The 142,993-nt window shown below is 44.3% G+C and overlaps 5 protein-coding genes across 11 annotated transcripts in view; 3 read left to right on the top strand and 2 right to left on the bottom strand.

Moving 5' to 3' along the window:
• The window catches only part of HNRNPR (heterogeneous nuclear ribonucleoprotein R), a 23,880-nt gene extending 16,477 nt beyond the window's left edge, over nt 1-7,403 (bottom strand). Inside the window, exons 1-2 of one of the 3 annotated variants that reach the window (XM_048499827.1) lie at nt 7,267-7,403; nt 1-38 (exon numbers count right to left, since the gene is read on the bottom strand). The exon at nt 1-38 is cut by the window's left edge and continues 128 nt beyond it. In XM_048499827.1, coding sequence (XP_048355784.1) covers nt 1-38; nt 7,267-7,341 — 113 coding nt within the window. In that variant the 5' untranslated portion in view covers nt 7,342-7,403. Of the gene's footprint in view, nt 42-7,266 lie in introns of all 3 variants that reach the window. The other 2 variants (XM_048499826.1, XM_048499828.1) reach the window with 2 other exon arrangements.
• A 5,824-nt stretch (nt 7,404-13,227) lies between these two features.
• Nucleotides 13,228-17,506, bottom strand: ATP5IF1 (ATP synthase inhibitory factor subunit 1). Its single transcript, XM_048502347.1, has 3 exons — nt 17,348-17,506; nt 17,072-17,184; nt 13,228-13,495 (listed from the first exon to the last, which is right to left on the bottom strand). Exons 1-3 carry the CDS (start codon nt 17,444-17,446, stop codon nt 13,354-13,356), a joined length of 354 nt encoding a protein of 117 aa, XP_048358304.1. The 5' UTR covers nt 17,447-17,506; the 3' UTR covers nt 13,228-13,353.
• Nucleotides 17,507-23,836: 6,330 nt separating this feature from the next.
• On the top strand, nt 23,837-44,435 carry DNAJC8 (DnaJ heat shock protein family (Hsp40) member C8). Its single transcript, XM_048501936.1, has 9 exons — nt 23,837-23,971; nt 25,444-25,545; nt 26,589-26,645; nt 28,813-28,879; nt 29,118-29,212; nt 31,455-31,526; nt 32,544-32,635; nt 40,135-40,210; nt 43,623-44,435. Exons 1-9 carry the CDS (start codon nt 23,903-23,905, stop codon nt 43,743-43,745), a joined length of 753 nt encoding a protein of 250 aa, XP_048357893.1. The 5' UTR covers nt 23,837-23,902; the 3' UTR covers nt 43,746-44,435.
• A 1,481-nt stretch (nt 44,436-45,916) lies between these two features.
• On the top strand, nt 45,917-73,604 carry PTAFR (platelet activating factor receptor). Of its 3 annotated transcripts, none has more exons than XM_048501797.1 (3): nt 45,917-46,524; nt 62,870-63,043; nt 69,227-73,604. In XM_048501797.1, exon 3 carries the CDS (start codon nt 69,246-69,248, stop codon nt 70,332-70,334), a length of 1,089 nt encoding a protein of 362 aa, XP_048357754.1. In that variant the 5' UTR covers nt 45,917-46,524; nt 62,870-63,043; nt 69,227-69,245; the 3' UTR covers nt 70,335-73,604. The 3 variants fall into 3 exon arrangements, with proteins under 3 accessions (XP_048357754.1, XP_048357753.1, XP_048357755.1); XM_048501796.1 differs by having other exon boundaries at nt 45,917-50,120; XM_048501798.1 differs by lacking the exon at nt 45,917-46,524 and adding an exon at nt 62,134-62,256.
• Nucleotides 73,605-74,967: 1,363 nt separating this feature from the next.
• EYA3 (EYA transcriptional coactivator and phosphatase 3) lies at nt 74,968-141,872 on the top strand. Of its 3 annotated transcripts, XM_048500275.1 has the most exons (18): nt 74,968-75,100; nt 99,585-99,684; nt 112,198-112,241; nt 113,030-113,109; nt 117,770-117,836; nt 118,561-118,706; nt 121,003-121,140; nt 127,988-128,073; nt 129,332-129,515; nt 129,802-129,941; nt 130,697-130,780; nt 131,290-131,379; nt 131,619-131,677; nt 133,047-133,204; nt 134,683-134,797; nt 136,987-137,108; nt 137,449-137,549; nt 139,339-141,872. In XM_048500275.1, the coding sequence occupies exons 2-18, from the start codon at nt 99,652-99,654 to the stop codon at nt 139,417-139,419; spliced, it is 1,728 nt and encodes a 575-aa protein (XP_048356232.1). In that variant the 5' UTR covers nt 74,968-75,100; nt 99,585-99,651; the 3' UTR covers nt 139,420-141,872. The 3 variants fall into 3 exon arrangements, with proteins under 3 accessions (XP_048356232.1, XP_048356235.1, XP_048356233.1); XM_048500278.1 differs by lacking the exon at nt 121,003-121,140; XM_048500276.1 differs by lacking the exons at nt 74,968-75,100; nt 99,585-99,684 and adding an exon at nt 110,945-110,970.
• Nucleotides 141,873-142,993: the final 1,121 nt, after the last annotated feature.

The raw sequence follows: 142,993 nt of genomic DNA, 5'->3' as shown, positions 1-142,993 counted from the left end.
ACCGCATTACCATTCACCTGATTAGCCATTTTATTATGCTGCTGGAAAAAATTCAGGAGCTATATTACATAAAGCCAGAAAGAACTAGTTTGTAGGACAATGCATTTATCTAAACTAATTTTGTAAACATGCTGCAAGGGACTTGCATTCAACCTATATTGGAGAAAGCCTTTACAATGCAGCTCTCACCTAAGTCAGGGAGGGAACAAAAAGAAGCGGAGATCCTTGGAAATACTGTAAAATCCGTGTACACGAACGATGCACACCTTTAAGCCACCTCCAGCATATCTTTCGCTTTTGAATAGTAAGTTTCTGTCGTGGACATAGTGGCTGGGCGTTAAGCTGGAATGGACAAACGTCCCTGGTCTCAAAGAGGTTTTAAGTTTATTCAACACAGAGGCCTGCAAGGCAGCTAAATATATAAACATCAGAACTTGCTTGCCATCCTTCCCATATTTTGTCTGGCAGACTTCCATGTCTTCCTTCAAACCCAACATTATGTTACACAAGAGAAGCCATGCTGCTTTAAAAAATACACTGGTTGCCAGAGCCATTATAAAGGAACACTCTACATTAGGTTTTTGCACAAGGGGAACGGTCGATAAACGAATGGGAGTTCACATCAGCAAGATGAACTGGTATTAAACTCTGCACAGCATATTATTCCAGACAAGGTGATTTAAACAAAAAGCGGCATTCTCAGTTTTCCACACCAATGAGAAAGACTTGATGCAAAAGTAAATGAAGAGACCGCAAAAGATACGCACCAAAAATGCACCACTATCTTTTCAATCAATTCCTCGGGTTTTTCTAATGTACCATACAAAAATTAGTCTATTTTGTCAGAAAAATCAACAGTCGTTTAGTAGTCAGTCAGGGAGCACAGGTAATATAAACCACTAGATAAGGGAAAGAAATAATCAACAGTTTCACGTTAGAAAAAAAGGAGCTGACACTAAAAACTATCCTTCAGATACTGCAGGAGCATTTGGCATAATTAATGCAACAGCAGCCCAAAAAGCATTGGCAAATGGTCCAATTTTGGAAAAAGTTGTTTTGTGTCATAAATCTGATTCCAGCATCAAGGAATTACTCGAAGGGCTATATAGGCTAAGAGATGAAGCACCACCTATTTCTGTAACGGATGCTTCCCCACTCCTTGTCTCAGACAGTGTTTAAAAACACAAACAATTCTGTTGAGTGGTTTTGCAAAAAAATCATGTTAGTTTCTAGATCCGTGGTGACGAACCTTTGGCACTCAGTTGTTATGGACTACAATTCCCATCAGCCCCTGCCAGTATGGCCAATTGGCCATGCTGGCAGGGGCTGATGGGAATTGTAGTCCATAACATCTGGAGTGCCAAAGGTTTGCCACCACTGTCCTAGATCATGCCTCAAATTCCTTTCAAGCTGAAGCCATTTAATCCACATCAGTGACACCATGTCTGTAAACTAGCTGCTTTATTGAACCAACTCAAAAACATTTTACTTACATGCAAAAAAATTGATGTTCACACAATAAAATATGCAAGTGTCAAGACCACCACAGAATTTAGACAGGCTGCTAGTTTTACTCTTCAGTGGCACAACATGGACCCTTACCTCAGTACCAAATTTATAGCAACAAAATGTTTATAGCACCAAAGAAACAGCTACACATGATATTAGCCAAAAGGCCGAGAAGCTATTACAATCAACACAACTCCCATGCTTTAATTAGAGCAGGGGGGTCCAACTCCGGGGCTGATGGGAATCATAGTCCATGAATATCTGGAGGGCCGGAGTTGGACATCCCTGCTCTAAAGTTTGTCACACATAGCTCTCACCTCCACAGAGAACTATGGAGCCACCTGAAACGAGGTTGGTACAAATCTAATCTTATTTAAAACATACTCCTTTCTTCCATACACTTTTTATCTTGTACCGTGACTGGAATAAGGATCTTGGTGATCACTAACATTGCTGAATCAAAGGAGTAAACAGGTGCTCGGGAGCAACAGCCGCAGAAGGCCATTGCTTTCACATCCTACATGTGAACTCCCAAAGGCACCTGGTGGGCCACTGCGAGTAGCAGAGAGCTGGACTAGATGGACTCTGGTCTGATCCAGCTGGCTTGTTCTTATGTTCTTATGTTCTTATGAGTATCCAGGGAGGGAAACCGTGGTGTACTGCTAACAGAAATAAAACATCTAAGTCCTTATTCCAGACCTTGCATTTTCAATCTGTCTCTTTCCCCAAGGGGATTTCAAAACATGCACGTTTATAAAGATTCTCAGGGCACTGCAACCAACTTCAATGGGAAATAAAAATTTAGACTCTTCACTTAAAGCATGTCTATCAGCATTCTAGTGAGAGAGAATATGAGCGATTAGCCAGCCTATTAACACAGAAATCATAACATACAAATACAAATAATTCAAGAAATTTCCTGTTCATTTCTCTTGCTGGCAGGGCTTGGCTTTTCTACAGGCAGATTTGGATAATGTAGCAGTATTTCCAAAAGGCAACCCTAGATTATAATGTTCCATAGATGGTTCCCAGAAAAACAATGTACCCAGCTACTAACATTGGAAAGATACTAACACAACTACATTTCTTTGCCCAATAAGAATTTCTCAAAACTTTTATCCCACTAACTAGTCTGAGGGGTTCTTGTATAACTAAACGACACATTAGTAATTGGATACTTTTGGAAGATTTAGGAGCTCTGCAATCCCAACCTTTCACAGTACTCAATGCGACATATGTACAAACTACATAGTGTGATTCTCAGTGTTTTCTCCCTGTCTGTTTAAAAGGTAAAGCCAAGATTAACTTTCTTTGCAAAGGCAGTGCCTCTTTGAGAACTGCAGCTCCAAATTTTCCTTCTGTTACTATTTTTGTTGGGAATGCTGAATATATATTTCCTTGCATCTTGGGCTTTTGGAAGGAGTTCAAGGTTTAGGAAAATTATCCAACAGAAACCAACGTTCTCATCCTGTAGAACCATACTCAGGTAGAAACTCGTCATGTTGAATGGTTTACTCCCCAAACACTTTCAGAACTAAGTATGTGTGCAATATCACACAACTCTTGATTTTGGGGGAAATAAATATCCATAATATTAATTTCTATAGAACTAAGAATTATACATCCATGTGTGAACACATGTACCATTTCAAAATAAGCAAGACTTGAGAACTACCTCCATAAGCTGTTCCTAAAAACTGTACTAATTGTACTTCAGTGATGAATGAACAAGCTCTGTGATAAATCAAGGTCTGAAGTCAGGATTCTAACTATGCCAAATGTATATACTATCACTCTTGACCATGTAACTGGAAACAGGAAAATATATTGCCGAAGGCTTTCACGGCCGGATTCAACTGGCTGTGTGGGTTTTCCGGGCTGTGTGGCCGTGGTCTGGTGGATCTGGACACAGTGTGTAACAGACTTCCCTCTGTGATACACCTCTGAACATGCCAGTCACAGATGCAGGCGAAACGTTAGGAACAAGATCCACCAGACTTCGGACACAGCCTGGAAAATCCACCACAATCAGGAAACAGGAAAATTCACAGGCTGCAAAGTTTGTTGTGGCTTCAGTTCACACCACTAAAGAGAGGAGGGACTCATCCCACACTAAAGTTTACAAACATTTAGAACCACCCGCTCAGTCAAAAGTAAGGTTTACATTCAAATACAATGTCCTAACCAAACTATTCTTGCATTTATTCAATTTCTACTCTGCCTTTCTGTGAAAATGCTCATTGGGTGTCTTCTTTTCAAAGTATGATAAACAGCACACTTCAAAACAAAGCCCACTCTAGGAAATGTATCAGAGAGATGTTAATATATCAGGATCTTCTTCTCAGCCTTCTGTTTTGGTATTACTACCATAAGACAAGGCCAGCTTCAAACAGATTACTGCATGTTACCAATAGTTGCATCCCACACGCAACAGTCCACAAGTTCCTGCATCATGGTCACCACACAAACAGACCTTCTCCCCACCCTTAGTAGCTACCTCATCCTTCACCTCATTTCCAAGGTACTAGAAACTTTCAAAGGGGCAGCACAAAACCATAGATAGATACCACTTATTCCCAAAATATGAACTCAGGAAAAAGGGATGCTCTTCATTTGATTTCAAAGTACTCAAGAACATACTGTGGAATCTGCAGTGCAGATTCAAGCAAATTCCAGACAATGTCCATCTCTCTGTCCTTGTCTCAAATGTCAGAGGTTCCGCATGCCTCCAAAACACAACACTCTAGCTCATTCTGCACATGCAGAATAATGCACTTTCAAACTGCTTTCAGTGCTCTTTGAAGCTGTGCGGAATAGCAAAATCCACTTGCAAACAGTTGTGAAAGTGGTTTGAAAACGCATTATTTTGCGTGTGCAGAAGGGGCCTTAGTTACCAAGGAGAACCTCTAATATAGCACCCCACTGTTCTGATCATGTCAGAGAAAATTAGAGAGGGACAGGTTGGTGGCAAACAATAATTAGCTACAATATTCAAAATGCCCATTTCCCAAATAAGATGGACAACACTTTATCTTTGCTTTTGCCATGGGCAAACTAGTCAATTGCCTACTTTCTAACCTGTCATCATAGTATCACTTACTTCATGGTCTCTTTATACTGGTGCTGCGCAAATGTTCTATTTCATCACAAGTACTTAGATGTTTTTCTCAGAGATCTACTGACCCTAACTCACGTTTGGGCAATCAAAGTCTGTAGTCTGCAAACCTGAGAAGGTCGTTGTAAACTAGAGAGCTCAATTTAGAGAGATTATCTTCAGGAAGGGACTTGTGTTAAGATGTTTCTTCTGCAGATATATCTTGTCCATCTTGGTATATGTCCTGGTTATCCCATGGAACCCCATACAATAATACAGTGAGTTATTGCTCTCAAATCTAAGACATTGTTTCACACTGGATAGGACGCCAGCTAACATATCCCTTCTATGACAGTCAGCACAGTACAGTATTTGGAGGTAAACAACCTGACAGCATAGCAAGGCCCCCTTCAGCATGACCCTAAGCAGATCTACAGAAAACTCCCAGTATTCACTGAGGTTTACAACCGAGTATGAATATACTTGAATATAACCATAATTGAATATAACCATCCAGTTCTGTCACTTCTTAAGCAAGATAAGACAGTAAATGTGCTTCTACCCCAAAATGCAAAGTAACATGAAATTGATCTGTTGTTTAAATGTTTTTTTTCCATTTTCCCTGTACTGACAGAACTTAGCAAAATAGACATTACATTAAATTACTCTAATGTTCAATCAATAAAGTCCAATCAATAAAGATGAAAGCATACTTGTTTCTTAAGATGGTATTTTACTTTTACAGTAGAAAAACCAGCAAGACAGATTTGTCGTTTCCAAATTAACCTGCATACACTTTCAAGCTAATCACCTTGAAGAGAGACACAAATAATAATTTATATAGCAGTTGTAACAGTGCAGCTCTGCTGTGACATAGCCAAATCACTACCAAAAGAAGGGTATGCATATAATACAATACTACTGATCTCCATTTTAGCAGATAAATCTGTAAATGCACTTTCAGAACCATAACCAAGAATTATTTTGTCAAGGAACTTTTCCTGGAAACAGCAAACGATACAGCTTCATTATTTGTATACAAATATACACATTTAACTCTGCTTTATTTTAGACTGCATTCGGATCTTTTGATGCCCACATCAAGAGTCACAAGGAGCTTCGGCTCCAACCCTTCAGATCTAAATAGAGAGATCATCGTGCATTAGTACAGAAAATATGTTGGCAAACTGTGCAGGCACTAAAATGACAATACAGCATGAGCTTCCCTTATACCCATTTGGAATCATCCACTCTGACTATCAGTGACCCTTCAGGGTCACAAGCAGATGTTGCTCATCACATGCTGCCCAGCCGTTTTAGCTGCAGATGCTGAAGACTGAAACGGGGGCTCTCAGCCTGCAAAGCAATGCTCTACCACTGAACCTGCAGACCCTCTCCCACCCTCCCCAAAACAAAAGTCAGCAAGCCACTTAGTGCAAAGCAACCTCCTCTCCCTACAATCAACACATGTGTCAAATGATCAGATGCAACCTAGCACTACTGCCGTGAACACGAGTAAAACTGAGGCATTTCAAGGATCACATCGAGAATGCGACATATGACATGGGACTTTGCAAAGCCTTCTCAAAAGCAGCACATGTTACAGGAAGCTGGCTGACAGGCTTCACAAACGGTTAAGGCTATTCTAGTGAACCGCCAATACTTTCGTTAAAGACAAGCATGACTGTTCCCAATCTCCAAAGCATCCCCTGCCTCTTACCCCCACAGTACAAAACCATAACTAAGAGTATACAATCCGACTGGCTCTCTCTTACAGCCCTTAACTAGAGATCCACAAAGAATCAATCAAAAGTATACAATCCGATTTGCTATTTCTTACACCCCTAAACTAGAGAACCACAAAGAATCAATCAAATAGCTTCGAACTTGCTGATTTCGGGGGGGGGGGGGGGGAGATAGGGCTAAAACAACAAATTAACTGCAGCTGCTCAGGAAAGGCATGCAAACTATTTTAAAAAAACCCAACACACAAAGGCAGAAATGTAAATCAATGTTTTCCCTTCTCTTTCCTGGGACAAAAGTCGCGTTTGGCAGCGTGCAAACCTTTTTAAAAAAAAACCTAGGGAGTTAAACCCCTATTATGTGTTTATTTCTTTTTTTACTCCTAAGTAAAAGCGTGCAACAGGATTGTATCCCAAAGACCTCGCATGGGAGCTGCCGAGTGGGCGTGCGCGCGGGAAGGAGCGAACCCACTTTTCCCCAACGGCCCCCAATAATGGTGAGCTTGGAAAAAGAAGGCGGGCCCGCCAAAACGATGCAGAAGCCGTTCACACGGGGTTTGTTTATACTCCGGATCCAATCCAGATGGGGGGGGGGGGACAAACCACGCACAGCAACAGCCGCCTCGGAATCGATCCGGAGCGCTGCTGGTCCCGGTTGCGCTGCTGATCCCGGTTGCGGAGGCCTCCCCCAATCCGGGAGGTCCGGCGAAGGGCACCCACCTGGGCCACCTCCGTAGCCGTGAAGCGCGGCCTGCACCGCCCAGGCGCGACGCGGCAACAAAAGGCGGCCTCCGCGCCGGGGCCTGTGACTGGCGGTCAGCCTTCCCGCCCCTTCCCTCGCCCGCCCCCGCCGGCGGCCGGCCTTCCCCCTCTCCTTTCCCGCCTTCGCGGCCCGGGCCGAGCGGCCCCAACGGGACTCACCGGAGCGGGCCCTGCGCGGCACGGCGGGAGCGGCGGCTGCAAATGGCGCGCGCTCCTCCTCTTCCCTTCCCTCATGGGCGAGCAAGAGCGACCCCGGCGACGCGAGGGGTTTCCCGGAACTGTTTCCAGGGACTGGCGGCCGGCAGCCAACCCCAGGGCGGCGTGGCGGAAAGGCAGCGAGCGGGGCCTATCGGGAGGCGCAGGCGGGACGAGACGGGGGATGCCGCGTCCAATCCAAAGCGGGAAGGCTTCTCGCCAATCGGGTTGAAGGATTAAAAAAAAGTCGTGGCGCGCCGGTGTGGGAAGGGAGTGAATGAAGATCCGGGTATTTAAAGAAGCGGCTCCTTCCCGCTTTTCCCATTCAAGGGAAGGAGACAAAGAACGGGCGGGAAGGGCAACTGAAGCCCTGTTTTTGAGGTTGGAGGGAGATGAAATCTGCGTCCCCTGAATGGGTTGGAATAGGAGAAATCAAATGAAAATATTCAGGAATGATAGATAATAAATGGATGCGCTTTTCACTGTTGGAATTAACCGTCAACTAGAAGAAGAGTTTGGATTTGTACCCCGCTTTTCTCAAACCTAAGGAGATTCAAGGCGGCTTACAAACTCTTCCCCCCAACAGACACCTTGTGAGGTGGGCGGGCTGATGCTTCTGAACTACTGCAGCAGGCTTCATGTGTAGGAGTGGGCAAACCAATCCACTTCACCAGATAAGAGTCCCTGTGCCTCATGTAGAGGAGTGGGGAATCAAACCCAGCTCTGCAGATTAGACTGGAGCTCCAGTGCAGTTTCTGCAATCTGGCACCACGCAGCAGCATAGCACCCAGTCCCCAGTGTACTTTCCCTTTGCGCCAGCATATGTGGCACTTGTGCGGGTGCACCCTTAGGACACTTCTACAACTCTTTCAGCCCTCACCTCCACCCCCTGTGGACCGCACTGTAAAAAAGGTTCATGAGTCACAGGAATGAAAACCAGTTACTGGTTTTAACAATAAACAAACACATGTTTACAGTCAGATTCTCTGATTATTGTCTGTAGCACCATTGTTGCTTCTTTTTCTTGAGGCCTCAGGCCAACAATCTCAGTCACAGACAATCATTTTATTATGCATGGCATACACCACCCTTGCTAATGACAAGGGAGCCAAATGTGTTTTTCCCCACTAGCACATCTGGTTTGACAGGAATTCAACACTGCACTGACTCCAACCTGCTTAGCTTGTTGTGCTGTAAATCATTTTTCTTTCTACCAACATATCTGCTGCAAGGAAATCAGATATTTTGCAGGCAACAAACCAATACATGCACATAAACATGCTTGGAAAAACATTGTTCTTTCCTTGTAATTTGGAGGGCAGCTCCGCTGTTAGTTTACCCAGTGCTGGCTACAAAATGGAAAGGCTCGGTGGTCTACAAAATCTTTTTTGTTTGTTTTTTTGTAAAGGCATGGTTGTTCAGAAAGCGAGTGGGGTGTAGTGGTTGGAATGTCATGCTAGGACCTGGAAAACCCAGGTTCAAATCCCCTCTCTGCTGTAGCACACTGGATGATCTTAGGCCAGTCATATACTCTCTGCTGAACCTACCTCACAAGGTTGTAGTGGGGAGAAAAGCAGAGTACTAATGAAGTAAATAAATAATACATCTAAACTATTTTCAACCCTCTCAATTTTCCTTACCTTGTAAAATGGTCCATACTTTTAGACTGATGGAACACTGTTTTTGTTGTTGTTGTTGCAGTGCTCTCTAGAAATAGTATATCATTGTGGGGAGGATGCTAGCCAGCATGTCTTGTGTCCTGCTGGGATACCTTTTGACTTGCAAAATTTTGATCTTCTCTTTGATTAAAAAAAAAGACTCCCCTACACTTGTACTGTGAAGTAGTAATCTGCCGCCGCATTTTGCTGCCTGTATAAGATCAAATCATTCACAGGAAAACCACAGTAGCCATTGATTTGCATTTTCTGCAGTGATGTTCATTTGAAAAAGGGCAAAAATTTGCAAAGAGTGGACAGACCCACACATGTGCTCAAACACGATTACAGTTAAATCAACATGTTAATGAAAGCTGTCCACAGTATCCATTAGAACCCTTTTGTTAACCTAATTAATGCAGGATTCTATCCCCGCATGCTACATTCCCGAACAGCTCCATGGCAGGTATTCAAAAAACATGCTTCCAGTAGAGAACTTTTAGTTCTGATAATACAAAAGGGCGTAAGGATCCAGTTTACCCCTTTCATTGTTCCCCTATGCCTATTCACCTTTTTATAATTCTTTTAGAGCAGGGGTAGGGAACCTTTAACACTCAAAGAGCCGCAAATAATTTTTGACATTTTAAATAAAGATAGCACTATATATATAGGGGGTTTTTTTACCTTTTACTCGGCTCATTCTGAGAAGCGCATGGATGCACCCGCCCTGCTGCCTGCAGGGCGGGCAAGGATGAAGCCGGCAGCTTGGCCTCACCGGCCGCTGGGAAAGCGCCCGCCCCGCTCCAACGGGGCGGGCGAGAGGGGAAGCCCGCGGCGCGGCCCAGCTGACCGTGGGCAGTTGGTGCGCCCGCCCTGCTGCCTGCAGGGCGGGCAAGGATGGGGCCGGCGGCTCGGGGAGCCACAGTGCGAGGGCAGAAGAGCCGCATGCGGCTCTCGAGCCGCAGGTTCCCTACCCCTGTTTTAGAGTTTGTATTCCCTTTACTTTTAGTATTTATGCTTTTATCCTATCTCCTTTATGTTCACATACTTTTTTGTGTTCCCAATTTCTTTTTACCAGTAGGTTTTGTTTCTTCTTGTTAGATATATATTTACTGTTTTAATATACCTGATCCTTTTAGTTTTATTTTATTAACCTTATTCTAGTCTTATGACTGTAATAAAGATTAATGATGAAGAGTAAGGGAAGTGAGCTTGGTTCTTGGAACTATTAACCCACAAACCAGACAGAAAACTAGTAGAAACTTCTGTCTTTTATTGAGATAAGAAAATAGTCTTGTTACTGAAGACAGAAAAAATAAACCCTACAATTACTGTGAAGATAAAGGCAAGAATTAGCAAAGTTCCTAGCATTGCTCAATCATATTAAAGCAAGTAATAGTTTTAAAAGCAATTCAGGTTTCAGGCTGTCTCATTGCTTTTTAGGGATTATTGAACAAAACCCCAGTTATCTCACCTAGTCATTTTCAGAGAATTCCATCAATTTGCTAGGAGTGCACATTTATAGAGAAATATCAAATAACTGGTTACCTCATACAAGTAGCAAATATCACAACCAGATAGAGGGCTTTCCTGGCAGTGCAGAGAGGTGGCAAAAGCCAAAGAAGACACCCGCTGCTAGAAAGTTCTCCACAGGGCTCAGTGGACTTAAGCCACCCAAAAGGGTGGTGTCTAGGACCTGGGCAGTGGCTCAATCAGCCACAAACCTGGGGTGGAATGCCCAAGCCCACCACACCCAAGAACACCCTGGGAGCCCCTTCCTCTATGCCCGAACTTCCAGCTTTTGCCACTGTGGAGCTGAGGGGCAGCTGACTGCAAGCACGTCAGCCTTCTCTGCTGACGCTGGTGGTGCCCCTTTTGCCACTCCCTGAGGACATTCATCCCCACATCTGGATTGGGCTATTAGTTATGAACCAATCAACATAAATGCAAATAAGCCAATTGACATTTGCACACGATGTTACATCTGATGTAGCAAGACAAGGCCAGTCTCAACTATTAACAGCTATTAAAAAACAATCTAACTTTCCTGCAAGGTTCATTGATAATTCAAGAGTGCTTGAACTCTGTTTACTTGCAACTCAGCAAGAACATATTGATATCATAGCTATGCCACTATCACATTAGATGGCATCAGTGGTCCTTTCCAACTCTGAGATTAGCAAGTAATAGTTTCACTGGTTCACAATAGTAATTGGTTCACAATAGTTATTGTGAACCAAGTCTTTCTTACATTATTCTCATGCCACTTTAAAAACTAATTTTGGCACACTTTGTTGGGATAGCACCTGTATGCAGGGTATTAATTAGGAGGTAAGCATACATACCCCAAAAACACAGGGGGGGGGGTGGGATTTCTTTTTTTCAAACACACTCTAAGTGTCAAGCAATGCAAGAGACAGCATTCTACATATCGCAATCCACAATTATGCCAAGCACCTTTGAAGAAGTTCCAGGCAATATATTAATCCCACAGATTATGAAAACTTTGAATTTTGTAAAAACTCACACAGGTTTTGAAATTGAAATTACAGCTACATAAGATGCAAAAAGTAACGCATTATGCACAGAAAACTGCAGCCCTCATTTTAACTACAGAGCCTATGTTAAAGTTTGAATATAAAAATCCCAGAAATAGCATTTGAGCAATAAGCCAGCATCTGCAACAAAGTTCTTTTGAAATCATACCTGGTTTTGCATTAGAGATCTGACAGACTGACATGCTTGCAGAGTTGCAGCCATAGCATCTTTGAAGGCAACTGAGTGGGTACACAGATGCTTATGAGACAGCTGATGTTGTATAGTGGTTAGAATGTCAGACTAGTATCTGAGATCCAGGCTCGAATCCCCACTCAGCCATGGTAGCTTGCTGGGAACTTTGGGCCAGTCACATACTCTTCCCGCTAATATACCTCATAGAGTTTTTGTGAGAATAAAGTGGAGGATGATGTAAGCGACTTTGAATGGTCATTAGGGATAAAAAAGGAACATAAATGAAGCATAATTTTTTTCATCATCTGTCCTAGATGCTATCCCCCCCTACACACGCCAATAGTCTGCTTTTATTCTGCACATACCTTTTAAAATAACAGAAATACTAGTTTACAGTGATTCGTGTCCTGAGCACATTTATGTTAGATTACTGTGATGTGCATTACATTGGGCTGCTAATGAAAACAGTTTGCAAAATGAGGCAGTCAGGCTATTTTTGCAAGCTGGATACAGAGGATAACATCTTTTAGATGGCACATCTACACAGATTATCTTGTTCCAGTCACTATTTGAAGTCCTGTTTTTCACCTTTAAGATGCTAAGGACCATTCTCTCTCATACTGTCCAGCTTCCCAGTTATGAGATTCCTTAAGCACTGCTCTGTGTCCTTGGCCTCCAAGTGAAGCAGATGGCTACCAATGCAGAATTTTTAATTATGACATCTCACCTTCAGAATATGCTCCCCCTCAAGATTTTCCTGGGGGCTACCTTATATTATTGAGTAGTCACACCAAAACCTTCTTTTTGATCTAGATTTTTAAATCAAGGGTTTGAGCAATTTTTAAGGTTTGCTTCTAGGCTGACAACTGCTTGAGGTCTTGTTTCATAAGTGATAATTGTTATGTTCATTTTTTCTCCACCTTGGTAAGTTGTTTCAAGCAGCATATACATATTTATCCATAATTTAGAACTCAGTTAATGCCTAATCCATTATTTAAAAATGCAGCACGGGAGACATTCTCCTGACTTAAAAGTTGCTCTCTGAATACTGTAAGTCATCAATACAATTTGTCCTCCCTGTAGCTTTTATATTCTTGCATTCACATGTCTCCAGTATGTGCCTATACTGCACTGGTACAGAAACAAATGACTTAACACCCCACCAATAGCTAAGAGGTAAAGAGGCACAAAGGAGGAAAGTTTTGGCTACACAGGTGCCTTAACTGCAGCCTATATGTAGCACTATAAACTAAGGGTTGACCAGCATTCAGTGTAATTAACTATGCAGGGTTTTCAAGGCAAGAGACAGAGGTGATTTGTCATTGCTGTCCTCTGCATAGTGACACTGACCCTGGATTTTCTCGGTGGTCCCCCATCCAAGTGCTAACCAATTCTGATTCTGCTTACTAGCCAAGATCTGATGAGATGAGGCTAGCCTTGGTCATCCAGATCAAGACAATTAACTATATTGCAAACCGCTAAATGTGATTCAGAATAGTCACGCAACGAGCAATTCACAGCAAAGACACTGACCAGTAAAGAGAGTGAATTCTTTTATTTCACAAATTTTCACACTGATAACAGCAAATGCTTGAATGTCGGCTGGCATCACCATTTTCAAAGGGATGCCATATATGCAACACATCAACCGCGATTCCCCAGCCACTTAATCATCATCCTTCAGCTTCTTGATCTTGTACTTGTGACGTTCAATTTCCTTCTGCAGACGCTCTATTTCGTCCTTATGGTGACTGATTTCCTCTTCATGATGTTTTTTCAGACTAGCTAGCTGTTCTCTTTCTTTCTCCCTGTAATGGTATGATATTAATTAATTGCAATGGAACATCCTTTTTTAAAAAAAGCTCAGTAAAGACCACCTGCAGAAAGCAGAGAAGTGTACAAAGGTACTGATCCATCCCTCATGTAGATCTGCAGCCCTTAGTGCTACTATTCAAGATCTGTGTTGTGAGAGTTGCAGTTTTCACATCCATGCATACTGTCTATCAGGGGCTGAACTCAGCCATCAATTCTGTAAAAGTAATACACATGACCTCCACGCCAAGGCATAAGAGGGCTGGCAAAAAGCTAAAATTATTTTGCAAACTGAACACAGAATTCAATCCCTGCATTTTTTTTCTTCGCAAAGCATATCTTGAGACAATGATCCACCAGGCTGAATGTAAAATGCTGGCCGTGTATAGCAGATTATTTTTGCTGCCTTAAAAAAGGGCACTTGTCAAATACCTAGCAGGCTACAACATGCTTGAGGGGGACTTGACATCTAACTGGGGGGGGGGGGGGGGGGGGGAGTTGTGCAGATCTGTTCTGAAGTTACACTTCCTAATTCCTTGTTATAAGACATGGTATTATTTAAAGTAATATATTGTTCCTGCAAAACACATGAGAATGGTAAGGAAAAATTGTGAATAAATACTTTCAGTGGATGTAGGACATGCTTACTGAGTTTGCGACTAAATTCAATGGCACATTCAAATAATAATAATAATAATATCTAGAACTGTAGCCTCAGGTCAGACTATTATTACAAGTGTGAATGACAATGTCCTAAGTAACTTTTTGTGAAGAAACAGTTTTCTGATGAAGGATTAAGGCAAATTAATATAGAAGTAATGTTTCTCTTGGGCAAATAATGCTGCCTTTTGGCCCTACGAACTCTAGATTCCTTAGCCCCATGCTCTGCCACAAGTACTGAAATTCTTCAAAACCAATGGTGCGGCCTCATCACCCAGAAGGAAAACACCAGATACTGACATGTTTGTGAATAACTGGGCACTTCCTGTTCTGAGATTTTAATACCTACCGGTAATTATTAATTGAAATATCAAGGCTCAGATAACCTTATCCATCTAGCAAGTATGTTTTTAATGGGGAGAAGGTATTGCATGGAAAGTTAAAATGCTCTGTCTTTGCTCATTTAAAATATCCCAAGGAATAAGTGATGGAAGAGACTTTTCTCTAAGACTGGCGAATCAATGCTAAGAGTGGCCAACACTGACCTACACAAACCAATGAACTGAGCTAGTATAAAGGAACTGCATGTTCTAATTGACATCAATGGTGTAATACACACCAAATTAAGTGAGTGCTCCAAAAGGAGAAAAAATAGTTATTTAGATCAATATAAATTCCCACATGGTAGCTATGCTAGCTCACTACAGCCAAAACAAATGGAGTCTTCACAATACTGCAAAGACTAACTAATTAAGACAGTAAAGAAAGCATTGAAGAGAACCAGCATGGTGTATTGGTTAAGAGTAGACTCTAATATTAATACCTGGGTTCAATTCCCCATTTCTCCACATGAAATCTGCTGGGTGAACTTTAGCCCAGTCACTGGCAAACTACTTCTGAATGTCTTTTGACTTGAACATCCTACAGGGTTCCCATAAACCAGCTGAAACTTAACAGCATTTTCCACCACCAATTAAGGCATAACAAAGGAAAAGCACAACAAAAACAATAATATAAAGAATTTTCCAGAGTTTTAATGCTTAACTGTTTACTGATGAAAAAAGACTCACAGATTCTTAAAGATTTAGGGGTGCGGTGGGGTGGGGGGAAGCAACTCCTGGAGGCAGCGCAGGCCTACACCAGCAGATTCGCCCTTCCTTGGTTTATGGTACCCAGCGGAGGGGCAAATATGTTTGCAGGCAGAGGCCGTGGCCTCATGAGATGCCCAGATGTAGCATTCAGTGCACCATCAAAACTCCTGCCAGCCTTGTGGGGTGTTGACTAACTGATTGACTCCTGCCAGCCTTGCATGAGGGTTGACTACCTGATGAACTGTCTCCTGCAATCTTGTTCTTTGCCTAATGACACCTGAAAATGGTTATTACTGGCTTTAGTGATAGAAGGGGCAGTCCATCCTCATGCGAGTAACTGATTGTTAAAAACAGGTGGGAAGTAAGAGACAGAGGAGGCTGTGTTTAACTGAGGGTCGATTTTTTTCCCTTCCTCCATTAACCTCTGTGGTTTGGAGTATTAATTTTGGTATTCACGATCTATTTTAAGGTTTGATATATTATATGGGAAGCTGATGATTTAACCTCGGGAATTTTTGCCAATAAAACTTCAGCAGTGGCATAGGAGGTTAAGAGCTTGTGTATCTAATCTGGAGGAACCGGGTTTGATTCCCAGCTCTGCCGCCTGAGCTGTGGAGGCTTATCTGGGGAATTCAGATTAGCCTGTACACTCCCACACAAATCAGCTAGGTGACCTTGGGCTAGTCACAGCTTCTCAGAGCTTTCTCAGCCCCACCTACCTCACAGGATGTTTGTTGTGAGGGGGGAAGGGCAAGGATATTGTAAGCCCCTTTGAGTCTCCTGCAGGAGAGAAAGGGGGATATAAATCCAAACTCTTTCTTTCTTTCTTTCTTTCTCTCTTTCTTTCTTTCTTTCGGACAACAATGTTTGGAGCTATGATTGAGTTTGCAAAAGTCCCTGTTTATGAACCCCCTTGATGAAGAGGATTAAATGACCAAGGGGTGGAGCAGATATTAGTTGGCTTCCACCCTGGATTTGCGGCCATTTACACCACAGCCATGGACTTATACCACTTTTCAGGTGGTTTAACTCCATTAAGCCCACTGGAGGGCTTTCTGGCAGCGCAGTTTTCAGGAGGTTTCACCCTCCCCACGCCACCAGAAAGCCCTCTGGAGTGTAATATTATTCATTCATTTAAATATTATTTATTCAATCATTCAGGACTATTATTATTATCATTCATAGGCATAGATTGGGCTACCCTGGCCTTAAAGTACACAAAAATGGAATCTGGGTGCCAGAAAAAGCCTTTTTTGAAGGTTACCACTCACCAGACCAAAATACCATAAACCAATGTATTGGAGAACATGCAGTTTTGCAACATATTCAAGACTAATAGCCATAAGCCCCCATATAGAGAGAACTGGCTACTAGTGCTGAAAGGCTGCAGCAGCAGGGGTGATCCTCATTCTCTCTGCCTTACTTCGTCGTCCCTCCAGATGTTCATGAACTACAATTCCCATCAGTCCCTTCCAACATGAGCATTGGTTATACTGGCAAGGGCTGATGGGAATTGTAGTTCATGAACATCTGGAGGGCCACGAGTTTGACACCTGTGCTCCAGGGCAATCGCATGAACTAAACAGCAAGCCAGCCTAGATGGGCCCCTGGCCTGATCCAAACGCGCTCTTCCTGTGCCCTTACAACCAATTTACTTAAAGCAAAGGAGGAAATACAGACACTTTGATGCATGGGGAAGACGAAGCAATTTAGCGCAGCGAAAGCCCCAGAAGGCTGACAGTCCCACCGCCTTTCCAGTGAGACAAGCCTGCCCAGTTCACAAGCCCAAGCCTTTCCTGAACCACAGCCAGAGGCGCCTACTTGAAATAACGCTCTTCCAGGGCCGCCTCCCGTTTCCCGAAGGAGCCGCCAGCTTCACGGATCGTCCCGCCGCCTCCGCCGCCTTTGCCCGCACCTTTGCCCAGCTCGCCTAACTGAGGAGAAAGAGAAAAGGACGGGAAGGAGGAGGAGGAACCGCACCGGCCGCCGCGGCCCCCTCCTCGCACCCCGCAGGGCTCGCCTCTTCCTCCTTACCCGGGGGTCAGGCAAATCCTCCCGGCCCGAACCTCAGGGAAAGGGGAGCGGGCCTCGCCGTACCTGGTCGGCGCCGGAACCCGAGTTCCACGCCCGCTGTTGGCCCGGCAATGCCAGCGCGCCCCGCAAGCAGCTCCTCAGAGACAGCCCCACCGCAGCCATCTCAGGTCTGCCCTTGGCGGAGATGGGAAGCCACGCCTCCCAGCGCAGGAGACTCCTTCCGGAGTGACAGCGGACGAGGAGGGGCATTAGGGGAGAGAGGGTAAGGGCCAATCAGGGCACGGGAAGAAGAGGAGGCGGGGCAATGGACGACCGTCTGGAGAAGGTCGTGAGGCAGACAGAGCATAGAGAGGCAGCGGAGAGAAGGTCGTGAGGCAGACAGAGCATAGAGAGGCAGTGGAGGGTGGGGCTAGAGCGACTTACAAACCATCAACCAGTGATGGTGAACCTATGACAAATCTGTCAAAGGTGACGCTTTGGGTGACACGGACACCTGGATTCACCAACACTATTCTTCCTGTTTGAGTCGGAGTCATTTTTGCAACTGTTTGGCATTTCTTTATATAATGCATAGCACCACTCATGATTGGACTGTATTTTTTATTTGCTGAATAAATGAATGTGCAAATAATTGCTTCTCTTTTGTTGGGGAGTGGGGAGTGGAGAATCACCAAAGGAGTCAAGTTGGGCATTTTCCACATTTTTAACAAGCTGAACCCAAACGGTTCGCCATCACTGCCTTAAATGAAGGTGTAGAATCGAAAGCAGGTCGTGGTGTTGGAGGTAAAACAATCCCTGGGCAGAGGACGTTCAAACGTGTTCGCAGCATGTTTTTGAGTCCAGTAGGACCTAGAGGCTAACAAGATTTTGGGAGTATACATTTATTTGTCTAACTCTCAAAAGCTTATACCCCCAAAATCTTCTCGGTCTCTAAGTGCTACTGGACTTGAATCTAGCTGTTCTGGAGAGGCAGAGTTGCCTAGTGGTTAAGAGCAGTGGATTCTAATCTGGAGAACCAGGTTTGATTCCCCATGCCTTTACATGAGTGGTGGACTCTTATCTGATGAACTGAATTTGTTTCCCCACTCCTACACATGAAGCCTGCTGGGTGACCTTGCGCTTGTCTCAGTTCTCTCTCAGCCCCACCTCCCTCACAAGGTGTACATTGTGGGAGAAGAGGGGAAAGGAATTAGCAAGCCATCTTGAGTTTCCTTATAGGAAAGAAAGGCAAGGTATAAATCCAAAATCATCTTCTTCTACTACTGCAGACCATCATGGACTCTTTCTGAAACTTTTTTACTCATGTATGCTTGAGCTCAACGGGGTTTATGTTCAAGTAAATGTTTATAAGATTGGAAGCTTTGTTTCACTTAGTCGAAACCAGCATTCAACTACAATGTCCCAAACCGTTTGCGACACAATAAAAAGCCAGCAAAATGCATTAAATACACAGCATTATTTTTATACACGAAGGTGGATTCTGCAAAGGGCAAATGTACAACACGGAGGGGAAGACTTTGCACAGGTTCCGTCCCCAAAAAGAGTCTGCCCCATTTTATCTCCCTTAACCTGGGATTTTCAAAAATCACTAAGCCAGCAATTCTTTTGCAAAATCCAGGGTTGCAGCTGCTCCTGCGCAAATGGCCAGGCAGGAGGCGCTTTATTTCCCGCCCTTCCACTGCACCGTTCACAGTCAGGGAGAATCCGTTTGCCTCAGCAATATGTGCATTATTGCCCTGCCATTGCAGGGAGGTTCCTTTCTCTTTTAAAACTATTTTGTGTGTGTTGCACATGCGCAGTTACGCAGGTGCAGCCAATCGTATTCTGGATCAATCGGCATGGCTGTGGGGGTTCATTTCTGTATGCCTGTACAGGTATGCAAGCATTTCAGGAAATTAAAAGAGAGAGAAGAGTGTACATGCACAGGTGTGAAAGCAATCTGGATTGTTTCCATGGGCTCCAATTGCTGCCTGCACAGCACACATGTGAACAGGAAAAAGGAAAATGTGTTCCTTTATGACTGCAACCCATTATACATTTGCTGTGTGGAATTGACCATGTTAAAAACTCAGTAAGCATCAGCTTCACTATAGAGCTGCTGCTCCCTCCACACCATTTCTTATTAATATAATTCAAAGTCACTTGCCATCTCTACCCCAAAAAGGACAGAGATTGGGAAAAGACAGAGACATGAAAAGGGAATATCATTTCAGGGTGTGACATGTAGAAACTCCCCACAATTGGAAAGTTAAAGTAGGGATGAAATTCTCAATATCCTTCCTATCCCATTTCATTTACTTTTTTCAGGAAATGTTTTTGTGCAAGGGAGAATTAAACAACGTGACACACATATATTCTTATGATTATACTTTAAAATCACTAATATTACAATAGACAGGCATATATTACGCTCCACTGAATCAGGGGAACATTTCTGACCGCATGCTTTGCATTGTTAATGCAATAAGCCGTTGGAAGACAGAGCAGTCCATGTGTATTCTGCCTTGACATGGATAGCCCTCAGATTTCAGGAGTTAAGCAGGGTCAGCTCTGGTTGGTACTGGAGCAGGAGACCACCCAAGAAGTCCAGGGTCGCTACACAGAGGCAGGCAATAGCAAACAGTCCCTGTTCAGAGTAAGGGAGGCTATCAGGCAAAGGGGTGTTAGAAATGTGGGTCTAAGAATCCCAAAAACACTGGGCCAATTTGGTGAAGCAGGCAACAAAGCTTTTATTGGTTTACAAACTTGCAAGCCCGGGTGTCCACCCAGTGGTGGGCAGACCCTTCCTTTGTTTTACAACAGTTTATATTTCTTTTTCAGGACCACCCAACCCCTCCCTCACTTCTCCATTGGCTAGGAGATGAGAGGGCCACAGCCTATTACAATTCATCTAGGGCCTAGATTCTAGGCATATTCTAGATTCTAGAATAGATTCTAGGCATATGTCATATACAGTGGTGGGATCCAAAAAAGTTAATAACAGGTTCTGATGGTGGTGGGATTCAAACAGTGGCGCCGCCGCACACACGCCCCTCCAGTCCCTATTGGGCAGGGAGGTTGCTTTAGTAACCCCTTCTCGGCACTCAGAAAAAATTAGTAACCACTTCTAGAGAAGTGGTAAGAACTGGTTGGATCCCACCTCTGGTCATATACCATGTGGTATCTCCTTCAATTACATACATCTCTATACGGTCATTTCCTGTAATTAGTACCTGCTTCTCTTCAGTTGTCAACCTTTCATTAGTGTCTTCTTGATATATATCGCACCTGCCACGTCTTATCTTACTGTGAAGATGCCATCATATTTCAAACACCCCTTAACAAGCTCATTAGGCTAATCTAAGGGCCTTCTAAAAGCAGGTGACTCTTGACACAGGAACTTAGACCTTCTTGGTCTGAGGCCCCCACATTCCTTTACTGTAGATAACTATTGAATCCAGGCTTCAGGAGCATCTTAGAAAAAGACTTTAAAATGTTTCTTTATATTTGGGTTAACATATAAGATATAAGTCAATAAAAATATATTCAGGACAAACAGTTATTTCTGCTCCTTTGGTTATACATTAGCTAGAGGCCTAGGAAGTACAGGGGTCAGTGCTATCAGTCACAGACCAGGAAAGGGATTTGGGCGTCTTAGTTGATAGTTCCATGGGAATGTCAACTCAATGCATGGCAGCTGTGAAAAAGGCAAACTCTATGCTGGGGATCATTAGGAAAGGAGTTGATAATAAAACTGCAAGGATTGTCATGCCCTTATATAAAGCAGTGGTGCGACCGCACTTGGACTACTGTGTTCAGTTCTGGTCACCACATCTCAAAAAGGATATCGAAGAGATAGAAAAAGTGCAGATTAAGAGGCAACCTTGAGGGATGATGATTGAAGGATTGGAGCACCTTCCTTATGAGGAGAGGCTGCAGCGTTTGGGACTCTTTAGTTTGGAGAGGAGACGTCTGAGGGGGGATATGATTGGAAAGTCTATAAAAAAAATTATGCATGGGGTAGAAAATGTTGTTGACAGAGAGAAATTTTTTCTCTCTTTCTCACAATACTAGAACCAAGGGGGGCATTCATGGGAAAATGCTGGGGAAGGAGTGCAGGACTAATAGAGAAAGGAAACACTTCTTCACTTTCAATGTCAATGATTGGTGTTTAGGAATATGCTGCCACAGGAGGGTGAGGTGATATTACTAACCTGGATAGCTTTAAAAAGGGCTTGGACAGATTTATGGAGGAGAAGTCAATCTATGGCTACCAATCTTGATCCTCCTTGATCTCAGATTGCAAATGCCTTAGCAGACCAGGTGCTCAGGAGCAGCAGCAGCAGCAGAAGGCCATTGCTTTCACATCCTGCATGTGAGCTCCCAAAGGCACCTGGTGGGCCACTGCGAGTAGCAGAATGCTGGACTAGATGGACTCTGGTCTGATCCAGCAGGCTAGTTCTTATGTTCTTATGAAGCCCAATCAGATTTTCTAAATGGAGTTTCTGCTGGACAGCTCCTACTAGCACCATCTTACTGATTAGGGTCTTCTGCAGAGAGGCAAAATGTTTTACACTTCAAACTGAAAGACATTTTCTTTTGACCATATTAAAGGATTATACAAAGATTCATTACACATGAAACATTCAATGCCTATATAACATACTTAGGATACATACATTGAACGTGAGTGATTAACATATTCTTTACGTTTCATTATTAGCTAAAATATAAAAGCATTCAAATATAAAAACAAGATTATAAACGACTACATTACCTATTATTCCCTTCTAACCCTTGACCTTTTCTTCTGCTAGCTCATTATCTTAGAGCAGGTGTGCTTTTACCGACAAACATAAGAAATACACAAATCAAATGCGATATGATAAGCATCATACTCCCATCTCTCCTGCATTCCATCCAATAGCAGGCTTTTAACTTTTCTTACCCTGGAGCCAGGCCGTTCCACATACTTTCTTTTAACATTTTATAAAAGTATATTAGGAATATAAAAGTGTATTTTAAAATCATCTAATATTCAAGTGTGGAGACTATATATTAACTTTATAAAACTAGATTATATTCAGTGTTCAACAACTAAATCTTGTGATTCAGGTGGATGTGATGGGGTGATTCCGCTAACTTCCCAAGCCTCGTTGAGCTGGCAGCCCGTTTGGACGATAGAGCCGAGAACCCAGGGCGGCCTTTCCCAGGCGCCGCCTTCACACGAAGCCGCACGTCCAGGTTGTGGCGTGTCGTCGGAGTCTCTTTGGGCAGGGGGGCCGCTGCTGCCCTCCGGTGGCCAAAGTCATGAATTACAAGCGCCGACCTCCCCCCCCCCATTTCTCAGGTTCTAATTCTCATGGTTCTAAGCATTGTTATAACGTTCTCAGACAGCTGATACTGTGCTGACACTGGCAGCAGCCCCTTTTCCGCTCCCCCACCACGGCCCCCTGAGCCTGCGGTGGTTAGAAGGGCCGTTGCCACCATTATAACGATCGTTATAGCGATCGTTATAGCAATCGATACAACGATCGGTTATCTGATCATGTATCGATATGTAATAATACCGATCGAGAGGCATAACCGATCCACGGTATAAGCGATCGAGTACATGGCTCATCCGATACCAACGATCGCTTCCAATGAACGATCGATCCCCTCAAGGAATCAAATCCGATCGCTATACCGATCGCTATACCGATCTGTATATCGATCGATACAATGATCGCTATAACGGTGGCAACGCCCTTCTAACCACGGCAGGCTCAGGGGGCCGTGGTCCGGGGGAGGGGCGCCGGGAAAGGGGTCGGCTCTCCCGAGCACCGTGGGTTGGGTGCTGGGCGCCGATTGGCCGACGCGCGGGGCGTGGCGCAGGAAGCCGCCCGGTGGTTGCCTGAGGCGCGCGGCGCCCTGCTCGGGCCAGGGAGCTCAGAAGAGCGCGAGGGGAGCGGGGCGCCGGGCGCGCCTGCAGCGGGGCCTAGACAGCACACGCATCATTAATGCCTGGTGTTCCTGAAGCCTTTCAAATTTAAATTGCCACTCAGTTCAATATTTATTGCCATACAAGATCAGAGAACCAACACAGCAAAGATAGGTAGTCTACAACAATCGTTTTAAGCAATACGCAATGTAGGTAATAATATGCAATGTTTAATACAAAATAAAATAGCGCCACTCGACTTCTGCTTTGTTTTGAAAAACCTGGAGCCGCCCATTGAGTTAGAAACATATGAAGACTGCATGTTTCATACAAACTAAGTTTAAATTTCCGGTTAAAAACCGACGCTCCGGCTTCCTTGGTTTACGAGCCATCAAAACTGCATCAAACAGGGGTTTTTGGGGCGGGAGGGCGGCTTTTGATTTGGGCCAAGGACAAGGAGGCCATCCTCCGCCTCTCTTAGCAAACCCTATTTCTAGGTGCTACTTTAGGCCTCGCATTACGAAAGCCAACCGACAGGTCTAATGTAAATCCGCGTCGATAGGGGATCGGAAGTGTTTTGTGAACATAGGCGTCGTCAAAGAGGAAGACAGGAAAGGGGGGGAAGAGCGAGAGAGGTGGAGGGAGAACGTTATCCCGATGACGCCTTCGGAACCGCGTCACGTGGCGGGAGGGGCAAAGGTCACGTGGCGCAAAAGATGGCGGCTCCGGGCGAGCGAGAAGCTGGAGGCGGCGCCGAAGAGGCGTTTCTCACCTTCTACTCCGAGGTATCAAGTGGGATCCGAGCCCCGCCCCCGCGGCCGGTTCGCCGTCGCTCTTTGCCCCCCCGTCTCCCATTTCTGCCTTTCTTGGATGAGCTGCGGGCCCGACTCTGAGCGAGGAGGCCTGCCTGGAAGCCCTGGTCTCTCTCCCTGGGGCAGGGAAGGGTCTAGTCCCCCTGTTTCGGTCGTTGCCATGGCAGAAATTGGCTTCTGAAATTGGTGGATTTTGGTTTTGGGAGCGGGCCAGGCTCGCGTCTGAGTGTGGCCGGTACTGAAAGCTTTTCAGTCCAAGGCACTTCTACATTTAGCTCTCCACCATGCTCTTTCATCCTATGAGAGCCAGCGCGGTGTAGTGGTTAAGAGCAGGTGCACTCTAATCTGGGGAACCGGGTTTGATTCCCCGCTCTGACACTTGATCTGTGCTGGCTTATCTGGGGAACTAGATTAGTTGGTGCACTCCAGCACATGCCAGCTGGGTGACCCTGGGCTAGTCACAGCTCTTCAGAGATCTCTCAGCCCCCACTGCCTCACAGGGTGTTTGTTGTGAGGGGGGAAGGGCAAGGAGATTGTAAGCCCCTTGAGAAAGGGGGGGATATAAATCTAAACTCTTCTTCTTGTTGTTAAACGTAGGGAGTATTCAGAGAGATTCTGTTCCTGGGTGTAGGATCATGGCCACTCACCATTAATAAATCTTTCTTTTAGGGAGCCAGTGTGGTATTGTGTTCTTTTAGGCAGCCAGTGTGGTGTTGTAGAGCACTGGACTCTAATCTGGAGAATCGGGTTTGATTCCCCACTCTTCCACATGAGCAGTGGACTCTTATATGGTTAACCAGATTTGTTTCCCTGCTCCTACATATAAAGCCTGCTAGGTGACCTTGGGCTAGTCACAGTTCTTTCAGAACTCTCTCAGCCCCACCTACCTCACAAGGTGTCTGTTGTGGGGAGAGGAAGGGAAGGAGTTGTAAGTTCCTTTGAGTTTGTAAGCTGCCTTGAAATTCCTTATTGGAGAGAAAGGTGAGGTATACATCCAAACTCTTTTCTTCTACTTCTATAAACTTGCCCAATCACTTCTTTAAAGCTTAATTGACTGTTTATTCGGCGTGTGGCGCTGAGCTCCACAAGTTCCTTAATCCTGTTTGGCAGAGATCCAGGGGCACCTTATTCTGTCTTGAGCTTTTGTGAGTAAAAGTACACTGCATCAGATGCACAGAGTGGATAAATGTAAAATAAATTTCCATGGATGTCCACTACACACATTTGATGCAGCAAGTTCAGACTAACAAAAACACATGTTGGAATAAGTGTTGTTAGCCTTTAAAGTTCCATCTTGACTTGAGTAAAATTAACCCACAGAACTATTTGTAAAATTCATTGTTCAATATGTAAAGTAGTATCTTTTTCCCTTTCCTGAATCTACTGTCCATTAATGTCATCAGCTAGCTTTGTAGGTGTTATTAACAGAGGATCTGACGTTGCAGGTGAAACAAATAGAAAAACGAGACTCTGTCTTAACATCAAAAAATCAGATCGAGAGGCTTACTAGGCCTGGAGCATCCTATTTCAACCTGAATCCATTTGAGGTAGGAATTGTCTTCATACTACAATTCTGCTAGGCCTTCTGGCTGTTTGCTTGTTTGATTTAAAATGCATTTGGGACAGACACTGGATTTTTTATTTGTACAATGCTGGTCCTACTAGTGGCAGCATGAATAGTACTGGCTAGCCTGAGCTTATCAGAGCTTGGAAGTTAAGCAAGATCAGCCACAGTAGTACTTGGGTGGGAGACCACCATGAAAGACTGGAGTTGCTATGCAGAGGAAGGCAGTAGCGAAACACCCCTCCTCTTTTCCTGCCTTGAAAACACTGTAGTCCTGCAGTTGCCATAAGTCAGTTGTTACTTGATGGCACATAACTGTTGTTATTATTACCATGCTGCTATATAATGTATGATGCCCACTACTGACAGGCTATTTGAGAACTGTTCATTTGACAGGCCAGGTCCAGTTCATAGCAGATGCTTTCTTCCATGCCAATAGGAACTACCTCTTTGATTTCTAGTTCCAGCATTCACTTTGTGTACCTTTTTTACGTGGATAAGGGAAAACATCTTCATCACTCCTTCTGCCTGAGTTGCTGAATGTGCAGAAACCCTTGCAAAACCCTTGTAAACAGCTATTTATTACAGGCATTCTATTGAGTGCAGCAGAAAAAGAGGACCCACCCGTTTCTTATGGTGTTTTTTCACTTATTGGGGAGGGTGTTATGTTTGGTGGAGCTCTTATATGTATATAAACTGTTATCCCTGTAGCCCACGTGTAGAGCAGTACAACTTCCTTTCTTGGAATGGGAATGGTTTTCTAAGGCATTTCATTTGTCAAGACCCCTGTTGATTTCTCAGCCTCACCCATAAGAGAAAGAGAGAAGAATATCTGTTTAATGACCTTACATGTAATTCTAGGAAGACGAACATAGGTGTCGTGCTAGTAATTTCTTGCCACAATAATATCTGTTACGATGCTCCCTCCCCCCTTTTTTTTTGCCAGAGAAAATCGTGGGAAGTTATGGAGATGTAGAACCACTTGGAAATGCAGCTGCTTATCATTTCACTGCTGATCTCTTTTAGGTATTGCAGCTTGATCCTGAAGTGACAGATGAAGAAATAAAAAAGAGATTCCGTCAGGTGTGTGGCCCTAGGGCAAAATGAATAGTATAAAGAGCCTTGGAAGACACCCTAATTACCCAACTACGGGCAGAGGGGAAAGTACTTTTTGCTCAGTGAGAAACCAGAATTGGGGCCTGTGGAGGGAAACGACTGTGGCTGTGAAGTTGAGTGTGGCTTGCTGCTAAAAGAAGGTGTTTGTTTTGTGTCTCCAGAACATGTGACCAACGGCACCCTGCACTCCTTAAACATTACAAGGCCACATTTTAGCCAAGGGGTTTATTTGCTCTACTAATAGGTAGAATGTGTATGAATAGCAACTTGCCTCATTCCATATTGTCTCTCGGGTTGAGCTATAGAGAGAGTAAGCATGAAAAAAATGAGACAAGAATTGCATAGTTGAAATTTTACCACATTGGTAAGTCGACCAAAGACTTAGCCAGTCTCAGCTGGGTCTCCATTCGCCATACGTTGGAAGTTAACAGGGTAACTATTCCTTGCAACAGTAATCCACCAGGTTGGGCTTGGAGGGGCACTGCAGCACCCGCCAGCTTGTTTTGCAGCATCTACTGCTTAAGCCATAGCAATGAAATCCAAGGGGTCTTCAATGGAAGAGAAAGAGAGAGCTTTTTTTCTGCTCCCCACCAGCTAATTATCTAGCAAAGCGTGCCAAGCTCCTCCTGGGCAAGCACACCGCAGCCATGCATCCTCAACGTAACCATAAACATAGAAACATAGAACTGGAAGGTACTTCAAGGGTCATCTAGTCCATCCCCCTGCACTGCCCAAGACGTTCACAACTACCTTCTCTACTCCGCAAGTGACCCCAGCACAGAGGAAGGCAAAAAACCCACCAACAAACTCTGTAGGACCCCTGACCAATCTGGCCTTGAGCACTGACCACTGGCTTATCCCTTCCTGTCATGATCTGGCTAAGTTCACAGAAAAATGTAGACTTTCTTGTGTCTCTGGATCTTGGCAACCTCTCCTTGTCTCTTCGGTTTGACTGAGAAATGATGACTGCCCCCTGGTCACCTATACTCTTTCTCAGGAAAAGGTGACAGCGTGGTCATGCGGGCTGGATCAGAAGTTGCAGCAGCGCATGACCACACTATGAAGTAGTGCAAATTCTCTTAAAGAATCTTACTGACGCGCCGGCTTCGTCAAAACCATTGTTGTCTGAGCTGTTAAACAGCACTTTGATAAAAGAACATTTATAGCCTTCCTGATGGCTTTTAGTCGTTTTTAAACTGTTGTTTTTGTTCCTGGTCTCAATAAATCTGTCAAAGTAGAAAAGTTGAGCCTTCCTTCAAGGAAATTTGTTTGATAACACAGACTCTAGAAGAATACACCACACTACAACAACAAGCCTTTATTGGCATACAAAACAGGACAAAAGTAAAACAAGATTAAAAAACACAGGTAAAATTACTAATTTCCAGTATAAAATTTGCAACAGTCTCGCAAAAGAGCACATCAGAGCTGTTCAGGAGGTTGGGTATCTTGTAACACTCTTGCCTCTGAGAACATTGCAAGAAAATAGAATTCATATATTTCATGCGTATCTTATCATATTTAGGGCATACCAGAGCAGAGAACTGGTCCAATTGTGTTTCCAACTGTAACCAGATCACAAGAACAAACCCTTTTAGAACGTTCTATATTCTTAAATCTTCCCTCCAGGAGAGCTGATGGCAGCACATTACATCTTGCGGTAGCCAAAGCTCTCCTCTGGGTGGGATTAATCAGCAGACAAAGATATGTTGCCATGATTCCACGCTGGCATGGGATTAATAATGTAGTCGGGGAGCAGGTTGTCTTGGCTGCAAGAGTCAAACAATGAAAATCAAGATCCAAGAGCCTATTCTTAACTAGTCTGAAGGCTTCCACCTTTGAATACACCACACTAGTGAATACTGCTGTTGGAAGTGACTTCCTTGAATTATTGCACAGAGTGGAGGAAGCTGGTTGACTAACAAGCTGAATTTGTGGGGGGGTGGGCGGGGGGAGGGGACTGGTCTAGGAAAGTGTTTTCCTCGAAGAACGAAAAGTTACCTTCAAATGCCTGAGTGTCATTTTATTGACAAACTATGCAGGGTAAGAAGGTGGGTGTCCTGTTTCCATGAAAGTCATATACTGCACTTTTTAATTTTTTTAGTGATAGGAATCCTTTGATTTTCTTTTGCAGTTGTCCATATTGGTGCATCCTGACAAAAACCAGGATGATCCCGACAGAGCCCAGAAAGCATTTGAAGGTACTTCCACGTCTTTTGTGTGCATTGTGCAAACAGGTCTGGGTGACTACACTGTAGGGAGCTAGGGAGAAAGAAACTGATGGTGTCTCTCAGTTGCATTTATGAAAGTGAATGTGGTTTTGGGTGGTTGTTGCTTTGTTATCCTATTTATTTTAATTTGCCTTGAGCTCTAGTCGCTTAAGCAATGTAGATTCGTTAGTTTATGTGGATGTGCTGATGGAAATGTCTGGTTTGCCAGCTGTTGACAAAGCGTACAAGCTGTTGCTAGAGCAGGAGCAGAAGAAGAGAGCCTTGGACGTGATTGAAGCAGGGAAGGAATACGTGGAGCACATTGTAAGTAGAACGTGCGCGAGTGATTCCCAGTTGGGGATGTGAGGGTCTGTTGCCATACTGCATGCTATGTGCCACAGAGGTGGGATCCAGCAGGTTCTCCCCAGTTCCCGAGAGTGGGTTACTAATTATTTGTGTGTGCCGAGAGGGGGTTACTAATTGGGTCCGCTTTTCCATCTCCACGCCCTCGCCTCCCCGAGAGGCATACTGCCTTTGAATGTGAAGGTTCCATATATCAATTGCGACTAATAACGTAACTCCCTGAACTGGGCTAATCCCTTTCAGGTACTGCAATTCATTGATTCTCAGCCTTTCAGTACCTTTTATCTCACCAGTGTCTATCAAATAACCTGTGTGTTTTACCATTGCTGTGTTCAGATTTGTGAGTTGGGGTATTTTCTATAATGTGATGATGATTTAGAAATGACCTGGTGCAAAAAAAAATTTGGGATCGTGGTGGGGTGACTGCCCATGGGGGGGCATCCAACTCAGGTTTTGCCCAGGGCTCAGGTTTGCCTAGGTACGCCTCTGCCCCCTTTGCTGAGAGGGGGCTGGCAAGGGAACCTGTTACTAAAATTTTTGGATCCCACCACTGATGTGCCACTCAATATTGTGTTGAGATGGTACAACATCCTATCTGGAAAACTGCTGGTGCATCTGATCAACATCTAGGAGGGGAATTAAGAACAAGCTCTCAGAATTGGGGTCTCGGTAAAAAAAAAACAGGACAAAAAACTCCCGTTTCACAAAGTCTTTGTACATGGCACAAAGAACACAGTTGCCCTCAGAAATAACAAAAAAAGAATATAGGAACCAGATATTTATGTAGTAAATGAAGAAGAAGAATAGTTCGGATTTATATCCCGCCTTTCTCTCCTGTAGGAGACTCAAAGGGGCTTACAATCTCCTTGCCCTTCCCCCCTCACAACAAACATTTTGTGAGGTAGGTGGGGCTGAGAGAGCTCCGTAGAGCTGTGACTAGCCCAAGGTCACCCAGCTGGCGTGTGTGGGAGTGCACAGGCTAATCTGAATTCCCCAGATAAGCCTCCACAGCTCAAGCAGCAGACCAGGGAATCAAACCCAGTTCCTCCAGATTAGAATGCACCTGCTCTTAACCACTTTGCCACTGCTGCTCCTTGATTGGAAGTCTATCATTTTGACTTCATACCAGTTACAGTACTAAGGGCTATCAGAGGATGTGAATAGACGGCTATACTTTGACCTCTTCAGCTTTCAGTGTGTTGTCTAAAATTACCTTGGGAATATTCTGGAAATAAGATATACACAGGAATTCTACTTCCTGGGGTTTCTCTTACCTTGATTTCCAAAAACTGTGGGGGGTTTTGTCACCTGCAGCTCTGGGTTGATAAGAAGAAACCTTCCCAGGATGTTGCAGAGCTGAGGAGACAGCTTTGTGAAAACGAGCGTGTATGGAAATTAATTTGTTTCCTTTGAATGCTGGGTTCCTAGCTGCACAGGCTCAACGGAATAGCATTATACAATAGAGAGAGGAGAAGTTGCAAGGCATTTTATTTCTTTCTGTTCTGTTTCCCATTGCATAGAATGGTGAGTTCCAGAAGGTTAGTCGTGTTAGCTTCCTGCGGCATGAACCACCATCCAAGGGGGTATAGTGGTCCACTGTAGGCTGACCTATGGCAGCATAAGCCTTAATAGATTAGAGCCCACTTTGTCAACAGGTAAAGTGATGTACTCATGGGGGTGTTTCAAATATGCACATACAAGGTGATCATAGAATCATAGAGTTGGAAGAGACTCCAAGGGCCATTAAGTCCAACCCCATGCAATGCAGGAACACATAATCAAAACACGCCTGACAGATGGCCGTCCAGCCTCTGTTTAAAAACTTCCAAAGAAGGAGACTGCACCACACTCCGAGGTAATGCATTCCACTGTCGAACAGCCCTTACTATCAGGAAGCTTTTCCTGATGTTTAGGTGGAATCTCTTCTCCTTCACCTTGAACCCATGACTTCTGGTCCTAGTCTCTGGAGCAGCAGAAAACAGCTTGCTCCCTCCCCAACATGACATCCCTTCATCTTTTCATTCAGAGCATCAGAGTATTTTCTTTGCCTTGATTGTTTTAAACCATTCTCGATTCTGTAAGTAAATACATGACGACAGGGCTTTATTCAGCCCTTTATGTGCAGAAAGTGGCATGAGTCTTGAGCATGAGCCTTGAGGAGAAATTGGTGAGGATTCAGTGCATCTGTTTGGGGTTTTTTTAGGTGAAAGAGAAAAAGAAGCAGTTAAAGAAAGAAGGCAAGCCACCCAGTGTCGAAGAGGATGATCCAGAAATAGTAAGTTGGGTTGCAGGGTTCACACACAAGTTCTGGAACATACCCTGTTCTTTTTTTCAACACAACCTCCTTGTCATCTTTCAACGAGAAATGAGAGCTACTCCTAGAAAAGCTTGTGCTCCATCACTATCCCACCGCTAGTCACATTTAGATGAGAAGAAGAATTTGGATTTATATCCCCCCCTTGCTCTCCTGTAAGGAAACTCAAAGGGCCTTACAAACTCCTTCCCCCCCCCAACAAACACCCTGTGAGGTAGGGGGGCTGAGAGAGCTTCAAAGAACTTTGACTAGCCCAAGGTCACCCAGCTGGCATGTGTTGGAGTGCATAAGCTAATCTGGTTCACTAGATAAGCCTCCACAGCTCAAGTGGCAGAGCGGGGAATCAAACCCAGTTCTCCAGATTAGAGTGCACCTGCTCTTAACCGCTACACCATGTTGGTTCTCTTTACAGAGGGAGAAAGCTTGCATCTTTCTCTTTCGAATGCTCTGGGGCTAATTTTGCCACTGTCCGGTGAGATCTATTGTGTTTGACTTTTTGGATTAGTAATCTTTTAAGAAAGGAAAACTAAATTTTATGTCTAGTGGATTGCTGATCAAATCCTCCCAATCCAGGGGTGGAAAGTGTTGTCAAGCTGATTTATGGTGATCTTGAAGGGTTTTCAAAGCCAGAGATGAGCAGAGATGGTTTCCCATTGCTTGCCTCTGCGTAGCAGCCCTGGACTTCTTTGCTGGTCTTCCATCCAAATACTAACTAGGACCATTCCTCCCTAGCGTCCAAGATCTGATGAGATTGGGCTAATCTGAGCTGTTGACTTAGCTAAAATGTCAGGAATTGCCTGTTCATCAGTTTTTTATCGGCCTTGGTGCCTGTCCTGGTATCTGGAAGCTCAACCAGCAATGTATCTGCCCACTTCTACTTCACTGTGGAAGAGAAGTAGAAGTCTTGGGAATTTGCCAGTGGCCCCCAAGTTTTAAGGGAGGCCCTCATCACCTATAATAAACCTGTGTTCCTTGCAGTTCAAGCAAGCTGTCTACAAGCAGACAATGAAGCTCTTTGCTGAACTGGAAATCAAAAGGAAGGAAAGAGAAGCAAAGGAAATGCATGAAAGGTAGAGTTTGTTTGTTTGCTTGCTTGTGCACTTATAAGTTTTGGAGGTTGGGTTAAGGATGCTTTGTCCTGTGAGGGAGTGTTCGAATAAAAGAGCTGTCGTGTAGCTTAGTGCGATGTATGTAAGTTCAATATAAATGACTAGTAAGTCAAGGGCAGGGAAGGCAGACTCTGGGTAGAGCATGTTCTCACCCTCACTTCCCATCAGATGCAGGGGAATGAATGGAGTCCATATTGTGGGATCTGGATAAGCAATAAATTGGGTGATAGATGTCTTTCCATTGCAACATTTAGGACTTGACTCTAGACGGCAGTGTGTGCCTTACCTCGTAGGCTGAGAAATCCAGATGGCGACGGCAACCGAGATGCTGTAATTTGTGAGCTCTTCTTTTTAAATGTCGTTTTAATTAGTTTTTTTAACAGGACTCTAGCAGGTTTTAACTCCTCTAGACTTCTATTAATCTTTCTTTGCCTTGGAAGAGGCATCTTAATCATCTAGTCAGCCTTGAAGAGTTAGTTTTAATAGCCTTTGTTTTAATCTCTGCTTCGGCGTTCGTGCAGTGAAAGCAAGGAAACGCTGCCACTCTAATTCAAATCCAGCTTCAAGTCAAAAATCTTGTAAACAAACCAGAATTTACTACTTTCAGTCAACATTCCGTTCCCCCACCGGATGGGCTTAAACTTACCAACAGATTTTCTGTTTTGGATTGTTCTTCAGTTCTCCCTTCTGAGAATGGAAATGAGCCTGTCTTCCCCTCTCAGCTTAATGAAGGCGTATCCTCAATTGTGGAAGGGGTTACAGAGACTAGTGACGCTGCTGCTCACGGTGGAAATGATTCTGTCTTTCCCAGTAGGTGTATCTTAACGGAACTTTTAGCAAAGCAGGATTTTCTAATTTCCAAAACCTCTGAGTTATTTTATTGTTGAAGGCTTTCACGGCTGGAATCATTGGGATGGTATGTGGTTTCCGGGCTGTATGGCCATGTTCTAGTAGCATGTTCTCCTGACGTTTCGCCTGCATCTGTGGCTGGCATCTTGCTTTACTACCATCAGATCCTCTGAAGATGGCAGCCACAGATACAGGCAAAACGCCAGGAGAAAATGCTACTAGAACACTGCCATACAGCCTGGAAACCACACAACATCCTTTGAGTTATTGTTGATTAACTGCCTCCTTAAACACCAAAAGTTGAGGCTCTCCTATGCTCCCAAATTATGGAGAAAACCTAATACCTCCTGCAGACTCTATCTTATCAAGCTCCTACATATCTGTTTTCAGATTGTATGAACTCTCTTATGTCTCTGGTTCTCTAGAAACACCAGGTGGCAGTAGCAATAAGGGACACTAAGTTTAACCTTGGCAAATGGTCTAATTTTCACAGAATTCGGATTTCATTGTGTCAACCACTGAACTGTGACCTGAGGAAGGTCTGAATCAGGTCTTTTGAACGTTTACCTTATTATAACAATCACCCTAGGACGATCTTAAATTTTGTAACTTCATGCTGTCCTAACAAGCTGCTCAGACGGAAAGAGTACTTCGCCAATCATTGTGACATCATATTTACATGAGTTTTTTAAGAACATCAAGTCCCCCAAACTTGTGATTCCTGCCTGCAAGAACGAGAGGGTCAGGGAGCCAGATCTCACAATGCAGGCTTCTTCTACGGGACCTTTAGCTTCATCTAATTCCCATGCCCGTGAGAATCAAGAACTTTACTGACGAGTGGAAGAACTTAGAACTTTGAATTAAAAAGACTGTTAGATCCCAACATTTGACAAAGATTCCCTTGAATGTTGCCTCTGCTAATTTGCAGATGACTGCTGACTTGGAAACTGTTCTGCCATCTCGAACTAATCTACCCTTGAACCTGAAAGGCCCAAGGAACTTGTCCCAGCCCAACCCTGGATCCCCTGCACAGTGCAGTCTGGACACTAGTTCTCCTAGATCTACTAGCCCTGCCGTCCTTTAACTACATTCATTCATTCATTCATTCATTCATTCATTCATTCATTCATTCATCCAGTGCTACTAATTCCACAAATATTTCTCATTTTGTGAGTGCACTCTCCATGAGATGTTAATACTATTGGACACGGACGTTGACTTTCGTTCAACAAAGGTGCTAAGCAGGAAGAATTCCCTCCAACACCCCCCCCCCCCCGATAAATCCTGGGCCAAGGAGCTTGAAAAATTAGAAACTACCCAATCTTTACTTATAGCTCCTGGCTGGCATACAGTCTCCTCTACGCCCCATGGGGATCCTTTGTCTTGAGAGGAGAACCATGATGTTACTCTCCAACTCACCTCCAAATCCCTGGAAGAGGCGGTCCTTGCGGGGCTTCAGGATCTCCCAAGTGCCGAACAAAAAGCCATCATTGTTAAATTAGAAACTACTACTTCTAAGCTTATTCAGCCTATGCAGTCTTTGTCCCTGGCAATAGGGGATCAGGCTTTGGCATTTTGTTCTGAGCCTGAGCGTTCTGTTGCGTCGATAAGCTCCTCTCAGGTGGCCCTGGTTGTCCTAACCAACTCACAGTAGAAATCCACCATCACTGCAATCTCCAAGTTAACTCATGTACTCCAGAGATCACTTTGGCTGAGAACTCTGCTTTGGAATTGGGACCCTCAACCATGCCCCCTACTATCTTTTAGTAACAACTGCATCCTCCCTGACATTCCTGGAATTGTGGACTTAGATCCTATTGAATGATGCCCATATCCAGCTGGCCTTTCTGTTTTATCATGGAATATTTCAGGATGGGGGAATAAGTCTAGGAACCCTCACTTTTGTAAATACCTTAGAGAGGCTGATGTGATTCTTCTTCAGGAAACGTGGGTTAATTACCATATTGGTTTTAAGAGCTATAAGTCCTTCTGCCTTCCAGCAACCAAACTGTCCAGGTTTGGCCACTTTTCTGGTGGCCTTTGTTTTCTAGTTTCCCAGACAATCCACACACAGGCCCTTCCCTCCTTCTCTCAGTCAGCCCAGGCTGTGCTAATTTGTTGGGGGAATTTTTCATTGATCCTCGTTAATGTTTATGTTCCTGCAGACCTTCAGGAAGAAACCTTGAGCGAAACATGGGACAATCTATCCACTTATATTGAGGAGCTTGAACGCTGTCATCCCTCCTCTGAAATTGTTTTAATGGGGGATTTTAATGCAAGAGTAGGTGCTAATTTAGCTTCCCTCCTTGAGCAGGAAGGTTTTGATGATGAATCTCACCATTCACTTTTACTCCCTGCCTTTTGTGACTCAAAGGATTCTCAGTCCAATGCTGCTGGTAGGAAATTAATTCATTTGGCCATCAAGCATAACAAACTCTGGTTTAACGACTTTGGCCATACCAGCAGGGGCTGATGGGAATTGTACTCCACGAACGTCTGAAGCGCCAGAGTTGGACACCTCTGGCTTAAAGTGTTATGTCCATGCTCAAGATTTCACTTTTGTTTCTCCTCATGGCTGTAGTGTTGTCAATTATCTCCTAATCTCTCAAAATTTAAGATCATCTGTTTTATCTTTTCAAATTGGAGACCTTTTGCTGGGTGATCGTCTTCCCCTTAGACGTGTTTTGCCTTACGTGGAGGGTGATAATGTGGTTCTATCACCACCCAGCGAACCACTACCTAGACTAGTTTGGTCACTTAAGTTGGCCTCAGCCGCTGAAAACTTACTTTGTTCCCCCAGTCTAGCCAGTCTCAAACTTTCGGTTCTTGCTGCAGAATCGAAGGTTAAGGGGGGAATTGATATTTAAATATTTGAAGGGATGTCATGTGGAAGAGGGAGCAAGCTTGTTTTCTGCTGCCTCAGAGACTGGGACACACAGTAATGGATTCAAGGTGCAAAAAAAGAGATTCCACCTAAACATTAGGAAGAACTTTCTGACCGTCACTGCCTCAGAGAGTTGTGGAGTCTCCTCCTTTGGAGGTTTTTAAACAGGCTGGATGAACATGTATCGGGAATGCTTTGATTGTGTGTTCCTGCATTGCAGGGGGTTGGACTTGATGGCTTTTGTGGTCTCCTCCAACTCTATGATTCCCCCCAGGAGACAATCATTAGGTTTAAAGCCCTACTTAAACAAATTGTGGATGGTCTTTCAACGTCCACCATGGGGGAACCAAGCAAAAACAGAAAGGGAACATCCTGGTTTGACAGAGAGTGCTTGGAGCATAACAGTCAAATTCACTCCTTATATCGGAGCTTTAGGGATTCTGGAGTCCTGGATCTCCTCGATCAATTAATACAATGTAGGAACAACCTTCGTCTGTTAATTAGAGAGAAACAAATGAAATATGTCAACGCTCAATGGGAACACTTTCATTTAGCAGTAACTACCAATAACTCCAAGCTACTCTGGGATGTGTTGAACAACTTTAATTGAAGAAAGCCACCCACCCCTACTTGTATTACCCCTGATATTTGGCACGATTATTTTTGCAAACTTTTAAAAGATTACATTTTAAGTAACGGACTTCCTCCGTCTACCCACTCAGGTTTCCCTAGTTGGCCCCCTGTCTCAACACAAGAAGTATTTGAGCTGCTAGAGGAAGGAAAGCCCCTGGTCCTGATATTATAATTCCAGAGATTCTGAAATTCCATATTGACTGTGGGCCCCTATCCTGGCTACTCTTTTTACCCAAGCAAATAACTCAGGTATGTTTTCCAAGAGTTGGCTGTCTGTGGCCGTGATTCCCGTCTCTAAATAAGGGAATCGCTCAGGGCATGCCAATTTCCACCCTATCAGTCCACTTTCGGTGATAGGAAAGATCTATTCTATGCCAAATTACTACTGAAGAAACTCCAGTCGTGGCTCCTCCACTCTTGTGCAGAGGCTGAACAAATAGGCTTTTGTAAAGGGAAATCGCCCTTGGACAATGCCTTAGTGCTATCACACTTAGCCAGTAAATATACCCTTAATGCAAACAATTAACTTTATGATGCCTTTATTGATTTAAAGGCTGCCCTTGACATTGATGCCAGACATCTCTTCTTAATAAGGCAACTGCACACTAATACCAGTTGCTGGATTAAGTGTTCCCAAGAAGGCCTTTTGTCAGACAAAAGTTCCATTCCCAAAGGGGTCAACAGGGCTTTGTCCTGGCCCCTACTCTTTTCAGTCTCTTTTTGAGCGATCTCCCCTCTACTCTTTCAGTAGTGAATAGTCATTCCCCAAAATTGAGTAGATCCCATGTATCAATTCTGCTCTACGCAGATGATGCTGTTTTACTCTCCCGTTCCAGAGTTGGCCTTAGATGTTTAATGAAGTGCTCCGTGGACTATTGTGAATCCAATTGACTGGTAATTAATTATGAAAAAAACCAAGGCACTGGTCTTCTCTAGGTGCTTAAAGAAGTTCAATTGGGCAATGAACAGCACCCGAATTGAACAGGTTAAGTGCTATAAGTATCTTGGCCTCTTGTTTTCTTATAACCTCTCATGGATCGCCCATCGGAAGGCTGCACTCCTAGCCACATCTAATAATATTTATGCGCTAATACGTTCCTTCTACAGCTGCAGCCATTCTTTTATACCCCCAGCCCTTCAGTTTTTTAATGCTAAAGTCGCCTCGAAATTGCTCTATGGAGTCCCAATTTGAATTAAAGCTGCTAATCACTCCTTGAACTCTCTTCAATCCAATTTTTTTCCCCATAAGATAACAGAACTTCCAATTTGTGTGCCTTCTGCAGCCCTTTGCCTAAACTCGAGCTAGGTCAAAGCTCTTTGGAATCAGTCGCTTAGCTAAGGGCCTTTGGATTCTGGCTGCAGATGCACTACCTCTCGGATTGCAATTCCCTGGTCCATCGCTTGCTCTCGGATACTCAAGCCAACCCCCGGTTTTCCATAATCGAAAAGAAAATGGTTTCTATAGGACTGTCAGTGGATTCACTCAGTTCCTTGTCCGACTGAAAAGCTTATAAAAAAATTAAAAGGCTGATTATTGGATAGAGTTTTCCACTGTAGTCACAGCAGCCAAGAGAACTCCCCTGTATTTTTCAGTCCCATTTGAACAGGGCCACATGGCTCATTACTTGTATTGCTTAATAAACCCTGCTCAAAGGAGAGCTGTAATGCTCACCAGGTTTAATGTTATGTCCTCTGCCTTGATACATGGTAGAATTAACAATCAAGAAAAGTCAAATAGATTGTGCTCGTGTAATGCTGGCTTAGTCAAATCTTTGGCCCACCAGTTATTGTATTGTTCTAGATCAGGGGTCCCCAAACTTTTTAAACAGGGGGCCAGTTCACGCATGGCCAGAGCCCAGCCGGGGGCCGGACCAAGTGCCACCCGCGGGGGGGCGGGCGCCATCCATCCGCCCTCGACCCGCCCCTGGCCAAGCCCCCCACCCCCGCGGTCCCCTTCCAATTCGGCCCTGAAGCTCCGCTGCCTTTCTCTCTCCCCCCTTTGCCGCATTGGTACGGTCCCCTCCGGCCGCTTGGAATGAGCAGCGAGTTGCCCGCGCTTGAGGCTGTTTGTAAACCTGGGGAAAAGGAAATAGAGAAGGGAGAGATCCGCTTCTGCCCAGCGGGCCGGATAAATGTCTTCCGGGGGCCTGATTTGGCCCCCGGGCCGTAGTTTGGGGACCCCTGTTCTAGATTCTAGGAAATCAGACCCAAGTATGTGAGTCTTACTCCTTTATTTTTAACTGATCTCCCTGACTTATTTAGATGTGTGATGGTGGCAGATTTCCTTTTGGAAATTATCGAAAGCCAGCAGCAACTTTTTACTTAACATTTTATTCTCTGCTTTGTTTATCTGTGGTTTTATCAGTCTTTCTCTTGCTATATTTCTTTTCCTATTATGCCAACGAAGGCACGAATGATTGAATTTACTCTTGTTCTTTGCTTTGAAGCCAGGCCTGTTGCTTTATCAAGAGCCCCCTCCTGTGGGTTTGTCTGTGTACTGAGTTTTGCCCTGAGACCCACCAAACTCTGCAGAGCAACCCAACGACTGGTGCATGTCTCCCATAGGCTAAGTTTCAGCTCTTGTGTCCAAACTGTTATTTTACAGTGGTTGTTTTGGTTAGAAAGGAGGAGGCATCTTGTTGACAATCATACAATGACAGTATTTTGTTAGAAAACAGTGGGCAATGAGTGCCGTTCATCCAGGCTTCTACCTAGGAATCATTTACGGCCCTACAGCAGCGTCTGCATTGAATGGGCATTTTGTCCTTAAACACTGAGAAGCCTTATATGGCAGTAGAGAAGATGTTATTTTTGTATCTAAAGGGACACAATGAAAATTGGAAGGTGGGAGGAAGTTCGGATATAGCCAGGAAGTATCAAAATATGTGAAAATCTGTCCCCCAAATTCTTCTGCATCTTTCTATTAAGCAGAACGTTTAATCCACTGAATTCCATCCATCTCTCTTGCAGGGTCCCAGCTGATTCTTAAACCAGCTCTTGGCTAAGCTTAGGTGTCCAACATTCTGCATTCCTCAGTCCCGTTTTGTTCTCGAGGACGGTAATGTTAATGTTTCTTCTTTGGCTTCTATTCCAGGAAGCGGCAGAGAGAAGAAGAGATTGAGGCACAAGAGAAAGCCAAGCGTGAGCGAGAGTGGCAGAAGAACTTTGAGGTAATTGTTCCTGTGCAGCTCTTGCTGCTCTGTCTAAGCCAAGGGTGTCCAACTCTGGGGCTTCAGATGTTCATGGACTACAATTCCCATGAGGCCCTGCTGGCATGGCTGATTGGCCATGCCAGCAGGGGCTGATGGGAATTGTAGTCCATAAACATCTGAAGTGCCAGAGTTGGACACCTCTGGTCTAAGCGGCCTTTGCAGCTTCAGATGTTTAGTTAGAGAGCAAGTCCCATCAAAGTTAGCGAGGTTACTTCTGATTAAACAAGTTTGGGATGGTGCTGCCAAGCATTCCCCAGCAAGTTTGATTAAGTCCTTTCTTCAGATAGGTCTCCCAGAGGTCTAGGGAGATCTTTCTGTGGCTTGTTTTATTTGTGGTCCCTGCAAGTAGGTCCCTTCCATCGGGGAATGTGAAGCAGCCTAAATTATCCTGTGGCTTCTCTGCCACAGTATCATGGTATTTTCCAACCTTTCAGCCTGAGATGTCAGGGAGTGAACCTGCAACATTTTGCATGCAAAGTATGTGTTCTATTGCTGGCCCTTGGCTCTACCCAAGAACGTTTTTGGAGCATCATGGAGTGAACTAAATTTAGACAATACATTCATTCATTCATTATTTATTATTTAGACTTTTATACCGCCCCATCCCCAAGGGGCTCCGGGCGGTGTACAGCATAAAATCTCAATACAAGTATAAATATAATTAAAACCTTCAGCGGCTGGTCCCTCCAAAGGCCCGGCAGAACAACTCCGTCTTACAGGCCCTGTGGAACTCGCCAAGGTCCCGCAGGGCCCGGACAGCTGGAGAAAGAGCGTTCCACCAGGCCGGGGCCAGAGCCGTAAAGGCCCTGGTCCGCGTGGAGGCCAGCCGCATCATTGAGGGGCCAGGGGCCACCAATAGATTGGCCTCAACCAAACGGAGAGGCCGTGTAGGGACATATGGGGTGATGCGGTCTCGAAGATACGAGGGTCTGAACTGAATTTCTTCTGGCCAGTAGAAGCTAAGAACATTGAACTGAATTTCTTCTGGCCAGTAGAAGCTAAGAACATTAGAAAGTGCCTTACACCAAGACAGACTATTTGTTTGTCTTGATATTGTCTTCTCTGACTGGCAGTCTCTCACTGGGGTCCTGATGAAAATCTTTCCTAAGATTTGATGCCCTTTGACCACGTAAATCTGAGTTGTAACAAGATCAGTATTGTTTGTTCAGTCTCAAGAGTCTCAGGTTGTGGTCTTTCTCATCACCTGCTACCTGATTTTGGTTTAAACGGGAGATGCTAGAGGATGGACCTGGGACCTTCTGCGTGCCACTTTCCACTTTCTTACATACTGGCAGGATATTGGGCAGACCTGTGGTGTTGAGCTTGAGGCCAGAGCGAAATGCCTTATGTGTATGAGCTGGAATTGTATTGGGCTAACAAACTGTGCCCAGAGTGATTTGAGCGGCTGAAGAAGATTATCAAGTCGAAAGTATTGGATTAATCCCGGGTCAATATTTCCACCTCCATCTCAGCTTGACCATCAGCCAATGATTTCATCTCAGAACTGTGCACTGTGTTACAGAGACTTCAGTTTCAATTTTAAAAACCTTTAATGGCATGAATTGCAATAATCTATAAAATGATATAAAATAAGATAACATTTGTATTTAAAACAATATTACCGTATATACTCGTGTATAAGTCAAGTTTTTCAGCACATTTTTGTGCTGAAAAAGCCCCCCTCAACTTATACACGAGTCAGCTGTATTTTAAAAAATATTTTAAGGTTTTTACTTTGTCGGCCTCCAGGGGTTGCAGTTTTTAGGCTAGTGGCACCAAGATTTCAGGGTAACATCAGGTGATACTCCTGATGGTACCTACCAAGTTTGGTAAAGTTTGTTTCAGGGGGTCCAAAGTTATGGATCCCCAAAGTGGGTGCTCCCATCCCCCATTGTTTCCAATGGGAGCTAATAGTAGATGGGGCTACCCTTTTGGGGGTCCATAACTTTGGACCCCCTGAACCAAACTTCACCAAACCTGGGTGGTATCATCAGGAGGGTCTCCTAAAGATACTTTGAAATGTTGGTACTGCTAACATAAACATTCCTCCCCTGACAGGTTGTGTGAATGTCCCTTCTGAAATGACACCTGCCATGTCCAATGTTAAAAATATGTACACTAAAAATAATGAACTTTCTTTTAAAAAGCAGGGTAGTTTTGAGTCACAGTGAACAGGCATGTTCATTCCAGTTTTTATTGTAAGATCCATTGTTTAAAACCCTTCCTTACAAAAAAGCTAAGGTTTTTGTACTTTTAAAGTTATTGTTGAGACCATATTGTTTTTGTTGATCCTCTTTTCCACTTACAGAGCTAGTTTACTGTTTTTCTTTGAAATAAATATTCAAAAACATTTAACCAACTGATGCCTCAATTAATGTAATTTTATTGGTATCTATTTTTATTTTTGAAATTTACCAGTAGCTGCTTCATTTCCCACCCTCGACTTATACGCGAGTCAATAAGTTTTCCCAATTTTTTGTGGTAAAATTAGGTGCCTTGACTTATATGCGGGTCGACTTATACAAGAATATATACGGTAATTAATTCGATCTCTCATTAAAATATAATTTTTTTCTACTATGTTGAAATTAAGGGTCTAATCACTGGCTCTGGACTGTTTTTTGGCTCTATCCTGGAGATTTTCAAAGCTTCCGTGAAGAACTTGGCCACATTCCAAACTTTTTTTTGGCTGGTTATCTGGCAAGAGGTGGCAAATAGTTTGTGACGGAGACTTACCACTCTCTTATCCCTAAGCAGAAGAGCCCAGAGAACTGCTGCTTTCCATATAAATGGCAGGGAATCCTTGAGATCAGTGCCTAGGAAACTTTCCTATGCAGCAAGCTGGCTTGCGGAAATATGCAGAGGCACCTTTGAAGAAAGGAAGCGGTGGGGTGGGGTGGGTGGGTTGAAATGAAAAGGTTTGGATGAAGTAGGGTCAGCCTGCAAAAGGCATAAGATTGTAGCAGGAACCCAAATGCCAATTCGGAACGGGAGGCATAGACGTTTATAGGTGGTTTATAGATGGGTGTTTTTGTTTGGTTGCAGCCAATCTGCCAGTTGTTACTGTAAAACACACTGTGAAAGTGTGTGACCTGCTCGCCCTTGCTGTGACCCCCAAAGCACTTCTCTGAGCTGTATCGTATATCGCAGTGGTGGCGAACCTTTGGCACTCCAGATTGGCCATGTTGGAAGGGGCTGATGGGAATTGCAGTTCGTAACATCTGGAGTGCCAAAGGTTTGCCACCACAGGTATATCCTCAGAAAGGCTTCGTGGAGCAAATTTCCTGTTGGATGACTGCAGGCAATGGAAGCTGCAGTCTCCTAACTCATGTCCATTATTATTCCCTCTCTCATCTGCTCCCTTATGTAGGAGAGTCGGGATGGCCGTGTCGACAGCTGGAGGAACTTCCAAGCAAATACGAAAGGGAAGAAAGAGAAGAAAAACAGGACCTTTTTGAGGCCCCCGAAAGTGAAGATGGAGCAGCGCGAATGAGCCGGTTTTCTCCCAGGCTTTGAAAGGACTATCCTGTACCATCGCATTTAAACCTTTCTTGCTTTTCCAGTAGGATCTTTTTGTTTTCCAGTATGATTGAATTCTTGGTCAAAGTATTCCCCACGCCCCACACCCCGTACTCTGCTCATTTGCCTGAGGTTCATGGTGTGACGTGCAGGGCCCCACTGATCTTAGAACACTTGGCTTACATAGGAAGACTCTGCCAGAAGCTGCCCGCCATGTCTCCCTTTTAGTCCCATAATTCCATGTTCTGTACTCCCAAGGATATTTGCTGTTCAGAGTGGTCATCTGCCTTGATTTGTAGACGTGTCGCGCTGAGGCAGATGCTCAAAGGTGTTGTCTTGGTGATCCCTTTGCTCACTTTAAAGTCGGTCATTTGTTCCTCCTCTGCATTGGTCTCCACTCGTCGTTGGCGAGGGTTCGAGCTGGGAAGCAGAGACGTACGGCTTGGCTTGCAACTCGGCCGCATGGAGCTGAAATTCTCCCCTGCCTGATTTCCCGGCTGGCAGCTCCTGGTTTCCAGGATCACAGATTTGGGGGAGAGGGTGGGGGGGCAATCTGCTTAGCTTGATGGGCCAGTCAACCTCTGTAAATAAATAAAAGAAATATCTCGTTGAATATTCAGTTAGTGGCCATGTTCTGTATTCAAAATACATTTTGCTCCCGGAACGTTTTGATCTTGCTTTTTAGCCTCTCTGAAGAAAGGCCTTTGCAACTATTTGAATTGTTTACGAACTGAGTTAGAGCCGGATAGCCAGCTTTTTGGACGTTGTGGAGCCAGCTGCAACTACCCAGCGTGGTATAGTGGTTAAGAGCAGGTGGATTCTAATCTGGAGAACCGGGTTTGATTCCCCACTCCTTCACCTGAGTGGCAGAGGCTTATCTAGTGAGCCAGATGTGTTTCCGCACTTCTACATTTCTGCTGGGTGACCTTGCGCTAGTCACAGTTCTTCGGAAGTCTCTCAGCCACACCTACCTCACAAGGTGTCTGTTGTTTGTAAGCCACCTTGAGTCTCCTTACAGGAGAGAAAGGTGGGGTATAGATCCAAACTCTTCTTCTTCTACGTGATTTTCAGCAGATGCTGGGCAGTCATTAGAGATTGCTGCCCCATCAAGGAATGTACGGTGTTACGTGAAGGAAATGTCCGGCAGTAGAGCTTTTACGGCATCTGCCCATTTCTGGATGTTGTGCAAAGTGTGGGGCTATGATAGCTGCACCACGGAGTCCTTTTTCTGCACCAGACCCACAATGGAAATGCAGTCTGCCAAAGAGGGCAAATCTGAAATAGCTGCAGTAGAGAGGCATTGGTGCATTTGTTCTAAATTCCACAGGTAGCCCTCTTCAATTGCTGCAGTGCAGATGCCTTTTATTAATGACACTGGCACGTCTGGTGAGACCTTAAAGCAGGCTGAGCAGAGGTTCAGGGCATGAACCATTTCTTGCCTTAGTCTGTCGGGGTGGATTTTTCATTTTCCCTTTATGAGCTGCTTCCATGCCATTGCCTACATGTTGCTAAGCAACGGTTGTTCCTGTAAGTCCCATTCGGAAACCTTTTGCCAATCTCTAAAAATGCCAGCTTGACTTTATCAAAAAGGATATCGAAGAGATAGAAAAAGTGCAGAGAAGGGCAACGAGGATGATTGAAGGATTGGAGCACCTTCCTTATGAGGAGAGGCTGCAGCGTTTGGGACTCTTTAGTTTGGAGAGGAGACGTCTGAGGGGGGATATGATTGAAGTCTATAAAATTATGCATGGGGTAGAAAATGTTGACAGAGAAATTTTTCTCTCTTTCTCACAATACTAGAACCAGGGGGCATTCATTGAAAATGCTGGGGGGAAGAATTAGGACTAATAAAAGGAAACACTTCTTCACGCAACGTGTGATTGGTGTTTGGAATATGCTGCCGCAGGAGGTGGTGATGGCCACTAACCTGGATAGCTTTAAAAAGGGCTTGGACAGATTTATGGAGAAGTCAATCTATGGCTACCAATCTTGATCCTCCTTGATCTCAGATTGCAAATGCCTTTGCAGACCAGGTGCTCAGGAGCAGCAGCAGCAGCAGAAGGCCATTGCTTTCACATCCTGCATGTGAGCTCCCAAAGGCACCTGGTGGGCCACTGCGAGTAGCAGAATGCTGGACTAGATGGACTCTGGTCTGATCCAGCAGGCTAGTTCTTATGTTCTTATGTTCTTAAGTACATCCCAACCACAAGTGAACTGTCAATCATCCATTTTAAGGCAATAGAGCTCTTCCAGTTGCTGGGAGAAAGAGGCAGCCAGCTGCAGGGAGAAAGAAGCTTTGGCCTGCTGGGAGCTTTCCAGCCAGCGTGGTGTAGCAGTTAAAGTCTCAGACTAGGATCTGGGAAACCCAGGTTTGAATCCCTGTTCATGGAAGCTTGCTGGGTGACCTTGGGCCAGTCACACACAGTCAGCCTAGCCCACCTCGCAGGAGTTTTGTTAGGAGAAAACGGGAGAGGAGAATGATACGAGTTGCTTTGAGTCTCCAAGTAAATACATTTGGTTGGCCTCTGTATGAAACGAGATGCTGGACTAGGTGGATCATTAGTCTGATCCAGAAAGGCTCCTCTTGTGTTTGTGCAGCTCCAAATTGTGGGGTAGCAGAACTAATAATATTTAGGACCCGTGTTATCAGATTCCTTGCGTTTTTCCCCAGTCAGCTGTGAGAATCTGTACGGCAATGAGGAGTGAAAAGAATCTCCATCCATTCTAATGTGGGTAGAGACGGCTGCTCTCAGGTACGAGCTCTCCTCTGGCGTACGGCTCGACTCTCTGGCTCCTATCTGCAAAGCTATAACAGCTGCCAGAGCTCTTCCTCCTCTGGTTTTTTGCCAAAACTGTTCAGTTGTGCAATCACATAAAGCTGTCTTTGGAAATCCCATCCCGACCGAGCGAATGAAATGACTCACCGTGCGTGGAGCGTGGTTACAACACTGCAGATTTGTACCAAGGCAAACCCACTCTCATCTGCCCAGCTTCCACAATCCGTATATAGCATGTGCTTGGAGAAGCGTCCGAGGAAACTAAACATCGTTAAGTGCAAATGGTCTTGAATGGCCCACCCATTAGGAGGCCCAAATATGGGCTGGAAGTAAACTGCTACGATCTTGGGGCCTTAGAAGGGCTTGCTGCTATGCAGCGTTGGTGGCCACCTCTTGCACCCTCTCTCTCTCTGAAGGTGGCTGTTGCCTCCTTCCTTCCCCTACTGAATAGACAATCGGAGGTGCACCAAGCTGCTGAGCCCTATTCAGTCCTAGAACCAACAGCTGCCACCCAGAGGAGAAGGCAGATGAGCAAAGAGAGGTGGGTTCTGCTCGTAACTGTTGACATTCACTTGTTTTCCTGCGTGGATGAGCAACCAGCAATGGTTGACTTAAGGCAGAGGTCCCCAACATGGTGCCAGTGGGTGCCATTGTGCCCATCAAGTGTTTTTAGGAAGTGGGAGGTGCCAGGCAGGCTTTTTCCCAGCAAGGCCTCTGATTGAAATTTGAATGGCTGCGCAGAGTTTTTAAAATGTTTTACAGCAGCTGCAACCACAGCACACTGAAGTTAAGTGTGGTCACCATTTTGTGGCTGGCCCAGCCTGCTGAGGCAGCCATTTTGTAGCAGCCATTTTGTTGGTGTGCCCATCGTGCTGTGTCAGGATTCCAAACGTGCCTGTGGGCTCCTCTGATTTGGGGACCTCTGATTTAAGGGAATACGGGAAGCTGCCTGAGATCATCTGGTGCGTGACTGCTGCTTGGTCTACAACAGGAAGTGGAAGGGCTGCTAGGTGATGTTGGACCTCAGCATGCTGGCCAAGTGGATTCAGGCTGCCACCTCTTCTTCTGGTTTGTGATGGCAGCTAGGAACAAGGAGGACTGTTGGCCAGTGTTGGATCCAGGTACACTGGAAGACTACCTGGTTGCATCTATAGCTCGGGCCATGATAGCAGTAGGTGAGAGGTGGTTGCTTGACAACAAACACATTTTATTTTTATTTACAGCAAATACTGTACATTTACAGGACCTATTTTGTCTAGATCAAAAGTGAAGCTCGGAAAGATAAAGGATCCTTCCTATGTGTCCCTTTTTTAAATGAAGTTAGTCTCTTTGAAATAGATGTACCTCTTTCTAAAATACTCAGAAACTAGACCGTAGCAATTTGGAAAATCAACGTAATTTTACTGGGTTCCATGCAAAATGAGATGTTTTCCTCTAAGTTCTTGGATCAGTTTGGTAGCGAAAGATGTGTCTTGCATAGGCATTGGTGGCTAGAAATAGGTACAAAGCAATAGATGGATGCGGGTTATTGGCTACTGAATGCATCTCACCACCTCAGGAGGTGAATTATAGGATCTAGGGCTGACAGATCCAGGTTGCAAAACTCCTGGAGATTTGGAGGTAGAGCTTGGGGAAGATGGGGAACATTGCGGAGTACAGTGCCATAGAGGCAGACCACCAAAGCACCCATTTTCTCCCGAGGAACTGATTTCTGTGGTCTGGAGGCAAGCTGTAATTCCAGGGGATCCCCTGGTCCCACCTGGGGGCTGTAATTCTTATTAGACTGGCAGCTGGCCAGCCACCAATATGAGCAAGAGTCTACTGAACTTTGCAACCGGTCGACAAGCTAGAGCTTTGGGATGGGGCTTGTTAACAGTTTGCTTTTGGGGAACTGATACTGCTTGACAGGCAAGTGGTGTCCTCTGTTTTCCTACAGGGTTCTAGTATAGCTGAACAGCTACCCCTCAAAACCGCAGTTCTCAAGGATACTTTGTAAACAGCTCTAGAGGGAGAATGACTAGCACAAAACATACCACACTTTCCCAGTTCTACATCCTCTGTTTCAAATGCCTTGATATGGCAGTAAGAGCCAGATAGAAGTTTTAAACCAGGTCTGAAAAAATGGAGAGGCCATTCACTAGTTGTGCTAAAGTAATTAACGCTTACATTAAGTGGTGGTATCCAAAAGGGCTAATGAAAATGTTCAGCTCAGCACTAGCTTTTGTATCTCAGAGCTCACTGCTTCTGAAGTATCGGAAGACGTTGGCTCTAGTCCACAGAGGGTAATCTGGGATTTTAAAAATGAGGATGGATTTATATCCTACTATTCACGCCTGAAAGGAGTCTCCAAGCAGCATACAAACTCCTTCTCTTCCTCTCTTCCCACAACAGACACCTTGTGAGGTAGGTATGACTGAGAGAACTCTGACTAACCCAAGGTCACTCAGAAGACTTAATGTGGAAGGCTGGGGAATCAAACCCAGAACTCCAGATTACAGTTTTCTTGTTTGAAACCACTACACCATGCTGACTCTCAAGAACCAAATCTTGAAGATGCATAAGACTCATTTGTGTTTTGCTGCAACAGACCAAGCAATCCTAAGCAAATCTATGCACAGTCCTACTCCAGTCTATTTAGTTACGTGCAAGACAGTGTTCTCAGGTTGTACTGTAACACAACTTCACCTCTTATGAGGGAGATTAGGGAGACTGACTGGCCCCAAATTCCTCAGGGAGCTCTGTGAATGAGTGGGAATTTGAACCCAGAAAGCTGACAGGAAGAGAGTAGGTTCCTTTGAAATGTGATGCTGGAGAAGATCATTATGGATGCTGTGGACTGCCAAAAAACCGAATAACTGGGTACTAGATCAAATCAAGCCTGAATTGACCCTTGAAGCTACAATGACTGAAGCTATTGTTCATTGGACAAGACAATAATGCCAGGCAAGGTTGAAGGCAGCAGGAGAAGAGGAGGACCCAGCATGAGATGGACTGACTCCATCAAGGAAAGCTTGGCCCTCAGTTTGCAAGACCTGTGCAAGGCTGATAACGATAGGACATCCTGGACGACTTTGATTCATAGAGTTACCATGAGCCTGAAGCAACTTTATGGCAATTAGCGCACGCACACACACACCCTAGTTGTAATCCAACACTCTGAACCGCAATTGGCAAGCCTTGCAGTACAGAGTCTCTCTCGACAGATATGACGTGTGTGGGGATATTTTTAAGTAAAGAAAACGGGGTTCTCTCATCCAAAGGAAACACCCAGAAGCGCCGCCCCTGGAACTTCTCGCTGTGTGAGGAAGCGAGGAGCGCGGAATATTTTTGGCCTCTTGCCCAGAATGTGAAGCATCTGCCACAAAAGGCACAGAAGTTTCAGATGGCTGAGGAGCCTTCAAGGCAGTGAGTCACTTACCTGAGAATCTCACTCCCTCTTTCTCCACAGCTACTTCCTGTTCTTGCTCTTGGGAAATGAATGCCACATTTCCCAGAAAGATGCCTGGGGTTTCCCAGTGCTTATTTTGTAGCCGGTTCTGTGGTGCTTCCAGAGTCTTCATCTCTCTACGAAGGTAAGGGAGCTCCTCCATCTTGTGCTCTCTCTCTCCCTGAGGATCCTTTCTTTGTGATACTGGCATACAGAGACCCTCTGGGGAAAATTTTTTTCTCTTTAAATTGTATGTGAGGCAGGTAGGGGGGTGATGTCTCCTCAGCAGATGGATCCTGTGGAACAGACAACCAGTGGGCCAAGTTACTCTCTTGTCTCTTTTCTCCACTTCACCTGTGGAATGGGGAAAGGGATGAGACCTTTTGCTCAGTTTGGTGCAGCAATGTTTCGCTTTCAATGAGTGCTGGGAATTTGTGGTATGTCCTTTTGTGCTTGTGGGAGAGCCAGCGTGGTGCAGTGGTTAAGAGCAGGTGCACTCTAATCTGGAGAACTGGGTTTGATTCCCCGCTCTGCCACTTGAGCTGTGGAGGCTTGTCTGGTGAACGAGATTAGTTGGTGCACTCCAACACGTGCCAGCTGGGTGACCTTGGGCTAGTCACAGTTCTTTGGAGCTCTCTCAGCCCCCACCACCTCACAGGGTGTTTGTTGTGAGGGGGGAAAGGAAAGGAATTTGTAAGCTCCTTTGAGTCTCTTTACAGGAGAGAAAGGGGGATATAAATCCAACTCTTCTTGTTGTTGTTGTTAAGCCTTTGGGATGTCAGCTACCAGGTGAGATCTGGAGACCCCCCAGAATTACAGCTGATCATTAGATTAAAGAGATCCATTCTGCGGGGGAAATAGATGCTTTGGAGGGTGGACTCTGAGGTCCCTGACCTCCCCAGACTCCTTCCCCAAATCTCCAGGAGTTTCTCAGCTTTGGTCTGGCAACCCTACACCCCCATTCCCTGCCGATCGCCAGGGGGGACCTGGCAACCCTATTAAGACCACATACTTTTTTCAAGCTCTATGCCAGTTGCTGGTATGACTTGTAAAACAATGAATGGCGTGGAGAGAATTAATGGATGGGTAACTCTTTCTCTTCCTCCTCGTTACAAAAGTGAGGTTTACTCTCTCATTATAGGATTACTATAATCTTAAAGTAATCTATAATCCTGGCTATGGGTAGCTGCTAATCTTGGTTTAATGCAGTCAAAATCTTGCACTTCATCATAACTATGCAGGCAGAGGAGCAGGCAAGGGGAGAGCTGTTGGCTCTCTATCGTACTGAAGATGGTATAGTAGTTAAAAGATTGTCAGATTAGGAGCGGGGAGACTTGTGTTCAAATATCCACTCAGCCCTGAAGCTTGCTGAGTTAGCAATAATCAGTGGTTCTCCTCCAGAGCCTAATTATATGTTACCAAGTCCTTGGTCCACCCTATGTTTACTCCAGTCTGTGCGTGGCCAGGTATGAAGTTCAGAGCCCCCAGTACATATTGTCACACCCAAAACCTGCCACTGAGCACCTCTCTTCCTCCCATGCTGCCTGAGCAGGCGTGACAGCTACATGGTGGTTTCCCCAAATAGCAACTCCTTGCGGCAATTTCAGGTTGGGAAGTCAGCATGGGGAGGAGGGCGGGCTTCAGCCCCCTCTTCCTAAACATCCCAGTCCCAGTGTTGACTGGGTATCTGGGAACTGAGTGCAAAACTTGCAGCTCCTGTCTGATTTGAAAGTCACATGAGGGACTCGTTTGTCCTCACAGTGAGGTAAGTTTAGGGTTGGCAGTTTCTGACCAGCATGGCCAGTCCACCCCCCTCCCCTGTCTGGTTGATAGATAAGGGCTTTTAAAAAATGTAGTGGTGGGAACAGGAGAAAGGCTGGTTTTTAACTTTGTAGCACTTTTTAAGGTAAAGGAATTTGCTGTACTGCATCTTTAAGACATTCACAGCATGGGGCTTGCAACCAATTTTCATCCCAGGCTTTTACGTAGCACAGAAGTGTCTTCTCTAAACACTGCAGCTGTCTTTGGCCATCTTCTCCGTCTTCCTTTCTCTTCTGTTAATCCCCTTAGCCAGAAAGTCACTATGCAGGTCACCTTGGATGAATTAATGTTTTGTGTTGACTGTGACCTCTCTTTGCCCTGCCCTCTGACCTCTCACCTCTGGACTGGGCATAGCGCATTGGCCCCACTGACCTCCATCTCTTACCCCACTGGCACTGCTCCAAATAGGTGGTCTCGAGCCTGGGCTTCACCCCCTTGCCAAATGTGTTGGTACCCCTAACTAGGTTAGGACGATTGACCAACCCAAGGTTACCCAGGGAGTTTCTTGGCAGAGTGTGGATGTGAACACAGGTTTCCCATGTCCTAGACTGACACTTTAACTGCTGTACCGTACTCAGCACCAAAGCCAGAAATGTGGCAAGCCTAATTAAGATTATTGTACAGTGCAATCCCAAACATATTCATTCAGGTGACTGAGCACCGTGGGAACAGCAGTTTTCAGAATCCAGGCTTTCTCACTGCCCACAACCTCTCACTGTTTTTTTTTAAATAAAGTTTTTTAAGAACATAAGAAAGAGCCTGCTGGATCAGACCAGAGTCCATCTAGTCCAGCACTCTGCTACTCGCAGTGGCCCACCAGGTGCCTTTGGGAGCTCACATGCAGGATGTGAAAGCAATGGCCTGCTGCTGCTGCTGCTGCTCCTGAGCACCTGGTCTGCTAAGGCATTTGCAATCTCAGATCAAGGAGATTTTATTTGATTTTCCAAAATATGTTGAACAGAACAGAAACGACTAGAAACAAGGAAACCGAATCAAGAAAATAGCTAAGAATAAAGCATGGAGATATCTATCCACAATTATACTAAATGCACATTACAGAGTGGATCCCAATATGACATTTTCAAGTTACTAGAGAGACCGTTATAAAATCTTGGAATCTTTGTCATTTATCCATCAATTCCAAATCATTTTTACTAGTCCGGTTATTATATTTTAGTCATATTCAGTTTTCGATCCTCGAGTTATTTTGTTTTCACATGGTCAAATCAGATTCATATGGAAAGTAAGATTTAGCTCATTTGTGTTTTGAACATAGATTTACAAAGTTGGTTAATTTAGCCATAACAGCGTATTCTCTGATTTTATCTTCCCTACATTCTGCTGTAAGACCTTTATCAGATTTCCAACTAGTTGCAATTGTTACTCTTGTTGCAGTTGGTAAATGCCAGCATAGTTCATTCAGTTTCTTAAGAAGCTTTTCCGGTAATATGCGCAACAACATTGTTTTTGCTGTTAAGAGGAAATCTAAATTTAATTATCTGTTGCATTGTCATGTGTATTTTTATCCAAAATGTCTTGATTTTTTTACAAGTCTACCACATGTGAAAAAAAGTTCCATCCTCTATAACATCTCCAGCAGAGACCATAATTTTGTTGTCGTCGTCTTAATTACTTTGATCTCTCACTGTAAAAACTGCACAATCTTCCTGCCAGCACAAATAGAACCTGGGTTTGCAATGCAAATGGCAGCAGGACCATGGAAGGTTGTCTCTGGGCACATACCACAGGGAAGTTGTCCCAGACATCAGGAGGCCCTTCACAGCTGTGGGCTTCCTGCCCTACCTCATAAGCCAGTCTTTCCCAATGTGCAAGCTGGGACCCAAAAGTGGATTGTGAAGCCTCTGAAAGTGAGTCACAGGGCTACTCACTGTAATAGCCACCCTTACCCTTTCTTTTGCTCTTTTGTACAGTTTGGAAACCAAGATCTGACTTGGACAATCGCAATCACAATCACCTTTATTTGCATAAAGTGTAAGAACTGTGTTAAGTTTAAAAGAGATCATATATGCCATCTATGGGTTCTACATTCCATCGTGTTAGTTCATTTATAAAAGATATAAAATGGATTAATAAGCTTTAACCGTTCAGCTATAAAATATATTTATAAAACAACTACAATACAACTATGTTTAAAATCCGAAATCAGCTTGTATCTGACTCTTCCCTATTCGCTGCTGTTTAGCAAAAGCTATAACCATTCCCCATGGTCTATAGATGGTATTTACTAATAAGCTACAGGATAATTGAATTTCTATCATATTAGAATAGATAACCATAAGCATCTTACATACACATTTTATAATAAACACAATTCATAATAAACCAGGAGTGCCAATGATGAAAAATCTAACACCTTTGAATATAGGTCATATTAGCATAATAACTGGTTTCATTCAAATTTGCATTCAGTATCTTTTGGCAGAAATAGATTATATCGTCATTGAATTTCGGTACAAAAAGTTTCATCAATAATGTTACATCTCTGTTAGAGACATAACCTTCAACAAATAGTTGGCTATTCTCCCAAGAATTTCAGGATCGTTCCTATTTAGTGATTTTACCAATGATATTTTGAACGGTATTTTAACCATTGTCGAGGGTAGTAGGGCTTCCATTTGTAAATCGTATTTTGGGCAATAATATAAAATGTGCTCCAATGATTCCACAATGGTGGGACAGAATGGACATACTCTTTGTAATAGGGGCCGCTTCTCAATCCGGCCTTGCAAGAGAGCAGGTGAAAAAACGTTACATCTGGCTCGGGTCAATATCCGTCATTGTTTGGAATTTGTAATAAATAGCTGGCCATCTTACCGGCTTCAGGCTTTATACCAAAATATAGTGGGGAGCATGTAGTAGTTGCATGATTAATTAGGTGTTGACACCCCTGATCACATAATCTAAGTTTGATTAGGCTATATATTTGGTGAGGGTCCTTCATTGCCAGCTCCTCTAAAGAAGAACAGGATAAGTTCACCATTGATTATATTCCACCATTCAAAGCTTTGGACTTCAGTTAAAGCCTTATGCAGTAAACTGGATCTGACTTGGAACCAGTATCTTTTAGGTCATACATTAGTTAGTATTTTTTCTTCACCACACGTTGATCAAGTAATGAATATTTTTTCTTCACTGCATGTTGTTCAAGTAATGTTTTTGTACCAAATATTGATCAAGTAATGGTATTTGTTCACATATTGATCAAATAATATTTTTGTTCACCACATGTTGATCAAATATGGTATTTGTGTTCACCACATGTTGATCAAATAATGGCATTTTTCTTCACATGTGGATCAAATAATGGTATTTTTTCTTCACTATATGTTGGACAAGTAATAGTAACCTGATGGTTACTAGAGTGAGTGTCTTAGCATTTGAGAAGAGGATTAAGAGGGAGCAATGGAGAAGGCAAAGATGATGAAAGGCTGAAATATTCAAATGCTGCAAATGTCAGAATGTCACTTGCTGGGGGTTCATAGTGGGGGAAGCAGCGCTTAGTGTGCGATGTTTGGTTCCTCAAAAACATCTGGTTGGCCACTGTTGAAAATGGAACGGTGAACTAGACAGGTGCCAAGGTGATAGTTTGCCTAGAGTGCCCAAAATCCCTGGACCAGCCTTGGATGGATCACCATACCAAGTAAATGGGAACTTGTGCATCATCATATCAAAAAAGTTGGGAACTGTTGTGCATAAGCCACCCAAGAAGTGCAGGTCAATCTGTTTGCTGGGTTACCACATCCTGGATTTATGGTGAACCTATTCACCCCAAACAACCTACTGGGCTCCTCTGATGTGGTAAACCTACAAAGGCTTTCAAATTAGGCTTGCCTGCGCCTTATGTCTACTAGATTCAGCTGTGTTGTGTCCTTGTTCAACAACCTGATCATCTCCTTGATAGATTTTTCCTCGCTTCCATGCCCTCTTCAAGGCCACTTAGACATGACCTCACCTTAGACATGATGACTCAATTGAAATTAAGGGGAGCAATGTCACATTCAGTTCTTGAACCACCTACACTAATGTAAACAGGAGGCGTTCCTGATGAATGACTAATCTTTTTATTCTTGGAACAAGTGAAAAGGTTATCAGCTAGCTCCAGTGTGGCATAAGATTCACATTATTTCCTTGACACTAGATCTGGCAAAATGGTTTTGTCTCCAGAAAACTTACCTCCCTTGAATTTCCTTGCCAAAATGGGTGGCAAGATATTATCAAGAAAAATTAATGCTCAGGATGTGCACTTTGACATTTGTGGGGAGGGTCTGAATTAAGCTGTCGGATGCTGGAGATATGGAGGTAACCAAGGTACATTGCTATGTGTGACATGGAATTGACCACTTATTGGTGGGTTTTGGAGAGAGATTTCTGCATGCATGAACTTACTTCTGGACACAACTACAATTCTCAATGGCACAAAGATACATTCCAAAGTATATGTACCCTCAAACTTGACTGCTAAAAGCTGAGCTTGTGAGCTCTCTTGTCTGCAAAAAGACTAATGGAAGAGTGATAACCCACCACCAATACCTCGACGATCAGATGATTCAGTAGTTTTAGTGAACTATGAAATGATTTTTCATCAAAGACTCCTAGGAAGAGATTTATACCAGCATATCCTGTCATCATACTCAGAAACATTTATTTAACCATTCAAATACACCAACAAGAAAAAATGACAAATATCATTTAGGAAGAGAGAGGAGATTCTGTTTCCATACAATCTCTCATATCTTCACACAGCCTCTCTCACAACCCTTGTAGATTGTCTTCCTTTGGACCGGTTTTATTCTTTTTCGATAATCAGGCCACTTTATTTACATTTTGTTACAAATCATGTGCTTTAAGCATTTTAAGTGTGATAGAGCAAAATAAAAAACAAACTGAGGATCCTTAACAGGAACACATGTGTCCAGCATGTACCATTTTTATTCCAATCTTCTTCCAAGAAGCTCTGACACTACCCATTGTTTTCCATTTCATGTTTTATCCTCATAATAGCACTGTGAGAAGGAAGGTCAGGTTGAGATGTATGATGGGCCCCAGGTTATCTGCAACCTTCATAGGAGAGCAGGGATGGAATCTGGCTCTCCCAGACCCTCCAGGGGTGGCCAACCTATGGCACTCCAGATGTTCATGGACCACAAATCCCATCAGCCCCTACCAGCATTGGCCATGCTGGCAGGGGGCTGATGGGAATTGTAGTCCATGAACATCTGGAGTGCCATAGGTTGGCCACGCCTGCACCTAGTCTGATTTTCTAACCACTAGACAACCCTGGCTGTGAACACAGCCTCAACCATGATAAGATCTGAAGGCATATTGTTTTTAAAGGGTTGCAAACAGTAAAGGAGGCTGGAGCTGTGCAGAGATGAAAGTATGATAGGAAAGTGAGAGACATGTAACAGCAATGCCACATCATACCAGACACAAGGTCTGTGGGATCCTGATTTGAATTCCTATTTTGCCACAGAGGCAGGCTGGCTGGCTGACCTGGGGCATTGGGCCAGACTCTCTCTCTCAGCTAACCTACCTCACAGGGATGTTGCTGTGAGGACAAAATGGAGGAAGAGAGAACAATGTGATATAGTAATTTGGACCCTTGCTGGGAAAGAAAGCAGGGTATAAAGACATCCATACAAAACGAGAAAACAGGCTTTGGGACCAGAGAGGAATGCAGTGTATTCCAGCCCCATTCTCTGGTCTTTGGGAGCCAACCCCAAAGCTCTGATGCAAAGGCACAGACCACACCCAACACATTCTTTCACACCCCCCCAATGATGACTAACCCCATCCCCCCTTTTTTAAAAGCACTATTTCCTTCCTGCCATCTCCATACAGCTTGCAAGACACCCCCCTTAGTACTGGTTCAAACTTTCTGTCCACCTGCTTATGCCCTCCTGTTCCATTAACTTCTCAGCTGAACATAACATTGTACGACTCTTTCACACACTTAACCAGCAGCATGATGCAATGAAAGGTACTAAGCTGTCAGGGTGAGCCGGGTGACCCAGATCAGACAGACATTGCTGTAACAGCATCTCCCAATGACTCAGGATCAGATTTGGCATACGTGTGTGTGTGTCACAGACCTCACGAATGTGTATTATGATGGACTGAGATAAGCTGAGAACTATTTAGTAACACTTAGCCATCTTCCATAAGTCATGACAGCAGTGTGAAGACCAGGATTTATAATTTCACCACACCCAAATAATGGAAAAGGACAGCAAAAGTGAAATAGCATTGTGTAAACTTGGGCAATTACACTATTGTATGTGTGCCATCAAGTCACAGTTGACTTATGGTCACCCCAGTAGAGTTTTCAAGGCAAGAGAGATTCAGATGTGGTTTGCCATTGTCCCCACATCATGACCCTGGTGTTCCTTGGGGGTCTCCCATCCAAGTTCTAACCAGAGCCAACACTGCTTAGCTTCTGGAATCTGATGATGATTCAGCAAATGTTGCTGTCAACCAGGGTCTATATTTAGAGGTTTTTAAATAAACTAATCCTTGGGAGATGAGAAACTTCAGTTGTTCCTGCCACATACATAGGATTCTATGCAGGTTTATGTATTCATTGCATTTTATTACCGTGACCTTGAAGGAAATCACGATAGGCTACCAGGTTCATTTCAACCTTACAACATTCCCGTGAGGAAGGTTATGTTAACTGACCTCAGGTCATCCAGGTCACAGCTGTTTTGAGTCCAGTGCACTAACTCAAGAATGTCAAACATGCAGAACCAGCCCCTTAAGAGGGCTTATCAGGCCCATAAGCCAGCTGAGGCAATCTCCTGCCCTCTGCTGCCAATCTGGCCTGGCAAAGCCCACTGTGGGCTCTCCAGTCCAGGAACTCATGCCACCCTGCTCTCAATCTGGCCTCGTGAGCCCACTGTGGGCACCCTTCCCGACTCCCAATCTGGTCTGGTGAGTCCAAGCACTGAACCCCCCCCCCCCACCTGTTCTGGCAAGCCACCCCTGTGACAATCTGGGCGGGTGAGCCCACAGTGCATCCATCCCCTAGTGCTGATCTGGGCTGGTGAGGCTGCTGTGGGCTCACCAGCTGAGATAGCCCCCCACCAATGCTGACCACCTCCCCTAGTGCCATCAACATCAACAGCTGAGGCAGTCACACACACACACACCCTCTGAGCTTGGCCTGACCAAGTCAAATTTATATCATCTCCGGCTCCACAACAAATTAGTTCAACACCTCGGCTCTAACCACTATGCTATGCTGACTGTCATAGCTAACGGGTTCCCTTTAAGAAACACATGCTGCTCCTAAGAGTCTGGTCTTTTTCAGCAGAGAAAAAAGATGCCTCTGAAATTGCTTCCAAAAAAGGCATGTTTTGACATGTGCGGTACAGACCACTGGCTCTCTATCTGACTAGAAATATGGATATCCTCACATCCCAATTTGCTAAGAAGATTGTTTCAGTTATTCATTCTGAAACTCTCTGGCTTTTATGGACTACACGGCTACACTTGCAGCAGGTCTCCTTGCCTCAGCCCTAGGCCCATTAAGCTTGGGCTGCGAGTGATTGGTCTCATGAAGCTGCATCATGCTGAATCAGACCCTTGGTTGTTGGTTGTCTTCTCAGACTGGCAGTGGCCCTCCAGCATCTCAGGCAGAGGTCTTTCACATCACTGACTGCCAGATTCTTTAACGGGAGAGATCAGGGATTGAACCCAATACCTTATGCATGCCAAGAAGATGATGCTCTGCCATGGAGACACAGCAGGCTTCTATACCTATACATCCCCACCATCTACAATTCTGACAATGTTCTCTGGCAATACAGGATCCAGCCCAGCTGATTCCCTTCTGGCTCCCATCCCTCTCTGATATCTTCACAGGAATCCTCAAGAATGTCACAATTATCACATATGATAAAAAATAATTTGGCATTTGTATGGGGCTTTAAAGTGTTCGCACCTCAGGATCCCGACAAAATCTCTGTGTGGAGAAGAGATGCCCTCTACCCTAAATTATCATATTAACATCCCCCAAAGTGGGAACGCGCTCTGTCTATGAACTGAAACACATCTGTAAGTTCCCAGCTGGCAAAAAGGAGAGATGCGAAGGAGGGGATGAGTAACACAGAACATAGTAACACAGAACATAGTTTTCACGGCCAGAATCGCTGGGGTATTGTGGGATTTCCGGGCTGTATGGCCATGTTCCAGTAGCATTTTCTCCTGACATTTCGCCTGCATCTGTGGCTGGCATCTTCAGAGAATCTTCAGAAGATTCCAGCCACAGATGCAGTGAAACATCAGAGGAAAATGCTACTGGAACATGGCCATACAGCCCGGAAAACCCACAGCACCACAGAACATAGTTTTTGCCAACTCTAGGGTGGGGAATACCTAGAGACTTTGAGTGTGGAGCCTTGAGGAATGTGGGTTTTGTGGAGGTACTTCAGTGGGGTATAATGCAATAGGTCCACCATCCAAAGTGGCCATTTCCAATCTAGGTGAACTGAACTCTGTTGCCTGGAGATCAGTTACAATAGGGGAGATCTTCAGCCACCAACTGGAGGTTGGCAACATGCATACAGATGCAAATGGCGCTGGCCAGAGTGAGACAAAACATTTGCCATCTAATACCTTGCTAGATTGCCACACCTAGAGAAGAACCAAGAGGAAAGAGTGCATTTTCTCCCTTTAGAGGCCAAAAGATCAGAAGTGACCCCAGAGGAGTATGGATTCTCCTCAAAAGGGTATACTTTCTTAGAATGCGACAAGGACTTCCTTGTGTTCATATTTTTTGAATGGGCACAAACCATGAAGGACTAAACCATTACTGAGGGACTCCATCTTGACCAGGGACAATAGGGAACAGTCCCAAACTCTGTAAACCAAGGTAATAAAGGGATTTTAAATTCTCCAGCTTCAAGGGATCTATTTATTTATTAGTCTTATAGACCGCCAGAAGCATACCGGGGGAAATGGTGCCCGGGGCAACATCTGTGCCAGGTACCCCCCTCCCCCACACGTGATTAAATGGTGTGCGCCCAGGGGCATGGGGTATCCCATGTCCCCATTAGCGGTATGCCACTGCTTGAAGCCTATCCCAATTCAGCACAGTTTAGTTAGAGAACAGAGTCATATTTTAGAGAACTGTGTTTTCACTGTTTCTTTTTATCCTTTCTTGGACTAATAGTTTTGCAGACCACATATATACTCTTTTTATTTGTTTCTTAAACTTCCTTATATTTGGAATGCTTAAGTTCTGATCTCTGTCGACACACCATGCCTATTTGATCCCACTTTCTAAACAGCAGTAAAAGGGAGGGGCAGCGATTGAGCTTGCCTCCCCTAAAGTACTCACATATGATAGACTGTCCCTGTGCTAGAAAGCGTGGCGATTAGGCAGAGCTCTTAAACTCTTAATCACAAAGATACAGAATGCTAAGATGTACCCATCTGTCTAGCAGGGGAGATACACTTTCAGATTCATTGGTGGCAGTACCGTAACTACTACTCAGAGAGTAGCTGGTAAACCCATGAGTGAGGGAAAGGGCTGTGGGGCTGGTCAGAGATCTGGATGGGTATAAGGCTTTTCCAAGGTCCTAGGACCCAAGGGAATGGGATTTGTGAGACTTTGTGAGAGTCCGCCATCCTGTACAGATCATCAGAGAAAATTATTTCTTTACTAGATCAGACTAAAGTGCTACATCTCATCCAACTGCAACAGTCGGTACCCAGATACTCTAGAAAGCTCACAAAAGAGATATACTTGCATTATTAGTTATGAAAATATTTCTATTCAGCCCTTCCAAATTAGTTTAGTGTCCAAAAGAATAATAGGATGACAGTTAAACAATCACCTTTCCACAAAACAGGGTAGTACCCCACAGTGCCTCAAAGCAGAAATCATATATTTAATCCCAAAGTTGGTTGTACCATACAGTTCAAAGAATCCACTGAAATAGACCAACCTTGGATAGTGAAGAGGTTTCTTTGCAGGAAACCCCATTTGGTATCAACTTATCTAACATGCAGTTGGAAGTGGAGGAAAATGAGAAGAAAAGCTGGCCATTTAAACACGTGGTCTTCTTTGCTTTGAACATACATTCCTTTCAGGTTTAAATTCTTGCTCATGCTCACATTTTCCCCCTTTGACACTTGCCCCGGCTGTCAGATCAGAGAATTCCCACAGGCTCTGAAATCCTTTCAGTGCAACTTTTTATCTCCCTTTGCAAGGAAAGAGAAGATTACCATGTCTTTAGCTTTCCTTGGGAGTTTTTCGTTCCTCCCCACCTTTCCTGTCCACACCACAGTAGTTCCTTCCACTCTTTGGGCCACCATTTCAGGATGATCAGAAGAAATTTTCTTTTTATTATTTTTACAGCCAAGGTCTATTGCTGGAGTGAAGTGACACTAGATCAAAGACAGGATGTTGCATGGGATACAACAAGGAGTCCTGTGTATGTTTGGGGCGGGGGTGTTAAATGGCAGATTGGCCTGGATAGAAATACTTCAGGAAGTCTTTAAAAGATTTGGGAAAGCCCCACTTTGAAGCAAAGGTTGCTTCTCAGCCATGCAGTAAGTGGTGCCTTGTGCCTAAATTGCTAGGAGCAAATCAGGAAGATGTCCATTCCCAGTTTTTGCCCTGCATCTGGCATCTTCCTGTTTCTGTTCCAGCTGCTGAGATTTCTGCAACAAAAGCACAATGCAGATTGACCTTTCCGCAGTACCATTTCAAGGGGTTAGGTGGGTGGAGAAACTGGTGGAGTCAGTGAAAGGCTCTGGGTGCTCTCTAACTGACCTTCCTGTGTCAGACAGCTGACTGGGACTGAGGTAGCGCCAGAGCTCAGATGGCTTTTTGTGGTTTGTAATCTGTTTACTGGATGTCACTAAGTGTTCATTAGGTTAATGAAAAAAATGAGCTCTGCTTTAATGGCAGGCTGAATGTCTGTAGGGCATTTTAGGAATAAGTGCACCAATGAGTATCTCATAGCTTACTAGTGGGTTCTCCCTCCCTTTGTGGTAAATTTGCCATTCTCACTTCCTCATGACATCACTGCTTCCTCATTTCAGGTACATCTTGCTGCATCCTTCTCACTTCTGGTTCCCTGGTCAAAGAGATTGCTGCCAGAGACTCGCAGAGATATTATCCACAACCTAAACTGCAACTTGTTTTTGATGTCCTTCTTCCACTGTGGTTTGGCCAAAGTTTGGACTCAACGGAGAACTTCCAGCCTCTGGAGTCTGGTAAGTGGATGTTTTCTTATGGATGCAATTTGCAGAGTGTTTGCTCTGGACATCCAGACGGTTAAGGCTTTGCTGCTGTACTGGTGTTCAATGCTCTATTCTGCAGAAACTTCCTAATATTCTTGGTCTACATGTACATCTGAAGCTGAAGTTAGATCATTGGTCCATCTGGCGTAGAAATGTCTCCTCTGACTGATGGTATCTTTCCAGGATCTTGGGAGGTGAAAGATCTTTCCCAACACTTGATATTGGAGATCCTTAAACTGGAAATGCCAGAGTGGGAACCTGGGACTTTCTGTATGCAAAATGCATGGTCTATCACTGATTCTCCTCAGCCCTGTCTATAGACTTAATGTAGCCTTGCTGGGTCCTCTGTTTCCTTCTCAATGCATATCATGAAACCGATGCCACCTATTGTCTCTTCCAACTAGATACATGAAAAGGGGGATCCTTTGTTGAGGAGTGACCATCTCATCTTACCAAGACTCCAAGATAGCTGATTGCCAATAACTAGCCATAACAGAACTAGCACATAATGTGTCATTGAGTTGCAACAGACTCATGACAACTCCAACCTTCGATTGTGCAAGGCAAGAGATGAGCAGAGGTTATTTGCTTCCTTGCTGATCACCCATTCCAGTACTAACATGGCTGATTCTGCTTAGCTCTCAAACCCTGACAACCTCAAGCCAAACAGGGCTATTTGGGTTGCTATCACAGGACCAAAGGGTGACACGTATCCAGGAATGGGTATTAACAGGCTCTTTGCAATTGTAGATTTGACCTCTGATATTAAAAATATGTCCAACCAGGTATTTTAATTTGGTCATTTAGACACTCTGATCCCATGGGTAGGATCCTATGAATCTGTTCCACTACAAAAGTGTCTTCCTCTGGCTCAGGAAATCCCTCTGCAAGTGACAAAAGAGCCAGAGCAAAACTCCTCGTGCTAGAAGGCTCTGCTAGAAGAGATCTCATTCTATAAGCCTACATTTTAAAACCTGATGGCTCTGGTGGGAATAGATGGTGAGCTAAATAGAGAAAGAAGAGGAAGGCAGTAAATGGGATTTTGTGGGAAATGGGTTTGTGACCTGCCTCTGGATCTGCCACAGGAGGTAAGGCGTGTCCTTAATCCACCCCCACTGTCCACCCCATCCCCCCCTCTTGTGGTGAAACGGAGGGAGCACTTCCACATACCCTCCAAGAGCAAACCAAGCGCTCTCGCAATATCCTTCTGTGCTTCTTGCAACATTCTTGTTCTCAGTTCAAAGACAACTGTGGGAGCTCGCCTCCACACTACATGCATTTCTCCTCTGCTATAACTTTCCCTACCCTGTCTTCTGAAGCAAGGATGTTAGCAAACAGACCATAAGTTTACTCTCCTTAATGAAAGGAATTTTTGGAACTGAAAACTGACATGAGGGAAAAGAGTCAAGCAGATAGTTGCACAAATTGCTAGAAAGAAAGAAAGAAAGAAAGAAAGAAAGAAAGAAAGAAAGAAAGAAAGAAAGAAAGAAAGAAAGAAAGAAAGAAAGAAAGAAAGAAAGAAAGAAAGAAAGAAAGAAAGAAAGAAAAATTTGGAGTAATTAAAAAGTTGAGGTTTCTGTACAACAGGACAATCAATTGGTCCCCAGTCTGGGAACAAATGTATGTCCTCCAGAGGACAAAAGTCGCCAAAGTCAAAATGAATTCACTGAAAAGAATACATAAACGGTCCCACCCTAATAAATGGACCAAGCTGAAAATAGCTGATAAAGCTGGAAAAAACAAAGCACCTAGTCATTTTAAAGAGAAATTCTCATGGTTTTGTGTTACCGATTTCCTTCTTTCACACAAGAAATATACAAGGCTGCCAACAGACTCCGTCATGCCTTTGTTCTCCGTAGCACGTCAGATAAATGCATGAGCTTGCCTGTATTCTATATTCTAGTCAAAAAAAGAAACAAACAAAGAAAAAGAAAAAAACTGCTTCCAGAATGTAATTTGGGATCAGGGACAGAAACTTCTACAAATGTAAATTCTTAGAAGCTAGAGGCAAAGAAAAACTTATCAGAGAATTGAAGCAACTCAGAAGAGGAACAGATGATCATAAGATCCTCTCACAACTTGGATAGATTTTGGTGCTGTTTCGAAAACTTATTTACTTATTTGTTGCCCACCTTTCTTGTTGGGATTCAAAGGCAATGTTATTTGACCAACAGTTGGACATGGGGAATATGTGTGTACAGCATTTGGGCAGGTTACTAGTGGTGGTCCATACTTATCAGACTTTAATCTGGGAAGAGCTTCTGTGCTTCTCAAGTGTCTGGAGAGAAAATAGTGTTTTCTTTGACTTTGCAGACATCCAAAAGGAGTTAGTGTGATGCTTTCTAAAAGTCTCCACAGCTACCACGACAGGGTCAAGATCCTCTCCCCAGCTCCGAATTTAGGAGACGGGGTGAGGGCTCATCTCCACAACTGTATCAGATCTGAAAGGTATGCAACATCCAAAGCTCAACATGATGTAAGACAAGACTTTGCCTTTCTGGGAGGCAAGCACAAATTTCAGATTGATGGAATCCCTGATCATTGCTTTTTGCAAGTCTCTGTCAGCTTTCTTAAACGTACTGTCCCTTTCCAGACAGAGATGCAATTTGGCAAAGCCAATCTAAGGTGTTAACACAATTCCAAATCCCAAAGCTTTTTATGCCCCCTCAGAGGTAATCACAGTACAATTGGAGGGCTTACTATATAGCAGCCTTGCTGAATCTGAGCAAACATGTCTGCTTTGAGCCAGCATGATGCAGTGGTTAAGAGTGGTTGACTCTAGAGACCAGGGTTTCATTCCTCACTGCTCCACATGAGTGGTAGACTCTAATCTGGTGAACTGGATTTGGTTCCCTGCTCCCATACATGACACCTGCAGGATGACCTTGAGTCAATCACAGTTCTCTCTGAGCTCTTTCAGCCCCTCCTACCTTACAAGGTCTCTGTTGTGGGGAGAGGAAGAGAAGGAGTTTGCAAGCAGCTTTTAGACTCCTCACAGTTGAGAAAAGTGGGGTATAAATCCAAACTCTTCTTTTTCTTCTACCTCGGTGGAAGACATTCTAGAAACCCTGTGAAAACCACCTGAAGCTCTGCAATGGAAAAAGATAGAATATGAATGCAATATATTATATAACTGCTGAGCCAGGTATATCTGATCTCAGATCAGCGGTCCTTGAACAATGAAGAACTGCAGGCAAAGGCTGAATATCAAACCCAAGTTCAAATGTTATTATATGGAGTCAAAGGTTATTACAAAAATTAATAATAGAAATACTATAAAACGGGATTTCAGTCAAACATTGTTCAAAGTTATTTTTCAGTAAGAATTTAAATTTCAAGGGGTGTGTTTCTCTAACCCATAGAATCTTGTCAGAATAAAGAATATTACATTTTTTAAAATTTAATGAGCTGAATATCAAATTAGCATTGCATTCCTAAGAGTTACACCCTTCAACAGACTTGTGTATAAATCTGTTTAGAATTGCTCCATGAAAGATCTTCAAAAAAAATTTCCTCTCCCTCATGTGTTCACTTGCGTAATATTGGAAAGCCACTGGACTCTCAACCTTAGTTCCTCATCTGCAAAACTGGAATAATAGTGTTTGTTTTTCAACAACTGAGAAAATAAAACACTGTTGATTATTGGCTAATGTGAGCTTTCTGGGTTGTGTAGGCGCAGTCTGGTCGTTTTTGCTCCTAACGTTTCACCAGCCATAGAGGCAGGCAAAATGTTAGGAGCAAAAACTACCAAACCACGGCCACACAACCCAGAAAACCCACAATGGCAGTAGATTCTGGTTGTGAAAGCCTTCGATATGACACTGTTGATTTTTCTAGGCAGTCTCCTCTAACCTACCTCTCTAGCAGCACCTCGACTCCACACATCTGGACCTCTCTAGAAGAGATAATAAAGTTGGAGTGACTTTGGGGACTCAGACTGTGGTGAACAGAGCCTAGCACTATGGCAATCAAGGCTTCATTTCCCAGATTTCCACTGCAAAGCTCTGAAGGATGGAGAGTTAAGGATTAACAAGGTTATCACAGATTTGAGTCCAACACAACTTAGAGACCACAAGATTTCGGGGGGCATAAGCTCCCTTCACAGGTCAGAATTTAGAAGTGAGATCTCTGAGATTTTATATCCCAGTATCATCATAAGAACCTTTTCCTGAGAGTAAGGGGCATTGAACAGACTTGAGTGGGATCCTGCAGAGACCTGTTTCAGATTGCACTACAAGTATTGTAGCCTCTTCCAGTCAAAACAAATGAGTGTATTTAATAAACTAATAGAATGTGTGTGGGATGTGTATGTGTGTGTATGGGTTAACTGGAGCCAAGTGGGAGTGGGAAGAGGGGGGGTTTAACACTTTTTTCTCTCCATCACAAGTTCTCTGACCAAAACCAGCCCTCCTACATTAGCCCTCAAAATTAAAAAGACAGACAAATCTATTTTTCCCCCTTTGGGGGCTAACAGTGTGGGAGGGGAAGCAGTCACTTGGTGAATCTGTACTTGGAAGAGAAACTTAAATCCCTTTTTCTCACCTCCCTCCTTCTGCTTCCGATCTTCATTTGGCCCTGACAGGTTTCTGTTAGCATATTTAAGAATGCTGAGGATCAGTCACAGATTTCCCAGCCTCTTGTCTACTTTGCCTTATGGTATGGTGTAGCAGCTGTTTCGGAACATGGTGACTTTACAAAAATGTAGGACACAGCCAGCTCCATGGTGAGGTGACGTGATGGCCTCAGATGATGGGTTTTGGAGATGGCAGCATCTGTCTCTACCTCTGCCTTAACCCCCCTCCACTATTTCCAGTCCAGGATGAACTAATACTGTTTCCTTCTTCTTCCAGGGATGTAGGTAAGGGGTGGGGGGTTCACGGGTTCAAACTCCTCCCATTACATGCCCGGCTTGCTTGAAACTATGCATGGAATGGAATAGCAGGAAAGTCAGCTCAGTCACTGAACCCACCCCATTAAAAATCTATACCTACGTCACTGCTCCTTTCCCCTGGTGTTTTTAAGCAAGAGTTTGGGAAGCTTGCATCACTTGACGTACTCTGAAGATGCCCGGGGAATGAGGAAGGGGAGCCTTAGCCACTCCAGGGAGAGGCAGTGGGAATCTTAGGCGGGAGGTGGGGTGGAGGCAGGAGGCTCACAGCTTCTGAAGGGGGATCTCAACTGGTAGCTCTTATTGAGCCACTGCTGATGCTCCTTTTGGATCACTTTTCACTGAAGGACCCCTCCCCATAAGATCACATTTGATAGTTATGCTACCACACCCTTGATGGATTACCCAATGAATGGTGCAGCTTATGTGAACCAAACCCTCTTCTGTGCTAGAGACTGACATTTTCAACAGAACTTTCACTTCCCCCCGAGGAGGCACTTGATGCAAATGCGCCAATAAAACTAAAACGGTCAAGACCCTTCCATCCCATTTCAGAAAAAAAGTGTATTTATTTATTTCATTTGATTTAAAGGCTCAGGGCATCGTACAACATTAATATAAAATACCGGAAATCCAATAAAATCTGTACATTCTCAGCAGTACAGGTGTCATAAAATTCAATTAAGGGGAGGGTAAATAAATAAACTGTCCCAACCTCACTCATTCACAGTTTGAAGGGGTGGGGAAGAGACAGTGGAAGGAAAGGGAAAAGGAGAACAAGGAGGGGTGGGAGGGAGGCCAAACAGGTGAAATACTATTGCTGACTTCAGCCATAAGCCTCTTGCAGGCTCTGCAGAACTGTACTAAATCCCCCACGGCCCTGGTCTCATTTGACAAAGAATTCCACGAAGGTGGTACCAGGTCCAAAAAAGCCGCTGTCCTGGTCAAGGACAGCCAAACATCTTTCGAGCCAGGGATCACCAGCAAAAGGGGAAAAAACATCTCTTCACTGTCTTCCTCCCTTTTGGAAGCCTGCCAAAACTCATCTCCAGCTGTTTGCTGGGTTTCTTTATTTCAGCAAGGCCTTTCATAAACGTATCAAGTGATTTTTACAGTGATCCATGTTGGTTGCTTTTAAATTTTTTTTAGACAAAGTGTGTTTATATTCAAGGCCATTTGTCATTGTAAGGAGATAAGAGTTTTTTATGGTGAAAGACTACCTGTGCTTGGTGATTCATTCTGTACGACTTATTTCATTCTTATTTCAGGATACATTAAAAGAACACCATGACTACAGTTGTGATGTCCAACGATAGTGAAGAAAAAAACACTTCAGTCCTTAGCGTCCATAATCAAGAATGCCATGTGGACTCTGAGTTCAGATATACATTGTTTACAGCCTACTACAGTATCATCTTCATTCTGGGCTTTGTTTCAAACACCTATGTCTTGTGGATTTTCAGTCGAGTCTACGCTACCAAGAAATTAAACGAAATTAAAATATTCATGATCAACTTGACTACAGCCGATCTGCTCTTCCTGGTCACGTTGCCAATGTGGATTGTATACTACCATCACAAGGGGGACTGGATCATGCCCAACTTTTTGTGTAACGTGGGTGGCTACTTGTTTTTTGTCAACACTTATTGCTCGGTTGCCTTCTTGGGGGTCATAACGTACAATCGGTTCCAAGCAGTAACGAAGCCCATCACGGCTGCTCAATCCACCACACGAAGACGGGGCATCTATGTGACTCTAGCCATCTGGGTCCTGATAGCTGTCCCGGCCATTTACTTCCTTGTGGACGACGGGACTACTGATGAGGTGGTGAAGGGACGTTCCTTCAGACGGTGTTTTGAACGCTACGACACTACCGGTGACATAAGTCCTGTCCTTGGCTTCCATGTGGTCATCTGTGTTTGCTTTTTCATCACCTTCCTGGTGGTCTTGGTGTGCAATGCATTCATTATTCGGACGCTGTTGTCCCAACCAGTGCAGGCCCGGAAGAGCGCTCGCGTCAGGCAAAGGGCACTGTGGATGGTGTGTACTGTTTTGGCTGTGTTCATCATTTGCTTTGTGCCCCACCATGTCCTGGACCTGCCTTGGACCCTTATGGTTCTTAAGGCATGGAAGATCAGCTGCCGAACGCAACAGATGGTGAATGACCTTCACCAGGTGACCTTGCTCCTCCTGGGTGCAAACTGTGTTCTGGATCCAGTAATCTACTGTTTCCTCACCAAGAAGTTTAGGAAGCACCTTTCTGAGAATTTGAAAAACATCAAAGACAGTCGCAAATGTTCCAGGCAAACAACAGAGACAGGAGTGGATGGCATGGTCCCTCTGGAAAGCTGCAAACAGAACTCCATTAAGCCATAAATATCACTGCTACCCGCAGAGCAGCAGGTCTTCTGGTATGCTTATTCAGTCCCAAGCATTAGGCTGGTAGGCAGTTACTCCTACGAGATATATTCAAGTTATTAGCTCTTCCCTAGAAGTAGCTACAAGAACTGTGGTACATTTAGAACCATTTATGAGATGTGCAGTGTCTCAAGATCAATGCAGGATCCATAGAGAACCTCCACCAAGTTGTCTATTGCTGTTGTGAAAGGAAAATGAGGAACAAGTCTGGCATTTTTAAAAGATGAGCATTACGTTTGTGCTTTGGATCAGTATGCAGTGATGGTACATGATTGATAGTTAATTACCCCATTACATCTGGAAGATATTGAATTAATATCACTTTGGCCATGAGGTTTAAGTTTTCATCACCCACTCAGGAATCTAAGAGCAGGGGACACTGTGGCAAAAAGGAAGCACTGCATTCCTCACTGGCCACAGACTCCTGTTTTTTGAGAATGCATCATTTGCAGAGGGCTTACTTGTAAGGTCCATAAGAATCTTCCTGGCCCAAAGTCATCCAGTGAGATTTGAAGCCTCATCTCTCAGATCCTACTTAAAGACTCACCACTTGCTGTATACTGTGTAGAGAGGTGACTACCACTGCCAGCCCGGACTCAGTGCCCAACCTGCACTTGCCACACCACCATGAACCTGCTACTCAGGAGAGGCTCCAGATGCTGCCACTCCAATGCCAATGCAGGAAATGGCAGTGGGAGATCCCATTGCCTGGGCCACAGCAGATGACACCAGCCAACCCACTTGCAGCGGGGGTGGGGGTGCCAAGGAGCATCCAAGGGGACAGGCAGGCCTCCCAGCTGAGGTGCAGCCCAACGCTGCGGCCTGCCAGCCACCGCCCCAATTACTTACTCTTAAGGGGGCAGGCAGTACTCTTAAGGGGGCAGGCCAGTGGACCAACCTGCAGGGTGGCAGTGCTTGATGGACAACCTGAGGACCAATAGGGGCTTTGGCAACTGGCCCTACCCAGGAGTGAGAAGACAAGCGCAGGGGATAAAAGGGCAGGAGGTGGAGGAGCTGGGGGAGAGAGAGAGAACAGAGGAAAAGAAGGAGAGGAGGGAGAAAAAGCTTTAGGGAGCAAGTAGGACAGTTTAGGCTGAGTAGAGAAGGAAAGGGGAGACCAGGGACTGGAGGCTCCAGACCCAACCCCATCTCGTCACTGGCCTGCAGGTGTAGCCTTGGGCCTACCAGGCATGAGCCTAGGATCTGAAAGTACGGCCAAAAGACAACCACAGCCACAGTACGGGCACAAGACCACCCATGAAGGGAAGGAGGGATGGTTGGGCAGGGGGCACTCCACATATTGGTTGGCCAATGAGAAGGGCATGGGGTTCACCAATGCAGGAGAACAGACTTAGTTAATCAGCCAGACCTGGGTTCAGCAGTCCTACCAATAGGGGCTTTCCCATCTACATTGTTATTCTCATATATGTTATGTGTGCTTAAGACCACTTTTATCTAATTGTTATGTACATAGACTGCTTTGACAAGAAATGTTGCTGCTAGGAAACACAGGCTCTCAGGAACTGGAGGGCAAAGTGGGGAGGGGGCCTTCAGTAAGAGGTGTCAGAATAAGTAATGCTTCCCGATACTGGTGAAATACAATCACCATCGCTCAATTCTAATAAAAAAATGCAGCTCTTCCAGATGTTTTCACATCATTTTCTGGATACCCAGCTCTATCACTGTCTTGAACCAGGGCTGCAGTTAATTGCCCGTCACCGCTGGGAGTTTTGGAGGCCATGCAAGGGACAGGAATGACATTGACACATCACATATTGTAATTTCTGTGCCAAACATTTCTCCTACTGGCCTGGGTGCAAAGGAAGGTGGAAGACCTAAACTTATAGGAGATTGCTTGGCTGAACTGGGCAAGTGGTAAGTCTCGCCCTAGCTGCATCCACGAGTATGTGTACTTCAAAGTAACTCCTATCGTGGAAAAATTATACTGAACTGAGTAGCACTTACCTCTGAAGGTATGCACTTTGTATTGGGTTGCAAGGGAAGCACAGATATTGTTTTAATTTCTGCTGGAAATGTTAGAAAACCTCTCCAATAACTAGCTATCCATGCTTTGCTTTTTTATATCCTAAGCTTAGAATATGTATTTAAGGTGAAGATTGCAGACCCCCATAGTTCTGTAATACAAAAAGAAAAAAAACACATCACATGTTGTTGTTTTTTAAGGACCAAACAGTTATAAAGTAGTGAGCAAGCTTACAAGATCTTCAGAACTCTTCATTGATGTTCTAAGCACCACCCACGGGGGAGAAAGATGTCTTGGTTCATGATAGAAAAGGCTCAATGCTTTGGGCCTGCAAACTTAAAATGAAGTTATAGACTCTGATTAAAACAGATTTCATGAGCTACAATATGCACCTGGGATACAGAAGCCAAAAAGGCTGAAATGTTGGGAAATGTCCCATTAAAAACAACACTTCTTTTCAAGAAAAAATATGGTGAAGACCTGGCTGCAAGGCTGATCTAAGCTACTGGCCAGGGTGGGGAATGCATTAAGATAGAACTGCTTGCGCTGTCTGAAAACTGCTTGCGTTGTCTAGAACTGCTTGCCTCCTGTTACAATATTTATAAAGTACTAACAGTCTGCAGAGCAAAACTCAGCCTTGATTTCCAGTTTGACAGGCACCATTAGAGTTGGGACTCACCTCTGCACTGAGAATTACTTGTATTAGGGCACCTCTAAGTGTTCTAGGGCAAACATGATCTCTATGGTTTCAACAGCACGCAGTAAAAGGATGGATGACACGCAGTGGTGGGATTCAAATAATTTAACAACAGGTTGTTTAAAAGCACCATTTTCACAACCGGTTCTGCCAAAGTGGTGCGAACCTGCTGAATCCCACCACTGATTACATGCATGTCTCCATACAATTGTGTAGCCACAGCTCCCAGTCACATATACAGAACGATGCTCTGCCATGGCGCATCTTATTTGACAGAAAAAAAATTAGCCCTGTGAAGAACAGCTTTTAAGGTGGATTTTGTTCTTGTTTCCAGCCAGTGTGGATTCAATTTAAATCAAATCAATTTAAAATCACTATTTAAATCATTATTCCGTCGGACTTGATTTAAATCATGGTTTACTACACTCTTAACGGCTTGTTGCACAAAGATTCTCAGAATTGTGGAGTATGCTGCTCAAAAGGTTTCACTTTCATTTTTACTGCTTGCTCCCCTCTCCTCCCACTTAGCTCCTTGTATAGTTCTATTCCACTGCAAACAATCTTCTCTATTCAATAAACTTCTTGAATCTTAGCACAAGAGGTAAAGGATTGATTCTGTGTACATAGAATTGCAAAGGAACAAATGGATTAAGGTCTTTTCCCCAACTCTGTACGTCTTGAGTTTTTATGCTTTTGGGGAGGATCCTGCCAATTCTAGAAGAACAATTGAGCGAGCCACTGTCATACAATATCTTTAATTGAAGGAACAACTAAAGCACCACAAAGGGGCAGGCAAGCATTGGAGTTATTCATAATTTTTCTTTGGTGATAAAAGGAATTTTTAAAAGGAAGGAAAAATGGATGGCACAAGTGAAAAATTCTAAGAGAGTGCAGGTCCTAGTTCAGGAGGGGTTATGTAAACTTAATCAGACTTTACAACTACATATGTTAAAGTTTATAGTAGTAAAAAGAAAGCATGTGGGGGGTGGGAGTGGCGACAGCAGGGAATCTAACAACATTCTGTCGTAGCTGCTTTCAGTTTTTGGCTATGGTTTAGCGCTGTAAGATTCCGAGAATAGCCTGACAGACGGTACCTGACATTAATTCCAACCACCTCAGTAAGTGATTACTCTTTGAGAGTCAACTAGGAATCCTGCATATTATAAGATCCTTGGGGGGGGGGGGGGAAGGAGCGTGGGACACTCCACTTTGCCTGCTACAAGTATTTGGTTCAGGCATTCCTTCAAGTAGTGTGACTCTCACCATCCAGAGTTCAATGGGACATATACTTCCACTTAAACATGTTTAGAAATGGAGACCCATTCGATCTGATCGGATTTATTCGACTGCTTTTTAAACAAATTCAGAACCGGAGCTGCGTGGTATGAACTCAGGCAAGCCTGCTAAACGTGGTTTGCTCTTGAATAATATCGTTGGGCTTAATAAAATAACTTGTTTAATATGATTATTAATAAATCCCTTATATTAAATGTATACGATATCCTGCAGCTTGAGCGTCCAGCAGTCTCATTCAGTTACACATCACAGGCCAACTTGGCAGAGCGCGCATGCGCCTTAAATCCCTACCAGCGTCTTCATGCTGCCCCCTTTCGGACGCTGCGGCAACAACTCCCGGAGCAGGGGCCGGGTGCCCCCTAGCGACCAAGGCCTGCAGTGCAACCCTTCGGAACAAACGTAAGGCAGTTGTTCCCTCACAAAGCGTCAAAGGGGGAGGGGAAGGGCGGTGAGCGAAAACCCGGCAACTTCAAAAACAAAGCCTGTCTTTTATGAACAGCAGCGATTTCGAGACAGGCAAGCGCAGAACGGGGATGCCGATAAACAGAAGCAGCCAGCATTCAAGCTTCGGCCAACCGGCTCGCCCTCGAAACGTCACATCCGCCGGCGGCACTTCCGCTTCCGGGTGTGAGGGGGCAGCGAGGGGGGGTTGGGTTGCCTTCTTTTCTTTCTGGACAGCCGGCCCGTCGCCGTTGCAGCTGCTGCTTCCGCCATGTCGTGTATCGGCTCCACAGACGCTTCGTCACGGTGAGGGGAATTTGAAAAAAAGAAAGCGCCCCTCCCTCCGTTTCCCCTCGCGCGCGGTCAGTGGGCGTGGCCTAGGCTGCCGTTGCCGCCGTGGCCCCTCCCCTTCGCGGCTCGCGCCTCACCCTCTCCCCCGCCGGTTACCCGGACAATGGAGGGCGCGGGAGGAGGGGGAGGAGGTGGGGTCTCTGTCACGTATTCCTCATGGAGTCTCGAAACTTCTGCGTCCCCTCAGTACGGTCTGGCCCAAGCATGAGGGGTCCCTTAAACGGGACAGGCCAAGGTTGAACGATGACCCGTACTCTGCCCCCGCTACTCCCCTATAAGGCTGCCTAATGGAGCCGGCGTGGCATAGTGGTTAGAGTGCCAGACGATTATCTGGGAGACGCAGGTTCAAATCCTAGTTGGAGAACTGCGTTTGTTTGATTTCCCACTCTTCCACACGAATGGCTGACTCTTATCTGGGGAACTGGATTTTGTTTCCCCTCTCCTGCCAGCAGGCTTCATGTTTAAAACTGGGGAAACAAATCCAATTCCCCAGATAAGAGTCTGCTGCTCATGTGGACCAGTCACGGGTCTCTTAAGAACTCTCTCAGCCCCACCTGCCTCACAAGGTGTGGGGACAGGGAGGTCTGTAAGCTGCTTAGAGACTCCTTATGGTTGAGGAAAGTGGGGTATAAATCGAGACTCTTTTTCTGTGCTAAAGAAGCTTAACTGGGTGACCTTGGATCAGTCACACACTCATACCTCACATAGTTGGTATGAGGGTAATGGAGGGGAGGACAATGGTGTAGGCCAGTGATGGCGAACCTATGGCACGGGTGCCAGAGGTGGCACTCAAGAGACCTCTCTGTGGGCACACGCAAACAGAGTTCGTCATGTGGGAGGGGGGGATCGCCTCCCCCACACACATCTAGGCTTGCCTGGGCTGCTGGGCTCAATTATTAGCATTAAACCTAAGGCCTACTTTTGGGGAAGCAGTATAGGTAATCGTGTTAAGCGCTGTTAAACCCCACTGATTTTCATTCAAAAAACTAAAGCGCGATCCTTTACCTGGGAGAATGTAAAACTTCGGTTGCTGTGGCAATGAGGGTTTTGCTTCTAGGAAGTAAACCCTTCTAGGGTCGTGATTCACCCGTTCGAAGAGTTGCACGGTTGCTTCAAAGCAAAGCCAACAACTACCACCAAGCTTATTCCCGAGTAACGCATTACCTTGGATCCAACCATTTTTTCTAAACTGAATTGCCGTGTTCTAAACTGAATTGCCGTGTTGGCACTTTGCAATAAATAAGTGGGTTTTGGGTTGCAATTTGGGCATTCGGTCTCAAAAAGGTTCGCCATCACTGGTGTAGGCTTTTTTGGGCATCTTTTAGGGAAGAAGGTGGGATATGAGCAAAGTAAATAGCAAAGAGCCAGGACAGAATGTGTTTTTTTAGGTGCCACCAAATGATTTAATTCCAAGCCAGAAACGTGTCTGTTTTCTTCAGTACTGTCTACTTTGCCCAGCAGTGACCTTTCAAGTTCTCTTGTAACAAAAAGGTTTTGTGGGATGTACCAAAACGAATGACAGGAATGCCCACTGGAAACAATGGGAGAAGCCCATGGAATATAATGGGAGCTAAGACTTGCACAGGCTCCCTTGAAATAGAGCATGCAAAAGTCTCAATTATGGAAAAAAAATTAGAAATATGCCCTAGGCCTGGAACAACAGCCCCCATAATGGAATTAGAGTCCCTGGGCCCAGATAGACTGCTTTGGGCCTAAAATGAAAGTCCCCAACTTGGAATGATGGTCCCTGACAGTAGCAGGAGTATTACCAAAGGCTTTCAGGGCTGGAATTACAGGTGTTGTGTGGTTTCCAGGCTGTATGGGCATGTTTTAGTAGCATTCTGTCCTGATGTTTCGCCTGCATCTGTGGCTGGCATCTTCAGAGGATCCGAGGGTAGTAAAGCAAGTGGAGTATGTGTACCTGTGGAATGTCCAGGATGGAAGAAAGAACCATTTGCCTTTACAACAAGTGTAAAGGGTGCAATTAGCAAGCTTGATTTGCATGTGTTGGGTGAATCCACCAATTTAGCATGTGAGTAACCATGAAGATAGCATAATCAATTAGTGAGGGCATCTGCATTGTAGTAGCCTGGCCTTTTGATCTTATTGATTTCTTACTGCCTAGAGAGGTGGGTGGTGTTCACTAGCCCTTTGACTGCTTACTGCCTGGAGACATCCTTTGTCTGGGTGGTGTTCATTAGTCATGTCTTGATTCTAGTGTTTTTCAGTACTGGTAGCCTAATTTTGTTCATGTGCTTGTGGGGTTCAATGGCTTCTCTGTGTAGTCTGACATAGTGGTTGTCCAGAATTTCTGTGTTTTCAAATAATATTCTGTGCCCAGTTTGATTTACCAGGTGTTCTGCTATTGCTGGTTTTTCCGGCTGAATTAGCCTGCAGCGCCTTTCATGTTATTTGATTCATGTCTGGGCGCTGCGTTTGGTGGACCCTACGTAGGCTTGTCCACAGCTGCATGGTACGCGGTGGACTCCTGCAGAAGTTAGAGGATTCCTCTTATCCTTTGCTGAACGTAGCATTTGTTGAATTTTCTTAATGGCAGAAGTGATTGGCAACTGTAATGGCAGTCCTTGGGACTTGAATCAGTGATCTGGGACCAGAAGGACATTCCCCCAGAGTGGTGTGATGAACCCAGGGAGCGACAGAGATACTCTGGGACTGGAGTGATAATACTACTTCTATGCCTAGGGGCCATCAGTCTTTCCTGGGGGCTGCTGTTTCAGTCCCAGAACACTGATTTTATCCCCAGTGACTATCATTTTACTTTAAGGGCTGTCACTGCAGGCCCAGACTACTGATTCCAGTCCATAATTCTACTTGGTGGGCTGTCATTCCAGTTCCAGAACATTTTCTAGGGGCTGTTGTTCCAGTCTCAGGAGCTGTTATTCCACTATGAACTGTTATTCTCATCCAAGGCCCATGATTTCTCTCTGGGGGCTGTCATTCCAGCCCAGAGCAGTCCCTCTTGGCCTGGGGCTATCATTCCACTCTGGGGGCTGTCGGTACAGTCCCGAAGCAGTTCATCTGTTTTAAGGACCATCATTCCACTCTAGGGACTGTAATTCCAGGGCCACTTTCTGGAAAACCAGTCTGCCTTTTTGTTATAAGTTTTATGTGTTTTAATGTTTTTCAACAGAACCCATACAAGTCAGTTGGCATTCCTCGCTCCCATTATGTCCTTCATGCCTTCAGGCATCTCCCATTACAGCCAGTGGCATTCTTGCCATTTGGTTTAGTACATCTCTGCTTTTGCAACCTCAGACTGTATGGTGTAGCCTGTGGCGATTAGAGCCTCAAACAGGATCTGGGTAAGACCTGAGTTCAACTGCCTACGCACTCTGTCATGGAAGCTATCTGGATGATGTTGGGCCTGGCTTACGTCGCAGGTGTGCTGTGATGGGAAAGCAGAGGAGAGGAGAACAATGTTAGCTGCTTTGGGTCTCCATTGGGAAGAAAAGGGGGGAATACAGGAAGTACATAAACAAGATCTTCTAACAGGAGATGCTGCAGTTGAAAATCTGAGATGCAAATCATGGTCCTTTTCTTTTATGGATGTTTCGATTTCACTCTGTACTGAATGGAGCCATTGGTTCATGTAGCTTATTACTGTCTGTTGTGCTTGGCAATGCTTGCAAGTTCTCACAAAGAGAAGGGTTTTGCTGAATACTTGCCATTAGGGGTCTTCCACAGCATCTGCTTCCTGAGATCCTTTTAATGAGAGGTGCTGTGGAATGAGCCTGAAACTGTTCACATGCAGATTATTCGGTCTGCTGCCCAGTCACATGCAACCCTTCTCCCAACTTTAGGGAGTTTTATGAACATGGTTTATACAGAGTCAGATGATAGATCTGGCTCCCTGAGTATTGTGCACTTTATCTGGGGTAATTCTCCAGTGCCTAAAGCAGGGATATTTCTTTCCCTATCCCTACCACTTTTGGTCTTTGGCTGGAGATTTAGGGTGGAACCTGGAGCCCTATGTGTCCCAGCATGTGTTTTGAATCTAAACTATTGGGCCAGGCGGGTAGGATTTGAATGGGACAGATCAGCCTGAGTAAACAACCAGCCTCCAGCTTTTGTTGGCTTGTAAAGCACTCCCACAATTGCCTATGGTAGGTTTCCTATAGATTTTTAATATTTAAATTGTTACTACGTGTGCTCACACAACACTTTGCGGTTCAGGTTGTTAGGAATCTCCTTGGTATACTTATCTGTGGGCAAGTCAGTGTCTGACACTTTCCAAAAGAATGTTTCATAAGCCCAGCAGTTCCAGAAGCTGCATTGTGAACTTCAGAGGTGATTCATGCTTGACTTTCACATTTGGGTACAAAAAGTATCTGAGTTCACATTGGCAAATTACCATTGATTGATGTCATATGTTTGAATGGTTGGATTTCCCTGTAGTAAATGCAGATGCAGGACTGGGAAAGGAATGATCTTGTGCAACAGTTCTCAAGAAGGGGAACCTACTAACATAAAAAATGTGTTATTTTCTGCATGTATCTTATGCCTCTAAAATGAATGGTATACAAAGTTTTAAAAAGTTAAATATGGTTTTGCAAGATTGTATATAGATGAAGGTGATCCCCTTTTGTTCATGTGATACCTGTACGAGTGCCAGCTCCACATAAGTGATGCCACAAGATGGTAGGACAAGATGATTTAAATGTGTTTCACCATGTGATGTATGGAATTTATCTTTTTAATGTTCTTCTGTTGTACCCCGCCTTTCTGTCCAGTGGGGACCCAAAGCAGCTGAAAACATTATCCTGTTCTCCATATTACCCTCATAATCATCCTATGATGTAGGTTAGGCTGAGAGTCACCCGCCAAGCTTCCATGGCATAGTGGGAACTTGAACCTGGGTCTCCGAGTTCCTAGTCCAGCACTGTAACCATGATGCTTGTTGATGGATTATAGCAGTTTGGAGTAACTGTGAAAAATCTACTATCTGAAAATATAACTAAACCTTTGAGTAACTGCAGGGACAATTTCCATTTTCCTTATTTCTTTATTTACTGGTATTTGGTTTAGTTCCTTATTTATTTATTTAATTGGTTTATTTAGTTGTGTTTTTTCCTGGGGGGACCCATAGCAAGTTTCAGCAATCCTCTACAGGTCAGTTTGGGCCTCTTCGGCTACATACCTCCCCTCCCATCTTGCTAATTCCTGTGCAGTTAAATCTGACAACTGGCTTATACCAACACACCCAGCAGGACACAGAAAGAATGCATGCTGTGAGTCAGCTACCACAAAGATGTCCTTGGAACATCATATGTTGCATGCTTGAACTGCTGCTTTGAATTCTGATCTCTTGTGAGTCTTCTCTAGAGAAAAGGTGGAGTACAATGCCAATGCCCAGGAGAATATGAGGCAGAAGTCTGGAAAAGGAAGCCAGGATTTGAATTGTGAAGATTGGAAGCTTATAAGAAATGGAATTGCCTGAATTACCCTTTGCTGTTTGTCCCTATTATCACTTTGAGCATGTTGAAGTGACTGTTATATTGTTTAAACTTTTCTGTGCTTCAGGAAGACACATGTTCTAAAAACATTTGGTTCGGTAGCCATCTATAGGTTTCGTTTTTTACGAACATTTCTAATTTTTTTGCATATGAATGTTTGATGGGGCCACTTTATTTATATGTGTGTGTCTGTGTTATTTTTATTTTTTTGCAGCACAGGAGCTAGGACTGAAAATGAATCCCACAGTAGCTTAGCTGCTGATTCAGCCATGATACATATCACAATACTGGTGATGGGGTATTTCTGGGGACCATTCGCTCCTATGTGAAATTGCCCATTGGTTCTGATCTTCCTCCGAAGCCCTGTTGGAAATCTACCAGGGCCTTCTGCATCATGGCACCCTGTGTGTAGAATTTCTTTGAACCTCTCTCTTAGCTTGGTGCCTATTTTCAGCACCACGGAGCCTGGAGAGCTAAATAGTTTCGGGTATATTTTGAGTTGTGTTTGGAGTGGTTCTTTTTATTGTTACTATTGTTATGACTGGCATTTGACTTTGGATTTAATGTTTAGGATGAGGCTTGTTATCTTTAGATTTTTTTTCTGTAGACTGTTGCTTTTATTTTGTATGTTTTCATTTGTGAAGCTGGATGGCTCTTTGAATTTGTCATTTTAATTTAGTAACTGATCTCTATGGAATGGTATTTTAATTATTGTTGTTTTTCACTATTAACTCATATTGTTAGATTTTTAAAATATGCACACTGCTTTGGATAATATTATTTTGGAGCAGCAATATGGATCTCTTAAATAGAGGGCTATTATTGAGGTACTCTGAGAATTGAGAGAGCCCATTGCCCCTGTGCTTATGTGTTTTTAAAGGCACTTGAATTTATTGGAGCATAAACTATTGCCTTTGCTGTTTTGGATGCAGCAGATTAACAAGGCTACCCCTGTGGAATTTATCACAAAAGTGTGCGTGCCTATGTGGGCAGCATGTTTTCAGCCAAATACCTAACTATCTGAATGTATGGGATACTTTCCTCTTACCATAGAAATCATTGGCAAGATGCCAGTGCCATTTTGTTTTGCTTTTTGGTGATTTAATCCTGGTTTATAGACTAGAGAAAAAACTACTGTTTGTTATTTTACTCAGTTCAGGCTTCACAACAAACTGTGGTCTGTTTTCAGACCTGGAAATCTTCTATTCTCCAGTCCTTTGTGAGGAGTTGGAGGCTCACAATTCAATTCAAAGCAGAATGACAGACTCGCTAAGTCTATTGACTTCTATGGGTTTGACTCCTTTTGGGTTTATACTGTCTTTCTCAAAAGCACAGGTGTCAAACTCGCGGCCCTCCAGATGTTATAGACTACAGTTCCCATCATTAGCAGGGGATGATGGGAACTGTAGTCCATAGCATCTGGAGGGGCATGAGTTTGACTCCTATGCTCACTGGTTTTTTCATGGTGTCTGAAAGCAGTTTATAAGCATACATTTTAAGCATATTCGTTTGTACTACATTCAGATCAGTTGATGCCAGAGACACTTAATATAAGCGACTGTAAAAAAATCTCATGTAAATACAAACCTAATTTAAATTTCTTTAAAATCCAGGTTTTCCTGATTTAAAAATAAATCATTGATTTTTATCTGCCTTGTTTTGAGACCATTGCTATGGTAACTTGCCTGTTGCTAAAACAAAACTTTTCCAAGCTGATAGCTCAGTGCTAAATAACATCGTTGCTTTTGCCTTTGCTTGCCCTTTTAGACAGAACAGTAGGCCATTGCAGAGCAGTAAATGTATTGTGGGGAAAAAAGATCTTGCTAGAGATATACGTAGAAATGCATTAAAGCTTGGTAGTTGTCCATCGTCAACATGTTATTTTGCTTTTGCTGAAAATTGAGGGCAGCATTAACTAACTGACCACTGAAGGCAGCATTAAATACACAAATACAATTCTTCTTTAGTGCTTTGGCTGTGTCAGCCCACTGCCGGTGCACAGAAAGGTTAAATCCCAGCATAGCAGAATGTTTTGATTTGCATCAATTGAATCACAGAATCACAAAAGAGTGAGAAAGGGTTCACATCCCCCAAAAGTCTTTTCCAGGCCGGTACTGAAAAAGGAATTGGGAGGAGAGAAAGAGAAGTTTCAGGTCATAGTGGAAAAGCATTAGAACCTGTGGTTTGTAATAGCCTTAAACTGGAGCACAGCAGGTGTACATGTTTACTTGAAAATGTCACTTTGGGACCTGTGGTTAAAAACCTTAATTAGACTAGATAATGTTCTTATATGTTTAGCGTATCCTCAAGCAGTCTCTGTTTGCCAGAGACTGTTTCTGTTTCCCACTACCTATCGGTTTTTCTTTATTTAAATATTTATATGCCACCTTTTCTTGACAACAGACCCAGAAATCAAACACAGAATTAAACTAGAGGCGTAGGAGGAGGGGGGAAAATGGCACGCAGGGCAACACCTGCTCCGGGTGCCACCCCTGCACCCCTCCCCGTCACCCCTGTGCCCCACTTACCTTAGCCAGTGGGAGCCTGCTTCAGACCGCCCCTCAGCCCTGCCCTGCCTTTGGAAGGAGCAGCCTGGCAGGGTTGGGCTGAGAGGTGTGGTGGCTGATTCTCCGCCCCGCCCCCCCATGTGACCAGCTGCCATATGCCCAGGGACATGTGACCCCACATGTCCCTGTGAGCGCCTCTGAATTAAACACACCATCAGCAAGAGAAAAAGAATGTGCTACAGTGCTCATCCAGGGTAGATTAGACTGGCCCCCTCAAAGTCAAGAGCCCTTTGACTCCTGCCATTGTTCACACCCAAGCTTTTAAACACCAGGTCACTATGTATTGTTTGCCTCTAGATTTGTTTTATTGGGAAGCGTGTTACCATGTGTGGTAGAAACACGTTTATTTGCACTTGTGCCAGTATAGAGGAGACCTGCTTTCTAATCTGGTCAGCCAGTTGGGCTTAAGTACCAGTGTGGGTGGTTGACAGCAAGAATCTCTCTTGTTTGCACAGGTTACTCATATAGTCAATCTTCAAGTTTCAGTGGCATCCGTATCATCTCTGGAAATTAAGTCTCTGAGGATGGGTGGAATGGTTGCAGTTTTTTTCTGTACTCTACATCTGTGTACATGTGTGCGCATTAAGGCTAGTAGCTAAGGTTGCCAATCTCCAGGTGGTGAATGAAGATGTCCTGCAATTACAACTGATTTCCATGTGACAGAGATCAATTCACCTGGGGGAAACAGCCACTTTGAAGGGTGGGCTGTATGGCATTATACCCTGCTGAGGTCCCTCCCCTCTCCAAACCCCACCCTCCTTAGGCTCCACCCCTGAAATCTCCTGAGTATTTCCCAACCCAGAGCTGGCAATGCCTCTTGTAGTTCATCCTGCTGTTTCCTATACTGTAGTCACTGAGTCGTATTTTGAACTGTTTGGGGGCAATGATGTTTTTCTAGTATGTCATGTCATCAACATCAAGAATGCAACTTGCTTTCAAAACCGTACAAGACAGGCAGAATAACTGAATGCGAAATATGAAGTGCAGTCTTCAGTGATAAGTAATGCTGGGGGAAAAATTATGCATGCCCCTCTGTGGCGTGTAGGAGTGTATGGTTCTAATACCAAGGGGGATGACAAACCCTTTTGAATAGTTGTTGTGGGTTTTCCGGGCTGTGTGGCCATGGTCTAGTAGATCTTGTTCCTAATGCAGGCGAAATGTTAGGAACGAGATCTACCAGATCACGGCTACACAGCCCGGAAAATCCACAACAACCAGTTGAATCCGGCCGTGAAAGCCTTCAACAATACCTTTTGAATAGGTTTGTGTTTCAACAGGACTGAGTCTTCTAGACGTCTGTTTAGAGTAAATTTAAATAGCAATTTGGCAGCTTTGAATGTTACAACAGGCGCCTGTAGGTATGTGTCATTTGAGGCTTTTATAATTGTAAATGATATTTAGGATAGTCTATTTTTCTGACAGAGTACAATCATATGCGTTTTGCCTTTGCTATAAACGCAGCATTGCTTTGTATTAGTTATACACAAAGGGGACATGCAAGGACCCAAGGGAGAGAAGAAATCCCCTTTCCCCCACCAGCCCTCACTTTCCCTTCTGCTGGCTTCACTAATCCCCACCCCTTTTCTGCTTCCCCCTAACTTTATTTATTTATTTATTGTTTAGATTTGTAGACTGCCCCATCCCCAAGGGATTCTGGGCTTGGTCTTTTCTTCCCTGCTGGCCTTCTGTCTTGGTTAGTCTTCTCTCCCCCTTCCTGCCAGCCCACTCCCCCTTCCATGCCTGCTAATGTGGTGGGGGGCAAGAGAAGTAGACAGGGGACACAAGCTGGGGCTAGCCCCAGGTTTCTCTCCTAGCTTCCTGTTGGTGACTGTCATCACTTTTTCCTGTGGCGGGTTGCTATGGCAACTCCAAATGCTGCCCAAATTCTGTGCGGGTTTTTTGAGCAGAGAATTGGTCTCTGAGCATGACTAGACATTTCTCTTACTTTGTTGTTGGGTTTTTTCTTTTTGCCCCAAATTCATTTTTAACAAATGTTGCTTTTAGGCAAAACTGAGGATCTACCCAGGTTTGCAGAATGCTAAATTGTAGCCATAGCTGGCTCTTTTGTGTAGTTTTTTTGATCCATAAGGGGACCAACCCTTGACTCTAGGATATAATTATATATCTTAATTAGATTATATAGTATACATCAAGCTAGTCTGGCTCTCCAGGTCAGGGCCATTGTGTTTATAATATTTTATATAAATAAACCAGCAAGTAAAAATGTTATACCTATCTCACATATTTGGCTTTCTGAGCGCTTCTAAGATATTTTCATAATTTGGATTTCTGGTTGATTAGCCCCTTTTGCTACTCGATCATGAATTTAAAATAATCCATGGAACTTCAAAGCATGAATTTCTGATTCTGAATTTCTGGACTTTGAACATGAATATCTCTGATGCGCATCTTATGCAACACATTGGTAGAAGAGGGAATGCAAAACCTTGCCTGTTTCTAGCAAACTGACAGCATAGCACCATTTTTTAAAGTGGATGTTTGTTACTTGAAATATTAATATTGTCCCCTAGCATTAGAAATGATGTGGACAACTACCAGAACAGTGCTTTTTCTGTGGTGGCTCCTTGACACTGGAACACCCTTTCACTGGCTGCCCATCCATTTTCTTAATTCCATCAATCAATCAAATTATTTTTGTTTACCCAGGCATTTGATTGATATACTATCTTAATACATTTTATTAGTTCCTTCCCCGTCTTATTTCTCTTTAGGTAATAAAGGGTTTTAATCCCTTTCTGGTTCTACGGCTGTTTTTTTTTCCCCCATTACTGGGCTTTTTTTCTGAAATGTTTTGGGAAATTGATTGTATTTTGTTCCTGGATTTTACGTTGGTTGTTCACTGCTCCAGGAGCCTAATTGTTGAAAGGTCAGCAGGTGTATATCTAAACGGAATAAAAATAAAATGTAGACCATTATGAATTAAAACAGGATGATGATAGCCATTTAATGGTGTGGAATATTTTAATTCCACCTTATTACTGAATTCAAGACATGATACCTTTCAGAATAATACATATCTGTAGTCAGATCCTTCATCCTTGTACGTTTTAGGATTAATAATCTAACATTCTAATGCTCTTTATTTGTGGATTGCTGCCAGAGTGTCAAAACAATGTAAAGACAAAAGGAAAAAAAAGGGGGGTTGCGTTTTCTGCTGCGCTTTTTTCCTTTCCTGATTGCAGCCTCTAGTGGTTGCTTTTCATTAAAACACACACACACACACACACCTGCTGGGGAAAATTTCAGGCAACTCTAGTTTAGCCTTCTGTTCTTTGAATGTACTTCATTTGCAGTACTGTTGCATATCTTTGGAGCTAATCTATTGGAGTGTTTTTTAATAAGTTGCATCGAACATTTGAAATTTGAGAGATGCATCATGTAGTCTGCCTGTAATGCTTGTAAAAGTGTCACTCTGTTATTAAGAGATTCTCTATTATTGTTTTCTTTGGGGAGTGTTTTAAATTTGTTTTTGTATCGTATTTGTATCATCCTATATGCCAATAAAGGCATATAGTTGTTAGTTAGTAAAAGTGAAACAGTGCAAGCTAGAAACTGCCAACTCTATGGATTTCTGTCCTTGCTTAGTTCTGGCATTTTATATCGATTATCTTCAGGACTCAGGATTCAGTCAGTTCAAAAGTAGTGCTGCAAGAATTATATTTCAGGAACAGAAAGATGCTAGAAAAAAACATTATCTGTAGTTGTGCTTTAAATCTTGTATTCCATTCTAAAGAAAACAATCTTTGAACGTTTTACAAATGTGAGAAATAAATGTTTCATTGTCTTGTTGCTAACTAGATGTGCATAGTATTTGTGGCAGCAAAATTTGGCAAGTTGTCCAAAATATTAGCAGGAAAAGGTTTAGGTAAAGTATATTCAATATGTTTCAAATATAAACATTACAAATTTGCTTTTCAATCAGAATTATGCGTGGGGAGGGGGGATTTCTCATATTAGAATTCATTTTTTGCTCTTGAAAATCTGAACGTGAGAGTATTAAACTTTACAAGTTACTTCACAGAATTATTAGAATCCTATTTAATACCTGAAACTCATGTCTGATTTGTTCCATTATCGATTGGTGGGTCAGTAGGATTTATGGATTTTAGCCAGATATTATAAATAGATTTGAATTCACAGCACTCTTGACAAAAGTATTGGGCTTTTGTGTGACACTGGCAATATTTCTTAAATTACCAAATTAAATATATTGCACTCTGAAATAAAGGATCTTGTTGGTTATTCTGCTTATCTTTCAATTGTACTGTTTGCAGGCTTTTGAAGCCTGGGTTTTCTTACTGATTAGCCAAAATATTAAAAAGTAGCACCTGCATTCGAGTTCTCCCAAACTGGTACTAAGACAGGATAGTAATGACAAAAATTGGTGCAGGGAGAGAGAAAAGATTGTTCAGCAAATGATGGGAAAGCCTCAAATTTGTTTGCCACTGAAACTTCTCATAAGATCAAGACCAAGAGATATTGCGGATTTAATTGGATTACTGGAAAGGATTACATTGCTAAAAAAAGGATTTATTATTGTATTTGAATTTTTTTCCACCGTGGACCAACATGACCAATTACAATTTTGCCTGATATTGCTCAGGGGTCTCTCTGATCTTTTAAGCAAGCCCTGTATATACATTAGTCTCAAAGCATAAATGTTTACTTTTAAGTTGATATGAAATGATTCACATTTAAGGGTGGGATCTCTGGAGCGGTGAAGTCAAAAGCTGTGAAACCACTTCACTAATTGTTAGTTTTCCAAGATCAAGATTTGCTTTGAGTGCCGTTTATTCTCAGAGCGCCGACCCAATTGTGCCCTTGTTTTAGCAAAGGGTAAAGGGGATATTTAACTAAGATCTAAATCAGGTACAGAAAAATAACGTTAGCTAGCTCTGCTACAGTCACGCTGCTTTCCTCAGAATATATGCTGTTTTACAGTCATTTTCAGCACGGATTCTCTCTTGTTGTGAGAATTTGCAAGCAGAGAAAGTGATATCTTCTGCTTACAAATCCAGTCTTTGCAGCCAAGTGACATGTTTCATATTGCAAAACAAGTCATAAAAAATCACCGTGCTCCGGATTTCAGGGTTAGCGGTTGAATTAGATGGCACCTTATTTTGATGCGGTACGCCAAATGGAAAGGATGTCATCCGTAATGTTGATGGTCCGTTGTGATTTTATGACATTGTGAACTAGGTGACCATTTGTATATCCACCTTGCTCATGTTTCTAGGCTAACTTTTGAAGTGAGGATTCTGAGACTTCCCCCACCCACGGTGTTCCGGCCTTTTGCTCTTTTATGTTTCAAAAAAGTGAATTCTAAGCATATACTTACTGGGGAATGAGTCTGCCTGAATTCAATGGGATTTTTACTTCCAGCTGAATATGTTTGCCACCTGCCCCCACTCCCACAGATTATTGCTTTTGTTGTAACAGATGTTCCATATACACAAATCAACAGGTGAAGCTTTCACCAAATATTTAAAAAGAGGGCAGTTGCATATTACTGCTTTGTCGACAATTTTGCTTTAGTTTTCTGCATTTTATACTCATGTTTAATTTGTGCCATTGACTGTTGGTTATTTATATTTATGGAATTTCTTTGAAAACACCTGTGCAGAATGTATCGACATCGTAAATAAATGAAATTATCACTTTCTAATTGGTGCAACAAATAGCTATTGAAGGCTGTAATTATTATTATTTCAGAAATGTATATGCCACATATTCAAGGATACGTTCAGGCTGAGAAACTTTTTTAAAATTAGTTTTTCAGTGTCTTATTTCACGGCCTTCTGCTAAATATTCTGAAAATATATAAGCTCTCCTGGCTGGTTGCAGCGGGTATGAGGGATAAAAATGTATCCCTGCTCTTTATAGGTTACTTCACAGGGTCGTAAGCAGTTGCTCACTGGAACCTCTTCTTCTGTTTCTGTACACTGAAAACTCTAATAAGTTCTAATTTTTACAAAAATAATCTTGTGTTTTCTGGAGGAACCCCAAATGTTTTATGGAATGGTGCTTTTATTGAAATTAAAAATTGAATAAAAAGAAGGCGACAATTAAAAAGACAATTTGTGCCCCCAAAATCTTACAATGTTTATAACTGGATGTAACTACATGAGAATCTTTCTAAAAATTAGGATGTTTTTTTAAAAGAGTTTATTAGTCTTGCGTTAATATAACAGGGTTATGAGGGCGGCTGTATTCTTATTATCCATTTCTTTTAAAATTTTACAGGCTGCAATATATTTTCCTACCAATTATTTGAGAGAACTCTTCCATAAAAATAGAAGTCAGTTGATAAGACCATTTTTGCTTCTTTTTGATTTCTTATGTTACCCTTTGTTATTGATTTTATGCCATTTATGCTCAATTGAGGCAAGATGGCATTTCAAAATCCGTTAATTTTGATTGGGAAGAATTCAGAGGGAAGGAAAGCCAGTATGCAAAATAAAGAGGGATGAGTTTGTTTCCCAGAAGGGAGGAGTACAATCAAAATGGGGCTATTTCAAGTGAGCAAGTCAGATTCTGAAATTCAGACTCATCACTGAGTATAACAGCAGTTCAATACCAAATATGTTTCATCCAACATAGAGTCCACTGAGTAGGATGGAACTAATCCCTAAAACAGAGTGCATAGGATCAGATGTTGGCTTTTGAATGTTCAGCGAGGAGGCTCCAAGTTTTGCTTCTTCAACCTGACCCCAGCATCATTTGACATCTCTGTGCTTGCTCAGCATTTCAACCAGGGATGCTGGCAAAACCTTAAGATCATTAGACGTCTCCGTATGTTTGTTTTTCTGTCGTCGTCATTCCCCCCCCCCCTTCCCTGCCACTGTATTTTTAAACACCAAATCTGATGAAGAGTTCCGGAGAATTCAAAAGGTCACACTGTTTTGTGCCATTTTGATTGGCTTATATGTTGCTTTTGTTTTTGGACTATAGTTTTTCTGTGTTTTGAAAGAAAATAATTATATGGAGGAGCATTGAACAATGTGGGATGTACACAGATTTATCACCTGAGAGAAAACTTGGTGTGACACCAGGGCCGGAGCGAGGAGGAACTGCACCCAGAGCACGCATGCGCCCCCGCCACGCCCCGGAACACCCCGCCATGCCCCCACACCAGTGTGCGCCTGGTGCGTCGTGCAACCCTCTGCCCCTTGGCGCTACGCCACAGTGTGACACCCCCTTCCTCCAATGTAATTTTGGTTCCTGTGAAGTGGATTTTACCTTGAGTTTAATTTTTTCATTGGGCTTTAAAAAAAATGGATTGTGTTTTGTAATTTTCTCTGCTAAGATATCACCTTTGAAATTTACATGGAAGAGAAGGCATTAATTTTTTAAAGCAGTGGTGAATTTTCAACAATGTTAACTTCTATGGAGTCTCCCTTTCCTGAAAAAAATGCCCCTTGAAATAGAAATCTTTAACTCCTTATGGATAGTGCCATCAGGTCCTTAGGAGAATGCAGAAGCAACAGCCCCTTAGAAGTATATAATGTGCCTTCTTTCTGACTATCCAGCTGTTATTTTAAAAAGATGTTTCTTGTAAGCGAAGAAGCATCTAGCCCTTTTTGTTGTGTAGATTGAAAGAGAAAGCAGACAAGCAATCACCTTGCCAAGGGCAGGGAGAGGAGGAGCTGCAATACAGCTGTAGCACTCTTATTCTGAGCTGCTTAACTCCTTACTGGTTTAGTTCAGTAATTTTTTCCCATGTCTCCTATCTTCTTCCATTCTAATTTCCTCTCCTCTTCAATGTGAGCAGTGGGCAGGAAATCTGAGTGAAATGCCATATGGCAAGGGTATCCAACTCTGGCGCTTCAGATGTTAATGGAGTACAATTCCCATCAGCCCCTGCTGGCATGGCCAATATTCTCATCAGCCCCACTTGACCGTGCCTGCAGGGCCTGATGGAAAGTGTAGTCCATAAACATCTGAAGTGCCAGAATTGGATATCCCTTCCATTTGGTTTTGAAGTCATTTCTTCTGTCTGTAGTAGTGAATTTTGTCTCAAAATTAGCTGAGCCAAGGAAGGAAGGGCAGTAGGAGAACAAGAGCGCAGTCTTATACAGCCTGTTTTTAATCATTATCTGCAGCTTGTCTGTGCAAAAGAATATGAGCTTCTGAGCATGCACAGAACAGATATCAATAGGGGACCCGTGGATGCCAGCTAACCCCCAAATCCCACAAGCTGGAAAGCAAAAAAAATTAAACAATAACAATATAACTCCACTAAGTCTGCCAAGTCCAGCCACATGCGTACAAGTCCCACCCAAACTCACATGAAAAAAGAGGTCTGCCCCAAACAGTCCCCAAAAGGGCCTATAACGGGCAGTGCCCTTATGCTGCCACCCTTTGGGTGGGGTTCAGGAACTACAGGCCACAGCTCCCGCAGGCATGCTTGCAGTTCTTCCAGTGGCCACTGCAGGCTTCTCTGGCTGGCAGGCAGTACTGCAGGCAGGGCTGACATTTCCAAAACTGTTAGGCTTTTGAATCAAGGTTCCACCTCCCCCCAGAACACACTGACATTTTCCAGCCCCTAGGCCAGAAATGTTATGGTGAGGGGTCTTGAGGATATTCCGAGGGTGGGTGGGTGGTTATCATATCGAAGAAACAGAGAACAAAATCCAACCAACTTAATTTCACTTAACTGAAAATGGACTGGATTTTACGTGCAGGCTTCTCAAGTGTTCATCTAGCCTTAGACTCGAGGGATTATCTGTGGCTCAAATACATTATTTTTCTATCATGAAGATGTGGCAAGGCTTGAAACGGACTACCCTATGCCTTCTCAGCCATTTGGCTATAAGCAGTGAAACGGTCCATTGGTTCACTTACCGTGAAGGGGCCTTCTCTTGTAGGCGAAGAAGCATCTTGGTCGCATCCTCCCTACAGTAAACATTTCTGGAGTTTCAGCATGGCTCTTCAGAATTTTAGCCCTAATCTTAGCTTTTGAAGTTAAAAAATATTTACCCACTGGTGGAGAAAATGTATTTTCCTGCTTGAGAGTGGGTTAGAGCTCCTGGGGTAAGCTGGGAGGACGCCCTGGTCGGAAGACCCCAATTTGGAGTGAGAGTCCATTCATGGAGTCTTTTCATCCTCCTAGTGAGAGGTGGAGGGCCCACCCCCAAGGGTATAGTAAAGGACCTAAAGGATTAATAGGGAGCAAGGTCACCTGGGGGGATGTTATCCCAGTGCTTACGGGCAGGGGGTGTTATGGCATTGGGGGTCAGAGGAGGATGGTTTTCAGAAGGCGCACTGGATGTCTTCAGGCCTTTGCTCCTTCTGCTCTGCTCCCCATCTAAAGGGAGGTCAGTTGCCCTGCCCACTGGCTTGGTGCTGCTGCTTTTGAATGCTAGGTTGGCCCTGAATAAGACTATCCTCATTCAGGATTTGATTCTGGATGAGGGGGCCAACCTGACTTATATATCAAAGACCTGAGCGGGTGAGCTGGGGGGGGGGTTAGAACTGACCCAGCTTTGCCCCCCAGGCTATCAGGTGCAGCACCAACCCACACTGGGGGGGGACAGGGTGGTGGAGTAGGCATAGTCCACAAGGAGTCATATACATTCACCAGGCGCTCCTCTCATCCTGTGTCCGGTGTTGAGAGTTTATATTTGGTGTTTGGCCAAAGAGATAAGTTCGGATTGTTGCTGGTGTACTGCTCACCCTGCTGCCCAGCAGCCTCCCTGCCTGAGCTGGCAAAGGCAGTCTCGGAGGTGGTGATGGACTTTCCTAGAACTTTTGTTCTGGGGGATTTCAACTATCACACTGAGAATGTTTCTGATAGACCGGCTCAGGACCTCATGGCTGTCATGGCAACCATGGGGCTATTTCAATTAGTGTCTGGACCAACCCATGTAGCACGGCATACTCTCAATCTGGTGTTTGCAACTGGGGGAGTAGGGGTTGATCCCTTCATTGGAGGGCTGGTGACTCGCCCATTATTATGGATGGACCATTACCTGGTGAAGTTTGGACTGCTGGCTGCTCCCTCCCACTGCAAGGGTGAGAGCCCTATTACAATGGAGGAGAATGGAGTCTGATGGATTCCTGAGAGCTCTGGGGGAGGTTATGGGTGACATGCCTGGTGTTTCTGTCGAGGCCCTGTTTTTACTGTGGAATGGCAAAATCAAGGGATCCATTGATGGATCCCGAGTGTCCCTGCCCATCCTGTAGAGTCTGTTCAGCCCCTTGGTTCAATGGGGATTTACGGGTAATGTAATAGGAGGGTCAACGCCTAGAGCGCAGGGGTGAACAAACACTGGTTAGAGCCCATCTTTGGGCCTATCAGGTGGCAGTGAAAGAGCCAGAGTCTACTTTTCCTCCATCATTGCATCCTCAAATAGTCATCTAACAGAACTGTTCCGAGTGGTGAATGGCTTACTATTCTCCAATTGTGGGGTAGGGGCTGGGACACCCCTGGAGATCTTTTGCTGGGCACTTCTGGGATAAAGTTGCCCAACACCTCATTGAAGGAGGGGGTGGTGCCTCTGGCTCTTAAGGAGGCAGCGGTTTGCCCCCTTCCGAAGCGGCACTCCCTGAATCCTACAGTTCTGGACAATTACCATCCAGTTGCCAGTAGCCCCTTTTTAGGGAAGATCCTGGAGACAGTGGTAGCTACTCAACTGCGGACATGCCTGGAGGAAGCTGACTATCTAGATTCATTTCAATCTGGTTTCAGTTGGGGTTTCAGCCCAGAAATGGCCCTGGTCGCCCTGGTGGATTACCTTTACCAGAAGAGGGTCAGGGGGAATTCCTCCCTGTTACTCTTCTGGACCTCTTAGCCGCTTTCGATACCATTGGCCATGGTATCCTCCTGGAGCGGCTCTGTGGGTTAGGTTTGTGGGACACTGTTTTTCAGTGGTTCTTGCCTTCCTTTGGGGCAGGCTCCAGAGACTAGCAGTGCGGGTTCCTGCTTCCAGCCCTGGGAGCTTCATTGTGGGGTTCCCCAGGACTCGGTACTTTCCCCTCTGCTTTTTAATATCTATATGAAACTGCCCAGGGAGGTCATCGGGGGTTTGGAGTTGGGTTCCATCAGTATGCAGGTGACACCAGCTCTATCTCTCAATTCCAGCTGTCAGGTGAGGCCCTTCAAGTCCTGGATACTTGCCTGGAAACGGTGTTGAACTGGATGAGGACCAACAAGCTGAGGCTGAATCCAGATAAATCGGAGGTGCTGTGGGTAGCGGGTCCCCAAGTCCAAAAGATCAAAGGGCACCCAGTGCTGGATGGAGAGGTGTTGCCCCTGAAGGACTGGGTATGAGATCTGGGGGTGGCAGCAGTGGCCAGGAATGCCCAACAACATCTCTGGCTGGTTTGCTAGTTTCACCCTTATATGGACAGAAGGGACCTGCATGCCCTAGTAACCTTCTGTCTTGACTACTGCAATGTGCTGTACAGTGGGGCTTCCCTTGAAGTCCAAAAGCTGGAACTGATGCAAACTGCAGCAGTTAGGCTGCTGATGGGTCAACCTGGCCAGTTGTATCTAACACTGACCTTGAAAGAACTGCACTGGCTCCCCATTCGCTATCAGGCTCAACTCAAGGTATTGGCAGTTATATTTAAAGCCTAAGTGACTTGGGTCCCACCTAAAGGAGTGCCTACTCCCATATGAGCTGGCCCATCCACTGAGGTCAAGTTGGGAGGCCCTCCTGGTGAATCCTTCTGCTGCTGAGGTGCAGCAGGAGGGGGCTTGCGGGAATTCTTTTTTTGTGGCAGGCCCCAAGCAGTGGAACAGCCTCCCTGCAGAAATTCACCAGGCGCCGACACTTTATGGATTTTGGCACCTGGTTAAAACCTTCCTCTTTATCCAGGTCTTCAATGTATGACCCCAGGGTTCCCCGCATCAATGCCAGGTGAAGGAGGGGGGGATTTTTAATGATGTTTTTATTGACTGTTTTTAAAGCATGTTTTTATGGCAGTTTTTTATGTTTATATTTTATGTTTTTATATTTTTAAGATTGTATGTTTTAAGGGGCTTTTAACCCCATTATGTAAGCCGTCCCAGAACTTCGATGTATGATGGGGTATAAATGGAATAAATAAATAAGTAATAAATATAGTGTCCATGGAGAATCATGTGGTCCCCAAAGGGATTGCAATCCACATTACAAATCATTTCAGATTCCAGCCTGCCCATGAACAGATTAGTGATTGAGGGAGCTATTCTGCTCCCCATGCTCATCCCTTTAATTTGACAAAAATATTCCTTATTGAACCTGAAATACCTTTGTCTAGAACAGGGGTGGCCAACCTATGGCCCTCCAGATGTTCATAGACTACAATTCCCATCAGCCCCAATTGGCCATGCTGGCAGGGGCTGATGGGAATTGTAGTCCACACATACTGGGAACGTTGAAAGAGAAGGTAGACTGTTACTGCATGAATACAAGAAGAGAGGCTACCCTGGTTTTATTTTGACAACAGTCTCACACAAGATTAGTAGATAGGCAGAGCCTTTTAATGCCAAAAAATAAAGCCAATGATATGGACAATGATTTTGACAACAGTCTGGCACAAGATTGAGGGAGTAGATAGAGCCTTTTAATGCCAAAAAATAAAACCAATGATACAATTCATTCATTAGTAGTTTTACTACTAATGCCAATCATATTAAGAATTATACTTCTTAAACCAGTGGTTCTCAACCTTCCTAATGCCGTGACCGTTTAATACAGTTCCTCATATTGTGGTGACCCCCAACCCTAACATTTATCCATTTTACAGATGGAGAACACTGATGCAGAGAGTCTTAGGTGACCCCTGTGAAAGGGTCGTTCGACCCCCAAAGGGGTCCCGACCCCCAGGTTGAGAACCACTGACTTAAACATTAGCATTTACTTTCAGAGATTCCTGGGTGTGCACAGCTTCTGCCAATAGGTTTCAGAGCAACAAAACATCTCAAACAATTATTAATTAGATCAGACTTTCTACAAAGGCCTCCTCTGAAGGAATTGATTTTAGGGCATTTCAAATAGGGCAACTGTGCTTCCTGTGAGGTGTCAATGAACATAAGGCAATTTGACTAGCTGTTCTTTCCCTTTAACTGGCAGTTGAGGCATTTTTCTTCTTGCGCTAACAAATTATGTGTATACTTGTTTTTTTTTCAAATGTAAACATCTGCACAATGGGATGACATGCAGGGTGGTATGCAGACGCATGTTTGAACATGCCTCGAAGATCCACAGTTGTCGGACCGAGGCACCCCTGGTGCAACATTTTATATCAAGAATCACACAGATGACGACTTCCAATTTCGTGTTTTATTTAAATACCAGCATAAAGCATGCACTCGAACCAACGTCAGGAAACTTCTGTTGCAAGAAGAAACCAGATGGATTCACAGGTTTAAGATAAGCAATTCACCATGGGGGTCTCAATTCTGAGCTGGATCTTAAATGCTTTTTATAAACAATCATTCACATTTTTGGGAGACAGTCTCCAGTGTTCTTGTAATATAAAGAGATTGTAAAATGGTGCTTACCTTTAAGATTCTAGTAGCAGCAGGTACCACACAGCTGTAGCCAATCAACCTTTCTCCCATATATATTCTTGTATTTGTAGTTAGCAACACTCTGTTGGATATGTGCATCTAAGCCCGACGGGGATTTTCCATTTAAATCTGTATTAAGCAAGTCTATTTTAATTTATTTATATGATTGAATGAGGTCGTAAAATCTTTTTATACACTTTAAATTTATTATATTTATTGATGTTTATCGGTATTTATTAAGCTATATAGTATTTATTATTTTTGTATTATATTACTAGATCCCTATATGTGAGGCTAGCTTTACAAACTGAACTGAAGAAGATTAAGAAAATGCTGATTTATTGCGAATTGCGTTCTTCATGTCGTTGCCAGCTACCTGGGAGATTAATTTCTCTATACACCTTTTATGTGGTTGCTTTATGTGGTTGCCAACTATCCGGGAGATTAGTTTCTCTACAGACCTTCTTTAAACTGGAAGATTAGAGTCTTCACTCATCCTCCGCTTACAAGAAAGAGTGTATTGAAGTACCTACATGACAAGTATTATATCACATTGGAAGATTGGATATTCTCTTGAACTGTTTGGGACATATGTCCATACCCACTATAGGACGTACAATAAGTGGACTTTGAGACATACTATGTTACTGGTTGACAGCTTGTTGCTGATATAGAGACACAGCTGCTATTGTGCTTTGTCTAGATATAGATACACTATTGTGCTTTGTATTTTTGGGCACTATTATGCCCTTTATCTTTATTAAATCACTTTCACTGTTGCCTTATAGATTTGTGTAAGTAGCCTTGATACGGTGGTTTCTGTTGTGTTTTACTGCTTTGGACACCATATCTATCAGTGTCGGTTATTTTGTAGCTCAGTTTGTATTTATTCATGGAAAACATTTCTGCCTTTCCTCTAATATGTAATGACCCAGGCAGTTGCTGCAAAATAATAAAACAATCAAATAAATTTACATTTACAGCCATCCAATAGACATATAAGTAGCATAAAGAGATAAATATAATAAAACAGATATTCCCAGTTTCACAACTTCAGATACACCAACATTAGAAACGATACTCAGTAAATTTGTTTATGGTCTTAGCAGCTTCCTTTTTCCCCATCTGCACTTTCGTTACCTAACTGGGAAAACTTTTTCAAAGTCAGTTCCTCTGTCTTTTCACCAGCGGGCCTGAGGTAACGTTTTCTCAGCCCAGATTTCAGAATGAAGGTATGAATATCTCATGGGAGTTTTGACATTTGCAGGGCCTGGGATCTTAGGCAGTAAAGATCCTGTAGTTCAGTCCAAATCTTCAGTACTGCTCTAGGACCATTCTGAGTGTGGAGGTACCATAACCACAGAGCTAGACAGATTTCATGATGCAGTCCTATACACAGTTGCCCCAGTCTAAACCCAAGGACTTAGACTAGAATATCTCTGCATAAGTTTTCACCATAAGGTTTGCAGTGATACTAGGTGAAAGACCAGGGATATGCTTTGTAATAATTCATCCTTGTGTTCTTTGCAATTATATTAGATGGAATTGACTCAAGGGACAGAACAGGTATACAGGCTCCTGATACAGAGACACCTAGGTGCATGGCAAAGAAGAAAGGGCAGCAATCATTTGAATACTACGGTGCCTGTCACTTCCCATCTTGGCATGATCTGTCATTCCCTTCTCTCCCAAATTGGAATGATGCTACATAAGCCATGATACATACCTTGGCAAGCAGTCTGTAAAAGGCTCGATTATTCTTCTTTCCTCTTCAGCTTGTGGCATCCTCATTTGAGCTTGTGACTCTGAACTTCATAGCATTCTATGCCGGATGAATCTCGGAGCGAGCTCTCTATAAAGGGACGCTTCCTGCAACCCTGTGGCGGCAAAGTTCTCTGCACACCTGCAGCTTTGTCGCAGAGACATGTGCCCTGTTTGTCTGTGGAGATCGGATTTCTTACGGAAATTCAGAGCCAACTATTAGGTTACCCCAAAGTTTTGTCTTACTCATTATTGTTGCCCCCTCTGAGGGGCAATGAGGCCTGGTTTTTTAAAAATAATTTTTTAAAAAATCACAATCAAAGAATCTTTCTCCATAAATCTATATTCTTGCTTATGCCCAATTTAGACATGATGCTGACGAGCCGGACCTTTGATGTTACGCATACCCTGCGGGTTGTTTGAACTAAGGGCTCAGCTGTTACAAGTACATGGTTAGCATGTTAAAGATCTACAACCCTAGTAGGTGTTTCTCGAGCACGCTAATGTCACACACTTGGGGGTCATTGGATATGTGGTGGCCCAATTTAAACGAGATACTAAATGTAAGCCATGTTGTGCCAGTAAGATCTCCCTTCACTAGGGTCACAAATCGGTATGGTAGCTGGCAGTCATGCTTGTGGACACATTCCATTAACTTTGTCCTGATTTTGTGTTTATGTAGGGCGCACACGTGTGTGATGGTTATGTAAGTGTTCTAAATTAAAGCAGGTGGCCTGAACTACATCATTTAATGTAACTCAGGTAATCCTGAAGTATTTTTACAAGTGCCATGAGCACGTGGACCTTTGAAATCCTGAATATGTTGGATTCTGTAGCGACGGAATAGTGGGAGCAATGCTGTGGAAATCTGCCACGTGCCGTGGGGCGCACACATGCATGTCGCTTGGTTATCTTGCCCTATCTGTAGTATCTTGTGGCTGACAGATAAATGTTTGCTTCCCCCCTCCCCATATATTAATATGGTGTCTCTTTATTTTGGAGAAATCCACATATGTTTAGAAAGTAGAAGATTAAATGTGTTTTATAGTCACTGATAACCTAAATGATAAAGACCGTCAAAAGTACATAAAGCTACGAACACCTTTTGTTAACAGGCATTGAAGACGACAGAGGAACAACCTAAGATTCTACTCAGTGGAGCATTTGAAAAGAGTCGCATCCATGGAAGAAGTACAGGACTTAGCAGAACAGCCCGTGAGTAACCTTAATGAAATAACATAAGGGAAGGAGGTCTTTGTCTTGCATGCAATTTTGTAATGAGTCACGATTCTAGCTATTTTGTAGGCAGGAGCAGAAAACAGCCTTCTGTAAAGAGAATTTTGGACTTAATGTTGGGACTTCTAGTTAATACATATTACGTTTGTGAAATATTGCTTCTTAACATGTTAATGATTTTACAGTAGAAGAACCTTAGTACCAGTTTTAAAATCTTATTTAAACTTTAAACTACTTAAACTATTATTTAAACTTGTGCTCCATAAATTTTCTGTGAAATACTGCTACAAAGCCAAGTTTTAAGTATAAAAGTATTATTCTCTTACCTTGAGTGTGGGAAGGTGCAGTTTTGTTGATAAGAGGACGTTGACTCTTTGGCTTAGCAGTTTTTCGTAGCCAATTAAAATAAAATTTGTGCAGAAAATATTTGCGTTTTAAATTTCCATATCTCTTTTGTAGAGATAATTTGCCGGTAATTAAAAGCTGAAAAGCTATTATCTAATCAACAAGTACATATTTCAGTTTATTTGAGTTAATTTGCAGTAAATGCTATTGTGGACTGAATGGCAACCATAATGGGCATAAAACTTGAAGAATAAAACATTAAAATTTCAATAAGCCATTCCTTGTACTCTGTCAATTTCTGAGCTTGTTTCTTGAGCAGATAAATTATAACATGTAAAAGGAAGTGAGCTAGGTTGCAGGGGTGTGGATTCCTACAGGTACAAAGCCTCTGCAGAAAGGACTTTTCTTTGGGTGTCCACACACCAAATTTTCAGGCGATCCTTTGAAAGATTGTAATTTCCATGAAAGTGTACAGTAGCAGATGCGAAACTTAGATAATTGGGTTCTAGATAGAGTTTTGTACATGAACCTTGGCAACTGGAAAGAGATGAGAAATTGGATTATGGATGCACAAATATAATGTTCTTCATATTGACCAAGGTTTCAAATAGCGGCACATTGAACAACACTTTTGTGCCGTTTCCTGAAAAGATGCTACTGCTGTTCTTTTGGGATCTTTCAAGTAATGAAAGTTTGTGGACATTATAGACATATTGCATCTCCTGCTCTAAAATGTAAATATGGCTGATTATTTCTGTGCAGTGGTTGATAAACTGAAGGGTGGGGAGGATTGCTTCTGGGAGGTTGGGGGTGAGATCTGTTTGCTCATTCAGATTCAAAAACAACCAAGCCTTTATTGGCACATAGGTCAATACAGATAGGATACAAAAATTTTTTTTAAACAATCCTCAAAGAAAATAATAATAGAGAATCTCTTAATAGCAGAATGACACTACAGAATTAAGAAGAACAGAGGTATCCTTTAGGGTGTATAATTTCTAGTAAAAACTTGGCCACCAATTCACAAGCTACAAGAATTCTTTAGCAAGTAAAAGATCTTTTGAATATCTGATATCCTGCCACAGTTTAAGAGAAGAGTATTTGCATATTTTTCCTAATTCCTTCATATTTAGTGCAATGGAAGAGGGAATGGGCTAAAGTTTCCAGTTAGTTTGAGTTACAGGAGCAGAATCTCTTCGCACCCTCTATTTTAAAAAATCTACCATATAGCAATGCTGAAGGCAGAACATTAAACCTAGCCATTCTTATGGCTCTCCTAAGGCTAAGGTTCAGCATTATGTATATGTAATCTGTTCTACATCCCTGTTTGAAAGGTATCAAGGAGCTAAGAGGTGAACATGTTTTGGATGCTGCTGCATATAGGTTTTGAGATTCTGTTTCTAGTAATCTTTTTTTCAAACTGTTATAGGCTTCAGCATTGGACAACATACCCAAGGATTCAATTGAAATGCCAATTTCCTCAATTTTGTTTGTAATTAATGGGAGCCAGTTGGAAAATTTGAATTTGGTTATTGTTAAATATAAATAGCTTGAAGGGTCCTGATGAGAATGGATGTGCAACCGGAACCTAAAAGTTCTCAACCAAACTTTTGTTCCTAAAGTTGATTGTCCAGTTTCTAAAACACAATGCTGCATAGGGCACCCAATTTGGCAGCCCCATGATTTTGTGTAGAAATTTGGAGTGGACCGAATATAAAGAATAATTTACCAATTTAATCCTAATAGGGGCTCTATTCAGATTCAAACCGGATGGGTTTTCTTATTCATATTTGCATTATTTTTCTTAAGGGGAAGGAACGTGGATAGACTTACCGGTAAGTTGCTTAATTATGATCGCAAGGTCTTCTACATTTTTTTGGCTTCTTTCATTTGGAGCGTTCTCCACTGAGCAGGAGGACATCTCCTTATTGTGGGTGTTTCCCACCATCCTGCTGGAGAGGCAGGAAGTAAACTTCCGCTTCCTGTTTCTCTTGGGAGACCCCTCCTCCTTCCTCAATTTCTTTCCTGCCTCTGAGGGAGAAGCAGTCCTTTAGGTTCTGTCCTGCCTGTTTCAAGATTCTCTTTTCTGTAATCCTCCCTTATCTTCTCTTTAGAAAGTAGCCAGCACCCCCCACCCCTCAACTCAAGCTACCCACGGCTTCATAGCCTACTGGAAATTGGTGTAGCTTGATCTTGGCTTGCCAAGGAGCATTGCTGGCAGGCTTTCTCAAGCGGGGTGGGGTGGGGAAGCGCGATGGCTCAGAGTGGCTCTGAGGAGACCTTTCTCTCGGAGAAAGAGCCAGGGACCTCCAAGACACCTGCAGAGCCGTGCCTCACAGCACGAACAAGCACGTCCCCTGAGAGGGCTGCTGTGCCTCCAGCCTGCCACTTGGCCGTGCCATATCCCACACCGCAGCAAAAGCTGCAGAAAAGACGTGCAAGGCCAGGGAGGTGCCTAAAATGGTGGCAGCTGCCCTGGAAGCCCCAGTTAGCCGGTAAAGCACGTCTGAAGCCCTCCAACCGCCCCAAATGGCAGCAGAGACCCCCGGGGCACAAGGTAACTCCCAATTCCCAGACATAGACCCAATAGTTCTCCAGCTTTTGGAAGCCTTCAGGGCCACCATGAGGGACGACGTAGTCTCCCTGCTGGAAGAAAAGAGGGAGGTGTTGCCCTCTGGTTATGCACAGCCATCAGGCGAAGGGGGAGCAAGGCATAAGACCAAAGCCACCTGGGCAACCAAGGCAGCCAGGAAAAGGGCCAAAATAAACCCATTAAGGCTAGATTCTTCCCGCTCCGATAGTGACTCTGATTCCAGAGAAGATGGCGAATTTTTATCTCAAGATGAGACAGAGGAGAACCAGATGGCAGAACAATCCCTCCGATTTTTTTAAACACGACGATTTTCAATACTGTCTCAACAAGTCCCTTATGGCCGTAAATCTGAAATCCTCTACCAGTGAGACATAGGTGGTGCAAAACCCAGACCTATTGTCCACTCATACAGGGGACCAAGAATTCTTTCCCAGATAACTCCCAAGGAAAAAGTTTTTCCCTTTACCAAATTCTTTGAAACCAGGTCAAAGCAGAATGGATTAAACCAAATGTTAATAGGCAGGTGCCTGAATTCCTTAAAAAGATGTATGGTGCCCTTGCACACTCCAACCAGCTGATGCAGTTTCCCTTCATAGACGCACCCAATGCAGCTCTGCAGTCTTAACGACTTCGTCATGGAGGGTGTCCATGAGACAGCCTTGATAGAAGGGCAGATCACTTCACCAAGAGGTTCCATGAGGCCATTGTCATGATAATCAGGGCGTCATCGGTGGCTTCCATTATCTCTAGGGCCAGCATTGTCTAAGCCAGGAAGCTTATCGAGTTGCTCCAGAGGAAAATAGGCGCACATTATGAGGGCACATCCAGAATTTTGAAGGTGGCCTCCTTCACCACTAATGCCACCCTAGATGCCATCGCCTTCTTAACCAGGGCAATGACCTCCACAGCGGCTATGTGCAGGCTCCTATGGCTGAGAGCCTGGCTGGCAGATATCGATTCCAAGACAGTAGTGGTGGCTTAGGAGCAGCAGTGGCGTAGGAGGTTAAGAGCTCGTGTATCTAATCTGGAGGAACCGGGTTTGATTCCCAGCTCTGCCGCCTGAGCTGTTGAGGCTTAACTGGGGAATTCAGATTAGCCTGTACCACACACACCAGCTGGGTGACCTTGGGCTAGTCACAGCTTCTCAGAGCTCTCTCAGCCCCACCCACCTCACAGGGTGTTTGTTGTGAGGGGGGAAGGGTAAGGAGATTGTAAGCCCCTTTGAGTCTCCTACAGGAGAGAAAGGGGGGATATAAATCCAAACTCCTCCTCCTCCTCCTCCTCCTCCTCTTCTTCTTCTTCTTCTTCTTCTTCTTCTTCTTCTTCTTCTTCTTCTTCTTCTTCTTCTTCTCATCATCATCATCATCATCATTCGTTTACCGGAGGAAAGCTGTTTGGCCCACATCTCAACCGCATTCTGGTCAACACCAAGGATAAAGGGAAGGTCATGCCCCGTATCTTATGCTGGGGAGATAACCAGGTCATCCTTTTGTATACAACACACACTCCCCAGGTTTCACCAGGACTGCAAAAGGGGTTCCTGGGCAGCTAGATCCTTCAGGGAAAAAACCCTCCACAAGACGTTCCCCCAAAAGGTAACAGACCAGAGGGAGAGGGAAATCAGGGAAGGCATGACTTGTTCCTCCCCTCCTCCAGTGGGGGCGAGACTCCTCTTGTTCCAGGAGCAGTGGATTCGGTCAAACGCAGACTCCTGGGCCTTAGAGGTGGTCTCAAGGTGCTATTCTGTAGAATTCCTACATACCCCTTCAGAGTGCTTCCTGATATCTTCAGTGGCCAAGAATGAGAACAAGTTCCTCAGAACAACCAGAGCCATACAACATCTCAAGGCTCCCACATCCTCATAAGGACGGACAACATCGCGGCCAAGTCCTACATCAACAGGGGGCTCCAGATCCAGTGCCCTACACAGAAAAGCACAGGCCAACCTCTCTTGGGCAGAGCAGAATATTGCCTCCATCAGGGCTGATCACATCCAAGGGAGCTCGAATGGTCAGGTTTGCAGATTGGCTCAGCTGATAGACAATACAGAAAGAAGAAGAGGAAGAAGGAGAAGAAGAGTTGGATTTATATTCCCCCTTTCCCTCCTATAAGGAGATTCAAAAGGGCTTACAATCTCCTTGCCCTTCCCCCCTCACAACAAACATCCTGTGAGGTAGGTGGGACTGAGAGAGCACCAAATAACTGTGACTAACCCAAGGTCACCCAGCTGGCATGTGTTAGAGTGCACAGGCTAATCTGAATTCCCCAGAGAAGCCTCCACAGCTCAAGCGGCAGAGCGGGGAATCAAACCCGGTTCCTCCAGATTAGAGTACACTTGCTCTTAACTACTATGCCACTCATGCAATTCTGACATCGTGTTTATAGGCTCTTTATATTCACTGCTGAAGGGAATCCAGTTGATATTCAGCACTCTGGGGTCCCCAGAGGTGGACCTTTTCTCCTCCCGCCGCAACCGCCAACTTCCATGGGTTTTTGCAGTTCTTGCACCCAGCAGCGGAGAGCACAGATCTGTTCACAACCCCTTGGCCCTGAACTCTGCTATATGTCTTTCTGCTGGTACCGGACCTACCCAAGCTGCTAAGCAGAGTGAGGCTGCTGAAGGCAGAGAACATTGTAGCAGCCCCCTACTGGCCCAGGAGACCTTGGTTCTCCTCCCTGAGGGAACTGTCAGTCATTCAGCCCTTCACACTGCCCATCCGGACAGACCTTCTACAGCAGGGCCCAATCAACCACCCTGACTCAGGTTGGTGGCAAAAAGCGGGAGCGTTCAATTGTTAGTTCTCTGGGGGGATGTGGGGCTAGGGACAGTTACCTTATTTGCTCAATTTCCTGTTAGTCAGTCAGATTACAGCGTGGTGGGGGATCCGTCCTCTTCCCTCAACCCTTTACTCTCCTTCATACCTGATTCCTGTGGGGGTTCGGAGCGGGTGCTATCTTATCTGAGGAAGGAGGAGGGGTCTTCCAAGGGAAACAGGAAGCTGAAGTTTACTTCCTGCCTCTCCTGCAAGCTGGTGGGAAACACCCACAAAAAGGAGATGTCCTCCTTCACTCAGAGGAGAAGGACCCTTCATGGTAAGTGTCCAATAGTCATTCTCTTTTTGATAAGGGGGAAGGAAGCAACTCTGCTATATTAGATAGAAGAAAAATATAGCTGCACTGAAAGAATGAAGACTCAATACACATGTACAGATTTCCCCCCTACTCAACCTGTGTAAAACTCCCTTGCTGTTGTTGTTAGATGGGTGGTTAATTTTGGAAAACTTTTGGGTGGGGGGTGGGGAGAAACTTTCTGAATCTTGGATAAAAAATGTAGGACACAGCAATAAGGGGAAGGTGGGAGAGCTTAGATGTCCCTCATCGTAGCGCTTTAGGGTTGGACATCCTCCTGCAAGTGGGGTTGATAGCATGGGAGACTGTGCTCTCCAAACTTCATGTGGGCTGGGCAAATTCTGGGATGTGCTAGAGACACCCCACAAGCATTAGTGTGGAGAAAAAAGTGTTAGTGTTCTGGAAAGGATGCAGACAAAAGGGAGGGCAGCCACAATGTCAGAAGAGCACTTCTGTATAAATGCTTCTCACAGTGCAGTGACCTCACACTTTATTTATAGTACTGCTTTCTTCTATAATGAACATGGGCAGCTGGTAGGTCAGAATATAATGGTGGAATTCATCTCAAGCCGCAACTGATTTACAGCAACCTTATGGGAAGTTCAAGGGAGAAGACGGACAAAGGTGGTTTGCCATGACCTGTTTTTGTATAGTAACCCTAATCTTCCTTGGCGGTCTCCCCTCCACATACTAATTGGGACTGACCCTACCTAACTTCCAAGATCTGACACTATTAGGCTTGCCTGGATCCTTTCCAGTCACGGTCAGAACATACCAGCAAGGGAAAAAAAGTGCCTGGCATGAAATGATATGTGGATCTGTATATGGCTATTTCTGCCTTCCTGTTAAACCCCGTGCTTGAGTACATAAGATTTCCCTTTATCTGAGAAGAGGAGAAATATGGAGAGATGTTTGTTCCAGAGCCTCCTGGTTATCAGAAACTTCTTGTTACTAGCAAATAAAGGTTTGTGGTTCCTTTACAGAACAGGTTTGCAAACCACACCCATGTGGTAGCTGAAGCAATTTTGATAGAAGCGGTATGTTTGACAGCATCTGCCTCCAGCTTTGCAGTAATGGAACCCCATGAAATTTCTTAAGGACTGCGGTTATCCAGTATCCATTTGCATGTATGAAAGAACTTTCGCAGATCCTGTCTCCTCAAACGCAGTGAAAATGGGAAAGTGTCACTCAGTCCTGGATTGATCAACGGAGTCATGAATAAACTTACACAGCCCTTGTCCTACCAGCTACCAGTACGGTATGACACTTCTCATGGCTCCTTCTGTCTAAACATCCAAGAATAATTTGGGGCTGATATGCATGATAATTTGTTTGATCATTCACCTATATTGTTATTTGCCACAAACCGGTAAAATCACATGAGAGCTGCAATTAAAATTTGATACTGAAACAATAACACAGTACAAAGACAGGATGTGAGCATCCCTCTTCTGGCCACCCCTGCAAGGTAGGCCACCGTGGCCTCTTAGGGATTCCACTACCCTTTCGAAACAAACAAGACGCAATTCTGACATCTTGTTTATAGGCTCTTTACTTCTATCCAGCAGTTAACAGCACCTCTGCAATCCTGAGCCCATGCACCACACCAACCTCTTCCCTCTTGCCCTGCTTCCTTTTTATCCCTCTCAGGAAGTACCCTCCCTCCTGGGAACTCCCTACTCCAGCCTTCCTGTGGCTGGCAAGTTGCCTATCAAGCCCTGCCAGCCTGGGACTGACTCTTCAGCTTTCCTGGCCCTCCTCCTTGATTGCAGCCTGGCTGGGGCTGTGTTGGCCCCACACTTTAAGGCTTCAGAGAACTGCTGATTGCAGCTTGGCTGAGGTAGTGCTGCCTCTACGCTGTTACCTGGAATTGTAGAGACCTGCTGTTGCACCTTAGATCCTCCTGCCATTTCTCTGCAGTTCCTCCCAGCTTCTGGCTTTCTAGAGGTCCCTGCTTCTTTTGGTAAGTCTGGGGCAGGACTGCTGGTTGCGGGATGCTCCAGGGTCCCTGGGAGGGATTTATGACAAGAAGGGGGTAGAATAGACTGCTGGGTGCTGGGAGGCAGCCCTGTCCCTGGACTTAGGATAATTTCCCACCATTTTAGGTAACGTTCATGGTAAACTGGTTTTCCCAGCTTTTCCTCCCCATTCACAGGTACAGAGTTCACGAGAGGAGAACTGAGTTTATAGCTGACTTTGGGATAGTTTCGGCATACTCCTAAGGAAAGCGACATCTAAGAGCATCCATTGACTACAGTGGATGCAGAAGATCCTTGGCTTAAGATCTTATGGTTTGGGCACAGATGTAACAACTTGGCAGTAGTAACGTGAAAAACATGGTTGTTGATAGCGGCTGTGTTATAAGAAATGTGTTTACATGGAAGTTAACCCTCAAACCCCTAGCGCTCCACCTTCATGGACTTCCTCCCTATTCCACACATGTAGGACTACAGCCTTTTAATCAAGTCTGCTTAAACTCCATGAGACGGTGGAGAGGTTTTCCCTTTAACACACCATGCAGAGTGCATGGGCTGTGGAGCTGGAGGAGATGGCCAAGACGTAAAGGTTTCTGTGGCTGAGAGTGACAGTGGCAGCACTTCCTCCTAAGCTGTCAGGATAACTTAAGAAGCCCTGATCCAAGCTGGAGGAGCAGCTCCCCAGCAGCAGGCCTGTTACCAAGGCAACATAAAGTGCCCAGCATGCTGGCTTGGCCTGAATGAAACCGAGGCAACTCATCGCTCTGTCTTGGGTTTTCCATGTCAAAACTCATCTCTTTTTTGAACAGGATTGAACAGAACTCATCTTTTCTAATTCGTGCACACTAGGGGTGGACAACTTTTTTTTTTTGGTGATTTTTGAGTTCAGCTTTAAAAGGCCTGAAATGTTTATAGTGTTTGTAAAGCCAAACCCAAAAAATACAAGCCCTGCACAATTGAATGCAGGGATTGGCTGAGCTGACCTCTGCATTCAGTTGTGTAGGGCCATCTCCCTGCTTGCAAAGTTGGAACTGGATTTGCGAGCGGGGAGAGAGTGTTTACATGGCTGCCTGCAGGACCAGGAAGATAGGAAAGTCGAAAAAAGCTGAAATCTATTGAGTATTTGTGGTGCCATGCTATTTGGCTCTCCAAAAAAATTGCCTTTAAATTTTTTTTGACCATTCAGATTTACCAAATAATCTGCCCTAATATGCACCGATTGATGTAACCATTAAAATGGGACCTTGGAAACTTACTGTGATGGTTTCTTCTGGTCTGAGGCAGAGGTGTTTCCCACTGGCTGCTGAGGGAAGCAGGACTAAAGCTTCCATTTTCTGTCTCCCAGGCGAGTACTTGTAGCTCAGTTTAAGTAACTTTCCAAGCTATAAGTGGGACAGGAATGAACTTAAGGCAGGATGAACTTAAGGCAGCAATGTAGATGGGAAGATGCCGGTTTGGCTACCTTTGTGACCTGTGCCTTCATAGAGAGGGTGGCGTCTAGGATCACACCCAGACTCTTAATGGTCAGTGCAGGTGTCAGTTACGTACTGTCTAAAGTTGGGAGCTGGCAAACCATTCCCAATTCTCCCCAGCCACAGCACCTTGTCTTTGATTTAATTTCAGACAACTCTATTTCAGCCATTTCACCACAGCCCCAAACAACTGGTCAGTGTATCTGGGGCAGCCTCTGCCCATCAACAGATACAACTGGGTGTCAACTGGTGACAACCCAGCCTATAACTCTGGCCCAGCTGGACAAGAAAGTGCTTGTAGATGTTAAATAACCTTGGGGAACGGATCGCTCCTTGCAGAACTCCACACACCAGCAAACACCATAGTGACATCCTCTCCCTTCGTCTGCCCTCTGTCCCCAACCCAGGAGGAATAAGATCAGCCACTGTACGTCTGTCCCATGAATCCAAGTATTAGCAAGGCGGTGAGCAAAAGATCATGATCGACTGTCTCAAACATTGCTGTCAGATCAAGGAATAACAACAGCACTTCCCTGCCCTAGTCCAGGTGCCTCCAGAGATCTTAACAATCAAAGCCATCTCTGTCCCATGACCAGGTCGGAAGCCTGATTAAAAAGGGTCCAGCTCCAATGTGTCCTCCAGGAATGCCTGAAGCTGTTCCGCAGCTTCTCTACAGTCACTTGTTTGGGACTTACATCCTTGTAAACTTGCAGAAGATTGGACTGTAGCAAGTGTCAAAAACTTTGCAAGAAGCAAGGGATGGGAAAGTGGCATTTTGACATGAGATGTTGTTTGGCTGATGCAAAGATTTTTAATTGAAGAGTGCAAAAACTCAGGCAGCTGGCAGGGGAATGACACTCAGTAGGGAGTACAGAATCATCTGTATGAACCTCCTGATGATTTTGGTGAGACGTGGGATGGCAACTTTAGCAACTATGAGCACCTGCCAGGAAACTTCAGGATCCGTTTGTGATTTCTTCCCCTGCACAAAGCAAGCAAATTCGTAGCTTTCAAATTCTCTACAGGCCCTACTTTTTGCATTACTTCCAAACCAGCAAACTTGGGCTTAGCACTTGTCCTTTCGATGAGGATTGTAAACCATGGCTTGTTCCCTCCTAAGCCCAAGCCACGGTTTGCTGATTTATATGTTCTGGATAACCTGTTTTGCTGTGGGAAACAGTCAGACACTGTGGAGGGATCCCTCACATAAGCTAGGGTCGCCTTCAAGACTCATTCATTTAGCACCAAATCAAGAGTAAACACTGCATAAAAACCAAGCCACTGTCTGTAACCTAACAATGTGAAGAACTGATCAAAATAGTTGCAATAGAGAGCCAGCATAGTGACCTGGGTTTATACCCGTGCTCTGATAAGGTACGCCACTTAGCAACCTTGGGCCTGTCATCCATTCCCACACTCCCTTCCCCGTCATGCCAACTTACCTCATAAGGTGATTGTTGTGAGGGTAAAATGGGAAAGATAGGAATGTCTCTTTGGATCCCCGTGGGGAAGAACAGTGCAAATATTTAGGAATACATACCTAAATGAATAACAGAATAAGGTTACCCATAGAAACAACTGTGTTTCCAGCGGCTTGAAGCATGAAAGAGGTGGATTTCAGGGAGTAGATTCTGCTGTCAAACTAAGCAAGTCCTGCTTTTGACTAACACTTTTTTGACTGAAGTCCAGGCAGAGACCATTTCTTCTCCTGTTTTCAGCCTGTGCTGGAGGAGCCATGGGTAACGTTTATGTAAGTGTTCTACATTGTAGGCTAGATTGTATCTATTCCATTTATTGACATAGTAACCCAGACTGGGTAATTTAATGTAGCTCCTCCAATACTAAACATGGTCATTTGCACGCAGATGGCTATCATTAAAATATGCTATCAGATTCCAAGCGCCGCAGAAACGTGCCACGTGCCAGGTTAGCAGGAAGGTTAACATTTCTTATCTGCACCTGTTAAGGCTCAGGGCTTAAGGGTTAAAGCTTTGCTTTCCTCATCTTTTCCATATGTGAGGCTGGACTTTTTCACCGCCATTTCTATAGTGAGATTGGAAAGGTCGAAACTGATGGCACAGGTAATGTTTTGTAGAATTTAAAACATTATGATTAGAATTCACCTCCTCCCCCCGCCCCATTTCCAAGAGATGAACTTGTTATTTGAAGTGGGAAACTCAATGATTGATGGCTATTATGTAGCTTGACTTTCTTTGCAGGGTCAGTTCTCTGGGGCATCTGTAAATACAGTCCTCTCAGAAGCTGGAACTCCACCATTTTATAGAAACAGGTGTTTTGATTGCCCTCTGTGTGGAAACTGTGGAAAGTACCCTGCCCATGAGAATTAGTTTTTTTTTTAAAGGCCTCTGACTGGCAAAAGGAGGTCTTACTATCCTCACTCTAAGGAGGAGGGCATCTTGAACTTTGAGTATTTCCCAGATTTGCCTTGGGAATGACCAATGACCTGATCTCAGTGTGGCACTGAAAGGGAAGAAGAATTTGCACATGTGATTGTATGTGCTCAAAAACTTGTTTCAACATTAATTTATAAATTTATGGTACTCTGCTATTGTTAATGTACTAGCTAAGGACTAATTTGTTCATTATTACTTTTGGAGGGCAGGGATCCAAATTATACATGGCTGAAATTTCCGACTGATCGGAATGATGGCAAATCTGGATTTTCTTGACAGATTAAGATTTCTGCTCAGAATGGCTTTCTTGAAAATCAGTAGCCTGTGTCTTCCCCTTCCCACAAGCCAGGTCTGGTGTCTCCTTCCAGCTCAAGGAGTCTTCCTACAATCGAAGTGGCTGTTCAGAGGATACCTCCTTTTTGATTTATGTGCTATATATTCAAATGTAGACAAATGAAAGACTGTTTATCCCCAGCAGTTTGTGGATCCTGCTCTCTGTAGGCTGGAATTGCTTTAATTATGCTTAACTAACCAGATATCTTTGTGCACATTTGTTTATGCAGATGAAAAAAGCCAAGATGCAGGAATCGGGTGAACAGATATTAAGGTATGTAATACATGCATTATTATTTTTTGATTAGCAGCATGTGTCAATGTACTGGGTTGGAATTTATAACTCCCTTCTATCCATTAGAAAGATTTCCTTGGTGTTTCAAGCTCAGTATTGTCCAATACAGGGGTAGGGAACCAGCGGCTCTTTAGATGTTCAGGAACTGCAATTCCCATCAGCCTCTGTCAGCATGGCCAATTGGCCATGCTGGTAGGGGCTGATGGGAATTGTAGTTCCTGAACACCTGGAGAGCCGCAGGTTCCCTACCCCTGGTCCAATAGCACCTCTCAGTGGTTTTAGCTGGAGATGTGAGGGATTGAATATGGGACCATTAGCATGCAAGACACATAAGAACATAAGAAAGAGCCTGCTGGATCAGACTATAGTCCATCTAGTCCAGCACTCTGCTACTCGCAGTGGCTCTTTGGGAGCTCAGATGCAGGAGGTGAAAGCAATGGCCTGCTGCTGCTGCTGCTGCTGTTCCCGAGCACCTGGTCTGCTAAGGCATTTGCAATCTCAGATCAAGGAGGATCAAGATTGGTACCCATAGATCGACTTCTCCTCCATAAATCTGTCCAAGCCCCTTTTCAAGCTATCCAGGTTAGTGGCCATCACCACCTCCTGTGGCAGCATATTCCAAACACCAATCACACGTTGCGTGAAGAAGTGTTTCCTTTTATTAGTCCTAATTCTTTTACTCCTGAGCCATGGCTCTTCCCGATCAATGCTTCTGCACTGCACAGGAGGCTCGTACTGGTGCTCATGTCTGTTGTCATTCCTTTCAGGCAAGTGAACAACGCAGACGGTAGTGATCAGAAACCCGAGCCCTCGAGCCTTGGTGCAAACCTGTCCATGTCCAGCGAAAGTAAGTGGCTTCTCTGTCTTTGTAGACTGGTTTAAAATAACCGCCGGGCTTCATTTCACCCTTTTGTTGTGGCAAAAAGCCCTCCTCGAAGTTGTCGTGCACAGACTATGCGAACTTTATTTGCAGCCTAGAGAGGCATATGTGATCGTTTGCATTTTCCTTTGTGGCACGTGCTCCTGTGAAAACTCCTTTTTTACTTTTCAGTTTTTTAAAAATACATAATTTAAGAGTTGGGTGTGGAAGCTGCCGAAAGGAGAACGAAAGTAATGATAGCTGTTTTATTTGAAAATACGCAGCTAGAGTCAGACCGCAGTTTCATCTAACTGTGAGTTGGAGGAGCTCCCTAGTACCTTAGGCAGAGCAGGGCCAGTTATCCAAGTGACCCCACCTAAGATCTTTTTAGCTAAAATATACTCAGGCTTCTGCATATGAAACATGTGCTCTATTGCTGAGCCCCAGCCCTTCCCCAAAGAAGGGATGGTCCATTGGTCCATCCAAGGAGCTATCCTAAGCAGGTGTGCTCACAAGTGAATCCTATTTTATTCAGCACGACCTAATCCCAGGAAAATGTTCTTAGGGTTGCAGCCATTGTGCTGTTGTGGTCAACAGCAGTGGACTCTAATCTGGAGAAGCAGGTTTGATTCCCTACTCCTCCACATGAGTGACAGACTCTAATCTGGAGACCTGGGTTTGTTCCCCGGCTCCTCCAGATGAAGCCTGCTGGGTGACCTTGGGGCTAGTCACAGTTCTCTCAGCCCCACCTACCTCACAAGGTGTCTGTTGTGGGGAGGGGAAGGGAAAGAGTTTGTAAGCTGCTTTGAGACTCCATAAAGGTAGAGAAAAGTGAGTTCTAAAAACCAGCTCTTTTTCTTCTCTTCTTTAGTTAAATATTGTGTGCTCTGACCAGAAGGGGCTCTCAGGTAGAGGAAGATCTTTCTGAGATCCTTTCACTGGGGATGCTGGAGGTTGAATCAGGTGGTTCCTACACAGGCTGTGCCACTGAACCTCCTTTCTAAAGCACTGGGCCAATGCCTTGTAAATTAAGAATGCTTTAGAAGCCAGGATTTGTGGAAGTGGGAGTGGACCAGTGGGAGGCTGTCCAGGAGTATTGGCTTCAGTTGCCCCTGTGGATTGTGGCTAAGATAGCAATATACTCACCAGCAGTTAAAGCTGTATAGTTCTTTGGCCGCTGATCAGTGGCATTCATATTTTAATAAAAGAAGCATCATTCAGTATAGCACTGTGCAGAGTGCCAAGCGCATAGGTCAATATTATCTCTATAGAATAGATTGTAAGGTGAGAATAGTAAGGGGGCAGACGCAAAATAAATTGCTTACCTGAGGGCTGCCTAGCAAGGCAATGCTGGATTTCCTGGATCACGCCACTAGCTGCTGCGCTACAGCACTTCTTTTTTAAAATATATTTTTATTGGAGATTTAAAAGGAGTGTTATACAGAGTTCTAGCAAACAACTTAGAATATTTTCTATATTGGTCCAAAGGTCTTAAGGCTCTGTTGTTTGGGAAAAGGAAGTTAAGAAAAGGGGAAGAAAGGGATAAGAGTGAGAGAATTTACATAAAATCATAACATCTCACAAAAGTCTAAATAAAGAAGAGAGATAGGGAAGATTAGGAGGGAATAAGAGAAAGAGAAAAAGAGAGTTTAATACAAATTAATATTAATAACTAAAATCCAAGAAAAGTTAAAAAAAGTTAAGCTAAGCTTAACTGTTAAAAACATAAAATTCATGCATTGCGTTTTAATACAGCACTTCTTGTATTGGTGATTCTTTCAAGAGACGATGGATTCTCTTGGATGTTTTGAGAGGGAATTGGACTGAACCAGGATGCTGGTTTGGAAGCATTTTTGAAAGAGAAGGAAAAATCAGTGGCAACATTACAAGAGCCAAACTGGAGGCGGGGGATGGAATCACCAAAGAAGTAGGCAGACTGGAGAACACCTGCCTGAAGATCTCTCCCTCTTCGTGTAGTGGTTAAGAGCAGGTGGATTCTAATCTGGAGAACCGGGTGTGATTCCCCACTCCTCCACCTGAGTGACAGAGGCTTATCTGGTGAACCAGATGTGTTTCTGCACTCCTACATTCCTCCTAAGTGACCTTGGGCTAGTCACAGTTCTTCGGAACTCTCTCAGCCCCTCCTACCTCACAAGGTGTGCGTTGTGGGGAGAGGAAGGGAGAGGAGCTTGTAAGACAGCTTGAGTCTCCTTACAGGAGAGAGGTGGGATGTAAATCCAAACTCTCCTCATAGAGTTGGAAGAGACCACAAGGACCATCGTCCAACCCCCTGCAATGCAGGAACACATAATCAAAGCACTCCTGTCAGATGGCCATCCAGCCTCTGTTTAAAAAACCTCCAAAGAATGAGACTCCACCACGCTCTAAGGCAGTGAATTCCACGGTTGACATATTTGGCTCTTATCAAGCTTTTAAAAACAGTCTGATATTTTTACTTGTCTGTGATGTCTGTTCATGTGTGTGTGTTAGTAGACTTGTGTATTAGTGTGTTAGTAGACCCACTGTGCTGCTGTTCATGATTGGTATGGGGGCCAACCACTTATATAAGGATAGTTCCTCTGCTGTCCTTCACCTGGGTTTCTTCTGTAACATAGGAGGTAATATTCAGTACAAATGTTCCCATTACTATTATTGTTTCTGGCTTCCTGGGAATCAATTTCTATCATTAAAAAACGAAAACTAAATCTGGACAGGCATCTGAGGACATTTCCCCACCCAATGCATAAATTAACTAAAGACTAGGATTCCTAAATAATTCAAAACAAACATAGAGGCCAAAGTCTTTGAAAGTTCCTGTCAGCGAAGCTAAAGAGAGGAGGTCTATTCCCACTTCTCTCTCTGTGGTGAACAGAAAGGAACTTACTCGGTGGATGTGAAGGCACCAGTACCTTGCTTTGACTCATGTTCTGGGTGTGAGAGCTGCTGGCTAAAGGGAGGGGGGTGGGTTTCCTTCTTTCCCTTAGAAAGCTTTCTAGAAGAGTCCATCAGTTACTGATGAGCAACTGTCGTAACTTCTTCAGATCTGAATGGTATTATAGACTGAGCAGTGGGCTTGATTCCTGTCTATTATGAAAGTTTGACTTTGAAGAACAGAACATTTGGACTTTCCACATCCCCAAAAAACTTGTTTTGCTGCAATAGCTGCAAGTTGTTTTTTCTTCCTGATCCTGCATGAATCAAGGAAGCATTTGCCAGTAATTTTTGCATACTTGTTTTGATATTTATGCTCCACTTTTCTCCAAAATGGTTTCTCTTCTCCATTTTATCCTCACAACATCCCTGTGGATAGACTAGGTTGAGAGGGTGACTGGTTCAAAGTCACCCAACAAGCTTCCATGGCAGAACTGGAATTCAAACCCATACACTCTAAGTTTTTGGTGTTAACCTTTAAGGCCCTAAGTCAGGGATCTGCAACCTGCGGCTCTCCAAATGTTCATGGACTACAATTCCCATCAGCCCCTGCCAGCATGGCCAATTGGCAGATGGGAATTGTAGTCCATTGACATCTGGAGAGCCTCAGGTTGCAGACCCCTGCCCTAAGTGGTCTTGAACCTGCCTATCTGCAAGATGGCCTCTCCCCTTACTGCCCTCAAAGACCCCTCTGGTCTGTGGAGGGGAATTTGTTGGTGGTCCCAGGCCCCAAGGCTGTTCCACTGGCAACGACTACAGAGCAGGGCTTTTACTGCCCCGGCCTGGTGGAACGCACTCCCTGGTGACACCTGGGCCCTGCATAGTCTGTCTCAGTTCTGCAGTGCCTGTAAAACGAAGTTGTTCCTCTGGGCCTTTTCTGCTGAGCCAGCTGGGCATCCCTTTTTCTAATATCATCCCATGGCCCTCATCTGGCTATGGCGCACACGTCTGCCTTCTATGTCCCCAAGTAGGTTTTTTCCTATGCCATCTTGCTGGAATTGGTTTTTAATGTTTATATTTTTATACTACTTTATTTTTATTGTTTTTATATGTTTTACATGTAACCCGTCACGAGTTCCTCGGGAGATTGGCGGGGTAAAAATGTAATATACAAATATAAAATAAATAAATAGTCGTACCACACTGACTTTAAAATCTATTTCTACCAAAGGGTAAATGGAAAAAGAATTTGGTGATTTGGCATGGCATAGGACAGGGACAGAGAACCTGCCTGTTAGAATGTTTTCTGCTATCTTGTTGAGGAGATTCTTACATATCAGAACAGTGCTTGTCTGCAATTGCAGGAGATGCTTCCCCCCCCCCCCTTTTGTGTAAATTTTTTAAATGAAATATGCACAAAGAATTATTCTGACTTGTCTCTTTTGACAAACATATTACTATGTCCATCTTTGATAAATACCTGTCCAGTACTTACATAAAAAAGTGTCATTCCCCAAGAGCTACTATAGTTACTATATGTTAGAGAGTTAACCCTTGTGCAATAAGTTTTTGAAAGTTGATATTTTCATAATTTAATTTGGATAGATAATCTGGTTTTCCTTGTGCTCAGAGTAGCGTGTATTCTGATACAATGTATCAGCAATGTAACATCTGACACCCATCATTTTTGAGATGATGATCAAATACTTTTTGAGATGATGATCAAATACTTTTTGAGATGATGATCAAGAAATAACTTGTATACATTTTTTCCCAGTTATGCCATGTCCTGATTACATCTCAAGGTCACCGAATGAATATACCTCACAGATGTATTCTGCAAAGTAAGTTGAATAGTGTTAGATCAGGATGTTCAATTCTTTTTTTGTGTCCCCAAAATGTCTGTTGTCATTAAACTTTCACAATAGGTAGCTTGGCATCTGAGGGAATATTCAGATAATGTTCATGTTGAAGGCCATTTATGTTCACAACACAGTGTTTGTTATTACTTCCAGAGCATTTTCATCTCTAATTCCTCAAAGGATTCTTTTAAATTGTGGGGTGAGGGGGACAGCTTCTCCTTTGCCTTTCCACGGAGAGGGGCAAGAACTAGATCTATAAAATTCTGGAAGCCTGTGTTGGGGCAGTAGTAGCAATAGACTTATTCTGGTCTTGTGTACGTGACAGGACCCAAATGGGACAGGAGCCTAGAAAACCGCAGGGTTCATAGCAAATGGACACAGCAGTGGATAAAACAAGCAAACTGCAGAAAGGAAACACCTGAGGCCCGCTCATCTGGCCTCTCAAAAAAGATTAAAGATGGAATTGAGTGGCTGTGTGTGAGGAGGGCATTCCACAAGTGAGGGGACACCACAAAAAAGACCCTGCCCTACTTTCTGAAGGTGAAGGCAGATGTATCTATACTGTTGTAGACAAAGGACACCTGTGGCTCGGGTGGGGTTGGACTGCCCTCTCCCCAGCATTCCTTAGGCTTCCTGATGTTTCAATCTGCTGGTTGATAATAACCCTACTTCTTAATAGCAGACCGTTTTCTTTTTCTCTTCGAAGGCCATATGCACATATCCTGTCTGTACCCGTATCGGAAACGATGGCCTCTTATTCTGGCCAGACTCAGTACCAAGCACTGCAGCAGTCATCTCAGACTTACGCTGTGTATCCTCAGACCACCCAAGCCTATGGACTACCTCCTTTCGGTAAGCCAGAACTCTTGCAACCAAATGCGTTAAATTATCCTTTTGAAAGAGAAAGACGGTGACCCCCTTCCGTTGTGCTTCCCGCAGGCTGATAAAAAGAAGCAGGCCTCCTAGATCGTTGGATGGTTTCACCCACAAGTCTCACATAAGTCTTGCATAATAGGTCCGTTCTACTAGTGGCAGCACCTTCCTCCAGGAGCCCTTCAGCTGATGCAAGAGGCTTGGAAAGGATTGTTTTGTAATAGTTTGAAGGCTCAGTGCATCAGGGGAAAGTTCTGCCATTAGGTTGCTTCTTGTTATAATAGCAGATTGCCAAACTGGTCACATAGATAATTTGCAATTTCCAGAAAATTTGTTTTGCATAAATTTTGAGGGGAGGGGGGGCACAGTGTGTGTGTGTGTGTGTGCGCGCGGGGGGGGGGGGGGGTGACACGGCCCCAGGCACTGTCTTCCATTTCCACTGTGGTAGTATGGGCCCAACAGTTATTTCTGTATGAAACAATTCTTCCAATTTGCATTTTAAGAGGACTTCAAACTGTAGTGTTTTGTTTTTCAGCAGTTCTGCAGCTATAATCTGGCCTGTACTACAATTTCTAATGCAGGGTTTAGGTTGTTTCTGCAGAGCTTGGTGGTTCTTAATATTTCCAGTGAAGAGAACAAGCTCCTACGTAGCCCTGTAGTATCTGTTCTCATAGAGAACAATCTAGAAATATTCCACGCACATCCATACCCATCTAGGAACCTGAAGTGGTAAATCCTGCTTCTTTGGACTGCTGAGAGCCACCTTTCCATTTCTATGGGACCAAAAGCTGAGCAAGCACTGAGTTCCAAATTTTATGGGGAGAAGCCCCTCATTTACAGCTCACGTTCTTAGCTGTTTCTCTACGCCATCGGTTCTCAACCTGTGGGTCACGACCCCTTTGCGGGTTGAACGCCCCTTTCACAGGGGTTGCCTAAGACTATCGGAAAACACATATTTCCGATGGTCTTAGGAACCGAGACACAAATAATGTTATGGTTGGGGGTCACGACAACATGAGGAACTGTATTAAAGGGTCGCAGCATTAGGAAGGTTGAGAACCACTGCTTTACGGCATTTTTGGCTATCTACCAGATGTATGTCATTTATTGAAACAGCACAAGGGTATTGTACAGGATTCTTGACCTCATAATACTCTGAGGCTTTGTAGTATTTCCAAACACACCAATTCTGACTTTTACAAATTAGTACCAAACAAGAACATGTTGGGACTTCTGTTAATTGGATTGGAGCCAGGTGTCCAGCTTTGCATATGGAAGCAGGAGGCAACTTTTACCTGTCTCTCTCTCCCCTTCTGCTGCAGACCTCCACCCCCTGCCAGACTGTTCCTGAAGTCTCCCATTCCCCAGGAGCAACATTGGGGGTGGGGTGTGTGTGTGGATTTCAGTCTTCTTCAAGAGCAAGAGCAAGCAAGTCCATTTCCGTTGATGGAAAACCTTCTGTCAGGGTTAATTTTCAGCAAAATTCATAAAAGCATTCACATAATAACTGGGAAGAGTTGAGCATCGGGTGTTTGCACAAGCTGCTCATGTGCCCTTTTCGGTGATAATTTGGTGGGCTTTTGAGAGTGGGGGGGGGCTATATACTCCCCCATTTAGTTAACTACACATGCCCAGCAGCATTTCCCTTCCCCCAAAGCAAAAAGAATGTCCCACTGCCTTTCTAGCCTTAGTAACATCATATCGAAGGCAGTATCTTCTGAGGGTAGGGGTGGCAAACAGTCCTCATTGGTACTATTTTTTTCTATCCAAATTATTGTTCTTTTCTGTTCAAAACTGTTGCAGAAGAGAACAACAGTGTTAGCGGGGAAAATGGCACCAGTGCAGAGCTGGCTATGACTGCAGACAAGCAGAAGTGAAAGGCGTATGTTGGGTGATTGAAGGGACTGAGTCCTGTCCATGCTGAATCGGATCCAGAGCAAGCCGGAAAGTGATGTGCACTTTCTTAGCATCAGCTCAGTATAATAGCTTCGTCTGCCCTGCTGACACTTTATTTTTCTTGGGAAGGCTTGCAAATTAACCTTTATCACATCCTTTCTCCCTTCTTTTAAACGTTGGCTAGCATACAAAATAAATCCTCTTCCACTCTGCTTTCTTTTCTAGGCCTGTACTTCGAAATTAACAATTCTCTTTGTTGAGACAACAATGAGTGTTGGGTTCCCCACCCCACCCCCACTTGCCTATGCAGGCAGTGCAACTTCCTTGGGGGGCAAGCGCATGGCATTTGTTTTTAACCAGTGCCATTTATCTGCTTCAGGTGCACTGTGGCCAGGTATGAAACCTGAGAGTGGTTTAATTCAGACTCCATCTCCAAGTCAGCACAGTGTTCTTACCTGCACTGCAGGCTTAACTACAAGCCAGTCCAGCCCAGCTCATTATTCTTACCCTATTCAAGGTAAAGGTCAAGCATGGTTTCTATCTACGTACCTCTCCCCTGTAGTGTGGACCAAACACCACGAGGGAGGCCAGCATGCTTGCCTTGGGGGGTTTTGTGCATGCTTCTCTGTGCCTGTGCCATCTGCGCTTTCCTTCTTCGCCACGCTCGTATCTTGCCTGTCTTTTCAAGTGGTCTGGGGACCAATTTGTCGACATCCTTTCCCCTCGCCAAGTTTTTCAATCTTCGCTGAGGCGGGAGGAAACAAAGCGACTCTTTGGGAGAGGGAGGATGGGGTATGTGTGTGTTGCCAAGTCGCATGCATGTCACCATTCTGCATGCCTGTGTCTTCCTAAAAGTGTGGGACTTAAGTGAAAAAAAAATGGCATCGTGGTCAGCAGTACCAGCTAGCTATAATCTCCATGCCTGTGAGTCTGCCCTTTTCACCTTTGGGGTGAGTCAACAAGGATCCAGATTAACAGACAGCAGTGCTGTGGAAGGGCAGTACCTGTGGGACTTCTAAAGGGAATTGGGGTGGGAGGAGGCAGAGATGATGTGTCCCTGGGCAAACTCTGGCACTTCAGATGTTCATGGACTGCAATACCCATCAGCCTCTTCTGGAAATTGTAGTCCATGAACATCTGAAGCGCCAGAATTGGACACCCCTGTTCTAGAGGAAATAGCTATAAAATGACTCATCAGCATTTATTAATGTTTTCAGCAAAAAAGGGCCTGCATTGACCTCTGATTCAGGACCTGGTTTGTTTGTAGTTGCTTTGGGTGTTGGAGCCAGCCTTGGGAAGACCAGGGTTCAGACCTATGCTCAGCCACAGAGTTAATTGGGGAGGCCCAAGCAGGGGTGGACTGCCCAGGGGGTCAAATGTCCCCAGGCTGCAGCCATTTAGTCACGTGGGGGTGGAAAATCATCCCCCACACCCCTCCTCCTGGTGCAGAAAACATTGTTTGGTTGTGGTGGGGGAGGGCGTCCTCCCATACCGAGGGTGGGGAGGTGGGCGACTACTCCTCAGATTTTGCACTGGGCTACATTTTCCCTAGATACGCCTCTGTGAGGTCATTTCACTGTCTCTCAGTCTAATCTACCTCACAGGGTTGTTATGAAAATGAAGCGGTGGTGGTATTGAGGAAACTGTGCCTGAACTCCCTAGAGGAAAGATGAAGACTAATGAAAGAAAGGAATACTTATCCCCACTTCCCACTACAAACAGATAGAATCTTGCCATGCTGACAACCTAGACTGAACCAAGATTGGATCTTTGACAGATGGCTCAAGGACTAAAGATGATGGATGATCTCCTCATTCCATCATCAACCCAGGTGTCAGTTGATGTATTCTGCATCTTCAGCTTGCCACTCAAGGTGCCGATAGCCAGAGGGAGATGCACTGGCTATTCTCTTAGAATTCTCCATCTTTTCCTCCAGAACCTTGACACTTTACAAGTCATGCCCTACTCTACAGAGAGGTTGGTCAGGGCCTTAACTGTTTAGCTGGCTTTAAGTAACAAGGAGATTTTGGAGCCACATAGTAATAAGAGGACAAATTGGAGGACAAATTGAACATTTCAAGTGCAGCGACAGAAGTGGTACTGATACATTGTGCAAGTGGCATGGATGAGAAATTGCACACTAATTCTTAAGACAGCTTTCTTCGCCCTCATGGGTTCTTGGGGCTGCATGTGGTCAGGCCAGCCGCAGAAAAACTTTCTAGTAGACTAGGACCGCCCCACCTTCCTCTGGCCATTTCCCCAACAAAATATCACATGATCAGGAGGAGGGAAGTTTTTCCCTTTATTCTCTTCCTGCCGCAGTGAAGAGAGGATTTCCATTGCTTTTTTGTGGTTTTTCCTAGCCTCATTCTTGAGGCCGAGGAGAATTATTTCTCTATTATTTCAGTAGTCATTCTAGTGAAGAATAAACTACATGTTTCTGCATTTCCACTTTGTTGTTATGGCTCAAAATGCCTCAGAACAGTACCAACTATGGTTTCAAAATTGTGCTGATATAACGCTCATTCTCTGTGCCTGTCAGGTCTAGGATCCCATTCGATGACAGGCTCTGGATTTCATTAATCAGAAGCTTTATTGGAATAGACATTTTGAACCTGGCTTTGCAGAAGCCAATTCTAACCCGTCACTCAATTTCCTCACAGTATAACCCCTCTGTTGCCATCCCCCGTCATGCCCTTTCCCACGTAGCGCAAGAGCGGGAAAAGTGTAATGAAGCGAAAGTCTCCCCCCAAGGTCAGCCGGGAGATAGAAAGCCATCTGGCCAGGGAGGCCAGAGATGCCTGTTATCTATAGTTCCAAGCAGACAGGAGAGAATAAAAAGACCCCTTTCAGGGTGATTAAGAGGCCTAGCCTGAAGCTCCCACAGGTGCCCTGACACTGCCTTATGTTCCTGGGGGATCACGCAATGGAGCTGCCTCTTCTTTCTGTCACCAATGTCATCTGAAGGCATAATTGGATAGCTGGACTCAAATGAGCCCTTTTTCTAAGGCTTTGGCTGCATGTCAACCTGAAGATCTGGCAGAGCCTAAAATTCACTGGCTCTTTTCAAAGGCTTTGGCAGTGCAGCAGCCTTCATAAAGGCACCATTTCCCTCCTTGCCTGTGTCATCGCTGAGAGGAGAAATCTGGAGGTGTTGCCTAACAGAGCCTCCAAAGCAAAAGGGTTTTTCCCCCCCTAAGGCTCTGACTGCAGTTTGCCAGGCTGAAAGAGTCCCTCGCTCTTCCTGGCCTTGGTCGGGTCTGAGGGCCTGGAGACGTGGCTTGGCAGAGACTGCCTGACCGAAGGCCTCTCTTCCCCTCCTTCTGTCCATCCGGAAGGGAAAAGCCTGGAGTCGGGATGGCAGCCTCATATAGATATGCCTGAGTGAAGGAACGTTTTCCTGGCTGTCCTCAGCCTCAAGGTGAAAGTTTTGGAAGTGAAGGGTTGACAGAGCTTTGCCATTCTTAATGGCTCTTTGTTAAAAGTGTTAGGCATCAGGAGGGGTTTGTGTTTTTTTAATTGGACTTGTTATGACCTCTTCAGCTCCTGTAGTCTTTGGAGAGTTGCTCGAGATGGTTGTGTTCTGAGATAACCTGGGAAACCCCAACACCCTAATGCATAAAATGTTATAAGGCACTTTGAGTGCCTGTTGGGTAGTAAGATAAATCCTGATAAATCCCATACCCTTCTTTTTCAGGGACACCTGGTGTTTCCTCTCAAAACAAGTACCCCATAAGACAAAGTCTTTGACTTGCAGGCACTAATTATTGACAGATGTTAAAGCCTCTGCTATTCTCTTTTCTATGTAAAAATCAAAGCAGAATTGTAACTTCATCCTCTGCATGCTAGACCGTCTTTGTTTTAGGATGCTCCGCTCGGGTTTTAGTGCCTACCTAACAGAACTTTTTCACTCATTCTTGCCAGCTTTCCACTTTATGACAACGCAAACACTCCAATACAAGTCTGACAGACCCCAGCGCAGCCTTTTTTTGAGTGGTGTAAAGGGGGAGGGTTCTGTCTTCGATCCTATCCATTGAGTGGGTTTGGAAGGAACGTGCCCCCTGGCAGAGAAGAACTGCAACTGCTGCGGCGGTGCTTTCCACCCATGTTGCATGTTGCTGCTCTAGGATTTGTTGATTTTAAAATGGGGCGCAGGTACCATGTTTCCCCGAAAATAAGACAGGGTCGTATATTAATTTTTGCACCAAAAGATGCATTGGGGCTTATTTTCGGGGTAGGGCTTATTTTAGGGGAAATACAGTACCTTCACAATTCATTAAAGCAGGCTCTCTGCAACCCTGTTGCTTCCCTGTCACATGTGATGCAAGCTGCAGCCTCATTGGCAGGGAGCACCCTGCTGGATCACATCATCCTGATCTGTAACTACTGGTAGGGCTTATTTTCAGAGTAGGGTTTATATTTTAAGCCTCCTCCAAAAAGCCTGAAAAATCATAATAGGGCTTATTTTTGGGGTAGGGCTTATTTTCAGGGAAACGTGGTAGCAGTGTGAGTAGCATTGAATCTGAAAATTGCATACTTGGCAGCCCTTTCAGTGACAGGCTTCTGTCACTTCTGAGAGCAGAGGAAAGGATGTTTGTTTTGTTTAGTCCTTCAGGGGTTGTAATAATCCTCCTTTTGAGAGTGTTCTACTTACCCAGGGATGAGTTGTTGCCCATTTCAAAACTGAGGCACAATAGCTGGCAGACTTCCTGGAAGGATTTCACAGAATGATAAAAGTGATTTTCTAGGATTTGTGGGTTTTATGTCCTATTTGAAGTGGGCCACCCATCTTCAGGGATTAAATTGTTTGCTTGGATCCCATTAAGATCCACTGTATGGCTTCCATCCAGCAGACATCTCTTGTGTGTTTTGATAATGGTCCGGATGTTTAATATTTAAATTCTTAACTGGGGTTACAGCAATTAGCACGGAGGGCGAGGTTACATGCACAAGAAATAAATGTTACTAAAACACAGCTTAGGATACAGTTCTTTGGTGGGTATGGAAGGATCCGATCTCTCCCCCTCCCCTTTTTACATTTAAAATTTGATAGAATTTAAAAGAATTAAAATTTGTAGCAAAAAGATAAGTAGCATGCAGGGCCAGATCTAGAGGGGCAAGGGGGGCTAGGTGTCCCAAGTGACTAGCAGAGGGGTGGGGTGGCAGGAGGAAGGGTAGGGTCAGGCCTCAGAAGCTATGGTAAGCAGAAGCTATGACTGAGTCAGACAAGACTTTGGTAAGCAAAGAGGACAGGGAGCGAAAGATTCCTGAAGAGATGTTCAAAGATGTCCAGTTCTATATAGTGGGAGATATAACCCTCCCCCCCTCCCCCGGCAACCTTCCTTGGGCTCACTAATCTCCCTCCTTCCCCCAGCTGAGGCACCCTCTGCTATTCTACTTGCAGGACCTTCCAATTCCTTGTTTTCCCTATTCCCCCCTCCCCCGTCTCACGGACCACATGGTTTTTTTTAAAAAAATTTATTGTATAGTCTGAAATTTCATAACACTTATACATTGTCCTTATACATTTTGTTTACATGTTCCAAACCATACTTTCCCCCCTTTTTTTCTCCCCCCGCCCCCAAGGTTTTCTATCTCATTTCCTTAAGCAGCAGTAAGTTCATTCTTTGTATTCTCTTCTTCCATATTTCTTCTTTGACTCCAGCTTCTCTCATCCAATCCTCGAACTGTGTCCATATCTTCAAAATTTCTCACTGTTTATCTTGCCATAGATTATTTCTTGCCATTAATTCGAAAATGTCCAGTTGTATTTGTTCCCAAATATACTCTAACCATTTCAAGATAGTCCATTTCTTCTTATCCTTCCATCCCGATGCTATTACTGCATGTGCGGCTCTTATCACCATTTTAGACATGAATCCATATCTTTTATCCACCTTATTCTCATCAATTATTCCTGTGAACAATAAACCATTATTCAAATCTATTTTAACCTTCACAAGTTTCTCTACGCACAACAATATTTTTTCCCAAATTTTTTTTTACCTCTTTACCTTCAATCCACATATGGGTGTAGTATGCCCCCCAAGGGCCGCATGTTGACAGTCGCTGTGGTGTGCTTTGAGCATGCGAGACTTGCAGGTGTGATTGCAAGTGCCGTGGCAGATGTGGCTGGAGTCGCAAATGAACTCCACCCGGACACATGCAAATTCCCCTCGCTCTCCTGTGAAGTTTGGACACATACCCCACCACGCAACCACTCTCTACACTGTGCCACAGACAGATGTGCCGTATCTTACCATGACATGCCATTGAAGATCCAGCCATAGACAAGGGCAACAGCTTAGGAGCAAAAACGACCAGATCACAGCCACACAACCCGGAAAACCCACAACAGCCAGTCGATTCCAGACGTGAAAGCCTTTGACAATACATTGAGCATGAGGCGTGTTTGATGTTTCCCAAGTCAAAAAATGGTGCATGCTGTATTTATCAAAATGCCCAAGAGGCTAGCCCAGGGGTAGGGAACCTGCGGCTCGAGAGCCGCATGCGGCTCTTCTGCCCTTGCACTGCGGCTCCACGAGCCGAGCCGCCGGCTTCATCCGGGCAGGCAGCAGGGCGGGCACACCAATTGCCTGTGGCTGGCTGGGCCGCGCTGCGGGCTTCCCCTCTCGCCCGCCTTGTTCGAGCTGGGCGGGCGCTTTCCTGGCGGCCGGCAAGGCCGAGCCGCTGGCCCCATCCTTGCCTGCCCTGCAGGTAAAAAAGGTAAAAAAGCCCAATATATGCAGTCTTATCTTTATTTTAAATGTCAAAAATTATTTGCGGCTCCAAGTGTTTTCTTTTCCCGTGGAAAACGGGTCCAAATGGCTCTTTGAGTGTTAAAGGTTCCCTACCCCTGGGCTAGCCTGAAAAACTTTCTCCTTGGGTTGGAGGGTTTTTTTTTAATGTGTACAGAAAGTTGAGGGAATATTCGAACACTACAGGTAGATCAATAATGTAATGGTATACTTATTCATTAACAGTTCATGGAGGTCAACGTAATTTATCATTTAAAAGGGCTGTTGATTATATACATTATTATATACTTATACACACACACACACACACACACACACACACACACACACACACACACACACACACACACACACACGTATATAATATGTACAGGGGGTTTCATTTTGTTCTTTTGCCCCCTTTCCCCCAACAAATAATAATGTAGATCCGGCACTGGTAGTGTGGGCAATAGAACTGGCTAGATTCTGCTAGTCTCATAGGCAGTTTTTCTCTTTTGATGAAGGAAAACACTTTTGGAGCCAAGAATGCTGGTAGGTCCGTATCTTCAGGCACTTTTCCTGAATTGTGTTGATGCCTGGTAATCCTTTTGATTTTCTGTTCCACAGCTTCAAGTACCAACGCCAACTCAGTTTCCACCTCCTCAGCAGCTGTCAACATTTCATCATCTGCGGTAGCCAGCATCTCCCAACAGGTACATTGTCCTTTAGAAATAAACCTGCTGGAAACCATACATTCTTACAGCAACAACAACAGCAGCAACAACCTTTATTAGGCATATAAAATAAAATCTGATACATTACCAAAAGAAATTTGCGATGCACAGAGTGAAAATATAATCGAGACAAAGACAGAAGAACTGTATCTAACATTAGACGTTACTTACAGAGTTCTACCACTTGGAAGAGAAACTTTGCTATTTTTTTCCAAGAGCACAATGTCTGAGTTATTTAGCAAAAGCCCCAAGGCAGAACTGTCTGAGTCACTTACAGTTTTCTCTAAGACCAGACGAGATAAATTTCTGATAGCCACGTATCTTGGACAGTCAAGTATAATATGGGCAAGAGTCTCCACTTGATTCTTACAATGTGGACCAGGGGTAGGGAACCTGCGGCTCGAGAGCCGCATGCGGCTCTTCTGCCCTTGCACTGTGGCTCCACGAGCTGCCGGACCCATCCTTGCCTGCCCTGCAGGCAGCAGGGCGGCTGCACCAACTGCCCGTGGTCGGCTGGGCCGCGCCGTGGGCTTCCCCTCTCGCCCGCCCCGTTGGAGCGGGGTGGGCGCTTTCCTGGCGGCCGGCGAGGCCGAGCCGCCAGCTTCATCCTTGCCCGCCCTGCAGGCAGCAGGGCGGGCGCATCCATGTGCTTCTCAGAATGAGTGGAGTAAAAGGTTAAAAAACCCCAAAATGTATAGGGTTATCTTTATTTTAAATGTTAAAAATTATTTGCGGCTCCAAGTGTTTTCTTTTCCCGTGAAAAATGGGTCCAAATGGCTCTTTGAGTGTTAAAGGTTCCCTACCCCTGATGTGGACAAACCCAGTCCTGGAGAGGGATAGATAAATACTGTCCCTTCGTAATGGCAGATGGTAGAGTATTACATCTGGCCCTTGTTCATTCTTACATAGCATGGTAGGTACCAGGGATAGCATTTAAAAAACAAGAATTCGAGAAAAATCTCTATGATTTTTACAAAAAAAAATCTTTATTTCTGAAAAACGCAGAAAATGTATCATTGCCGGATGCATTTGGGAAGCTGATATTTGGGAAGCTTAGAAACCAGGGCTCGCTTACAAGCACTGATCCATTTTGACGTAAAGCTGAGACAATTGCTGTAGGGTTGCCCAGTCTGTGGTAGATGCTGAATTGCCATACATCATCCAGAGTCCACAATTGTTTTGGGGCGCTGTGGATTTATTTTTGTTCCTTGTCTTCTTTGCCTCTTCCTTTTGACAGGATTATCCTACATATACCATTCTCGGCCAAAGTCAATACCAGCCATATTTCTCGAGTTCTAGCTTTGGAGTGATAGCACCAGCAGACAGCAGCACGGAGAGTTCCACCTTAGCAACGACCACGTATCCTTCTGAGAAAAACAACGCCATGGTGCCTACGCAGACGGCGCAGAGACATTCCTCCGGTAATGATGGCAGTGGGGAAAGAACTGGTTTTCCCAGTGTTCCTGTGTGTTATTCCTTGCTTATGTAGAATTTCTGGCACGTGTGGATTGTGGGGAGGAATGGGGATCGTTTTTGCCCCCTGGAAAGGAATGCTGAGGATATCACCCTTCATCGTTGTGAACTCTTTTGGCTTTAAAAATAACTGCATTGTTAGTGAGGGTGGATTGCTTGTCTAATGCATGTCTCCTTCCTTACTTTAAAAAACAATCTCTTATGAGGCGACTTATGTCTTGTTTTCCCTCCTAGGAGATCCATCAACGAGTCCCTCATTGCTAAGAGCAACCGCTAGTAAAGATCTGGACGAGCAGTCTAGGAAAAATGTAACGGGGAAAAACAGAGGCAAGAGGAAAGCAGACTCTTCTTCGCCACAGGACAACGAACTGGAAGTTGGTGTCCAGCCTTTTTTCCTACATTCTTTCTCTGCATATAAAACTGCCATGATTTGTGATCTCTTTCCCTTTCATGTAGAGGATGAGATGCTTAAATGATTGGATAGAGAGTGGGTCGGGGTGGGGGGTAGAACTGTGTAAGCCAAAAATTGAGGGATTCAAAGGACTTGAAAGTCCTCTGTAGAGATGAGAGAGACCTCCAAGGGGAAAAAATCTATTGATTCTGCAAAGATGGAAAGCCAGACATGGTAATTATGCTAGACCAGGAGTCTGCAACCTGTGGCTCTCCAGATGTTCATGGACTACAGTTCCCATCAGCCCCTGCCAGCATGGCCAAGTGGCAGGGCTGATGGGAATTGTAGTCCATAGACATCTGCCAGATGTGACTGGCAGACAGTATGAAACTTCTAGATTGGCTAGGTCTAGCACAGGTTGCAGTCCCCTGTGCTAGACCTAGTCAATCTAGAAGCTTCATACTGTCTGCCAGTCACAGGGGCCCAATGTGGCACACCTCTCTGTTTCTTTCTACTCTTGAAGAAGCTGCGTGGCCAGAGCATGGTGGCTTGTTAGGCCAAAATCTCAACACCCTCTCATTTTGAGTGTTGTCACGCCCAAAGAAAATACACACGCGCGAACCCCCACATTTGAAGCTCTTCTGAAAGATGTCTTAGACCCTGTTGTTGAAACAGGAAAATGTTTTGCAATTGCCAAATTCCAAGACTGTTAACCTCCCTTTGTGATCCCTTCCTCAGAGAGTGTTCCTATGGGACTTGGATGAAACCATCATAATATTTCATTCGCTTCTTACTGGATCATATGCCCAGAAATATGGGAAGGTAAGGGGAGAATTGTTTGTTTTTGTGGCAGTGTTCCCTAGCTGTTTCTGTTGAAACCTCTTATAGCATATCTTGCATCGAGATATCAGGGGAAACTTTATGCCTATTTTTTTCAGGGGAAACTTTATGCTTATTGTGTTTTCTTTCTGAGAGTGTTAGTGCATATTGCCTAACTATTGTGATAGACATTATGTATTTTTGTGTTGGTCTGTGATTATAATAAACCATTTATACATTCATGTCTGTAAGTATGTGCATGCTGTAGGGGATTTGCTAGCCATCTAATCACACCCTTGTCAAATAGAAATTTCAAGCACAGCATTTTCTGTGTAAGGGGAGTGGAAAATCTTGCATAACACAGACAGACAACAGAGTATTCCTTGGTTTTGTCCCTCTGATATAGAATAGCTCCCAGGTTCTTAAAGAGCCTGTCCTTTTATGTTAGAAACATCAACTACTTAATTTGAAAGTTTAAAAGCACAAAACAACTGCTTTGTTCTCTGTTCTAGGATCCAACTCTAGTGATTGGTTCTGGTTTGACTATGGAGGAAATGATTTTTGAAGTGGCTGATACACACTTGTTTTTTAACGACTTGGAGGTACGTATTGCCTTCTGTATTCTAACCTTAAACCATTGCAATGGATGATGGCCACGATACTGGTATTCATTGTCTTTGAAGAGCAAAACAGAAGCTACAGGAAATCAGTATACACTAAAACCAAAGCAGCTGATCTCTGTGGTGTGGTGTGTGATGTCCTTGTTTTCAGGCTGCCTGTGCCTTCCAACACCTGGAAAATAGATTCACTTATAAGATCCACTTTGTGTGCTCTCTTGCAGGAATGCGACCAAGTCCACGTGGAAGATGTTGCATCCGATGACAATGGGCAAGATTTAAGGTGATCTATTTTATTGAAGGCTTTCACAGCTAGAATCAACTGGCTGTTGTGGGTTTGCCAGGCTGTGTGGCTCTGGTGTGGTAGTTTTTGTTCCTAACATTTCTATGCTATGCATCTATGGCTGGCATCTTCAGAGGGATGTCACAGCCATAAATGGAGCGAAATCTTAGGAGCAAAAACGACCACACAGCCCAGAAAACCCAGAACAGCCAGTGATATATTTTGATTTTGTGTGCTTCATTCTGTCCTATGTGCTATGTGTATATAATTGAATCAACGTATTTCAGAAGAAGAGGAGTTTGGATTTATACCCCACCTTTCTCTCCTGTAAGGAGACTCAAGGTGGCTTACAATCTCCTTTCCCTTCCTCTCTCTACAACAGACACCTTGTGAGGTAGGTGGGGCTGAGAGAGTTCCGAAGAATTGTGACTAGCCCAGGATCACCCAGCAGGAATGTAGGAGTGCGGAAACACATCTGGTTCACCAGATAAGCCTCTGCCACTCAGGTGGAGGAGTGGGGAATCAAACCCGGTTCTCCAGATTAGAATCCACCTGCTTTTAACAACTGCACCAGGGCTTCCATCCCTGCTCCAAACTTACAAACGTATGTGCTGCTCATATGACTGTGAATATTCTAACTTGGAAGTTTTCTCTTTTTGAAAGGGGTAGTATGTCAGCAGCAAGGTCCAAAGCTGACCAATGAGCAATTGGTCGATTCCCCAATTGCCTGGGCCCTTCTTGTGAGTCACAGAGATGTTTCATGCTCTGGGAGAAATGAAACTATTGCTGGATTTCTCAGAGTTTTGGTTCCTCTCTGTTCAGTTCCATTCAGTACCTTTATGTTCTATAGTCCTTGGTAAGTAAGAGAAGGGAGTTGCGTGCCTGCAGTGTACGTTTATATGAAGGCATGCCCTTTTGTGAACATTTATAGGAAGGCCTGCGCTATAGGAATGGCCTCACCCTGTTGTTTTGGAGCATGAGTTCCAAGGTGGATGTCATTCATTCATGCAGGAGCTATAATCAGAAACCGTTTTTTAAAAGTATCGAATTTGGTGTAGTATTTGGATTGGACTGTTGGTTATGATTATATACATAGGAAGTATATAATCTTCCCTTGTAACAATACAAGGGGGGGGAAAAGGAGGACTATGTAATCAAGAAGAAACCTTGTTTGGTGTAGTTGAATGGATTTTATTAGCACTATTGATGCTGATTTTTGTAGATTTAGCATTTTTAAAAACTTCAGCATGTATCACTATAAGCAGAAACTGAGGAAGAGCTCCATTCTGCACATGCTTGTGCACCATAAGGTACCTCAAGCCTCTCTTTTTGTAACTCAACACGTGTGTGTGTGTGTGTTTTGTCTCAGTAACTATAATTTTGCCACGGACGGCTTCAGCGGCTCAGGAAGCAACGGCAACCATGGCTCAGTGGGTGTCCAGGGTGGAGTGGATTGGATGAGGAAGTTGGCTTTCCGCTACCGGAAAGTGCGCGAGGTCTATGACAAATACAAAAACAACGTGGGAGGTGAGTGCAAGCCACATGCATGTCCCAGCATTAGGCTGAGGCAGTGAGTGGAAGGCTGTGGGAATCCTTTCCTTCCTTTGTGGCAACTCTTCTGACATTAGTAAAACTGCTGTTGCTCAGGGCAGCAGAGCTCATGCAAAAGGAAAGTGGAAATTGCTCCATTCATTTTTTTTAAACCGTGTACCCGTTTTCAAAGGATTGGAGGGCAGTGACCTTCCCTCCCTTGTGTTATCCTCACCACAATTCTGTGAGGTAGGCTAGGCAGAGAATGACTGGCCCAAACTCACCCAGCAGTCTTCATGGATTTGGAACCCAGTAGTGCCATCCCAGGTACAGTTATACCCTTTTAAGCCCATGGAGGTCAGTGTGCTTAGAAAGGTGTATCTCTGTTTAGGATCGCACTGCAGGTCTCCCCGATTTTAGTCCAACCTTCTGTCCTCTTACTGTCCACGGGGCTCTCTGGCTTGAAAGTCTTGTCTAGCATCCAAGTGCCCTGGTTAAACACTGCACAAACAGAGTCTGCATTTAACCGAGCTGAAAGACCAGTTGTCAAAAAGGGAGCGAGGTTATCCAAGTGGCCTATGTTATTATAATGACATTCCCCGCTTTTTAAAAGTGTAAAGTAGGAGGGGGATCTTTCTCCCTTCGAGCGATGGAGGAAAAAGTTCTGTAGATTTTAGGCCTGATACACAGTTGTTGATATAGAAGCTGAACAGAAATGGAGCCAATGGGCAACCATTTAACTTCTTGTCTGTTAACAAGTTCTTATTTCCAATTTATTCTGGTAGTTATATTTGAGTGTAGTTCTTTCAAGATTATGATCATTCTCTTATCTATTATTCTGTTGTTTAAAATGTACTGTCAAAGGCTTTTACAGCCAGAATCAATGGGCTGTTGAGGGTTTTCTGGGCCGTGTGGCCACAGTCTGGTCAGTCTGGTAGTTTTGCTCCTCATGTTCATCCATATCTATGTCTGGCATCTAGATGCCAGCTATAGATGGGGGCGAAACATTCGGAGGAAAAAGTACCAGACCACAGCCATACAGCCCGGAAAACCCACAATAGCAAATTTCAAATGTATTGTATATTGTTATTATCGTATTTGTTTTATTATCTTATTTGATTTTATGCAGCACTGGCACTCTGCTGTGTTTTAACCATTTGACGTTTATACATTTTGTGTCGCTGTTTTACAAATCTGCTGTTCTAGGTTTGTTCTGATGATCTATTAATTCAGGTAGATCAATGAGAAAGACAGGATATCTGTTTTTCAATAATAAGTTTAAGAAACTGGAAACAGTAAGGCCCTGTGAATGGCCTGGGTCTAGCAGACACTGCAGAAGTGCTGCAGTTAGCAGTCATGTGCATAAGCAGAAATTAAAACAGCAACTTCATTTAACATTCTGTCAGCACTCCAAACAGGATGACATAAAGTTTGTTGTTTCAAATGTCCTTGTCTGTCTGTCTGCATTTTAATAGCTCTCCTCAGCCCCGAGAAGAAGGAATCATTGCAGAGATTACGGGAAGACATAGAAGTGTTAACAGACTCATGGCTGGGAACAGCTCTGAAGTCCCTGCTTCTCATTCAGTCCAGGTATGGCAACGAGCGCCCACTGCATGGGCCTCTTACAGTGTGAACGGGAGTATGGCCTGGCTTATTCCATCCACTGGGGCTGAGGTCATGGAGTGCTTCCAGGGAGTCCTGTGCTGAGATGTGGTACAGAGGAGCAAGTACAGAGGATGACCAGGGATTTGAAGACCACACCTTATGCTGGGGAATGGTTGAGGGTTTGGGGAATGTTTAGTCTGGAGAAGAGGAGATTGAAGGGGGAACATGATTGTTCTTTTTAAGTATTTGAAAGGGTGTCACTTAAAGGAGGGCGGGGTCCTGTTAGCCCCAGAGGGTGGGGCTTGCAATAATTCGTTATGGGGAGAGAGATTCTGATTGGCCATGAGGAAAACCCTTTTTAACACTGAGAGTTGTGCAGCAGTGGAATCAGCTGCCTAAGGAAGAGGTGAGCTCCTTCTCAGCTGGACAAACACTGGTCTGGGATGCTGTAGCTGAACCTGTCTGGATCTAGTCCAGGGGGCTGGATTAGATGGCCTGTACGGCCCCTTCCAACTCTGTGATTCTGTGTACAGCACTGTGTTTTCCTTGTGCCCTTACCGTGGCAAGTCCCCTCTGCCTTATTAGTTGGCAGATATCGAAGAGTTCTCAAATCTGAAAGATTCTGTCCTTGTAATACCGGGCAAGTAGAAACGTTCGTACATACATTGTTCCACTGCTCAAAAAAGGAGCACCTAAGGGAAAAATATTGGGCACAACTCCTCGAGCAATGTGATGGCCTAGCCCACAGGTGTCAAACTCGCGGCCCTCCAGATGTTATGGACTACAGTTCCCGCCATTCCCTGCCAGCATCATGCTGGCAGGGAATGATGGGAGCTGTAGTCCATAATATCTGGAGGGCCACGAGTTTGACACCTGTGCGCCAGTGAACAGAAATTAAAATTTCTCCTGGACAATTCAGATGCAGATTATTCTGAGTCATTTGCAGATTGTTTAGCTGAGATAATTGATGACTTTAAATAAGTTTATTTGGTTGGTTGTCGTAGTGTATTTTGTGCTGTAACTTCATGATTAATGTATATGCCAATAAAGGCTATATATGTGTGTATGTATTTTCCTTGAACTTCTGCTGTGCCTAAACTTTATATGGGTACTCAGCTACTTAAAAGAAACAATTTCCCATATTAATCTGTGTCAAAGATGCTACTGATGTTTGCTGTTCTGTGTTGCACCCTAGCACTGCTGGTGTCTGTAGGCCAAGTTTTGGAACTGATATCCCCAGCTTTGGTAGACTGGAATGGAAGGTCAAACTAAGTTCGCTCTTTCTGTGGCTTTATTCTGATCTTGAGTGAAACCATGGTTCAATTAAATGAACCGTGGTTAATTGATTAGTTCATACAAATCAAGCCTGGACCTGAAGCTGGTTTGTTGATTACAGATACTCTTAACTAGGTTCACAGGGTAGCACGGTTGGTCTGCAATAGAACAGTCAGACTCAAGCCCAATAGCATTTTAGAGACCAGCAAGAGCTTCTGGGGATAAGCTCTTGGGAATCAGGGCTCCCTTCATTATAAAATTATGATTAGAGCCGCACACATGGTGATTGCATTGGGATGGAAAGAGAAGAAGAAATGGGCAATCTCAAAATGGTTGGAATATGTTTGGGAACAAATACAGTTAGAAATTTTTGAGATGATGTCAAAAAAGATGTGATGGCAAGAAAAACTAAGAGACATTATGAAGATTTGGTTAATTTTTGAGACATGGGTGAGAGAAGCCGGATTTAACGAAGAAAAATGGGAACAAAGGATACCAAGAATGAACTTTCTGCTGCTTGCTTGAACAAAAAGAAAAAGAAGAAGGGATGGGGGGGAGGGAGGGAGAAAAGGGGGAAAATGTATAGTCTGATTAAAAGCATAGCATGTATCTGTTATATAACTATACTATACAATTTTTTTAAAAAAGCTCCCTTCATCAGACATGAGCAGAAATGGAGATTCACTGGGTAACCTTGGGTCAGTCGTGCATGCTCAGCCTTGCCTACCTCACAGGTCTGTTGGGATGATAAAACGTAGGAGGTAAAAACTATGCTGTCAGGTCTTGTGAGACCCTCTTTGGGGAGAGAAATGGGGTATGAATATCCAAATGTTTCAGTTTAACTGTGTGGCATCTTGGATGTCCTTTTGTTTGCCTTATTATCCCCTGTTCCCTTCTAGGAAGAACTGTGTGAATGTTCTGATCACCACCACCCAGCTAGTACCAGCTCTGGCCAAGGTCCTGCTGTATGGGTTAGGCGAAGTGTTTCCGATTGAAAATATTTATAGCGCAACAAAAATAGGTAAAGTTCCTTTGTGTCTTGGGGGCTTCTAGCCTGTGTGGTAACAGAGAATGCAGTGTGGCCTGGTGTAGAGAGAGGGATCAAGGGAAGATTTTAGAACATCAGATGGGATGGAGACAGCAAGATATATAGATGGTTTGAAGACCCAGTTAACTATTGTTTTTAACCCTTACAATTCCAAAACATAATTTCCAGTGCATTCAAGTGATATACTTAGGGTAATCTTGGAAGCTGGTATGTATTTAGATCAGAATCCTGCTGCTGAGGTTAGGCCCTGTGTTGGTATTTGTGACATTCCATAGACAGCATCACCAAAGGAGTGCGGGTTGTCTTCTGGCAGGTAAAGAGAGCTGTTTCGAAAGGATCGTGTCCCGATTTGGCAAGAAGGTGACGTATGTGGTGATCGGGGACGGGCGTGATGAAGAGATGGCAGCCAAGCAGGTAACAGTGGGCTGGATCTTTCCTTGCTGCCCCCTTCTTGAGAAATTTGAACCTAAGGAAACTGCCTGAGAACATTGGTCAGTGTTGTGGACTGTGGCTCAGCAGGGACTCAACAGGGCAAAAGGGCACATGTTGACTGTGATCCCTGAACTGGAGATGCCAGGAGTTGAACCAGGGGCTTTCTGTCTGCAAAGGGAGTGTTCGACCACTGAGCCATAGCTTCTCAATACACCCCAGTGCTTTGCTCCTCTTGCTGTTCCTGCTGGCCTCTTGTCCTGCAGGCTCCTGCCAGGTGCTGGCACCTGCCTGAGACAGCCAAGCAATCAATCATTCTTGGTGGGTTTCTGTTTGGGTTCTTTTGGTGCATATTTAATTTCTCACCATGGGGTAGGCCCCCAAACAGACCCATCCTAAGCAGAGTTGCTCCCTTCTAAGCCTGTTGAGATCAGTGGGCTTAGAAGGGTGTGACTCTGCTTAGGATGGCCTTGTCTGTCTCTTTTAAATGGAGAACTTCTGATGGTTGATCCCTTCTGATGGTTGATCCCTCCCAGCTGGCATTCTACAGGAAGCCTAGCATTTAGTCAGCGTCTGCATCAGTCAGGTGCCCATATCTGAGAACAGAAACATAGCTGGCAGTTATGGGTGGCAGTGTTTAGCCCAGAAGTCTCCAACAGGTAGCTCCCAAGCTACTAAGTAGCTTATGTATATCACTGGGAAGATCGAAGTAAAGGTTGTGAAAAGACCTTCTCTTGGCTTTTATGCTTAAAGCTTTTATTCACAGGATATGTTCTTTGTGGGCTGCTTAGATGACAGCTTCATTTCTGGAGTTTTTCCTAGTTTATAGAACAGGACAAGACTTTTTAACATGCCAGGGAGATATTTTTCATTACCCTGAAGTAGCTCTCAGTAAGATTGGCAAGCGCTGGTTTCATTAATTGCATTTGCAAGTTAGAATTCTGTTTGATATTTTTAAAAAGCGCTTTTAATCTAGAAGCAGTTTTTCAAAATGCTGATTCTTTAATACACATACGTACATAAGTGCCATCAAGTTGTAACCAACTTACGGTGAACCCTGCAAGGGGCTTTCAAGGCAAGTGAGAAGCAGAGGTGGTTTGCCACTGCTTTCCTCTGCAGAACCTTCCTTGGTGGTCTCCTGTCCAAGCACAAAGGACCGGACGGTACCATGCCACCTTCCCTTCAATTCGCTTACAAATCCCTGGTGCCTTCTAGAGGAGGCACTCCTCTTTCTCACGCAGAGCAGTGAGCGCCTCTTCAGAGATGGGAGCCTGGTCTTGCAGAGGCAGGCAAAGAACGCCTTTCCCCCCTTCAGAGTCACCATCGTGAGTCACCTATGAAAATGTTTGCCAATTCAGTGAATGAATGAAAGCTTGCCTGCTTAGCCAGCTGAGGTGTCATTCATCAAGTGGCGGCCCAGTAACCTCTCTCCCACAGCTTCTTGGCTCATCTCCTTGCACTGAGGCTACGGCTGCAGAGCAGAGACCTTGAGCCTTGCCACGCTCGGCCAGTGCGAAGCAGCTCATGTTCTATGTATTATCGAAGGCTTTCACGGCCGGAATCACCGGAATGTTGTGGGGTTTCCAGGCTGTGTGGCCGTGTTCTAGTAGCATTTTCTTCTGACGTTTCGCCTGCGTCTGTGGCTGGCATCTTCAGAGGAAGATCCTCTGAAACGTCAGGAGAAAATGCTGCTAGAACTCAGCCATACAGCCCAGAAACCACACCAACACCCCAACTTGTGTTCTGTTTAACCCCCCCGTTTCTGTTTTTACAGCACAATATGCCCTTCTGGAGGATCACGAACCACGCCGACCTGGTATCCCTTCACCAGGCCCTCGAACTGGACTTTCTGTGAGGAGCTGAGCAATGGCAAATCCGGCCTGCAGCTCCCTGAATAGCCTTACCGAGAGCCTGCCAGGGGACTGACGCTTTTTTTCCCATCGAGAAGAAATCTAGATAGCGGAAGTGTACAGTAGGAGGCACCACCCTGTCGCTTTCCCCACGACAGCTGCCAGCAGTGGGGCAGGAGTTCCACCTGGCAAGCCGCCGCCGACACCTTGGCGCATAGTTTCTGGAGCTTTAATCGTCCTCTGCTTTGGGTGAAGGGAATTTCTGGGACTGAGCAGAGCATCCTGGGCGGGGAGCCTCCGGCGGCAAAGACCTGATTCACTGTGCAGCCTTTTTGTGGTATTATGATAAAAGAAAAGAAAACTTTTGTAGAGTAACTTTTGTCACCTCTCGGCTCCTCTCTAGCTTTTCCGAAACAAAAAGGAAGTTGAATAGATGTCTATTTTTGTATAGGGGGAAAAAACTTCCCCTTCTTGCAGAAGCTCCAAAACAGTAGTCTGTAGAAGTTCACCAAAAAGTCACACGGCGACTTCTTTTTTCTGGGGGGCGAGGTGGGAGATGAGTGGGGAGGGGTAGTCTGCCGGGGACAGCTAACAGGATGACTGGTTCCTTTCACGATCGACGCCACGATGGGACGGCCGTGAGGACACATCCAGATCTTTCTGAGCATCTTTCTCCAGTGAACACCGTCTCAGAGTGCTGTTATGGGACAGAATGTGACTGATGGGAATTTCCTAAGCAGCGGAAGAGGAAATGGCTGGTACATAACTGTGTTTTGGATATCTTGAATTCATCCCTCTCTTCATCACCCACGCTGTATGCATAGAGCAGAAGGAAAGCCCCATTTTTTCTTTTCTTTTTTGCCATGGTGGCTGAGGTACAGGAATCCAGACAGGAAAGTACCCACTTTTCCCTTATGCAACTATCTTGTTTCCTTGCCTAGGCAAGATTCCAACTATGGAGTCATCGTTCATGTCAAGCCACCATGCCAGATAAATTCAGCCCCTGAGAAAGATGCCCTAATGCTGATTCCTTTGCATGCTTGGTGGCTTCCTTCTGATGGCCCCCACTCCGCAAACTCTTAAGCCATAAAGCAGATGTGGCAAGGAGTCCTATCGAGAACTCCTTTGCTTTGGGGAATAAACTTTGCTGTTTCTGATCAGGCAGACACTGTGGTGATTCTTTTTTTGCTTTTCTTTCTGGATCATAGCGGGGTGGACACCACTCCCCCACCTTACCACTCCTCTGAGCAAAGTTTGAGGCTTTCTTCAATCTTAAATGGCTCTTCCAATCAGAGGAAGAGCCATTTAAATTGGAGGAAGTTCCTTGGAGGATGGGTGGATCTACCCAAGCATAACAAGAGAGGATCAATTCTGGGTTGGGATGTGTGAATCTCGGAAGAGGTTTCTCTGTTTTCTTACCACAAGATTGCCTTGCTTTCATATATTTTAGGCAGCTCTTCAAAGTTGGTTCGAAGGCAATACAGCAGGTCCTGAATGGAATGAAAGTGCACCCCCACCCCCCAGCAAAGAAAGCTTCTATTATATGACGAGACTTGGTTCTGTAATTCCCCTCCTTTTGTGCATTTTTCTATTCTGTGAATGCAGGGTTTCTAGCTTGACTGGGCGCTCCTGAGATTCATGAGTGGTATGGGCTGTGGGATCGACTCTGTGCCTTAACCTTCCACCCAGACTTCTAAAAGCGTCAACAGCTGCATAAAATTGCATTCAACCCTTGACCTTCCAAGATACTTATTTCACCCTTCAGTTGACATAGTGGGCCGAGGTGCCACATGGCCAGGGCAAGCAGCAGGCATTCCCTGTTTGACTTGAGAGAACCTTTCAGAAGCTGTCTGTGCTGCAGCAAACTTTTTTGACTGTGCTTGAAGGTTGTTTTTGCCTCATTTACCAGTATTTATACAGCGTCTCCTCCTTACCCCTGATTTTCCTCAGATGAAAGTTACCTGTCCATGTTAATAAAAACTGTCCTGGTTCCGATGTTACTCAACTCACTGGCTGCATTTCTTTCGGGTCTTCATAAAGAATTTGGAAACTTTTTTGTGGTTATGTTTGCTTGTTTTCATTTCTTTCCCATTAGTTTCTCTGTGCAGCATTCAAGTGTGAACTGGTCCCACTGTGGTGCATTTTCCTATAACATGCAGCAGTCCAACTTGGTTTGTTTTCATTAAAGCCTGAATAATAACTCACTCCTGCCCCCCATCCCGCCAAGGAACGAGCAGCGGCTGCCACAGAGATCCAAGAATGCGCTGGTGTCTACCAGAAATGCTAGTTCTCCCTCAGGGTCCCTCACACATCCGGTTTCAGGCAGAACTGGCACCAGCTGTCTTGCAGTTTTGACAGGAGGGCATTAATGGCTGAAGACGCTTTGAGCATCATGTTCTATGTAATGAGAAGTGTCCTGTGAACTGGAAAATAAAATCTATTTTCTATATATTAAAAAGTGTTGTCTCCCTCCATTCCAAAAGTTCACTCCAGAAACAGCTCAGGATGAACGGGAAAGGTTGTACTTCTCCCTACATGCAAGCTGGATGCTTTACGGCAGAGGTCTCCAACTTGGCACCTACCAAGTGTTGTTAGAAGGGGTTGTAGTCAGGTGGGTCTCCTGCCCAGCATGGCTTCTGACCAGTGAAGATCTCTAGTTAGGCAGATTAAAATAATTTTCTGGCGCAAGCTGTCCCCATTTGTTTTACCCTCTGTTACTACTCTTTCCCTATATTTGTTTTACCCTGTCACTACTCTTTCCCTATATATGTATGTTCAACAATTATTTCGCTAGTCCTGTGCTTCCTCTGGACTTGGACTTCCTCTGTCTATTCTTGGCTTCCCACGGTGGCCATTTTGTGATTGCACCCACCACCCTGGGTGAGAATGCCGGAGGTGCCTGAAGGTTCAAAGGCATTACCCACCTTACGGGTTACATTAGTACTGATCTGCATTTTAACCTCACCCTTCCTCCACAGAATTCAAATAAGGGCTCACACAGAGCTTCCTTATCAACCCACTGGGCCTTCAGCCTCATTCTTGCTCTGTCTGACTGGCAGCAGCTTTCTCAAGTGCAAGTTCTCCCATATTCTCTCATACCTGGTCCTTTCAGCTAGAGGTGACAAGGACTGAACCTTCTACATGCAGAACAAATGTTCTGCAACAAAGCCATGGCTCCTGCCAACCAATTTTTAAAGCAGCTGCTTGAGGCTGCTGATTTTACCAAGAGAGCTCAGAGTCATAAAAGCCTAGCTTGGAAGGCGTTCTTAGGGGTCACCTAGTCCAACTGCTCAGTGCAGGAAATCCAAACGGAGCATCCCCAACCAATGGCTGTCCAGGCTTTGAAGATCTCGAGACCGGATTATCCCTTCCTGTCAGTAACTGATGCCATTGTCTACTTTTACCATTAGAGATCTAGTGTAGTGGAGGGAGTTAAAGGCTTCAGACTATTCGGATGTGGGAAACCCAGGCTCGGCTTCCCCCTCAGCTAAGGAACCTTGGACCAGTCCCATCACTCAACCTAACCTACCTCACAGGGTTATTGTGAGGATTAAAACGGAGGGAGAGAAAATCCTATGC

This window comes from Sphaerodactylus townsendi, linkage group LG06, assembly GCF_021028975.2.
Source record: "Sphaerodactylus townsendi isolate TG3544 linkage group LG06, MPM_Stown_v2.3, whole genome shotgun sequence".
NCBI lineage: Eukaryota > Metazoa > Chordata > Lepidosauria > Squamata > Sphaerodactylidae > Sphaerodactylus > Sphaerodactylus townsendi.
This window is presented reverse-complemented; position numbering and strand designations above follow the sequence as displayed.

Coding starts and splice junctions, on each gene's coding strand:
- ATP5IF1 (XM_048502347.1), bottom strand. CDS start 17,446: ATGGCTGCGGTGGGGCTGTCTCTGAGGAGCTGCTTGCGGGGCGCGCTG. Junction 17,185..17,347: donor CGGGTTCCGGCGCCGACCAG/GTACGGCGAGGC, acceptor CTTTCTCCTCAG/TTAGGCGAGCTGGGCAAAGG. Junction 13,496..17,071: donor CTGGAAGAGCGTTATTTCAA/GTAGGCGCCTCT, acceptor ATACCATTACAG/GGAGAAAGAAAGAGAACAGC.
- DNAJC8 (XM_048501936.1), top strand. CDS start 23,903: ATGGCGGCTCCGGGCGAGCGAGAAGCTGGAGGCGGCGCCGAAGAGGCG. Junction 23,972..25,443: donor TTCTCACCTTCTACTCCGAG/GTATCAAGTGGG, acceptor CTGACGTTGCAG/GTGAAACAAATAGAAAAACG. Junction 29,213..31,454: donor AGGAATACGTGGAGCACATT/GTAAGTAGAACG, acceptor GGGTTTTTTTAG/GTGAAAGAGAAAAAGAAGCA.
- PTAFR (XM_048501797.1), top strand. CDS start 69,246: ATGACTACAGTTGTGATGTCCAACGATAGTGAAGAAAAAAACACTTCA.
- EYA3 (XM_048500275.1), top strand. CDS start 99,652: ATGGAAGAAGTACAGGACTTAGCAGAACAGCCC. Junction 117,837..118,560: donor TCACAGATGTATTCTGCAAA/GTAAGTTGAATA, acceptor TTCTCTTCGAAG/GCCATATGCACATATCCTGT. Junction 130,781..131,289: donor ATGCCCAGAAATATGGGAAG/GTAAGGGGAGAA, acceptor TCTCTGTTCTAG/GATCCAACTCTAGTGATTGG.